This window comes from Brassica napus, chromosome C4 (assembly GCF_020379485.1).
Source record: "Brassica napus cultivar Da-Ae chromosome C4, Da-Ae, whole genome shotgun sequence".
NCBI classification, from domain to species: domain Eukaryota; kingdom Viridiplantae; phylum Streptophyta; class Magnoliopsida; order Brassicales; family Brassicaceae; genus Brassica; species Brassica napus.
The window spans coordinates 26,303,225-26,447,403 of record NC_063447.1 but is presented as its reverse complement, the minus strand read 5'-3'; the positions used below and the strand labels follow the sequence as shown (position 1 = coordinate 26,447,403).

At 38.0% G+C, this 144,179-nt stretch overlaps 6 protein-coding genes and 1 pseudogene across 9 annotated transcripts; 4 read left to right on the top strand and 3 right to left on the bottom strand.

Annotated features, from left to right (window-relative positions):
* Positions 1-35,500: 35,500 nt before the first annotated feature.
* On the bottom strand, positions 35,501-36,692 carry LOC106384250 (glutathione S-transferase T3-like). Its single transcript, XM_048755669.1, has 4 exons — positions 36,246-36,692; positions 35,816-36,123; positions 35,709-35,724; positions 35,501-35,563 (listed from the first exon to the last, which is right to left on the bottom strand). Exons 1-4 carry the CDS (start codon positions 36,690-36,692, stop codon positions 35,501-35,503), a joined length of 834 nt encoding a protein of 277 aa, XP_048611626.1.
* Positions 36,693-44,924: 8,232 nt separating this feature from the next.
* LOC125585179 (S-type anion channel SLAH4-like) lies at positions 44,925-46,486 on the top strand. The gene is made up of 2 exons (XM_048753768.1): positions 44,925-45,294; positions 45,368-46,486. The coding sequence occupies exons 1-2, from the start codon at positions 44,983-44,985 to the stop codon at positions 45,518-45,520; spliced, it is 465 nt and encodes a 154-aa protein (XP_048609725.1). The 5' UTR covers positions 44,925-44,982; the 3' UTR covers positions 45,521-46,486.
* Positions 46,487-51,727: 5,241 nt separating this feature from the next.
* LOC106390182 lies at positions 51,728-54,404 on the top strand. 4 transcript variants are annotated; one of them, XM_013830592.3, is made up of 7 exons: positions 51,728-52,051; positions 52,318-52,532; positions 52,618-52,734; positions 52,823-52,981; positions 53,066-53,238; positions 53,390-53,495; positions 54,002-54,404. In XM_013830592.3, exons 2-7 carry the CDS (start codon positions 52,320-52,322, stop codon positions 54,029-54,031), a joined length of 798 nt encoding a protein of 265 aa, XP_013686046.1. In that variant the 5' UTR covers positions 51,728-52,051; positions 52,318-52,319; the 3' UTR covers positions 54,032-54,404. The 4 variants fall into 4 exon arrangements, with proteins under 4 accessions (XP_013686046.1, XP_013686044.1, XP_013686045.1 ...); XM_013830590.3 differs by having other exon boundaries at positions 52,288-52,532; XM_013830591.3 differs by having other exon boundaries at positions 51,737-52,051; positions 52,292-52,532.
* Positions 54,405-65,508: 11,104 nt separating this feature from the next.
* LOC125585937 (uncharacterized mitochondrial protein AtMg00810-like) lies at positions 65,509-66,534 on the bottom strand. Its single transcript, XM_048755668.1, has one exon. The coding sequence runs from the start codon at positions 66,532-66,534 to the stop codon at positions 65,509-65,511; it is 1,026 nt and encodes a 341-aa protein (XP_048611625.1).
* A 1,966-nt stretch (positions 66,535-68,500) lies between these two features.
* Positions 68,501-69,613, bottom strand: LOC106373604. Its single transcript, XM_013813757.2, has one exon. It carries the CDS (start codon positions 69,611-69,613, stop codon positions 68,501-68,503), a length of 1,113 nt encoding a protein of 370 aa, XP_013669211.2.
* A 29,747-nt stretch (positions 69,614-99,360) lies between these two features.
* On the top strand, positions 99,361-100,287 carry LOC125585936. The gene is made up of 2 exons (XM_048755667.1): positions 99,361-100,155; positions 100,213-100,287. Exons 1-2 carry the CDS (start codon positions 99,361-99,363, stop codon positions 100,285-100,287), a joined length of 870 nt encoding a protein of 289 aa, XP_048611624.1.
* Positions 100,288-133,169: 32,882 nt separating this feature from the next.
* On the top strand, positions 133,170-140,742 carry LOC111205697 (annotated as a pseudogene).
* Positions 140,743-144,179: the final 3,437 nt, after the last annotated feature.

Genomic DNA, 144,179 nt, shown 5'->3' with positions numbered 1-144,179 from the left:
GTTTCTCTTATGTTGTGTGGTTTTCGTTCATGCAATCGTAAAAGTGTTTGTTATTGGGTAAAACACCAAAGTTTGACTTCATAATCTTGTTAAGACACTTAATGAAGGTTATATATGTGTTATTCAATCCGCAAAACATTGTTTTCGGTTAAAAACCCCTAGTTCCTCGGAATTTCCTCGGAATATTCCGAGGGAATTCCGAGGAAACCCTTATCTTCCTCTGAATTCCGTCGGAAATACCGAGGGAATTCTGAGGAAAAAGACTCTATAATCAAATCCCTAAATCGACAAGGTCTATTCCGAGGAAATTCTGAGGAAAACCTATCTTCCCTCGGAATTTCCTCGGTATTTCTATTAAAAAAAAAAAAAAGGTCGATGCTAGTCTGTTTCCGAGTCATCATCACCAGATGAATCTGAATCTGGATCTTGGTGAAACTCTCCAATCACTAGTTCATCCTCTACGTGAACGACGACTTCCTCTCCGAAGTCGGTTAAATCGACTACAAAGCCAACTCCAGCTAAATCTTCTGCTGCACTTAAGTTGCCGGATGTGCTTGGTTGTAGTGGGTCTTCCAGCTCAGAACTTCTCTGAACTCGGCCTCTCGGGTTGAGTCTTGTAACAGTAACCGATGGATCATCCCTGTTCCTTACCCGGGGGTACTTGATATAACAAACCTGTAACATTAAAAAAATTATTAGTAAAATTATAAATTAATACACATGATGATGAATCATTCTAAATAATTAACATTTAATTATCTGATCGGCCTGAGAAGCAAGAATGAAAGGATCATAATATTGCAGCTTTCGCCTCGAATTTACTGATGTAATACCAAATGCATATGTTCTCACACCTCGATCTAGAGTGTTGTCGTGCCAATCACAATAGAAAACAGTACATCGCAATCCAACCATGCCCAAATACTTGATTTCCAAAATCTCACGTATGTGTCCGTAGTATACATCATCTCCTGATGCAGAACAAACGCCAGCATAATAAGTCGTACTCGAACGTCTCCTCTTCTGAGTTGTGAATGCATATCCTCGAGTACAAAATCTCGGATATGACTTCACAACAAATTTTGGTCCAACGACCATCTCGCGTATCCAATCGTCAATGTTTCACCTCTGGCCAAACCAGCAGACACCTATATTAATAGCACATATATATGTTATATCAATAAATGTGAATTAGTATAAATATGTGATAAATGATATTTTAATTTGTTTAAAGCACTCACATAAGTAAACATCCAATCAGAAGATTCTCTCTGCATCATTTCTTCTAGTTCGTCCTCTGTGGCGTATCTATATTCGAACCGCTTTTCTGCCATGAAAATCTTGTACATATGATGACAATAATGTAATTAATTAAGATTTAAATTTCAACTTGTTAAAATAAAAATTTGTAAGCTAATTTATTTACCTCTCATATTGAAGAACATCTTCGCTGTTGGTGAGCAAATATGTTTGCAAATTACTGCGCTTCTGCTCAGTAAGTCGACGGTCCTTTGGTTTTCTGCTAAGTCGTCCAACGTCTGTGAAAATGTCTGGAACCGTAACATGATATGTTGCCCATTCGCCTCTATCATCATGCCGAGCAGGTCTTCTGTTTTTGGTCTGAACTTCTGCTGGAAAGTAGTACTCGGCAAAGTTTGAAGTTTCTTCATTGATCATCTGTGCGACTATAGAACCTTCCACCCTACTTAAATTTTTCACCATCTTCTTCAAATGGAACATATACCGCTCATACAGATACATCCATCTATACTGCACAGGACCACCAAGTTCCAATTCTCTTGCCAGGTGAATAACAAGATGCTCCATAACATCAAAAAATGAGGGAGGAAATATCTTCTCAAGGTTGCACTGAATCACGGCTATGTTAGTCTTCAAATTTTCAATACCTACAAGAGTCACTGATCTCGTGCATAAATCGCGGAAGAAACCACTTATCCCTGCAATTGCTTCATGAACATTTCGTGGTAATAGTTCCTTGAAGGCAAACAGAAGGAGGCGCTGCAACATTACATGGCAATCGTGGCTTTTCAAGCCAGTAAACTTTCCTTCCTTTCTGTCGATACAGTTACGCAAATTAGATGCGTAACCGTCTGGAAATTCCACATTGTTTGAAATCCAATCAAAGAACGCATCTTTTCCCTCTGCATCAAGTCGGTATATGGGAAAAGGAGCCTTACCATTCTCATCAACATGAAGTTCTGAACGAGCACATATATCGACTAAATCCAGTCTTGACTTCAAATTATCCTTTGTTTTACCTTGAACATTAAGGATCGTGTTCATGAGATTGTCAAAAAAGTGCTTCTCAATATGCATGGCATCTAAATTATGCCTTAGCAGATGATCCTCCCAGTATGGCAGATCCCAGAAAATACTTTTTTGTGCCAGTTATGTAGGTCTCCAACAGCATCTACCGGAAAACGCTCATGTCCACCGACGTCTGGCGTCCTTTCTGCACCAAAATCTCTTAGTTGTGTCTTCAAATCTTTCCCACAAATTTCCGGAGGTGGACTGTCAAACACCCTCTTGTTCTTCGTAAACAAATTCCTACTCCTACGATATGGATGATCAGGTGGTAGGAATCTCCTGTGACAGTCAAACCAACACGTTTTCCTTCCGTGTTTTAGTTGGAAAGCATCAGTGTTATCTTGACAATATGGACATGATAGCCTTCCATGCGTTGTCCATCCAGATAACATACCATATGCTGAAAAATCACTTATTGTCCACATTAGTACTGCCCGCATTTGAAAATTTTCTTTACACGAAACATCGTATGTTTCAGCACCTTGAGCCCATAGTTGTTGCAACTCATATATTAGAAACACATCAAGTGATCTCTTAGGATGCTCTGGTCTGGGAACGAGAATCGAGAGAAACAAAAACTCTCGTCGCAAGCACAAGTTTGGGGGTAGGTTGTATGGTGTAAGAATGACTGGCCATAGAGAATACTGTCTTCCACTCTTGCCAAACGGGCTGAAACCATCAGTACATGCACCAAGGTAGACATTTCTTCTCTCATATGCAAAGTCAGGATACTTTGATTGGAAATGCTTCCACGCTTTTGCATCTGAAGGATGTCTGATCTCACCATCTGTTGAGTGCTCCGCATGCCATCTCATTGGTTGCGCTGTGCGTTCAGACAGATACAACCTCTGCAACCTTTCCGTCAAAGGCAAATACCACATCCTTTTATATGGCACTGGAACTCTTCCACTCGTATCTTTATAACGAGGCTTTCCACAAAATTTGCATGTAACCCGCTGTTCATCTGCCCTCCAATAAATCATGCAGTTGTCGCTGCATACATCTATTACCTGATACGATAAACCAAGACCAGCTACGAGTTTCTGAACCTCGTAGTATGAACCAGGAGCTACATTATCCTCGGGTAGAATACCTTTTACAAAACCAGCAATCGCATCCACATAGTCTTCAGCCAAATTATAATCTGTTTTAATGCCCATCAATCTTGTAGCAGATGATAAAGCTGAATGGCCATCTCTGCAACCTTCGTACAATGGTTTCTTTCCAGCATCCAACATATCATAAAATTTCCTAGCTTGTGCATTGGGTAAATATTCCCCTCTAAAATGATCATTTACCATCTGCTCAGTACCTACACCATAATCTACATCCGTTCTAATTGGTTCTTCTAATCTAACCGCTGGCTGAGGTTCGCTAGTACTACCATGTTCATAATCAGTTTCCCCATGATGATACCAAATTTTGTAACTTCGTGTAAACCCACTCAAATATAGATGAGTCCAAACATCCCACTCTTTAATAACCTTTCTATTTTTACAATTAGAGCAAGGACATCTTAACATACCTGTTTTTGCTTCCGGTTGTCGGTGAACTAACCCCATGAATTCGGTTATACCTCGTTGGTATTCTTCCGTAAGCAATCTCGTGTTCGGATCCAAATGAGGTCAATCGATCGAAGAACGAAAATAATTTGAAGAAGACATTTTTTTATGAATCAAATTCGTGTGTAAAGAGAGTATGAGGGAGGATGAAGATATGGAGTAAATGAAGAGGAAAAGGGGTGCTTGTATTTATAGTTGAAATCCTGCCGACAGACCGAGGAAGTTCCGACGGAAACGGCTAGTTCGTCGGAATTTCCTCAGAATTTTTAAAATCCCCCAACGGCTCTCTAACGGCTATAATATATCCTCGGAATTCATCGGTTTTTTCTGAGGAATACATTTTTCCTCGGTATTCCATAAGAATATTCTGACGGATTTATATTTCCTCGGAATTCCGTCGGTATATTCCGAGGAAACCAAATTTTGTGTTTCCTCGGAATATCCTCGGAAATTCCTCGGGATATTCCAAGGATTTCATTTTCCGCCAGAATGTCCGTCAGAATACCGCTGTTTTCTTGTAGTGAATGTGGATTTTCTTCGTCTTTAATTTTTTATACCCATAAATTGTGTCCGGTAGTGTTATCTAGCAATGTCCATCCACATTCACTGAAGACCGATGTAGAAGTCCAAAAACCACCTATCAAACATATATTTTCTAAGCGTATGGTTTGAGATGTACCAATGAAATTTATTTATTAACTATATGTTCCTCAAAGAATATTAAAGTTATAAAGAATCTTGAAACATTCCTACCAAAATGGAAAAATTAACAAATGGTACAATACATTTAAGAATGAAACAATAATCATTGCATAAATATCAATGATGCGTTGGGCTAGTGGTCTAGTGCTTGGAGTTTGTTCCATTGTGCCCCTAGTTCGATTCCTGTTGGAAGCGATACTTTACGCCATGTCATCAGTATTACTACCAGCTGGTCCCAAACCTGAGAGGATTATTTGGGCCGAAGGCTCAAACACCTCCTGGTTAATAAAGAAAATCATTGCATAATTTTGATAACACTGCCTCATATAAAATGGATCTTAAAGTTTTGTATTATGTGACAATGGTGGCTTTAGACGAGGATTCGCTTGTAATGATAGATAGATAATGGATTCGGGTCGGTAGTCATAAGTTCGGAAAATGAAAGACAATGCAGGCTGTGTAGACTCTAAATGTCTAATTATATGACTTATGTCAAGGACTAGCTAGTTCTGTTAATAATAATAATGCCATATTTCATAATAAGAAAACTTTATAGGAAAATTGCATTATATAGCCATCAAACAAATTATAATTCAATCTATGATTAATTTCCCTACTTTTTGTGTGTATCACATGTATTTTTGTAATATTGTCATATTATCCTTTGCAGTAACCAGTAAAACCTGCCGAGAAAAAAAAAATAAAAAAAAATAATTATTATGTAACAAAAATAAATCGTGGCAATTAGAGAGTCACAACCCCTCATTTCCAGATTTGCTCCACTGCTTTCACCACCTTCGATCTTGGCATATCTTTCCAGTAAAGAAGACCATGTGCAACTGGTATCGTCGTGTAGGTGACTCTTTGCTGATCTGAAAGCAAGAGAGGAGCCATCGAAGTAACATGAGCGGCGGTGACAGACGGGATGCATCGGGGATTCCAAAATCTACAAAGGCAGTGAAGCCATAATAGGCGCGGAGGCGATGTGAATGGTTGTTGCATATCATTACGTCTTACTGGGTCTCATTTTCACATTTTTGTTATACTGTACGTTATGTTTCATATGTACTTTGCTATATGGATCCTAACATATTTACCTTCTGCTTATGTGTCTCAGGTTACAAATGGAAGATTTAGACTGACAAGTAGATCGTTCGAAATTGGACTTGAGCTAGCTAGGTGATATCAATAAAACTTATACCAATTGAAAATCATTTCGTTAACCAACTCACACAAATGTAGACTTCTCACAAAATTCTCTTAATCTACAACCATAGAAATTTCATAATTTCAACAATATATATTATGTTATTTATTTTTTCTATTCTATTTGGGTTTAGGATTCATATTTGGGTTTAGGGTTTAGTGATTAATGCTTAGGGTTTAGTATTTATTCGTTGGGGGTGGGGTGGGGTTGGGATTGAGATAGGTTAGTATTTAGTGGCTTGGGGTTGGTGTAATATACTAATTTGGTGATATGAAATAGAACTTTGTTAGTCAATATAGAATAGTACTTTGAATGAAAATGCATAGTCTCTTTTGTCGACTCTATAATGCGCCATTTTACATAGTATAGTATAGTCCTCTGCTTGAAAAGTATACCATATATCATGATTCATACTCCATATCACACCTCTTAAAGTTTCTAGTAATGTTAATATATACTACATGCTATACGCTTTTATCAGTTAATAAAATATATTTCATTTTATCGCATATAGTAAATAAATATGTGGCAAATAAATCTGTGACATGAACTTTTTAACGTGATTTGATTGTGTATAATAGTGTTTCATTCTTGGCCGTACCATAAAAAGACGATGTCATCTACTTTCTCACTTTAACCGACCAATTGCAATTGGATGGGGCATAACCAGGAGAAAGATATGCTAAATGTTAGATTATTAATTATGTCAAAATCAATGTCATCTACTTAATTTCGATGCATATTTTGGTTATTCAGCAAATTAACCCAATTTTATAACCTATATTTAGAAAATAACATGATATTTGGGAAAAAAATCAACTATCCTACCATTCTAGTTGTATATATTTGGTAACGTATATCACATTAAATTTCATTGTAGTTTAAGAAAAATATTTAAGTATAGTATACTGAAATTCAACTATGGTAAAAACAATTTATATATTCTAATATATATTTTTAATTCTAGATCCAAAATCTTTTTGAAAATAAATAGAAGCTGCACAAATGATTGGGCATTTCATTTATGGTTTTACCTCATTTTTGTACCATTTTTCTTGTTTACTTTCATTAAATGAACATTTTTACAAATACCTAAAATATGAGATTTCATTAAAAAGTCAAAAGACACTTCTATCCTTACTTTTCATATATGTATAAATATTCATTTAAATAATTAATAAAAATAATAATAATAATTTTTATAGTTTTCTGAATTATACGTTTTTAATTTCAAACTTTTTATAATTTTTTTTTTCATTTTTCCAGGTAAAAGTTATTTTTGAAACTATGGGCTGAGGCACAAATATTGAATGATAAAAAGAGGACGACACATATAGAGGCTAATATTCTTCCGTCAATTCCAGGAAGATGGTGTTTTACGGATGGATCCTGGAAAGAAAATGAATGTTTCTCAGGTCAAGGGTGGTACAGCACATTAGAAGGATTTGCGGGACTAATGGGAGCAAGGAATGTCCGGGCTTCACTCACTCCTCTCCATGCAGGGATGGAAGCTTTACTATGGGCTATGGAATGCATGAAAAACTTAAGACAATTTCAGGTTACATTTGCGACGGATTGTTCTCAATTGGTGAAGATGGTTTCGGAACCAGAAGAATGGCCAGCGTTTGCAAGTTATTTGGAAGATATACACATCGTGAAAGAGAGTTTTACTAGTGCAGAGATTATCTATGTACCAAGAACGCGGAACAAGAAGGCGGATAGCTTAGCCAGAAGTGCTAGGAAGGAAACGTCTTTTGTAGTTCACATGAATCAATATCTCCCAGTGTGGTTCACAGAGTCAATATGAGTCTGTAAAGTTGATGACAAAAAAAAAAAAAAAACTATTTTTAAAATATCTATTTTAAATTTCAAGAATTTATTTTTTATTTTTTTAAAATCTTAAACCAATTTCTCTAAAATTTCATCTCTCAAATCTAAACTCTAAGTCTTAATTAGTTAACCTTGAGAATATAAGTGTCCATTTAGCTCTTTGAAATTAAATGTATATGTGGTTATGGTAAACAAGAAAAGTGATAATAAAAATATGGTAGTAATTAGAGGAATTTTCATGTTTACCACACTGTTAGTACTATTATTCATGTTTACTATCACTTAAAAGACATTTTCAAAAATATTTTCTTCATTAAGAGGCAAAAGACTCTTATACCCTTACTCTATATATGTAATAAATAATTATTTAAATAAATAAAATTAAATTTCTTTTTTATGTTTTCGATTTATACTTTTTCAAATTCGAATTTTTATAATGTTTTTTCGAATTTTTTTTTCAAATTTTCTTTTTAAAATTCAAAAATTATTATTTTTACTTATTTTAATAGTATTTATTTATATATTTATTAGAACTGTAAACTTCATATTCTAAAAACTTTATCCCACCCTTCAACTCTATCCTAAGTCTAGATTAATTAACACTCGTTCTTAGCATCCTCCGGTACGGTAAGAATAGGCATGCTTAGAACATACACAACATTCAGATTTGTGAGGAGAAAATGCATCTTCTTTTGCCATCTTTGGAAGAGTTATAAATATTGTTTTTCCTCTTTAAAAATGAAGATAAAAGTGGTTAAAATAAAAATGAAAGGTGTTATTATGAATGTGGTATTTTTGATAATTGCCCTAGTAATTATGATCTTTCATAATTAAAGTTTAAACATGAAATTTTTCATGGTAGTAAACATAAAAAAAATTAAATTTTAACCAATTTTCATATTTAATTGTATTAATTATTAACTACACCAACTAAAAAAAAGGGGGGGGGGGGGGGTGAAGTGTTTATGAGAATAAAATTTGGCCCAAAACGGTAACTCGACCTGATAGATGAAACATATCCAACCGACTCTCGACCAATTTAAATCAAGTTTAAGTAAGAAAAAAGTTATAACTGAATTATTATTATTATAACACTAGGTGATTTTTCCGTGCTCATCCACCAATATAAATATTTATAAAAATATATTAATAATTGATTGATATTATACTTTTTATTTTAAATCATTTTCTAATTTATATTAATAATATGATATTATTTAATTAGACATATAATTTTGGATATATAATATCTAGTCGGTTTAATTATCATTTGGATTGATTGAATTTCATTTATTTCTCTGAATTCAAGTATATTATTCCTTGTTCTAAATAAATTCAAATTTTGATAATTTTTATTTGTACTTAGGTTGGTTGTTTTTTGGGGAAATTTCATGTTTACCATTTTCATGGTCACATTATTCATCTTTACCATCATTAAAAAAATATTTTCAAAAATACATTCTTCATTAAGTGGCAAAAGACTATTATACCATTATTTTCTATATATGTAATATTATACCATTATTTTCTATATATATAATAAATAATTATTTAAATAAATAAAAATATATATAAATTTTTTTTATGAAAAGTTCGATTTTGAAAAAAAATACTAATTCAAAAACAAAATTCAAAAAAAAAATATTTTTTTTAGTATTTATTTATATATTTATTAGAATTCTAAATTTCACATTCCAAAAATCCTATCACATCCCTCAACTCTAAACCATAAATCTAGATTAGTAAACTCTAGGGGTATAAATGTCTTTTATTCTTCATTAAAAGTGATGATAAAAGTGGTTAGGGTAAATATGAAAAGTTGTACTATGAATGTGGTATTTGTGTATATATCATATACTGTTTTGAGAATAAAATTTTAAAAATAAAATAAAGTGTATGATTCAAAACTAGATAACTTAATATAACGATAATATTTTGAAGTCTCATGCATATATATATTTTACAAAAGAGCTAAATTTTAATAGTTGGTTAATATCATATTTTTATTAATATGTTTTAAGTAATTTTTAATTAATAAGTACAAAAATATATAAAATATTATTACAAAAATATATAAAATATTATAATAAAAATAAAATATTATTATAATATAATCTGTTTTTATTTTACCTAGATCTTTTATTTTGGATATAAGAAATTAGATTAGTCCAACTATTCATTTTTTGAGTATATTGAGTTATATATATTTTTCAAATTTAAATGAGAAATTTCCAAAAATACCACATTTATAATACTACTTTTCATATTTACCTTAACCATTTTTACATTCAGTTTTAAAGAGAAAAAAGACATTTATAACCCCATGGTTAATTAATCTAGACTTAGGGTTTAGAGTTGAGTGGTGGGGTAGGGTTTTGAAACGTGGAGTTTAGTATTATAATAAATATATAAAGAGAAATTGTTAGAAATACCACTAGTTAAATACCACTTTTCAAAAATACCACCAATCAAAAAATACTAACATTTGGATTAAGTTTTAGTGATTATTGTTTAGGGTTTAGTATTAAGGGAAATTGCCATAAATATCACATTCATAATACCATTTTTCATGTTTACACTAATAACTTTTACCCTCACCTTTAATGAAGGGTAAAAGACACTTATACCCCTAGGGTTAACTAATATAGACTTAGGGTTTAGAGTTGAGGGGTGGGGTAGGGTTTTTGGAATATGAAATTTAGGATTCTAATAAATATAAGAATGTGGTATTTGTGGCAATTTCCCTTAATACTAAACCCTAAACAATATAATTTTTTAAATATAAATATTTTTTAAACAATATAAATATTTGTGGCAATTTCTCTTAATATATGAATGTGGTATCTGTGGCAATTTTCCTTAATGCTAAACCCTAAACAATATACCCCTAGGGTTAACCAAAAATTTTGTTTGAAACTATTTTTTTTAAAAAAAAAATTATATTTTTAGGTATTTGTGGTATTTGTGGCAATTTATAAATTTAGGATTCAAACAAAAAATTTTGATATTCAAAAAGAAAATTTGAAAAAAAATAAAAAAAAATTCGAAAAAAAATTCAAAAAAGAAAAAATTAATAAAAAAGTTCGAATTTAAAAAAGTATAATTCGAAAACAGAAAAAAAAATTAATGATTTTTTAGGTATTTATTTATATATTTATTGGCATCCTAAATTTCACATTCCAAAAACCCTACACAGCCAGCCCTCAACTCTAAACCATAAGTCTAGATTAGTTAACCCTTAGGGTATAAATGTGTTATACCCTTCATTAAAAGTGAGGATAAAAGTGATTAGTGTAAACATGAAGAGTGGTACTATGAATGTAGTATTTGTGGCAATTTTCCAATAGTTATTTAGTAATGGTAAATTTGAAAAGAGGTATCAAACTTGTGGTAGAATTAAAATTTCTCTATATATATAAATACTGATTTAAAAAAAATATTATCAAAAAGAAAATTTGAAAAAAGAAATTCAAAAAAGAATAAAAAAAAGAGTTTATAAAAAGTTTGAATTTGGAAAAGTATAACTCAAAAACAGTAAAAAAAATTTAATTTTTATTTATTTAAATATTTATTTAAATATTTATTTATTATATATATAAAGTAAGGGTATAAGAGTCTTTTGCATCTTAATGAAGAAGATATTTTTGAAAATGTCTTTTTAATAAAAGTAAACATGAATAATGCTACCCACAAAGTGATAAACACGAAAATTCCCCAATTTATATTCAAGTATAATTTCTCTTTTTATAATTAAGCCAAATGGAATTAATTTTGTTTATCACATTACTGATTGTAAACTATATCTATGCAGTTAAAGATATGGAAATCACCACAAATACTACATTCATAGTCCCACTTTTCATGTTTACATTAACCACTTTTACCTTCATCTGTAATGAAAGTAAAATATTTATACCCTTAAGATTAACTAATCTAAATTTAGAGTTTAGAATTGAGGGATACATATGAGTTTTTGGAATCTTTTTTTTTTTGAAAAAAGGTCATATAATTTTTTTTTTGGAATACAATAAACAACAACAAAATAAAATAAAAGTCCACAAACCAGCCCAAAATATGGGTCCGATGAGGCCACAAAAGAAAACATATAAGCCCAAAATTGGTGGCCCAACACCAACACGAAAACCCTAGCGCCGCATCTCCATTGCCACCGGAGATCGCCACAAACGACGAGGAAGAAGACGGTCTTACGCGAGCCCACCACCTGGATCTGAACCGGAAGAGCACCACCGAGAAAAAACATAAGAAAACTGACACCAGAGCACTACGAGGAGGAGGAGACTCCAAGAAGCACATAGATAGGAGTCCGGGGGGGGGGGGGGAGAGAGCAGATTGGTCCTAGGTCCTTAGCCTGAAGACAGCCATCGCAGCTCTCCGTTCACGTACCTCCGCTGCCCTCAAAACGGAGTCCTACTAGACAGAACCAGAACCAACAGGTCTAGCTAACTCCACCACCAGACCACACCACCACCATCTCCACGACGCCAGCACTGTTACCAACGCTGACTAGAAAACCGCTCCAATCACAACGACAGGAACCAAAGCAGACCATGGAGGGACAAAGAAAACCGGATGAGCAAAAGCTCCTGAGGAAGCGAATACTCGGAACCGTCCTCAAAGCTCCTGGACCGGAAAGAACCACCACCCACCAAGCTTCTACGAAACGCCACATGCACCCTAGAGAGAAGAAGGTTCGCCACCAGATTTGTTCCAATCTAAGACCAAATCACGAGATAACAACAAGGGCGACTAGAAACGGCATATAAAAATGAAAAACAAGACACCCTCACCGGCAAGGCCAGAAAGCCAGCTCCGGGAGAGGTGAAAGATCGGAAGCGTACACGAGGTTTTTGGAATGTGAAATTTAAGATTTTAATAAATATATAAATAAATATTTAAAAATATAATTTAAAAAAAAATAGTTTCAAACATAATTTTCGATTTTCAAAAAGAAATTTTGAAAAAAAAAATTTCAAAAAAAATTCAAAAAAGTTTGAATTTGAAAAAGTATAACTCGAAAGTATAAACAAATTATTATTTTTTATTTTTTTTTTATTTTTTTATTTAAATAATTATTTATATATATAGAGCAAGGGTATAAGAGTTTTTTGTCACTTAGTGAAGAATGTATTTTGAAAATATTCATTAAGTGTCAAAAGAATTTTATACCCTTGTTATATATATATATATATATTATAAATCATTATTTAAATAAACAAAAAGTAAACAAAAATAAAATAAAATAATAAAATAAAATAATAATTTTTTTTATGTTTTCGAATTATAATTTTTCAAATTCAAATTTTTTTTAATTATTTTTTGGTGAAATTTTATGTTTACCACTTTCATGCTACCACTTTTCATCTTTACGACCACTAAATAGACATTTTCAAAAATACTTTCTTCATTAAGTCGCAAAAGACTATTATGCCATTGTTCTTTACACTACAAGAAAACAACGGTATTCTGACGGACATTCCGACGGAAAATGAAGTCCTTGGAATATCCCGAGGAAATTCCGAGGAAACACAAAATTGGGTTTCCTCGGAATTTCCTCGGAATATACCGACAGAATTCCGAGGAAATATCAATCCGTCGGAATATTCCGAGGAAATTCCGAGGAAAAATGGGTTCCTCGGAAAAAACCGATGAATTCCGAGGAAATATTATAACCGTTGGAGAGCCGTTGGGGGATTTTACAAAATTCCGAGGAAATTCCGACGAACTAGCCTTTTCCGTCGGAATTCCGTCGGAATTTCCTCGGTCTGTCGGCATGATTTAAACTATAAATACAAGCACTCCTCTTCCTCTTTATTCACTCCATATCTTCATCCTCCCTCTTACTCTATTTACACACGAATTTGATTCATAAAAAATATGTCTTCTTCAAATTATTTTCGTTCTTGGATCGATCGACCTCATTTGGATCCGAACACGAGATTGCTTACGGAAGAATACCAACGAGGTATAACCGAATTCATGGGGTTAGTTCACCGACAACCGGAAGAAAAAACAGGTATGTTAAGATGTCCTTGCTCTAATTGTAAAAATAGAAAGGTTATTAAAGAGTGGGATGTTTGGACTCATCTATATTTGAGTGGGTTTACACGAAGTTACAAAATTTGGTATCATCATGGGGAAACTGATTATGAACATGGTAGTACTAGCGAACCTCAGCCAGCGGTTAGATTAGAAGAACCAATTAGAACGAATGTAGATTATGGTGTAGGTACTGAGCAGATGGTAAATGATCATTTTAGAGGGGAAGATTTACCCAATGCAGAAGCTAGGAGATTTTATGATATGTTGGATGCTGGAAAGCAACCATTGTACGAAGGTTGCAGAGATGGTCATTCAGCTTTATCATCTGCTACAAGATTGATGGGCATTAAAACAGATTATAATTTGGCTGAAGACTGTGTGGATGCGATTGCTGATTTTGTAAAAGGTATTCTACCCGAGGATAATGTAGCTCCTGGTTCATACTACGAGGTTCAGAAACTCGTAGCTGGTCTTGGTTTATCGTATCAGGTAATAGATGTATGCAGCGACAACTGCATGATTTATTGGAGGGCGGATGAACAGCGGGTTACATGCAAATTTTGTGGAAAGCCTCGTTATAAAGATACGAGTGGAAGAGTTCCAGTGCCATATAAAAGGATGTGGTATTTACCTTTGACGGAAAGGTTGCAGAGGTTGTATCTGTCTGAACGCACAGCGCAACCAATGAGATGGCATGCGGAGCACTCAACAGATGGTGAGATCAGACATCCTTCAGATGCAAAAGCGTGGAAGCATTTCCAATCAAAGTATCCCGACTTTGCGTATGAGAGAAGAAATGTCTACCTTGGATTATGTACTGATGGTTTCAGTCCGTTTGGCAAGAGTGGAAGACAGTATTCTCTATGGCCCGTCATTCTTACACCATACAACCTACCCCCAAACTTGTGCTTGCGACGAGAGTTTTTGTTTCTCTCGATTCTCGTTCCCGGACCAGAGCATCCTAAGAGATCACTTGATGTGTTTCTTCAGCCACTAATATATGAGTTGCAACAACTATGGGCTCAAGGTGCTGAAACATACGATGTTTCGTGTAAAGAAAACTTTCAAATGCGGGCAGTACTAATGTGGACAATAAGTGATTTTCCAGCATATGGTATGTTGTCTGGATGGACAACGCATGGAAGGCTATCATGTCCATATTGTCAAGATAACACTGATGCTTTCCAACTAAAACACGGAAGGAAAACGTGTTGGTTTGACTGTCACAGGAGATTCCTACCACCTGATCATCCATATCGTAGGAGTAGGAATTTGTTTACGAAGAACAAGAGGGTGTTTGACAGTCCACCTCCGGAAATTTGTGGGAAAGATTTGAAGATACAACTAAGAGATTTTGGTGCAGAAAGGACGCCAGACGTCGGTGGACATGAGCGTTTTCCGGTAGATGCTGTTGGAGAACTACATAACTGGCACAAAAAAAGTATTTTCTGGGATCTGCCATACTGGGAGGATCATCTGCTAAGGCATAATTTAGATGTCATGCATATTGAGAAGAACTTTTTTGACAATCTCATGAACACGATCCTTAATGTTCAAGGTAAAACAAAGGATAATTTGAAGTCAAGACTGGATTTAGTCGATATATGTGCTCGTTCAGAACTTCATGTTGATGAGAATGGTAGGGCTCCTTTTCCCATATACCGACTTGATGCAGCGGGAAAAGATGCGTTCTTTGATTGGATTTCAAACGATGTGGAATTTCCAGACGGTTACGCATCAAATTTGCGTAACTGTATCGACAGAAAGGAAGGAAAGTTTACTGGCTTGAAAAGCCACGATTGCCATGTAATGATGCAGCGCCTCCTTCCGTTCGCCTTCAAGGAACTATTACCACGAAATGTTCATGAAGCAATTGCAGGGATAAGTGGTTTCTTCCGCGATTTATGCACGAGATCAGTGACTCTTGAAGGTATTGAAAATTTGAAGACTAACATAGCCGTGATTCAGTGCAACCTTGAGAAGATATTTCCTCCCTCATTTTTTGATGTTATGGAGCATCTTGTTATTCACCTGGCAAGAGAATTGGAACTTGGTGGTCCTGTGCAGTATAGATGGATGTATCTGTATGAGCGGTATATGTTCCATTTGAAGAAGATGGTGAAAAATTTAAGTAGGGTGGAAGGTTCTATAGTCGCACAGATGATCAATGAAGAAACTTCAAACTTTGCCGAGTACTACTTTCCAGCAGAAGTTCAGACCAAAAACAGAAGACCTGCTCGGCATGATGATAGAGGCGAACGGGCAACATATCATGTTACGGTTCCAGACATTTTCACAGACGTTGGACGACTTAGCGGAAAACCAAAGGACCGTCGACTTACTGAGCAGGAGCGCAGTCATTTGCAAACATATTTGCTCACCAACTGCGAAGACGTTCTTCAATATGAGAGGTAAATAAATGAGCTTACAAATTTTTATTTTAACAAGTTGAAATTTAAATCTTAATTAATTACATTATTGTCATCATATACAGGATTTTCATGGCAGAAAAGCGGTTCGAGTATAGATACGCCACAGAGGACGAACTAGAAGAAATGAAGCAGAGAGAATTTACTGGATGGATGTTTACTTATGTGAGTGCTTTAAACAAATTAAAATATATTTTATCACATATTTATACTAATTCACATTTATTGATATAACATATATATATGTGCTATTAATAGGTGTCTGCTGGTTTGGCCAGAGGTGAAACATTTGACGATTGGATACGTGAGATGGTCGTTGGACCAAACTTTGTTGTGAAGTCATATCCGAGATTTTGTACTCGAGGATATGCATTCACAACTCAGAAGAGGAGACGTTCGAGTACGACTTATGATGCTGGCGTTTGTTCTGCATCAGGAGATGATGTATACTACGGACACATACATGAGATTTTGGAAATCAAGTATTTGGGCATGGTTGGATTGCGCTGTACTGTTTTCTATTGTGATTGGCACGACAACACTCCAGATCGAGGTGTGAGAACAGATGCATTTGGTGTTACATCAGTAAATTCGAGGCGAAAGCTGCAATATTATGATCCTTTCATTCTTGCTTCTCAGGCCGATCAGGTAATTAAATGTTAATTATTCAGAATGATTCATCATCATGTGTATTAATTTATAATTTTTCTAAATGTTACAGGTTTGTTATATCAAGTACCCCCGGGTAAGGAACAGAGATGATCCATGGGTTACTGTTACAAGACTCAACCCGAGAGGCCGAGTTCAGGGAAGTTCTGAGCTGGAAGACCCACTACAACCAAGCACATCCGGCAACTTAAGTGCAGCAGAAGATTTAGCTGGAGTTGGCCTTGTTGTCGATTTAACCGACTTTGGAGAGGAAGCCGTCGTTCACGTAGAGGATGAACCAGTGATTGGAGAGTTTCACCAAGATCCAGATTCAGATTCATCTGGTGATGATGACTCGGAAACAGACTACCATTGATTTTTTTTTTTTTTTTTTAAGAAATACCGAGGAAATTCCGAGGAACACTTGATATAACCTCTTTCCTCGGATATTAGTTATTTGGTTTATCTAGCAAGGCAAAGCTGAATACGAATTAAAAACTACTCAAAACACAACCAAATAAAACGAAGAAACCATGTAAAAGAAATACGAACTCATAATTAAGAAAAAAAAAAAACTAAGTTCAAAATTAACAGAAAATAAGACCATAAAACGTTAGAATAGAAAAGAAAATAAAATAGCGCGGTCGGAAATCAAATGGCAATACTGGCCGGTGATAGCTCCTACTCCTCGTCTCCTGCTCCAGATGTTCCTGCATCGTTGGGTCTCTTGGACCTCTTTCTTACCCTGTGTGTACCACTCGAACCCGAACCAGAGCTGGATGGAGAGTTGTCCCGATGAACTACATCATCCTTTTGGCAACGACACGGCCTGATACGTGAAATGGCAGCCCAGATCTTGTGTAGCATGTCGTTGTTTGTCTTTATGCTCTGATCTCTCTAATGTTGTTGCTGGCGCGAAGTGGCGTTCGGTGGCAGTAGAGTGTTTTCTTCGCTCGGTCCTGGAATACGTAGACGTAAGGACCATCCCGATCGATCCTCGAGTGGGGACCAGCTATGGACTCCTTACTTACAAGATTTTTAACATCCAGGTAGTTCCAAGCAATGTTGTTCGATCTGTCCAGTGCTACCTGCTGGTTCTCGCAGTCTACACCCACATGTCTAAGGATCCGAGTAATCACTGCACCAAATCCACATGCATTGCTCTTGGATTTGGTTACTTTCTCCTTGTATCCTGCTAAGTTTGCGGCCAGCACCGCTCCCATGTTGAAGGCAGTAGCAGGTGGGAATGTAGAGTTTCCAAATGCCGGTAGCAAATGCCTCACACCTTGGTACAGGAGGCACAACTCCCATTGCGTGACTGATGCGGCTGTGGTTGTCCCGTATAGCAATGAGCCAATGAGGCGTGTGGCATATCTCAGTACTGGGCTCCGGATAAGTGACTCCTTTGCCTGAGAAGATCTATAAACCCCTGTGCCAATCGTTTCCCAGAAGTTCAACAGCTCTGAAGTCCAATAAAGACCAGATGTCCTCTCCCCTGCACTCAATCCAAATAGTCCGCAGAGGTCTGTGAAAGATACCTCAAAGTATACTTTCTGCACTACGAATGCCAGAAAACCTTCCTGATGGCTATCATCGGGACGGCTGACGTATGCGGATGCTATGAACTGGCGTACCAACTCCGGATAAGTGGGTTCGTTGAGGTTGCATAGTTGGCCTAGACCCATGTTCTGGAACAGCCCTTCAATGTCTGATTTGATTCCCAATATTGTCATCGTCTCAGGACATGCTAGTTGTGTAGCCGGAACGGCTACCTTCTTCATGTTGTTGTAGTGGGTGGTATCAGACTTATCCCACTTCTTTGGCCTTTGCTTCTCTCGCTGAGACGAACCCTCTTCTTGTGTGTTCTTCTTTGCTGATGTTTTCGTGCGCTTCATTCTCTACAAAATAGAATCATTGCTCTCAACATGGTTATAATCAATTAAGAACTCAAAGCAACATGAAAATGAAAGGCGAAATCGAGTTGTGATAAAAAAAAACCAAATTGAAAAAATTCTCAATCCCTAAATCATCTCAAATCATGTTCCAAACTCGTTGATCACAGACAATTGTGTTCTATTCCATGTTTAAACATCTGTTTCATGCATATTTGATCAAGGAATCAACACGGAAATAAGAAATTCACAAAACCCAAAAATTGCTCAAGAACACGATTTCAGAATGTGGAGATTCGCGGAGTATACCTGTCTTAGGGTGAAAACGAGTGTAGGAATCAGGTAGAGCTCGAAAAATCAAGGGGAATAGAGCCCAAAATTGTTCAAATCGGATGATTATAGAGAGAGAAAGGGGGGGGGGGGCGAATTATAGGGGAAATCGGAGGGGATGAGAGTTCTGAGGTTTAGATCCAAAAAAGGTCGGGTTTTGCCTTATAATTCTGTTTCCCGCACACGCATCGATCGATGCGTTTTTGAACAAATACGGATCGATCGATCACATTCTTACGCTTTGGTCCATCTTAGTGATCGATCGATCCGTTTTTGGACATATATCCATCGATCGATCCGTTTATAAAAAAACTTACAAGATTTTCCGAGGACATTCCGAGGAACATTTGAGATTCTCGATCGATCGATGGGATAATCTCATCGATCGATCACATTCTTACGGTCCGGTGCATCTTAGTGATCGATCGATGCGTTTGTGGACATATATCCATCGATCGATCCGTTTATAAAAAAACTTACAAGATTTTCCGAGGACATTCCGAGGAACACTTGAGATTCTCGATCGATCGATGGGATAATCTCATCGATCGATCACATTCTTACGGTCCGGTGCATCTTAGTGATCGATCGATGCGTTTTTGGACATATATCCATCGATCGATCCGTTTATAAAAAAAACTTACAAGATTTTTCGAGGACATTCCGAGGAACACTTGAGATTCTCGATCGATCGATGGGATAATCTCATCGATCGATCACATTCTTACGGTCCGGTCCATCTTAGTGATCGATCGATGCGTTTTTGGATATATATACATCGATCGATCCGTTTATAAAAAAAAATTGACGTATTGAAACCCCAAACACTAGTTCCTCGGAATTTCCTCGGAATATTCCGAGGAAATTCCGAGGAAGAAGTGGGTTTCCTCGGAGTTCCCTCGGAATAATCCGAGGAAATTCCGAGGAAATAGGGTTTTTAAACCGAAAACAACGTTTTGCGGTTTGAATAACACCTATATAACCCTTATTAAGTGTCTTACGTTCATTATGAAGTCAAATATTTGTTCCTTACCGTATAATTAACACTTTTCCGATTGTATGAACGAAATCCCACAACATAAGAGAAACACTTATACCTTTTAATGAACGGTAAAGGGAATACTTTCAATTAGTTTTGAAATTTGTTATTTCATAGTTTATGCTCATCTATACAAAGAATCCTCAATGGTATGCATTACAATTGTATAAGAAATGAAATACGGCAAAAAAAAATTGATGTTTTGAAACCCCAAACACTAGTTCCTCGGTATTTCCTCGGAATTTCCTCGGAATATTTTCATTTTACCGGGCAAATATTTCGCGAAAATTGAAATTAGAATTCCGACGGAATTCCGACGGATATTATCCGTCGGACCCTAGGTTTTATAACCACGAGCCGCTTCTTCTTCCCCATTTCTCTCTTCTTCCTCTGCGCGACTCCTCTCTCCTTTCCGGCGATTTCCCCCTGAAATCCGACGATATCTCCGGCGATCTCCCCCTTCTCTTACACAAATCATGTAAGGACCCTATCTCACTCTCTTAGGTTCTATTTGTTAGGTTTTTGTGTAGTTTTGATAGATTTTTGTTAGGGTGATTTGTTAGGATTGTGATTTGGTTGTATAATAGGTTTAGAATTATGATTTGGTTGAATAATTTGTTTTGTTGAATTGATTTAGAATTTTTTTATTTTTTTTTATTTTTTTGTATTTATAAAATCGATTTTTGTATATAAAATCGATTTTTGTATTTTACAAATCGATTTTTCTATATAAATTTGATTTTTTGGATTTTACAAAAAAAATTTTGTATATAAATTCGATTTTTTGGATTTTACAAAACATTTTAAATATCTATAAAACTTTTTTTGTGATTAAAAAATATTATTTGGGATTTAAAAATATTTTTAATATATATATATATTATTAAAACTATTTTTTTGTAATTATTAAACTATTTTTATTTATTAAAACTATTTTTTGTTTATTAGAACTATTTTTATATATTTATTAAATATTTTTAATATATATAAATTTTTTTGTGATTAAATTATTTGGGATTTTTTTTTAAAAAAAAATTAATTTATATATTTCTCTATTTATTAAATATATTTTTTTAATTTACAGGTCTCATGATGATCAGACCCGGCCTCGACAGCGTCGTGGTCGTGGTGGTACGGGGAGCCAGTCTCGGGATTCCAGCCATTTTCAGGATTCTCCTTCGCCCCACAGCTCCAACCATACATCTCCCTCTGCTGCACCCGCTCCTGCTCCTCTCGCTCCCGCTGCTGCATCCGCTCCTGTTCCTCCGGGTCCTCCGGGAGTGATGCGTGTTGCGGAGTTGGTTCAACAGCCCGGTCGTGACCATCTTCCGTATCTCACTCCGTATCCACATGGACGGGGTCAAACATGGTAATTAAACATTTTTTTTTCTTTAAATTTGGATTCATTATTAACCGTTTATTCTTTTTATTAGGTTCAACCGATCCGGGAACGGGATCAGCGCATGGATCAACCGTATGATGTACTCGGCCCTCGACAGTGGACATCCGACTTTCACTCACTTCCCTACCGACAAGCAGGTTCTGTGGTTTCGTCAGTTTGCGGTAAGTATTCTAATTTTTTACTTATATTTTTAATCTTTAATATAAATTTTCTACTAATTGTTTTTTTTTTCAGCAAGAGTTCAACTGGAATTCCGATGAGACGCTCTTTATCTATCACCACTTCGTCCATAAAGTTATGGACAACTATGGGAAGCAGATCCACGAGTGGAAGAAGAAGTGGGAAATCAATAAGGTTCGATTTAATTTATTAAACAATTTTTTAATTTATTAAACTATTTTTTAATTTATTAAACTATTTTCTTTTTTTTTATTAAAAGGTCCCAAAGTCGATGAACGACACGGTCTGGAAGGAGTTGTGTGCGCATTGGGATAAGGAAGAGACGAAAGAAACTTCTTCCACCAACTCCACCAACCGCAGGAGCGACCGTAAAGGGAAGGGCATCTACAAGCATAACTTGGGTGCTCAATCTATTGCCACTCTGGGAGATCGCATGGTAAGTTCAACCGCTTTTTCTTCAATTATTTGAGTTTCAGAATTTTAATTTATTGTGCATTTCTTCTAATTTCTAATGTTTCTTTAATTTATGTTTTTTTTCAAGGCGGAAGAAAATGATGGCGAGCCGGTTGATGATCTCGCCCTAATGAGGAGGGCGTATATCAACAAGAAGACCGGCCAGATTGATGACGGTCTTGTGAGGGACGTGGTCGACCTGGTCCAAACTCAGGTGGTAGACGAAGTGTCTCAGCTTCAAACCGAGGATGACGCTTCGACGGCTTCGACCAACTTGTCCCGGTTTCGAATCAACGAAATCGTTGAATCCGTAAGTTCTTTTTTTTTTAAAAGTTCAATTCATTTATTTCTTGGTATAAATTTGTAAATTTGGCTATTTTCTATTCAGTCGGTTCCAAAGAAGAAGGGACGTTTGGTCGGTTTGGGTCGTCGCACCCGGTCGGTTCCTCCTTCTTCTGCACCACCGCCCTTTGTTGATCCAGAAGTACTTACGGCTCAGTTGAAGGACAAAGATGATCATATATCTTTGTTGGAGACCCAGATGGCGGCTCAACAGGCGGGCTATGAGGCACAGAGGAGGCTGAACCAGCAAATGATGGAGATGATGCAGAGGATGTACCCGAACGAGGTGTTCCCGGACGTGCCAGACCCGTAGTTTTTTTTTTTTTCCAAAAACTCGGAATGTTTTATTTTTATTTGTGAAACTTTGAATATAAATTAATATGATTTCAATTTTAATTTTAATTTCATATTTTCGAATTTAAATTTCAGAAATTTTATTTTTTTAAAAAAATTAATATTTTTTACATTTCGAGGAAATTAATTATATTTTTTACTCGATCGATCGATGCGTTTTTGGACATAAATCCATAGATCGATCTGTTTACAAAAAAACGTTCGGAATATACCGAGGGATCGATGTATATATGTCCAAAAACGCATCGATCGATGAACGTCCGAGGAAATATCCCGACGAAGTTCTCCCTCGGTATATTCCGAGGACATTTCCGACAAACTAGTGATCCTCGGAATTTCCTCGGAAGTTTGTTTCCTCGGAATTCCGTCGCAAAATTCCAAGGGATTTCCGAGGAAAGAAGAAATTCCGAGGAATTATTTCCGACGACTTGTTTCGTCGGTATGTCGTCGGAATAACGATATTCCGACGAAATTCCGATGATTTTTTTCCCTCAGAATCCTTGCTGTTTTCTTGTAGTGTTATATATATTATAAATATTTAAATAAATGAAAAATCTAAAAAAATAAAAAATAATTTTTTTAACTTTTTCGAATTATACTGTTTCGAAATTGAAGCCCTAAACCCTAAAACTCAACTCTAAACCCTAAACCATCAATCCTAAACCTTATTTTTTGTTGATATACGAACCATAAACCCTAACCATTAATCCTAAACCTTTTTTTTTTGAAATACGAACCCTAAACCCTGAAACATCAACTCTAAACCCTAAACCCCGAAACATCAACTCTAAACCCTAAACCCTTATTTTTTTGAATTTTTGTTTTTTCAAATTTTTTTTTTCCAAAATTTCTTTTTTAAAATAGAATATTACGTTTGAAACTATTTTTCAATTTTTTATATTTTTTAAAGTATTTATTTATATATTTTTTAGAATCTTAAATTTCATATTCAAAAAACTCTATCCACCCTCAACGCTAAACCCTAATTCTATATTAGTTAACCCTAGTCGTATAAGTGTCTTTTACACTTCTTTAAAAGTGAGGGTAAAATTGGTTTGTGTAAACATGAAAAATTGTACTATGAATGTGGTAGTTGTGAGAATTTCTCATGAATAATGGTACCGTGAAAGTGGTAAACATGAAATTCCCCCCTTAAAGATATCCCAATTTATGTTATTTATTATTGTATGTAATCATCTAAGAAAATAAATAGATATAAAACAAAATTTCTTTCTTTGAAAATATATTTTTCTTGCTTAAAGTTATGTTTAAAGTAAAGAATATTTATTTTCTTAATATCAAGATTATTTTTTGAACTTTTTTATGAAATTATATTATCTATAAATATATTTTTATTTAATTTAATAAAATAGATAGATATAAAAATAATATTCTTATTACTTTAAAATATACTTTATTAGGGTCGGTCCGGGCTACGCCCGGGTTTGTTGTTTATATTTATTTTCAAAAAAAAATTTGTAACTATGAAAATTTTGTAAAAATTTATTTTATACTATAGTAAAATTTTTGTAAACTAATAATGTTGAAACTGTGATAATATATTGATTTTTAAAATAATTAATTTGTAAAAATTATTTTAATTATTTTTTATTTAAAAGGAAGAAAAAAATTATGTACGGTACTATATATTATTTTAATTTTATATATTTAATTAAATTATTTGATATCTAAAATGTGTGTTGAATTTGATGATTGAATGTATTTGTCTTTTATCTGTAATTCAATCAAAATGTCAACTTATTGAAATAAAAAAAAAACTAAAGATGAATTTCAATTTTTTTTAATTAATTGTTTATGTTTATTTAAAAGTTATATATATAGTAGTTATTTTTTTTATTAAGATCATATATTTATATAAAATTCTAAATTTTATAATTATTATTATTTTATCGAATTAAGTTATATTTCACATATGTCCAATTCAAGACCAACCGAATTTATTAATATTCGTGCTTATTCATTTACCAAATATTAATTTATATATTTTTACTATATATATATATATGTATATAAATTATTTACTATTCATTATTTGTGTCGATATAATGAATCTCCACTTTATCAGTTAAATAATTTTATTACCAAACATTATTGTCTAAAGCAAAAACTTCAGTGATTGTACCATCTAATTTGTTAAGAAAATACATTTTAAATTGAAACGAACATATAATCGAGTACGAAACCAAAACATATTGTTTCGTTTTAACTGGTTCGGTTTGGGTATTGGTATTGATCTCAAGGCTGTGTGAAAGAAATTCTGTTAAATGAATTAAACCAAAAATGTATTTATTTATTTCAAATGAAAACAAATCGAGCAAACTGATTCAACCACAAACTCCCGAATACTTTAAAGAAAATAAAATCTGAATTCCTTTTAGCGTATGAGCATCCGTATTACTATCGTTCAAGAAGTTGCTGAGCATAATATTCATACTCAAGAAGCTCTCTCACACCTAAAACCAGTTCGTTGTTTGTGATGTTCTTACCTTTTTGTCTCAGAAAGTATGACATGTGCCTGGCTGAATGCTCCATAGACTTGTTCCTTGGTGCGTACTCATAAAGTTTAATCAGTCTGACATCCACTAAGCTACATACACTTCTCTTTCTTTCTCACTACTTGTTTCCTAAAACCTTCGCCTTCACTTCATACAGATTCATTACCTATCTTTCACTTTTGGTGATGCATCTTCTCAAAATGCATGTAAAAGAGTCCTTCAGATATTTCCCAGCATATTGATAATGCTCTGCAGAGTTCTGTTTGTGAGATGGACAAAACAACCTTGGGTTCCAGACGGAAGCTTTCTAGTCTTTTATGAAGTTCGATGGCAAGCCCATTAAACACACAAAGGCTAGCATCTGCATCACTGCAAAGAGGAGTTGACGTTAGGCGGGATAATGGAGACAGTTATGTAGAGTTACTTTTGCAAACTCCTCTTCAAGTTTTCAGTTATGCATAGGACGGTACGATGTATTTGGGATTTGTGGAAAGGGATCTCTGGTTTCAGCATACCTCTCGTGAGGGTATATAACAATTCTATTATCTTTGAGACTGATCATCCACTTGCGGCACGTTGAAGTAGGGACATATAGATAGAAAGTAGAAACACACCTGTTTGGAAACAGAGGTTAACTGGTAAACAAAGTTTATTCGAAATAAATTGTTTTTGAGAAAATAAGTTTAATGTGAAGCAATTGACAAAGCACTGAAGTCTTTAAAAATAGTGAAATCTTTCCATAGACACTCACCGGTCACTGTGTTATAAGAAATAGAAGAAGAACTATACCAAGATTATGCACGCTATGCGCATCTAACAAAACAAATCCAATAAAAAAGAAAAAAAAACCATCCAAAATCCTCGCATAGACACTCACCAATATCTGAACCGTCGGCCGCCGCTTGAGAAGACAACGACGGTGAATCACTGAAATAGAGAAGCTCCACAGCTTGTGCAGGCGGAAGCTTAATCAATGCCTTGAAACCACCGGCATTCTCGGGAATTAGCTTTGTTAGTTGCTTAGTTGTTAGTTGCTGAAACTCGTCGTTACCGCCGCCGAGATGAAGCGACTCAAGCCATCTTGCTTCCCGGAACAGCCCAACCCCGCCGTATCTAAATATGAATGCTCTGGTAAGATCCATCAACATAACAATTCCAAACAACACCACTGGAAATTTAAAATCTCAGAGAAACTCTCGAATGAGAGAGAGAGATTTACAAAAACTTTTGGAAGCCTAAGAATGATTCTCAAGGGATAGGTCTGACTCTTTTATAGGTGGAGCTTGGAAGAGGGATAAGAATTCGATGGAACTGGTAATGCATGTTAGGAGATTAATCGAGAAAGAAACGTCGCCAGAGGAACCGACATAGACGCAACCATCAGTCACGAAGACGATGCCTAACCGGCCAACCTTCTAAGTTCTAACGTATGAAGCCCAAATAGAAATATCTCCTGCTTGCGAACCCACCTGAAACAACAACGAAAGCGTAAAAAAAATAGAGAGAGGACAGGTGTCGCACCCAGGACGCATGACTTAGTGACGTGTCTCTCTCAGGAGAGAGAGAACACAACTTTATAATAATAGATAGATGTTGCTTAAAACTATGTTTTAAAGGGAACGATATAGCATAAATTCATTTTCTTTTGTGGCTAGGGCTTCCGTGCGACTGCAATGGCGATTTGGAGATCTGATCTCCATTGAAGGAGGACGGCTCTTTCGACGATCTCGACAGCTCTCGGCACACCACGACAGAGAGTTCTACCCATCCCTACCGGCCTTTTCTTTCTGCAGCAACGACGGGGCTTATGCAATGGTGTCTTGACCACGAAACCCACGCATCACTGGATCGGTTTCTGTTTGAGTGTCCATTGATACATCAAACTCTCTCAAATCAATACGATCATTGTCGTATTGGTCCATCTGCTCTGCTCTGTTCATCTGTTCTGCTTCTGTAATCTCACCATTGTCGGATCTTCCCAAGTAATCTGCTCGTGCTTGGGTTCTTATTGGGTGGTGGTGGGTTCCATTGAACCGATCTCATTTCTACTACGATCAGACATCCATACCTTCGTATGGCGGATATCAAGGGGAAAGGAATACTTTTTGAGGACGAGCCGATAAAACTTACAAGCCAGGACGACCCGAAAATCTTTGATGGATTTAGTTTGTTTTTGATAGGAAAGATCCTTAACCCCAAGAAACAAAACGTTGAGAAGCTCCTGCAAAAAATACCTTTGCATTGGGGTTTAGCTGATCGCATTACGGCTAATGATTTGGGTAATGGGAAGTTTCTTTTAAACTTCACCACAAAAGAAGACCTGCACACGGTTCTTTGACAGGGTCCGTTCCACTTTAACTTCTGCATGTTTGTGCTGGTCCGCTGGGAACCCATTGTCCACGATGATTACCCATGGATAATCCCATTTTGGGTTTGTCTGATAGGTATCCCTTTGCACTTATGGACTGATCGAAATCTGCGCAAGATAGGATCTAGACTGGGACATGTCGACAAAGTGGAACACACTGAGGGTCGTATGCTCATCGATGTGGATACTCGCCGGCCTCTAAAGTTCTCGCGTAAGGCTGAGTCGCCGGAAGGGGATGAGGTCACACTGGAAATCAAGTATGAAATGTTGTTCAAACACTTTTCTACTTGTGGTATGCTCACTCATGAGAAGGAGTACTGCCCGTCCTTGGAAGCTAAAAATAGATTACAACCACAGATAGAGCGACAAGATGTATTCACTAGAGTGCAAATCCCGTTGGATAAGAGGCACCATCAGCCTAAGATGCATCAGAATCAGGCATCACAACCTCGCTATGGTAATGATCTGAATGCCGGTAGGTAAAACAATCAGTCTAGTAGCTCGAGATATGCCTTTAGCGACATGAAGTACGAAGTAGAGAGCAACTATCGAGGAGCACATACTGATAGGATCATGCGCAGACGGGATGACTACTTGAGGAGCAATAGATACGGTGGATCACGAGTTGGTAAAGGTCTATGACCGAAAACCTGAGTTAGCTTGGAGACATAAATCTTTAGGTGATCAGAAGGGAATAATATGTAAGGATCTTGGAAGAAGTCATGAGGAAACAACCACTAGTAACCGAGATATTGTTCCATATGAACATTCTGCGGTTTCAAGAAGTGGTGGTAAACAAATTGGCGAGGTATTGCGATCTCCTAAGTTTCCAGCAACCAGAAGGCTGGCCAGAGCCATTGTTACCCCATCTCGGGTTGATCTTCCTATGAAAAAAAATGTTACCAAACGTGCAAAGGATGCCACTCGCTCGCTATCCTTTAATGCCTTAAATGACCAGGAGCCACAGAATGGATTTGGGAAGGAGCAGATCATTGGTGCCCTGAGTGATATGGAGATTACCGATCAGCATGATGGAGAGATGATGGAGTGCGACTTGCAAGATGATGATCTGTTGGGACTCGAACTCACGGAGATGGAGAGTGCGGTTTCTCGCAATGATACACTTACGGCACTAGGAAGATCGACTGATAAAGCGTCCAAGAGCAGGAGACATTCCTCAAAAGCGAGTGCCTCTTTGGGCATTCCGAGCAGAAAATTTGAGATTCTTCGTCGGGGATCTCCTCGGAAGCGTTCAACATCGTCTCATGGTGATGCAGGAAAGTCAAGGCGCCATCACCAAAGTTCGAAAAAGATGAGAGGTGGTTCTTCCACAAGTGATGGTTTGATGGGATCCAAAAACCCATCCCAAGATCATATATGAGGACACTCAGTTGGAAGTGTAGTGGGATTGGGAATGACCTCACAATTCGACGCCTTACAGAGATGTGTCAGAAGCATCGCCCATGACTTGTGTTCCTTTCTGAGACGAAGAATAGAAGGCTGATGTTGCAAAACATTCAGGCCGACTTAGGATTCGATCATTTGTTTACTGTTGAGCCACTTGGACTTAGCGGAGGTTTAGCTTTATTTTTTATGGATGAATTTTAAGTTAATGTTTTATTTTCGAGTAACCGTATGATTGACATTGAGGCAGTAATTCATGGAATAAAAGTCTATATGACGTTTATTTATAGGGATCTTGTACTAGAAAGACGAGATCGAGTTTGGGAACGTCTTACGCGTTTCTCAACAACAAGAATTGGACCTTCGTTCATGATAGGAGATTTTAATGAAATTACAGGTCACAATGAGAAAAAAGGAGGTGGACAACGTCCTGATAGTTCATTCCTGCCCTTTAAGCAGATGCTTAATGATTGTGGGATGCAAGAGTTTCCTTTCACGGGGGACATGCTCTCATGGGTAGGGATGAGAGCAGGAAGAACAAATGTTTGATGTCGGTTAGACAGAGCAGTAGGAAATGCGGATTGGCATGAAAAGTTTCCCCACTCGACTGTGAAGTATATGAGGTTATGGGGATCGGACCATCGTCCGATTCTTGCAGACATATTCATAAAGCCAATGAAGAGATAAAAAAAATTCAAGTTTGATAAAAGATGGCTGGATAATGAGGAGCTAAGGCAAGTCATTCTTGAGGGATGAAAATCTCCTGATCTCCCTCCCAATGCGACTATTATGGAACATATTTCTAGCTGCCAAAAAGCCTTGAGCAAATGGAGAAAACAACATAATGTTAACTCGGTGAAATTAGTGGAGGAGCTTAAAGAAAAGGTAGATGGTTTGTACGCAAATGATAATGCTACAACTGAGAAAATTGCAGCAGCGTTGAAGGAACTCTCTGATGCTCTTAAAGCAGAAGAAATGTTCAGGAAACAGAAGAGTCGAGTGTTTTGGCTGAAAGAAGCTGACATAAATACAAAAAAATTTCATGCCTCAACAAAGCAAAGAAGAGCAAGGAATAAAATCACACAGCTCCTAGATGCAAATGGAAATATAGTTGAGGATGAAGAAAGATTAGTAGTCATTGGTACTAGCTACTTTAAGCAGATCTTTGAATCATCTAACCCAGAGGACATTGAAGAGGCACTAGTTCAAGTTCCTATGACTACCACTAGGGCAATGAATGACAACCTTATAGCTCTGGTCTCCGAATGGGAGGTCAAATTAGCGCTCTTTGCTATGCATCCTGAAAAGGCTCCATGACCAGATGGGATGATTGCGCTTTTCTATCAGAAATTTTGGGATATAATAAAAGAGGATTTAACTCTTATGGTTAATAAATTCCTTTTTGAGGGGACGATGGCGAATGGACTGAATGATACAAATATATGTCTCATCCCAAAGACAATAAAGCCTAATGAAATGGCTCAGTTTAGACCCATTAGCTTGTGTAACGTCAGCTACAAGATAATCTCTAAGGTCTTATGCCAGAGATTAAAGAAAGTGCTACCAGGCTTGATATTGGAAACTCAGTCAGCTTTTGTTGTTGGAAGACAGATTTTAGACAACATTATGATTGCTCAAGAAATGTCCCACGCTCTGAGAACTAAACCAAGTGGTCGCAGTAAAAGGATGGCCATTAAGACGGACATGATAGCCTTTTCTTCTGTAAGGGGGAGCCCCGTGAATGTGAATAAGTAATGAAAGTAGTCAGGAAATATGGTAAAGCATCAGGTCAATGTATCAACTTTGATAAATCGTCCTTACTCTTTGGTAAGCGGATTAATGCAACTATTAGACAAGATATTAAAGATGCACTTGGAATACAAAACGAAGGAGGAACGAGAACTTACTTAGGTATCCCAGAAGACATAAGTGGTTCCAAGTGAATTTTTTTTTGCATTTCTCAAAGATAATTTGATGCATAGAGTGAATGCATGGACAAGTAGATGGCTCTCAAAAGGAGGGAGGAAAGTGGTGATTAAATGCATTATGCTAGCTCTTCTAACTTACGTTATGTCTACTTTCCTGCTCCCATTGGAGATATGTGAAAACCTAGCAAGTGTCATTGCTCAATTCTGGTGGAGTTGAAATCCACCAAAAAGAGGAATACACTGGGTGAAATGGAAAAAAGTTTGTTTACCAAGAGATGAGGGTGAGATTGGTTTCCGTATGATCCATGAGTTCAATCTGGCACTATTGGCAAAACGGTTATGAAGGCTAGTTCAATTTCCTGACTCTTTGGTTGACCGGGCCTTGAGGGGAAGGTACTATAGATTGAGTTCACCACTAAGAGTAAACTCTGCTAGCAGCCCATCCTATGTGTGGACTAGCATTTCTGCTGCAAGGAAGTTGTTATTACTGGAATCAGACAGAAGATACATTCAGGTTATGAAGTCAAGGTGTGAGAGGATCTGTGGATTCCAACGACCTCTGCGAGACCAACTATCCATGTAGCGCCAGTTATGCATCCTAATATGAGAGTCAGCGATCTCATTAACCAGGTATCGAAGGATTGAGATGTTGGTCTTTTGGAGAACTATGTCAATTTTGATGACATACCACTCATAAGGAGTTTGGCCATAAGCTCAACTCATCGCCGTGATACATTCTGCTGGAACTACACAAGGAATGACCAATACACGGTTAAATCTTGATATTGGCTGGCTCAGAATTTTATTAAAGACAGAGGATGAAAAGGAAGTTTTTGAACCGAGTATCACTAAGCTTCAAGCCTTTGCTTGGAAGTTAAATGCGCCTAAGAAAATATGTCAACTTATATGGCAATTGTTAACTGGTCATGTGGCAGTAACAAGGAACTTAGTAAGACGCAGTATGAGGTGTGATAACTACTGCCTAAGATGTGGAGAACTAGAAGAATTTGTAACCCATGCCATATTCGAATGTCCGCTAGCTCTACAAGTTTGGTCCATATCATCAACTCCAACAAGCCCATATATATTTCCAGTACCAAGCGTCTACACAAATATGGATTACCTATTCTGGAGGAAAAATAGCATTATCGAGCCAGAACAAGACATGGATCCTTATCCCTGGATAATTTGGTATATTTGGAAGGCTAGGAATGACAAACTTTTCAGGGGATAGACAGAGATCTTTTGGAGCTAGTTCGACATGCAGAAAGTGAATGCCAAGCCTGGTTTGATGCGAACGAAGTGGTACAACCAGTGGTACAAGATAACAATACTGAGGAACTCCAAGTCATAAGCTTAGGTAATATTTGCTTGTTAGATGGATCTTGGACAGCCCCTGCTCACTTTAATGGATGTGGATGAGTCTGGATGGATAGTGGTGGAAACATTCAACTTATGGGGACAAGAAATTTCAGTCGACGCGAATCAGCCTTGCATTCGAAAGTAGAAGCATTGCGGTGGGCAATGGATAATATGCTTCAACATTCAATATGCCAGAGCTTTGGGACAGACTGTAAGGAGTTGATTGCAATGATAAAGGAACCTCATGCTTTGCCAAGCTTTATGACGGAATTGGAGAGGATAGAGACGCTACAGATATGCTTCCCGGACTTCAACATAATTCATGTTCCATGAGCGCGCAATCAGATTTCAGACTTTTTAGCTAAGACTGCTAGATCCTTCCATAGGGAGTTACATTTTATTGGTTGTTTTATTCCGGTCTGGTTACCCAAAGCACTTCAAGTTTGGGTAAAAGAATGACCTTTTGACGTTAAAAAAAAGGGAATGATATTTATTTTCTTAATATAAAGATTATTTTTTGTGAAATTTCCTTTTTCTTTATGAAATCACATTTTATCTAAATATTTTTCAGTTTTAAATTCGTTTTCAAAATTCATAAATTTATTAAAAAAATCTTTTTATTACATATGTTTTTTGGAAAAAAATAATATTAGGAAAGTAAATTAAGTAAAAGAAATTCTTAAATAAAATAATTATAATAATATTTAGATGTAATATTTGAAATTTATTAAAGATACCTTTGTAATTAACCATTATAAGAGCTAATGTAAGTGCGATACATAGAAAATTAATTTCTCAAATAATATTATAGTGCTAGGCAAAAATAAAATCAATATCAATAAAGTAAAATAATCAGATTATATCTTGTTTAGATCTGACAAAAATATAATGCTCTAGCTACTTTGCTTAAACGGTGTCTCAAATTTTAAACAAACAGCATATAATAAAATAAAATATTTTCAAATCAATAGCAAAGTCAAATAGAGACGAATAAATAATACTTTAATTGAGTTTCGAATATTTCAACCAAAAACAAATATGATTTGACATGCGAACCAGTTAGAGCATCTTTATCCTAAAGCCTCTATTAGGGTCTCTAAGTATTTTTTTAGTAATTTTAATTAGTTAAAATGAGGTTAGAGACCTAACTAAGAAATCCATACAATTAGCGCCTCTATTACAAGTCTCTTGTTTAGGGGTTCTTAAAAAAAACAGATTTTTTTTCCCTTTTTTTTAAGAAAAGATTTTATTTATTAAATTACAACATTAAAAAAGAAAATATTTTTAACATAGATTTTAATATTAAACTTCAAAACAAAGATAAGTAAAAAAAAACGATAACAAATTGAAAGATACATTCGAGATCAGTTGTTGTCTTCATCACGTCCAAATTTAAGCCATACATGTTCAACCAAATCATCTTTGAGTTGTTGATGCATTTGCCTATCACGAATTCTAGTCCGAACACCCATCATATTGGCGACATTGGAAGGGATATCCGTAGAATACGTGAGATCCACATGTGGAGTTCCGGTGTCTTCTCCTTGTTGGAACTCTGAAAGATCATATCGAGTGTATCCATGTCGTTCGTCTTCTACTATCATATTATGGAGTATGATACATGCTCTCATAATTTTTCCAATTTTGACTTTATCCCAAAACAGGGCTGGATTTTTAACAATGGCAAAGCGAGCTTGCAAGACTCCAAAAGCACGCTCGACATCTTTTCGGACAGCTTCTTGACGTTGAGCAAATAAAACTGCTTTCGGCCCTTGTGGTAGTGGAATAGATTGGATAAAAGTTGCCCATTTCGGGTAAATACCATCGGTAAGATAGTAAGCCATATGATAATCTCTTCCGTTGACGGAAAAAGTGACATTTGGAGCTTGACCTTTTATTATGTCATCAAAAACAGGTGAGCGATCAAGAACATTGATATCATTTAATGTACCTGGAGGTCCAAAAAATGCATGCCATATCCAGAGATCGTATGAAGCAACGGCCTCTAACACGATTGTTGGTTTACCCGAACCACGAGAATATTGCCTTTTCCAAGCAGTGGGACAATTCTTCCACTCCCAATGCATACAATCGATGCTTCCTACCATCCCGGGAAATCCACGATGCTCTCCAACATCAAGTAGACGTTGAAGATCAGCCGGTGTTGGTCTTCTTAAGTACTCATCGCCGAACAACAATATTATTCCGTCCACAAAATTTTCCACGCATAACCGAGTGGTTGTTTCACCGAGCCGGAGGTATTCATCGACCGTATCAGTTGCAGAACCATACGCTAAGACACGAATGGCTGCGGTACACTTTTGAAGGGGAGATAGACTAATCCTTCCAAGCCCATCTTTCTTTTTCTGGAAATATTGAACTTCGTTGGAGAGTCGATCAACAATGTGTAGGAACAATGGCTTGTTCATTCTAAAACGTCGCCGGAAAAAAATTTCAGGATACGTTGGAGTTTCACTGAAATAATCATTCCATAAACGAATATGGCCTTCTTCACGATGTCTTTCGATATAAGCTCGTTTTTTTCCTTTTTTTCTTCGTTCTTCTTGATCACCATCTAGTGTAAAACTCTCAAAGGCTTCATCAAAATGTTGGTCAAAAACCTCATCAAAAGCATCATCAAATGCTTCATCTAAATTGTTTTGAGAAGAAGAAGCCATATATGGTTATTAAAGAATTTTATAAGTTTGATTGAGAAAAGTCGAGAGAGAATATGAGTTTGAGAGAAGTTGAGAGAATATGAGTTCGGTATTGAGTTATAATGAGAAAAGACAGAGAGAAGTGGAGAGAGATGAGTTTGGGGTTGTTCTGAAGAGAGAAGTAGAGAGTGTAAATATATAAGAGAAAATAGCTGAGTACAATTTCTATAAAATGATGGAAGTCCATGATACATCATAATACAAAGTCATATAGACACAAGCTTTTCAGTTTGGTACAAGTCCGTGATACATTATAATACAAAGTGCACACAAGAGTACAAAAACATGTGATCAACAACGACAAACAAGACCAATGTCTTTATGTCCGTGAGAACCAACGACAAATGCTCCCACTACAAGGCATAAACATGTGACAACCATAAGAAACATAGACAAATACATGTGACAAGTTAACAAGTGGAGACAAAGAAGTACCTGCATATGAAGTTAAAACGCAGAGACAAAGAAGTACTCCTTCACAAGTTCAAGTTCGATCTTCTTGACCTTGACCTGTAAAACAATGCGCACAACATATGGTTCTATCAAAATATGGTGATGAAGTTGAGATGCAAATAAAAACAATAACACAAGAAAAGATTTCGTCATTTTAATTAAACATAAGAAGCGGAGACATAACCGAGTGACCGTGAGTTACATGACAAGTAGTACTCCTAATACAACAAACAGCAAACATCAAGATCAAACAACAAGAAACAAGACGAAGACATAATATGATACAACAAGATCATGACCGTGAGTTACATCAACTCATTTATCAGCTTCTTCATAATCACTTCTTCATAATCAGCTAGTGGTGGGTCTTTTGCAAGAAGATTCTCAAGTATCCTCATCTTGGAGAGTCTTTCCTTCATTGCCAAGTCATTCTGCTTGATGCTCCACATACTCTGGAAGTCAGACAGCCGTTTCTCCTCAGCCTGTGGGTTCTTCCCACGAGCTTTTGAAGCCTTAACACCCGGGGGACGAGATGTTCCATCCACAGCAGCAGGGTTTTCAGGGACTTGAGAGCTGGCTAATGACTTCCATCCTCGAACTTCCTTCTTTTGGAGGTGCTTTCATTTTTAGCTGCAGCGACCTCACACCACTTATGGTCATGGCAGAGCTCCTTCCACGCGTGTTCTAGAGTGAACTTCTTTTTATAGTTGTTAAAAAAGATTTCGTGAGCTAATTTTACAATGTCATTCTCGTTCATACCACTACTTTTCTCTCTTGTGGCTGCTTCATACGCCCCACAAAACTTGCAAACTGCTTCATTCAGCTTGTGCCAGCGTTGCTTGCATTGAGGACCCTCTCTTTTTTCACTGCCAGCAAGCTTAGGAGAAGCTGAAAAGTATGTTGCAACTCTTGTCCAGAAAGCGACTGACTTCTGCTCATTCCCAACAACTGGATCCTTGCTCGTGTTCAACCACGAGCTAATAAGCACTATATCATCTGTTGGAGTCCACGCTCTTCGCTCCTTACGCTCTTCTGGAAGATCGCGACCTTCCTCTGTACCTTGAATGAAGAAAGGAACTTGCGATGATGACCGAGAAGCACTGCCTTGACTCCCAAAGACTACCTTTTGTTGACTACTTAGTAGTTCAACAAATTTTGCAGAGTCTTGGAATGGATTGAAATCCATTTTCGGAGGCAAAGAGAGTGGAGAAAGAGGAGAAAGTGGAGAAGGAGGAGAAAGAGGAGAAGGTGGAGAAAGAGTAGAAGGAGGAGAAAGATGAGAAGGAGTAGGAAGAGGAGAAGGTGGAGAAAGAGGAGAAAGAGGAGAAATCAGAGAAGGAGGAGAAAGAGGAGAAGGAATGTTCAAGCGCATTCAGTTGTTCGAGATAGAAAAGAAAGTCAGAGCTTATAAATTAATCAAGAAAGAAAAGGAAGAGAACGTTCAAACGCATTCAACACACCCAACCAACAAGACTATCTAACTTAATTATATTGGCAAAATAATAAACGCATCCGTAATGACTTGACCTATATCTAACAACAAACAACAAACAATGCATTTCAATTCCAACTAACTAGAGCCAGACAATCACTTCTATTTATTACGGTGAGACAACAATTAATTACCCTAAAGTAACTACATCCAGACAACAAACAATTAACTAAAGCCAGACAATCAGTTCAGACAGAAGCAAAACCATTCCATTGCAGAAGAGAAAAACTCTAACCTGTATTTCTGCGTACTCCTCTCTTCGATGATTCTTCCTCAAGTCTCTTGATCCCTGGATCACAAAGACCGAACATATTAAAATTTATTTGATCGTAAACACACAAAGACAGAACATATAAAAATGTATTTCATCTAACCATCACACGACACAAAGACATGAACATAACTGACCATCAATAGACACAAACCAACACAACAAACAATAAAATTTGGTAACAGTCGATGCGGTAAAAAATCAATTGTGATCCATTGATGTAAACAAACAAGATATAGATTCATTCATGACACATGATCAAACTCAACAAAGAAATAAACATCTTTAAAACCTTGAAGAAGAAGAAACCAGAAGCTTTACCTTTCGATTTCAGGAGAACCACTGAGAGAGTACTCCGTCGCCGTCGAGGAGAGCCACTGAGAGACAGAATCAACATAACAAACAAATGAAACTTGCGATCAGACCAACTTGAATCATAATCTGAGACATGCATGAACAACAAAACAACCCCTCACCCTTTTGATTTTCGGAGAGCCGCAGAGAGAGAGAGAGGTCCTTCGAGGAGAGACACCATCAGATAGATCGCCGACGACAGATAGGTCGCCAACGAGAGCCTCCGAGGGATGCGTCGCGTAGATTACCAGAGCCACCGACGAGAGGAATCGAGAGAGAGAGAAGGCCAAAGGGTGACCCATAGGAGAGGAATCGAGAGAGATACACCGCCAAGAAGAGAGACAACGCTGACGAGAGCCACCGAGGAAGACGAGCCGGAGAAGAGACTACCGACGGACCAGGGGAATCGAGAGAGAAGCCCAAAGGGTTCCTCAGCGAGGAGAATCGAGAGAGGTAGAACGCCGAGGAGACCTAGATCGCCGGCGTGATCAACCGAGGGAGACGAGCCGGAGAAGATCCGATCCACCGCGGAGAGGTTTCGAGAGAGAGAGACACGATTTCGTCGAGGCAAAACATCACGCAAGAGAGAACCCGAGAAGGCCGAAACACCATCTCTCCTTCGTCCAGTCTTCTTTCGACACCTGTCTCTAAGCGACGTCTCTACCGTGGCTTGTTTAAGCGACGTGTTTTGCTCCTTTTTTTTTTTTTTTTTTAAATTGGCAATTAACATAAGAGACAGGGGTTAGACACCCCCGATAAAGATGCCCTTAGATCGTGTAATTTTTTCTAAGCCATTGGCGTTTTCCTTAGGGGTTTCAGATTTAACAGTTAAAAACTCTAAAAACCCCTGGTTTACCAATATGACAAGATTTGATTACATTGGTTACAGCCTTACTCTTTATTGTCGTTTTCGAATTTTAATTTTTTTATATATAAGATACTACAATAACAAATAATAAAAAATACAGGTTTTCGTGACGTAATCAGGAAGAGGTTCACGTGAATTATATATATAAGTAATCTTGACGTTAGGAAAACATTATTATTATCATTTCTGACGTGAGATACGACGGGCATCTCACGCGACAACTCAAGATCAGAAAATAATTTTCGTTTGGAGAAGGAATCCCGGGCCCCGGCAACACTAATTCACCTTGCTATAGTTTGTGTACGTACGTGTGGATAGTTTGAGTGCCGATATTCAGAGTGTTGCACAGACTCAATATATATATTTGGTTTAATGTGGTGCTGCAAAAAAAAAGAGAAATACAGGTATATTCAAACTTCTTTTTTTTTTTTAAATGGTATACTCTGTATAATCGTGATTTAGGTGAGTATAGTTTCCATTGATTTTCGCAAGGTTCCATTACCAGAAACATGTCGATTGATATCTCAACAATTACTCTGTGAACTAATACTTCAAAAATAAAGTCTTACAACCATACGCATGTGAGTAGTAGTGTCAAAACCTTTTTTTTTTGTTAAATTTTTAATGAAATGATTACTTGGAATGGCTTTTTGTGTATACAAGTTCTGAAGCTGAGAAAAAGTTAGTAACAGTTGTTATCCTTATGAGATTCCATTACCATCTTTGTCCAATACTAAGCCAACTAAATTCACCTTTGACTTTGATTTCTCTGCCTATTGCCTCTATTGTAAGATGGAAAGCTTGGGAGTTCCTTGTCAAGAAATTCAAATAAAAATTGAATACGCCATATTGAGAAGGAAAAAGAGATATGCTAACCTCGTTGACGCCGAGCCCATTGCCCTGATGTCTATTTTGAGTAGCTTCCATGCTGGATATTTCAGAATAAGCCTATCTCTTTGTAGCCAAGCTTTGTTGTGGAAGATAATGGTTCATTTACATAACCATCTCCCATCTATGGCATTTCATCTCATGTGGTATATAGCTCTTGCAATACAAGTGTCACTCTGTTTTCTTTACGCTTTCAAGTGTATTTTCTACTTTGACCTCGTGAAGGAGGAGTTCTCGCATTATATTGGAGTGAACTATCTTTACGCTCCATTCATTTCATGCCTTCTCTTGCTTCAGTCAGCTCCTCTGATGGAACCACACAGCGTTTTGTACAAGACACTATTCTGGGTGTTTGTTCTTCCGGTCTTGACCCTCGACACTGATGCGAGTACAGTGGCAAGAGAAGAAGAAGTGCAGGAAGAAGAAGAGGCTATCATTGAACCAAACCAACGCACATCGAACCGGAGGAAGATTCCAAATCGAAAGTATTTGAATTATTAATTATTTGAGCTATTGTCTAATTTCTTGTTATTGTTGATAAGAAGAGACTTGGTCTCCTTGTGTTGAGGAACCAACTCTTCCACTTTTCCCATTTCCATGTTCGTGGGAGTTATGACTCCATCTTTGTTGTTTACGTTTCTATTTAAGCAAATAAAGAAAAAAGACAAAATGTATGTCAATACTACCAACAAAACATTGTGTCTTTTACGTTTAACTCTTGAAGCTATATCTGGGACCATCAATTGGTATCAGAGCACGCAAGTGTTCAAACATCTTTTTCATATCGTGTTGCTGTGACTTGAAGCGTTATTAGAGTCATGGCTAGCTAGTAACAAGGAGAGATTGTCGGACCTGGAAACAGGGCTCGGCATGGTGCAGGACGAAGTAGCAACGATCAACGAAAATATTCGTAGCTTGGAGCTATCCTTTCGCCAGACGTTGGCTGAGGCTATTTCGGGGCTGCAGGAAGGGGGATCAAATGCACCGAGGGCAAGCCGTAGGACAGATGAAACCCAACACCAAGGGTCTTTTCAACGAGAGAACGCCAATCCACTGGGCCAGATTATGGCTCACCGGCACGTTAAGCTTCAGTTTCCAAAATTCAACGAGGGAGATCCTATTGCTTGGATCAGCAAGGCAAAACAGTACTTCGCTTACCAGAACATTCCACCAGACCATCGTGTGAGCTTCGCTTCGTACCATTTGGAAGACGAGGCGAATGAGTGGTGGCAGGCGACAATGAAGGCTCTTGCTGAAGAAGAAACCGTGGTCACGTGGGAGGTGTTCGAAGAAGAGATGAGAGCTCGGTTTGGCCCTACAGCTGCAGAGGACTTTGACGAAGCCTTATCGAAGATCCGTCAAACCGGTTCACTAAGGGATTATCAACGGGAGTTTGAAAGGTTGCAGAACAAGGTTTCGGGATGGACTCAAAAGGCTCTCATCGGTTCTTATGTGGGAGGTCTCAAGGACGCAATCTCGGATAGCATCCGTATGTTTCAGCCGAAAATACTCAAGGCTACAATCGAACTGGCACAGATGAGGGATGAGCAGTTACAACGTCAACGGAAGTTTAACACTTTCAACTACAGAGCTCAGCGTAGTTCGACGGTTCAACCACCGACACCAACCGGAAACCCAAAACGTTTAAGTTGGGACGAGCTCAAGAGAAAGCGGAGTCTAGGGCTTTGTTTCAGTTGCGACGAGCGTTACACTCCAGATCACCGGTGTCAGAAATCGCAGTTACTGTTGATTGAAGGGACCGAAGATGAGGAAGACGATAGAGAAGAAGATGCTGGAGCACCAACTACGGACGAACCTGAGATCACGCTTCATGCTCTCACTGGATGGGGTTTCTCCGACGACGATCCGTACGGCTGCTGCGATTCACCGCCAGAAGCTTATAGCCCTAATTGATAGTGGCTCTACACACAACTTCATCACCGACAAGGTCGCAAACCGCCTGAACCTTAAGCTAACAGTGACTAAACCATTCCATGTGCGTGTAGCCGATGGTCATCCCATTCGATGCATCGGAGCATACCATCAGGTCCTCACCACCGTCGACGGCGTTACCTTCTACATTGATTATTATGCTCTTCCACTCACGGGCCAAGATATCGTCCTGGGTATGCAATGGCTGCATCAACTTGGCCCAACGTTGTGTGATTGGCAAGCCCACACGTTGGAATTTTCCCAGGCCGGAGAGACGCGAATTATTCATGGGCTTCATTACACATCTATCACACAGGCCCAACCAGAGGAAGTACACAGAGAAGCAAAATTGGGCCAGGCCTGTTTCGCCTTGACTTTCAACCAAGAGAACGACGTCGTACCCACCATTCCAGAACAGATGAGCTCTCTCGTACAGACATACGCCGCGATCTTTAATGCTCCGACAGAGCTGCCACCGCCGCGAGAAATCGAGCATCGGATTACGCTGAAAGAAGGTTGCGATCCGGTGAATGTGCGGCCATATCGTTATGCTCACTTTCAGAAGGAGGAAATCGAACGCCAAGTCCACGAGATGCTCCACACCGGGTTAATTCAATCGAGCTCCAGCCCTTTTTCTTCACCAGTGCTGCTCGTTAAGAAGAAAGACGGCTCATGGCGTTTCTGCACAGATTATCGGGCTTTGAATTCAGTTACCGTCAAGGACAGGTTCCCGATTCCGACCGTTGACGACATGCTCGATGAACTACACGGAGCGACCATATTCACCAAGCTCGATCTCACTGCCGGCTATCACCAAGTCAGGGTTCATCCAACGGATATTCCCAAAACGGCTTTTCGCACTCATAACGGCCACTATGAGTATCTAGTCATGCCGTTTGGCTTTTGCAACGCACCATCAACGTTCCAAGCTTTGATGAACTCGATATTTCGCAGTTACCTCCGTAAGTTCGTCCTCGTATTCTTCGACGACATTTTGATTTTCAGTCGCTCTTGGGAAGAACACCTTGATCATGTGCAGCGCGTTTTTGAGATACTGAAAACACAGAAACTGTTTGTCAAGCAAAAGAAGTGTGCCTTCGGTCAGGGAGAAGTTGATTATATGGGTCACATTATCTCTGGTGCTGGCGTCAAAGTTGATAACAGCAAGATTCATGCTATGCTCGACTGGCCGCCACCAACAACCATTACCGAACTACGCTGCTTCCTTGGATTAACGGGCTATTACCGCAAGTTCGTAAAGGACTATGGGCTCATTGCTAAGCCCTTGACTAATCTCCTCAAGAAAGGGAAGTTTGAGTGGTCGTCTCTAGCCGAGGACGCATTTACCAATCTTAAGACAGCAATGACTACAACTCCGACACTAGCACTGCCTGATTTCTCAGTACCATTTGTTATCCAGACCGATGCTTCCAGTGATGGGATCGGGGCAGTACTAACTCAACGAGGGAAACCAATTGCCTACATGAGTCGCTCACTTGGGGTTGCAAAACAGAGCTGGTCCACATATGCGAGGGAGATGCTGGCCATAGTAATTTCGGTACGTACTTGGCGACCTTATCTTCTTGGTCGCAGGTTCACTATTCAGACAGATCAGCGGAGCCTTCGCTATCTGCTTGAGCAACGAATTTTGACTCCAGAGCAGCAGAAATGGATGGGCAAACTGGTGGGCTATGACTACGAAATCACTTACAGACCTGGGGCAGCGAATGCAGCTGCTGATGCCTTGTCTCGCCGGTCCAATAGCCCCTGCCTCAATGCTGTGTACGCTCAACACACTGATTTCTAGAAGGCGTTACGTTGCGTGATGACAACCGATCAATATCTTCTCAAGCTTGGGAAACTGGCTGATGGGAATCCAGGCGGGCCTTATGTGCGAAGAAATGGTATGATTTACTTTAACAATCGTGTGGTTATTCCACCGGACTCACCTCTTATACAGCTTCTGTTGAAAGAGTGCCATGACACACCAATGGGAGGCCACTCCGACATTCTCAGAACACTCAAGCGTGTTTCTCAGCAGTTCTATTGGCCTGCGATGCACAAGTCTATTAAGGAATATGTGGCACAATGCGACGTCTGTCAGCGCGTTAATTCTGAAAGCTTGTCACCAAAGGGATTACTCCAGCCGCAACCAATTCCGCACCAGCTATGGGAAGATGTCTCAATGGATTTTGTTGATGGATTGCCACGTTCAGATAACCACACTTCAATCATGGTGGTGGTGGATCGCCTGTCCAAAGCAGCTCACTTGGTCCCTTTAGCTCATCCTTATACAGCAAAATTGGTGGCCGCAAAGTTCATTGACGCAGTAGTCAAACACCATGGGACTCCTAGGTCTATTGTCAGCGACAGGGATCCCATCTTTGTCAGCACATTCTGGAAAGAACTATGGCGCCTGAATCAAACACAACTCAAGAGGTCATCGGCGTACCATCCCCAAACCGACGGACAGACTGAGGTTGTCAACCGCTGCATTGAACAGTATCTCCGCTGCTTCGTTCATCACAGACCAAACCAGTGGAGCTATCTCCTCCCATGGGCTGAGTACTGGTACAACACCACGTATCATGCATCCACAGGTATGTCTCCTTTCAAGGCTCTTTATGGTCGTGAGCCTCCTCCCTTGGTTGGCTATGAGGGAAACTCCACACCAGTTCAAGAGCTTGATGCACTGCTTGTGGAACGAGACCTGGTTTTAAAGGAGTTAAAGAAGAATTTGGCAATTGCATCCAACAGAATGAAGCAAGTCGCGGACTCCAAGAGAAGGGATGTCAATTTCCAGAGTGGAGATTGGGTTTACTTACGACTGCAACCGTACCGTCAGCATACGATTTTCAAAAGGACCTCATACAAGCTCTCGACACGTTACTATGGGCCCTTTGAAATAGAATCACGCATAGGTTTAGGTTCTGTGGCCTATCGGCTAAAACTTCCGGAGGGGACTCGGGTACATCCTGTTTTCCATGTTTCACTACTTAAGAAACACATCGGCAAGGGGACACCTACGTCTAGAACGTTACCTCCGATCAGAGCAAACGGCGTTCTCAGACTTGTTCCTGAACGTGTTTTGAAGTTCCGTACGATAGGTTCTGGTGAGTCAAAGTTACGTGAGGCTTTGGTACAATGGACAGATTTAACTAGAGATGATGCTACTTGGGAGAGTGTGGAACAGCTACGCAAGAGTTTCCCTTTGCTGAATCTTGAGGACAAGATTCTTGTTCGGGACGGCGGTAATGATGCGAGTACAGTGGCAAGAGAAGAAGAAGTGCAGGAAGAAGAAGAAGCTATCATTGAACCAAACCAACGCACATCGAACCAGAGGAAGATTCCAAACCGAAAGTATTTGAATTATTAATTATTTGAGCTATTGTCTAATTTCTTGTTATTGTTGATAAGAAGAGACTTGGTCTCCTTGTGTTGAGGAACCAACTCTTCCACTTTTCCCATTTCCATGTTCGTGGGAGTTATGACTCCATCTTTGTTGTTTACGTTTCTATTTAAGCAAATAAAGAAAAAAGACAAAAGGTATGTCAATACTACCAACAAAACATTGTGTCTTTTACGTTTAACTCTTGAAGCTATATCTGGGACCATCAGACACAAAGCTTTATGGCCAGTGGTTCACAACAGAAAAAAGGTTTTTGTCGATAATGGCGAACCCGGCAAGCCAAGTTTCAGTAATAGCAAACCTAGTGGCTGCACGAGGAGCAGTAGAGATGGGTTGGAAGGAGTGTGCTCTATGCTTGTTCTCGCTCGGGATGGTTCATTATTTGGTTATCTTTGTCACACTTTATCAACGCTTACCAGGAGGAAACAACTTCCCAACCACGCTGAGGCCAGTTTCCTTCCTGTTCTTTGGTGCACCAGCCACTGGAAGTCTAGCTTGGAACTCTATTTGTGGAACCTTTGATACTGTAGCGAAGATGTTGTTCTTCCTTTCGCTCTTCATATTCGTGTCTCTGGTAAATTTACGATCCTACGAAACAGAAAACCGAGTGACTAGACATTTACCTTTGTTTTTGTTAACATTTTCAGGTCTGTAGGCCAACTCTTTTGAAAAAGTCAATAAAAAGATTCAATGTCGCATGGTGGGCTTACTCGTTCCCCATCACCTTTCTTGCTTTAGACTCGGTTCATTATGCGCAAGAGGTGAAAGACCACGTCGCTTCTGCCTTGATGTTAATATAATGTTAATATCACATATTGTAAAATTTTCATAATATTAATATTATTCTTCAAATCTTTTCAATTAGGTATTGACAAGTTTTATTGATTTCATGAGTTTTACAAGTTTCATAATTTTGGTCTACACTTAACATTGATCCATAAAAACCGTCTCCATCTTTTAATGCCATATAAAATAATACTCCTTAAAATTAAATATTTTATTAATCTGTGTGTATAAACCTAAAACGACAACTAAAATGAAACGGAAAGAGTATGAAATAAAAACCTATTGAATTTTTGTTTGCAACGAAGATATATATTGATAACATTAAAATAATACATTAAGTATGTAAACGTATCAAACACGTAAATAAAAGGAAAAATGATTGTTGGCTACGTAAATTATCAACAACCACATGGCTAGCCATACACATTAAACTAATGTATACCTAATTACATGAAATATATGTTATGCATTATAACATCCCTCAATTTAATGATGTCACGTAGTTAACATTACGAGTTTAATTTCATTAATTCAAAAAGTGACATGGACATTAGAGACGTTAACTCCGTTTAATTCTTCTGGTGATCAATCAAAACCTGGCACATTTGAACGTAATTTAACAAAAATTTGACCCAACCCAGCCTAATAAAAACAAAATGAAATTTAGCCACAAATTTTAAAATTGACCCCATTTGTATTTATAAAAAATATCAGGAATGTCATCTCTCTATCGCAACAAAGGAAAAAACTCTAAAAAAAATTAGGCTTTCATATAGTTTAGAGAGACAGGAAGTTAGTAAAATCATGTGGTCAATAATCCCACATGATTTCACCAACTTCCTTTCTTTGTCGCACTGATTTAAAATGAAACACTATATTTTGATTTTTCATTTTGTTGCGATAAGTCGAATTTAGTTAAATTATATGATCATGTGTGTTACAGGCTGGAAGCTGGGTCGCCCCAATGGTTGTTGGAGGTTCAAATCGGATCAACCAAAGATATGACCGGTTAGTCGATATGGTCTGAAATCGATTGTAAAACCTGAAACAAATGAAATAGGAATGAGATACAAATGTTATGAAGAATAAACTAAGATAAATAAACAAAGGAAAATGATAGATATGGCGGAATCAATCTGCTGGATGTGTATCACTCTCAGCTTGATCAAATGATGGATTGTTCATCAGGTGGCTCTTCTTTCAGCAAATAGGATAGGATCACGCCTCTGCTATGGAATTTCGAATTGCTTCTCTTCAGTGGATGGTCCTTCATACTTCTAGTAGGCTCGGTTCTGACCATCTTTTTGGTTGATCCTCCTAGCAACAAAAGATTATCCGGTGGGATTTCTTTGAAGCTTTCTTCTTTGCATCCTGAAATATTTTCAACATTCTGGACAAAAAACAAGTGCATTATATCTGTGTTTGGACACTGATAAAAATAATTTGAAATTTCCAGACTTACTTTGATAGCTTCTACAAGTTGAAGAATGATTTTCTTCTTTGGACAACTTGTTTTTGTTTGCTGCCATCTTTGCAACTTTTGACCTTGGTTGTTATGAACTACTTCTTGTCTTATTCCTGGATCAAAACTTTTTGGCAAAGACAAGTGCATTATACCTGGATAATCAAGTGTTTTGGACGTTTTAAGATCAGAGAAACTTACCTTAAGCCTTGGTATTTGAACAACACTTTGTTCAATTTTAGGCTTCCACTTGTGAGGTGGTTCATGGCTGAGCTTATGGTCTGGTTCTTTCCTTGGTACTTCAGTAAACATATAGCTCTCATTTGTTCCCCCTATACCAAGAGCAAAAACGTCAGAAACTGTATCTAAAAGTGGTGTTAGATACTTACCTTGGTGTGATACTTTGACTACCGGTTTTGCTTCTTTAAGCAACATGGACTGCATTGTGTCTTGAATAATCTTCTGGTCCATCACGTGTGTTACTACTGATGGCTCTCCTTCTTTTGGTTCCTCAAGACCTGTTACAAGACACTTCGACAGAGACAAGTGCATCATACAAGAATTTTGATCCAATAATTCAGATTGAATAAAACTATCACTTATCATAGATAAATCGGTTTTCTTTTCTAGTGATGTTTCTATCAATGCTTGTTTAGTTGGACAAGCTACAGCAAAGTGTCCTCTCTTATGACATCTATAACATGTCTGATTTTTTAAATCTTTAGAGTTAGAAGACTTACCTTGGCTTGATGCCTCTTCTTTCATTGAGTTTGGAATCTCCTTGTTCCTTGGACATAAATCATGGACAGCTTTTGATTCCAACAAAGATGTGGAGATCGTGTCTTTCTCAACCTCAGGACCTGTCTTAATATCCTTTGACAAAGACAAGTGACTCATACCAGTGGAAGATGATTTATAAACAAATTTTTCAAGTATAGGACTTACCTTCGCCTTTTCTTGAAAAATCGGGTTGTCTGATTTTTCTTTAGACCTGATCAAAGTGTTTTGGCCGACACTTTTACTCAACTTCATGGACTTTGGGATGTCACTCTTCTGGTCTAAGCAATGGACAATGGGGTGCCCCTGGTTTGGCTGAAAGTTTTCTTGTTGAGACAAGACCCTTTGACCTTCTTGTGCCACTAACTTTCTTGCTTCTTTGGAACCATGAGTTGGATACCTCCTTGGATATAGTTCCTGGCTTTCAGAACTTGTAAAATATGCTGCAAACTTATCCCTCATGACTTCCTTAAGAGCTCTCCACGTTTTGATAGTTGGCTCCTTGTAAAACCGCCTATCATCTTCTTCTTGTACCCACGATTTAAAGGCTTCCTCTCTAAGTTGATCAATAGCATAAGCTAGCCTCTCCTTTTTATGGATGTTGTTGTTGTGAAACCACTCATCAAGGTTCCTTTCCCATCTAAGATAACCTCTTTTCCCTGAAAATTTAAAGAGTTCAACTTTATCAGCAAAAGAGTTATAATCAAACCGAGAATTGATAACATGATAGTTGTGGGTTTTAGAAATTGGATGTGGATTGATCCTAGAAGGATCTGGTGGCTTGGGCTCGACATAGACAGCCTCTGGTGCATTTCCAAATCTCCTTTCTCCTTCCTGTGGACGTTGGCCTTGTGCCTTGTTTCTTTTCTCCAACCGAGAAATCTGATTTTTGAGCTTTTGTAGAGTAGCAAAATGCTGGCTCAGTGTGGCCTCTAGAGTTTGGCCGTGTTCTTCCTCCTCCATTCCTTCCTGAAAACAATCTTAAAAAGCAAGTGAAGGTATGGGAAGTTATGGCCGAACCAAAATAAAACAATGCAAACTCCAATTAGAGTAAACCGAGAAATATGTAACTAATGAACCGAAATGAAATAAACTATGCAAAAATCATTTTTCTTTTGTTTTTTCTGGATGCAATTTCGAAATGACACAATATGGTATGATATTAAACACAAATGAAAAGAAAATATGGAAAACAAATTAATGCTGATTTGTTTTGATTTTTCTTAGGATGCAACAATTAAACCACAATATGCAAATGATATGAACTATGCTCTAAAATATTTTTTTCTTTTGGTTTTCTGAATGTAAATTTGAAATGAAACTATATGATATGATAAGAAACACAAATGGAAAGAAAATATGAAAAGCAAACTAGCAATGAATTTTATTTATTTTTTGCATTTTTCTCTTAAGATGAAACAATTAAACCAACAATATGCAAATGATCTAAACTATGGTTTTAAATATTTTTTTCTTTTCTTTTTTGATGCAAGCACAAAATAAATCAGTATGGGATGCTATGAACAATAAATGGAGAGAAAAATATGGAAACAAACTAACAAGGATATTTTTTTTTTGAGTTTTTAGTTTAAGAAATGCAATAAACCTAACAATATAAAACAAATGATTCAAACTTATGATCAATGATTAATGATTAATTTTTTTTTTAATGCAGCAATATGATATGCAAGAAATACTTCAACTAAAATGGTCTAATAAAATAACTAGGATGATTTTTTTTTTAAAGGATATTCAAACAAGGAAACAAATTCAAAATGACAATTTTTATGAGATTTTTGATTATAGAAACAAAACAAAAAGGAAACTTACAAGAATTTCGAAACTAAGTGCAAGTAACATGAATCAAAAACATATTTCTTTTTATTTTTCGTGGTTTTAAAATATGATGAACAACAAGAACACAAAAATGAAGAAACAAAACTTGAAACAAAGAAACTGTTTTTATGGGTTTTCGGTTTATAAGATGAAAAAAAAAAACAAATGCAAGCAAATATGAATGATACAAGGATAGAGTGACCTGATTCAGGAGCTTGGGCTCTGATACCAAATGTTACAGGCTGGAACATGGGTCGCCCAAATGGTTGTTGGAGGTTCAAATCGGATCAACCAAAGATATGACCGGTTGGTCGATATGGTCTGAAATCGATTGTAAAACCTGAAACAAATGAAATAGGAATGAGATACGAATGTTATGAAGAATAAACTAAGATAAATAAACAAAGGAAAATGATAGATATGGCGGAATCAAGCTGCTGGATGTATATCACTCTCAGCTTGATCAAATGATGGATTGTTCATCAGGTGGCTCTTCTTTCAGCAAATAGGATAGGATCACGCCTCTGCTATGGAATTTCGAATTGCTTCTCTTCAGTGGATGGTCCTTCATACTTCTAGTAGGCTCGGTTCTGACCATCTTTTTGGTCGATCCTCCTAGCAACAAAAGATTATCCGGTGGGATTTCTTTGAAGCTTTCTTCTTTGCATCCTGAAATATTTTCAACATTCTGGACAAAAAGCAAGTGCATTATATCTGTGTTTGGACACTGATAAAAATAATTTGAAATTTCCAGACTTACTTTGATAGCTTCCACAAGTTGAAGAATGATTTTCTTCCATGGAGTCTTGTGGCGTCCTCAATTCCCCATCCTTCCATTCCAATTCGTTTGCCAAGCTTGAGAGTGATACACATCCAGCAAGCAAAGCACCATCTCAATCCACTTCAATCATCAACTGATTAGGCTGAGAGTGTCACACGACCAGCAGCCTAATTCCATCCTATCGATCTTTATTTATCTTGTTTTATCATAGTAGAATTCACATCTCATTTGTTTTGCATTTGTTTTCAGGTTTACAACTTGCATTCCATTCATATCGCCCATCCGATCATATTTTTGGTCGATCCATCCTGGCTTCCATCATCCATCTCGTCCACCCTGATTCCCAGCCTGCAACAATGTGGGTCAGATTTTAATTGATCAAACATGAGTATTAAAAAGAGTACAGACGGAGATGTTCCTCGGAGAATCGGCTCGTATGAACAACACTTGATATAAGTGAAATGGGCAGCTGACCAAAACAAAGGAGTTAACGTTTCTAATGTCTACGTCATTTTTGGATTAATGAAATTAAGCTTGTAATGTTAACTACATAACATCATTAAGTTAATAGATGTTAGCATGTATAACATATACTCGTGTAGCTACATTAGTTTAGTTTGCATAGCTATGTGATGGTCAATACTTCACGTAGTTTTCCTAAATAAAAAGGTTAATCTCTCAAATATCCTATTGTCTTTTTTTATTAAAGCCAAAAAGAATTCATTAAAGAGATAAGTAACTTTTGTATCCTTAATCTAAAAATATATAAATATAGATAAATTGAAAAATAAATTAAAAATATTTTCTCGAATCGAAAGTTTTTTGGTTATTATAATATTAATATTACTCTTCGAATATTGTCATTTGTACTTAATTCCTTCTCTACATCGAGCTAAAAGTATTTCTATAAAAGTTGCTAAAAGGGAAATCTCTTCGGTGGGTGTATTTAATCTAAAATTTGAAATGATTTGATTTGTAATGAGGTTTCAGATGATTTCAATGAATTACAAAGATTAAAATGATTTTTGTTAAAACATTTTAGAATATCATCTAAAACCATGAGATTTGAGTTTTAAATTTTTTAACTAAGAAACTCCAACCAAAAACTCTAAAATCTTTTGAAACTATAAAATTTCACATTTTAAAATATTTTCAATAACAGTGAACTTAAAATATTTTCAATAATAGTGGACTTGAGAGTACTTTATCAAATATCAAATTCAATACACTGGATTTACTGGATTTTAAATGAATTTTTAAAATTTATGTTTGAATAGTAGTGAATTTGTCATTTGAAAGTAAATCACTGGAAATTCTAAATTGAATATATCCCTTCGTCATTCAGAAGGTGCCTCTTCCCATTCTCAACGGCGCCGTTTGGGAGCCCTACGATTCTTGTTTTTTTTTCTCTGTTCTGAAAGGAATCTTGAACACAGATAAACTTAATATTTTTTGGCAGCCATTCAAATTATTGGTGGCTTCAAATTCACCTCTTACCAACATATACACCTGTAATCTTTATAGTTTCTGCATCAGCCCATATGATATGATGTATCTGAATCTGGTGATTTCAAATGACAATTAATCCTTAAACAATCATTGTTTTTAATAAAATATTGATTTTTTCAAAATATCAGAGCTTTTGATTTCCTTTCTTAGCTCATAAATATTCCAAGATCCCAATTTCAGGTAATCTCCAAATCACTTGAGATTTTTTTTTTTTTTGTACTTGTAGAGATTTATTGCACAATGTAAATAGATATGAAATAGGTTTTGAATTTTAACATGTAAGATGAGTTATTTTCCTGTAGAACATCAATCTCTTAGAATCTTATTTCCTAAAGTAGTTCATCTCTCTCTTTTGCTTTGATGGAGTTGTTTCATTTTCTCTGTTTTGTGTTGTTGGTGTTGCTATGTGTGACAAGTTAGCGCATCGCTTCATTGATATGGTTCAGACATGTTAGCAGTGCATCCCTCGGGAACTATCAACAAATTCCACATTCCTTTTAGCTTCAATGCCCCTTCGCGCGGATACAGAACCACTACCTTTGGTCATTTGATAAGTAGCTGTTCTGTCTTCTCGGAATCAAGAGTTCCTTGGAGCAATGTAGAGTGTTACCACTCATCCTTTTCTCCACCAGGCCAAGTTAATCATCGAAGGAATTGGATGGTAAGTGATTTTTTTAAGTCTATGTTATTCATTCATATAGAGTAGCTTCCGAGCATTTTTTGTAATTTATTTCGACTTCATCAAGTTTTGTCGTTCACGCAACAACTCGGATGAAGAGTACCGTTCGTCACGCAACATAGCGATAAGTCTTTTAAGACGTTACAGGACCGTGATTGAACGCGGTCAAGGCGAAACCTTAAAAGTAATTTTTCTTTTTTTACTGATTCTAGCTTCGTTCTTGCTTTCTTCTCGATCATATAACCATCTTTACATGTGTTGTGTAACTTCAGGGATTCATTTCTGCTGGTGTGAACGCATATGCGCTCGGTTGCACGGATGAAGATTTGAGAAAAGAACTTATGGCTATGAAAGAATCAGGTTTAGAGATCGATAGAATGGAGAGTTACCACGGAAGCACACAAACTAAGTCCAAGATTTTGATGTCCGAGGTTAGTTAATAAACATGAACTTGTGATCGCTTACTTTTTACCTCTGTCTTTATGAGTTTCAGTTGGTCGTATTACTTTTGCTAGGTGGATGAATGCATATTGTGGCTTAGCATTGTTTTCATCACAATCTTGTGTACTCCGCAACCCACGGTCGTCAGATGGTCATCGACTCCTTCGGTTTCAGATGAAGTTCTAAAAAAATGGAGAGGCTTTTGTGCGGTTATAGCCAATGCATACTATATCAGGGGAATGGCATGGTAAGACTAATAATATTCGGATTTAGCTCAGTGTCATTTTACCCCTCCTAATTAAATTAAATGTTTGTAATGATATCATACTCAGAGTATGAAATCTATGCATATTTACCATTTACCAAAGTGTCATTACCACATCGTTGGGTGAGTGTAGGCTGCCGGTGAAGACTCTTCAACTGGAACAGATGGCAGTAATGGGACAGGCGGAGGAGCCGTCGGTTGTGGCCAGCAGAATGCGACTGGTCTTTAGCACTCTCGAGGTGAGCTTCCTTGTTTGTGTTTTGAGAAATAGATTGCTATCATATTTATATTTTGTGAATTTAAATCAGGAAAGAATTTGATTTCTCTCTCTACATGCTTACGTTTGTTGCCATTTTCTAGATTATGAATTAATAAGATATATTGTTTATATTTATTTATTTTGTTTGTTATTTATTTTTAACAAAATTTCGAAAAAGGTTTTATATTGATTTTGAGTGCATTTTGTTATAAATATACAAACACTACACTTCTATTTAAAATAAAAAGTTATCAATTTTTTAGTACATCAGTTAGAAAATCTAATAACCATTTTTCTGTTAATGAATTGATTAAAATTGTCGTTTAAATGATATCATTGTAGCATTCTACACATTTTAAGGTTTCAATTAATAGTCTCGATATATATTGTTTTCTTGGGTCAAAGTCTAGATATATTTGAACATTGGAATTTTAGAAGAATATTGAGATCAATGAGAAATTTTACCCCTGGATCTTTTTATTGTAGGTAGTGAGTCCACAGTGGCCACGGGTTTAAGTATGATGTACTGCAATTTTCCACCTCTACCTCCAGCATTTGTGTGCGCGCGTCACTATAATTTCCTTTTTCATTGTTGTTGCTTCCGTTAAAACTCTTCCAGCGCCACCTACGTCACATACAGGCTTAAATTCTAATATTTGATCCACGAATTCGGTAGGTTTGAGCCCATTGGGAGTTGTCTTACTCCATGATTCGCACTCACAACTCCAATGAACACCAGCACAAGCAGCTCTGTGACTTTCATATTTGTTTTTCTTATATATTTATGAAATACTTCTCAAACAAGATTTTTTTAGATACCATAGAAAACTTCATATGTTCAGTTCTAAGTAACTTAATTTTTTAAAATTATAAAACATAATTCAATCCACTGGGAGCACACACTTAAAACATAATTCGAATATACTTGTCAGAATCCAAAACAACTACTGCTCCAGCTCCTCAACCCATTGGCGGGACTCGCCAAGATAATTCTCAAACCTTGCAACTGTTTGTTGTAGAAAATCTGTGGGTTTCCTTGGGATCCCACTGTAAAAATCAGAAACTGGAACAAAGGAAGTAACTCTTGTTGTTGACCAGAGGAAACTGGAGTCGGGATTCCTCCCCGCGCCTGAGTTGACTGAGACTCTGAGAACCATAAACAGCTCCATCTTTGTGTTACGCAGCATATTGAATTATGTTTTGATTATCTCATGTGAAGAATTCAGCCATATGATCCTCAGGACTGATCCATGATCACTTAGGACCCTATTCAAAAATACATTTTTTTCTTTTTATTTGATGTCTAAACTTAATTGAAAATAATACAGAATTTCCTAGGTAAAAATTCACATAAAAGTTTACGCCCCCAAACAATGGCTTATGTTGTCAATCCAAAGGAGGCCGAAGAGAAATCATATATTCTTATTTCTCAAATCAAAATCTGAAAAATCCATGTTATAAAATTAAATTTGTTTTGATTTATTTTTAAATCAAAAATTACATATTTACAAATGTACTCTCTTTTACTAATCCTAAGTAGGATAAGACCTGCGCCTTGCGCATGATAAATTTATATGAAAATTATTTAAGAAATATCGTATGGAAAACAAATTTATATTATTGATCGAATTAATATATTTGGCCCTTAAACAATTTTTTATAAACTTTTTTGTTAATTACATAATTTGTTTACTAATGAACTGATCTCATTTTTAAAAATATTTTAGGTAAAAAAATTATTTATCGCATAAAAACCTAACGTTTAGGTCGAAGAATCTCATGCCTACTATTTGGTTACAATGAAACTATGTCAGCTCGGTTTTATATCATGATTTAGCAATTTAAAAGTTAATTATGGTTATGAGAAGTTTACGTTCACGTGCCAATCATATCTATCTTCGATATGATCTCCTTTTTGTGTCATTTTGGTTCTTGCTCGATATAAATATTGATTTTTGAGTTTATTTTCTTTCTTTTATTTTGGCTTGAGATTTAAAAATGTTTAAGATTCAAAATTATTAAAGAGATACATACTTAGGTTAAGATCTGCGCCTTGTGCTGAATAAATACTTATTTTATATTTTTCAGCATAATATGAAATAATAAAATAATAATTATATATTAAATAACTAAGAAATCAATTACTATTATGTAATAAATTGACTTGCACATATAAATCAAATGACTGCTCTTGTTTATTCGCAACTATTTTATAATAAATAAATCAAAACAATCTATCGTATATGATATATTATAAAATTAAACGATATGAAGTATATATATATATATATATATATATATCAACATAAACACCTATTAAAATAAAATTATTTATTTATATGATTTTATTATCATTGTATCTTATTATAGAAAAAAAATTTAAACATTGATCAAAAAAGTTTATATGAGACTTTTAATAGTTTTAATAATTTATACTCGTTTTGAAAAATTCAAAATACAACATATACAAAAAAATCTAAATTTTTAATATATGATTAATGTAATTGTGTAATTTATTTTAATAGTAAAAAATTAAACAAAAATGATAGAAAACATATAGGTTATTAGCAAATCCTCATTATTTAATATCATTAATTACTATATATATCATAATCACATTAGGTAATTCAGTAGATTTTATTTAAGAAAATAATATATAATAAATAGTCACCTTGCTTTAGTTAATATCATAAGATATCATATAGTTGATATTAAATGTTTCTAATGAGATATAAAAATCGAATTGGACCAACATGTTTTTCAATTTCAATGTGAGGCTGACACGTAAGATTAATTAACTACCTAATTGATTGACACATAAGCAATGGATCTTTTTTAATTAATACAAAATTGAGGTTATATCTTTTCAAATATTCCTCGATTAATATATAGAGGATAATGAGATGTCAATCAGTTTCTCTTTATTTCATGTGTAATTGCGTCTCCTATACACAGATAAGTGCAATATTTACAGAAATGGAAAATACACTTTTATACTGAGGTGTTTTTTTTAATAGCAATTATACACTCCTACCCAATCTATATTAAAACTATGTATGTTCGAAGAATTATACACACGGTCTTTAAACCTTCTCTTTCCTCTCTACTCAAACTCCTCTGTTAGGGCTTCCAGCGAGAGAGATGGCAATAAAAGTAAACTAGGGTCTAGGTTAGGGCTTCCAGCGACAGAGATGGCGATTTCCAGATCTGGTTGATCTCGACGGCGATCCAGTCCCAACGCGTTCCTGACAGCTTCCTCTCCGGCACAAGGGAGACTATCCACACTCCTTGTGGTCCCTTTGGATTCGTAGCAAAGGAGGAGAAAGATTACTGACGTATTCCCCAAGAAACACACCTTGATCCCTGATCGTATATGTCAATACACTCTTTGGTGCATTCGATCGATCTCTACCGTACGGTCAGTACTCTTTCAGTGGTGCTCCTGTCAAATCTCAGTCTTTGCTGAGATCTTAAACTGTGATATTTCAACACTCAGTCTTTGCTGAGCCTCCGACCAAGACCGTAGAGACGGTAGGTCATTCCCCAGATCGTAACATGGGGTCATCGATTCGTATGAAGTCGGCGCATCATGCGGATATCAAAGGCAAGGGGATCTTATATGAAGATGATGACGCGCCAATCAAGTTGGTGGATCGAGATGATTCATTTGCCATTAAGGAGCTTGGCTTGACCTTGATCGGGAAGGTTTTAAACCCGAAGAAGCAGAACGTCGAGAAGTTACTTCAGACGATGCCTGCACAATGGGGCCTGGCAGAGAGAATCACGGCTAATGATCTAGGGAATGGGAAGTTTTTGTTCAACTTCTCAAACATGGATGATCTTAACTACGTCATGGCAAAGGGGCCATTCCATTATAACTTTTGTATGTTCGTGTTGGTTCGTTGGGAGCCAATCGTTCATGACGACTACCCGTGGATCATTCCGTTTTGGGTACAGTTGATCGGGTTCCCTCTCCATCTGTGGACAGACACGAACCTAAAGAATATAGGTCGCCGAATTGGTCATGTTGATACTATTGAGCTCACGGAAGGACGTATGCTTATTGATGTCGACTCACGACGGCCTTTGAAGTTCTCCCGAAAGGTTGAATATGAAGGAGATGAGGTCACGATAGAGATTAAATATGATAAGCTCTTCAAGCATTGCACCACTTGTGGCATGCTCTCACATGAGAAAGGGTATTGTCCCTCCATCGAAGTCATACAACCCTCACTGGAACGATCAGATGTATTCACACGCATGCAGTTACCAGCTCGTCAAAGTGCTCGTGATACTCAAGGTAGTGACCGTAACCATCATCAGTCTTCGCTGATGAAAAGGGAGATGTATTCTCGCAACTCTCATGAGTATGAGATAAAGCCGGACCTGCGTAATAGGCTACGTGAGAGTAACAACAACTACTCCCGATCATGGGGGAAGGATCGAAGTGATAGAAGTCATGCTGATAGGATTATCAGGCGCAAAGATGAGTCCAGGAGGAGCGACAGGTATGGTGGTGGACGTGCTCGTACGGGGCCTTATGATCGCAATGAAGGACGATCGTGGCGAGTTAAACCAAAATTCATTAACACAACAGACTCTGAGCTGAATGGTAGTGGTGCGGCTGACAAGAAGAATGAGATTGTTCCATATGAACAATTCTTAGGTACGGGACCTCAGGAGCCTTTGAACTTCGGTAATGACCTCTCGAGCAGTGAGGGAAAGAAAGAGGACACACCTGGTACTAGGAAGCTGGCTAGTACAATTGTTACTCCGTCACGATTGAGATCTACAGAAAACGTGACGGTTCGGAGCATGGTTGACGACATTGCAAATGGAAGGATTCTCACGTTCTCTCCACAAGCAAAAGGCCCCATGGATGGTCAGATTATTGGAGCTTTAAGTGATATGGACCTTGTGGATCAACAGGAAAGTGGATTAATGGATACTGATGTTAATGAGGATGATCTTTTGGGAGATTAGCTCATGGAGATGGAAGGAGATGAGCTATCGAACGCTGATGAGCTATCGAACGCTGATCGTGCTAATGTGGATGAGAAAAAGAAGGTGAAGCACAAGAGACTCGGCGTCAGGAGAAATGCCCCGTTGGGTAGCTCAAGCCGGAAGTTTGAGATCCTCCGTCGGGGTTCTCCAAGTAAAAGAACGGCTCGTGCTGGTTCACTTGCATCAGAGAGAGTTGACAAGTCGGGACGATACCGGTCAGGTTCCAAAAAGGAGTCAAACGGGTCCAAAGGTGATGGTTCGATGAGGTCCAAAAACTCATCCCACCGTTATCAATGAGGAAACTCAGTTGGAACTGTCGAGGGATTGGAAACGACCTCACAGTTCGACGCCTTACGGAGATGTGTCGGAAGCATCACCCAGGACTTGTGTTTCTTTCTGAGACGAAGAACAGGAGGCTACTGTTGCAAAACATTCAGGCCGACTTAGGATTTGATCATTTGTTTACCGTTGAGCCACTTGGTCTTAGCGGAGGTTTAGCTCTTTTGTTTATGGATGAATTTCAAGTTAATGTTTTATTTGCAAATAACAGAATGATTGACATCGAAGCAGTCATTGATGGAATAAAAGTCTTTATGACGTTTGTTTATGGAGACCCTGTATTAGAGCGTAGGGAACAAGTATGGGAACGTCTTACGCGTTTCTCAACCACACGAAATGGACCTTGGTTCATGATAGGTGATTTTAATGAAATAACTGATCACAATGAGAAAGTGGGAGGAAGGAAGCGTTCCGATAGTTCCTTCTTGCCTTTTAAGCAGATGCTAAGCCACTGTGGAATGCTGGAATTTCCATTTACTGGGAATAAGCTTTCATGGGTTGGGAAAAGATCAGGAGGAACAACTGTTAGATGCAGATTGGATAGAGTAGTGGGTAATGAAGATTGGCATGAAAAGTTTCCTCATACAGCGACAAAGTACCTTAGGCTGTGGGGATCAGATCATCGTCTGATCCTTGCGGATATTCTCACAAAGCCAGTCAGGAAAAAGAAAAAATTTAAATTTGATAAGCGTTGGCTTGATAATGAGGAGCTAAGGAAAGTCATTCTGGAAGGCTGGAAATCAGAGGACCTGCCTCCCGAAGCGAATATAATGGAGCATATAGCTAGCTGTATAAAAGCTTTGAGTCAATGGAGGAGAGAAAAAAATGTGAATTCGGAAAAGCTAGTCGAGGAACTCAAAGAGAAGGTGGAGGGGCTGTATTCGAATGATGATGCTACTTCAGAGGAAATATCGGAGGCTCTGAAGGAGCTATCTACTGCTCTTAAGGCAGAAGAGATGTTTTGGAGACAGAAAAGTAGGGTCCTCTGGTTAAGGGAAGGTGATAGGAACTCAAAATATTTCCATGCACTGGTGAAGCAAAGGAGAGCAAAGAATAGGATAACGCAACTCCTTGATGAAAATGGAAATTTGGTGGAGGATGAGGAGGGATTAGTAGCCATTGCTACTAGCTATTTTAGGCAAATATTTGAATCGTCTAACCCAGAGGATATAGCTGAGGCGCTATCAAAGGTTTCGACAACTATTAATGGGATGATAAATGCGGAGCTTACAGCCCCAGTAACTGAATGGGAGGTTAAATTGGCGTTGTTCGCTATGCATCCGGAAAAAGCTCCAGGACCAGATGGAATGTCAACACTCTTTTACCAGAAGTTTTGGGATATTGTCAAAGATGATTTAACTCGTATGGTTAATCAATTCCTTTTCGAAGGGACAATGGCACATGGTCTTAATGATACAAATATTTGCTTAATCCCTAAGACGACAAAACCGAATGAGATGACTAAATTTAGACCTATCAGTCTATGTAATATCAGCTACAAGATAATTTCTAAGGTCTTATGCCAAAGATTAAAGAAGGTTCTTCCACAGAGAATATCGGAGACACAGTCAGCCTTCGTAGCTGGGAGACAGATTACAGATAATATCATGATAGCTCAGGAGATGTTCCACGCTTTGAGAACTAAACCAGGAGGACGGGTTAAACGGATGGCCATAAAAACAGATATGAGCAAAGCATATGATAGGATGGAGTGGTCATTCATTGAGGCAGTTATGAGAAAGATGGGTTTTGCAGAAATGTGGATTGACTGGATTATGAGATGCATCACTTCGGTCAAGTATAAAGTCCTCATGAATGGAGAACCAAGGGGAAACATTGTTCCTGAGAGAGGTTTACGCCAAGGAGATCCTTTGTCTCTTTTCATATTTATTCTATGCACGGAAGCGCTCGTTAGCCTTCTTAATCAAGCAGAGAATCAAGGGAAGATAACGGGGATGCGAGCCGCTCGCGCTTGCCCCTCGGTATCTCACCTTCTCTTTGCTGATGATAGCCTTTTTTTCTGTAAGGCGGAGCCCCATGAATGTGAAGAAGTTATGAAAGTAGTAAAGAAATATGAGAAAGCATCAGGCCAACGCATTAATTTTGACAAATCCTCATTACTCTTTGGTAAAAGGGTTCCATCGAATGATAGGCAGCAAATCAAGAATACTCTTGGTATACAAAACGAAGGCGGGATGGGCTCATATCTAGGAATCCCAGAGGATATTAGTGGATCAAAGGGCAAATTATTTGCTTTCTTAAAGGAGAAGCTCCTACATAGGGTAAATGGCTGGACTGGTAGATGGTTATCGAAGGGAGGAAAGGAGGTGTTGATTAAATCAATATTGTTAGCTCTTCCGACCTATGTCATGTCCACCTTTGTTCTCCCTTTGGAGATTTGTGAGAATCTAGCGAGTGCCGTTGCATAATTCTGGTGGAGCTCGAACCCTCCAAAAAGAGGAATCCATTGGGCAAAATGGAAAAAGATGTGTGCGCCTAGAGAGGAGTGGGGAATTGGGTTCCGCATGATCCATGAATTTAATCTAGCTCTTTTAGCTAAACAGCTTTGGCGACTTGTGCAATTTCCTGACTCATTAGTAGCGAGAGTTATTCGGGGGAGATATTATCGTCTCAGTTCGCCGTTGCGAATGGGCACATCAGATACCCCATCGTATGTATGGACAAGTATGACTGCAGCGAGGAAGCTATTACTTTTGGGCATCAGAAGTAAAGTGCACTCAGGGTATGAAATCAATGTGTGGGAGGACCTTTGGATCCCTTCGACGCCAGCTAGACCAGCTCAGTCCCGGGCTCCAGCAGTGAACCCAAGGATGATCGTAAGCAGTCTTATACATCCAGCTACAAAGGAATGAGATGTTCGTTTACTGGAACAATATATAGCTCAAGAAGATATTCCGCTGATCCTGAGTTTGGCCATAAGCCCTACCTATCGACGTGATACATTTTGCTGGAGTTACTCAAAGAATGGACAATATACTGTTAAATCGGGGTATTGGGTTGCTACAAACTTGATGAGGGATGAGGAGGATTTAGAAGTTTTACAACCCAGCATTACAAAACTCCAAGGTAAAAGCGCCACAAAAGATCTCCCATCTTATATGGCAATTAATATCAGGACAGGTAGCGGTAACAAGGAATCTGGTACGCCGTAACATGCGATGCGACAATTATTGTCCAAGATGTAGAGCACCAGAAGAGACCGTTACTCATGCTATCTTTGAGTGTCCACCGGCCTTACAAGCATGGGAGTTATCATCAACGCCATCGAGCCCTGAAATATTCCCGGTACCAAGTATTTACGCTAATATGGACTATCTTTTTTGGAGAAAGAATGGTATTCTGGAGCCAGAAGACGATAGAGATCCTTATCCTTGGATAATTTGGTACATATGGAAAGCTAGAAATGATAAGTTGTTTAGAGGCATAAATAGAGATCCACTGGAACTAGTCAGGTATGAAGAGAGTGAGTGCCAAGCTTGGTACAACGCAAGAGACACTGAACCGGTATCGCCACAGGTACAGACTAATGAAGAAACACAAGCCTTAAGCTTGGGTGATATTTGTATGGTGGATGGTTCATGGACCTCTACAGCTCAATTCAGTGGAATGGGATGGGTTTGGAAGGATACAATGGGGAAGATACAACTCATGGGATCAAGGAACTTGCAGAGGAGGGAGACAGCGTTACACTCAGAACTGGAAGCGCTACAGTGGGCAATAGAGAGCATGATACAGCACTCGTACTGTCAGAGGTTTGGGACGGACTGCAAGGACCTGATTGCGATGTTAGAACAGCCACAAGATTGGCCCACCTTCTCAACAGAGCTGGAGATCATTCAAACTCTTCGGTTGTGTTTTTCAGACTTCAAGATCAGCTACTTCCCAAGGATGCATAATGAGATTACGGATTCGCTAGCTAAGAATGCACGTTCTTTTCATAGATCCTTATGTTTTATTGGTTGTTCTATTCCGGTCTGGCTCCCAAGGCCACCTCAAGTTTGAGTAATAAAATAGCCGTTTGCCGTAAAAACAAAAAAAAATAAAAAAAAATAAAATCCTCTGTATCTATCAAAATTTTATTTTTTCTTTTCAAAAGAATCCTCAACTCCACAGAGAGGGTTTTGAAAAAGGAAGATGGGAGGTTCCTGTCTATATGACCCCAAGCAATTGCTTTTTATTTTAATCATCTCAGACTGATTACTTGACTTCCCATCATTTATGATTGCAGTAATCGCCTTCCATTGCTCAGGAGTGAAGTCTGACCCACTAGAACCATAAGAGTTCGTTGCATGCGCAGTATGCGCAGTGCCACGACCTCCACCTCTTCCATTGGAGCCTCCACGACCTCCTCTTCCTGAGCCTCTTCCTCGTCTTTCATTCATCCATTCGGGATAACCAACAATTTTCCAGCAGTTGTTCTTCTCATGACCTGTCTTCCCGCAGTTCGAGCAAATACGATCCCTTGCTCTGTTTCCATAATTACCGCTGCTAGTATCGGATCTTGCAGCATAAACTTCCCGAGCGTCCCTCTTTGTTGCAGAGTCCTCTGCTTGACCCTCACGCCAAGAAACAAAGCCAATTGCTTCTTGCAAGACAACTTCTCGCGACTTCACTGAATTCAACGGAGCTTCCCCTCTTATTATCTTAGCGTAAACCTTTCCCAAGTTTGGCAGTTCATCAGCTTCAATAATTGCCATCACCACGTTGCCAAATCTTGACTCATCCAAGTGCATTATAAACTGGTGAACGCGTTCGTCTTCTCGTTCCTTCACATATGTCGTAGCTGCTGAGCAATTGCATGCAGGAGGAGGTCTATACGGCTGTAGTTCCTCCCACATCACCTCTAATCGGCCATAATAGTCAATCACAGCTTGCCCGTTTTTTCTGCACGAGGCCAGTTGCTCCATCAAATGGTGAATCCGCACCTTATTCCCAACTTCAAACCTTTTCTTCAGGTTTTCCCACAATTTATGAGCTTCTATGGTAAAGGTCACAGTAGATCTGACCCTTGGCTCTATGGAGGATCTGATCCAACCCACTATTATCAAGTTCACGCTCAACCAAGACTCCAACTCTAGAGTGTCTTTCGTTGGCTTCGGTAATGTTCCATCTATGATAAAGGTCACAGTAGATCTGACCCTTGGCTCTATGGAGAATCTGATCCAACCCACTATCATCGAGTTCACGCTCAACCAAGACTCCAACTCTGGAGTGTCTTTCGTTGGCTTCGGTAATGTTCCATCTATGAACCTGTCTTCTTCTTTGCTCTGAGAGCATTCTTCATCTCCATCGACCACTCGTTATAGTTGTCTCCTTTCACTGAACAGGTGATTAAATCACCTGGGTTGTCTGAAGAGAACAAGGAATATGGCGATATCACCATCTTCTCTCCCTGTTTTGCCATGAATGGCTTCGATTCGTCTTGATCTCCCATTATAACCACGAAAAATTATTTAAGTAGAAATTTCTTGATGCACACGTTATTCAGATTGGAGCTCTGATACCATGTGAATCTGATGGAAAAGTTGTGTTTATTCATATGTTCACCTCTGTTTATATATTATAACGACCACCGACATTAGGTAGTTAGTTAGAGATAACTCCTATAACTAATTACATCATTTTCTCCACAATACATGAGTATATCCAAAACATATCATTATCCTCCTATACCCAGCGCGGCGGCTGGGGGCGGAGGTGCCCTCTCTTCGTTTTCATGTCTTCTCTCTTGCTGCTCTTTGGCCGCATGCTTCTCTTCCAACATGTTGCATGTTCTGGAGTAGGATTTCTAACCAGTGTTCTCCGCTGGCGAGGGGTTTGTCGTCGGAGACGTCTCAGCTACTTTTGGAGTCTCAATGAGGTTGCTGAAGGGATTGTTTGGGGTGGTCATATTTTTGAGTTGGGCATAGATTTTTTTTTTTTCTGTTCTAGATCTACAATGTTTTTCTCCATCGTTTGTTGTGGAGTGATGGGTTGAAGCTCCAATTCGGCCACGTGGTGGTCTGCTATGTTTCTGGGTCGTGGGCTCATCCTTCTTCGAATTTTTTGGTCTCAGATTCTTTTTTGTGTCGATGTCGACCAGTTCTTCATCTCCGTGGTCAGGTGGTCACTGGTGGTCTTTGTCCTTGGCGACGGTTCTAGAGCTATGGCGCGCATGAGTTATGGTGCTAGTTTTGTTCAGGCTCGTGTGGGTGTGGTTTGTGGTTGTATCCACTGGTCTCCGGTGGATTCCGAATATCGTCTATGACTTTTGGTCACTCCAGATTTTGGTATACAATAGCTTCTCATCACGGCTTCCTTCAGTCATATCCGAGAGTTTAAGGGATGGATTTTATCCAAAGTTTTCTCCTCTTGGTTCAATTTGTATATTCATATTCCATTGACACCGAAGTAGGGATTTCACAGCATAGAATTTGGCTTTCGGTTCTCGGAGGTCACAATAGTGGAGACAGTTCTCGGGTAGTAATTCTAGTCTCAAAGGTTATAAGAACTCGAATAAAGAACTCTCTTTATTAATCTCTTAAGGAAACACTCAAAAACCTTAATCTCAATCTCTTAAACTCTCAAAGGTATGCAACACTCTTGCAACTCTTTATATAGAGATTATATTTCCTAAACTCATTAGGAAACTATCCTAATCCTAAACTCATTAGAATTGGTATAACTTCATGTTTATCTCCAACATTCTCCCCTTTAAACTTGAAGTTAACTATGTCTTGAACTCCAACTAATTCTCTCATCTCTTTGAACTTGATTCTCCCAAGTGCCTTAGTTAAAATGTCTGCTCTTTGCTCCACGCCTGGCACATGTTGAACCTCTACTTGCTCATTCTCTACACATTCTCTTATGAAGTGATATCGCTTGTGAATGTGCTTGCTGCGTCCATGAAATACAGGATTCTTTGTTAACGCTATTGCTGACTTGTTGTCGATACATATCATTACCTTCTTACACGATTTCTCGGTGATCTCTTCCATTAGCTCTTGCAACCATATTGCTTGTTTAGCAGCTTCAGTGGCAGCCATAAACTCTGCTTCACAGGATGATAATGCGACTGTCTCTTGTTTCTGCGAGCACCATGTAATGGGACATTTGTTCAAGTAGAAAACATGCCCCGTTGTACTTCTCCCATCATCTTCATCTATGTTATGGCTGCTGTCACTAAACCCAACTAACTCCATCTTCTTTGCTCGACTGAAAGTAAGGCCGTGAGAACTAGTGCCTTTTAAGTACCTTAGTATGTGCTTCAACGCAGCCACATGAGATGTCTTTGGTTCGTGCATGTATCGGCTCAACAGACCCACACTATACGCGAGATCAGGACGTGTGTGTAGTAGGTACCTTAGACATCCTATATTGCGTCTGAACTCCTTCTCATCCGCATTCTGTTCCTTCGACGCTTTTGATAGAACCAAACCTGCATCTATTGGTGTGTGAACTGCATTGCAATCCTCCATTCCTGCTTCTTGTAGAATCTTAGTCGCATATCTTCCTTGGTTTAGTGTTATCCCGTCTTCACTCTCTATGACCTCGATTCCAAGATAATATGTTAGTAATCCCAAATCACTCATCTCAAATATTGTAGACATCTCTTTCTTGAAATCGATGATCATCACTTCACTTGATCTGGTAATGAGAAGATCGTCAACATACATGGCCACTAGGAGGAGTACATCTCTGGTTTGTTTTCAGTACAGGGAGGGTTCCTTGGAACACTGCTTGAAGTTTAAGTCTTCAAGCACCCTATTGAGCTTTTCATTCCAAGCTCTTGGAGCTTGCCTCAATCCATATAACGTCTTCTTAAGTTTATACACTTTATTCTCACTTCCTTTGATCACAAACCCCTCTGGTTGTGTTACGTACACGTCTTCCTTTATGTCCCCGTGGAGAAAGGCAGTCTTAACATCTAAGTGGTGTACTTTCCAGCCATTACAAGCTGCAATCGCTATTATGAATCTCACGGTTTCAATGCGCGCTACTGGCGCAAAGACTTCCTTAAAGTCTATCCCATGTCTCTAAATGGAGCCCTTTGCTACAAGTCTTGACTTATGTTTGTTTATGCTTCCATCTGAATTACACTTGATTTTGAAGATCCACTTTAGACCTATTGGGTTAACTCCTTCGGGTAGATCCACCAACTCCCACGTTTTGTTCTTGATAATAGAAGATATTTCATCCTCACATGCTTTCTTCCACACCTTCTCTTCTATTGCATCTTTAAAATCCCAAGGCTCTTCGTTCATGAGTAATAGTAGCCTCTCTCCTTCGGCTTCTGCTAGACATATGTAATCGCTCAAGTAGCCTGGTGGTTTAGATACCCTTGTTGATCTCCGTAGGTTTGAATCCTCGGTGATGATGTCTTCTTCAGAAGAGAGTTCCTCGACATCGCTATTTGGGGCGTTATTAACGCTGTCCAGATCCTCTGTTTCTTCTTCATTGCCATCATCACTTATACCTTGATTCCCAAAGGTTCTGAAGCTGATCTTATATCTTCCTGGTTCCTTGACTTCTTCACTTGAGTTGTACCACTTCCATGTCTTGTGCTCATCGAACACAACGTCCATGCTTACTATTATTTTTCTGCTGGTTGGATCGAGCATTCTATAAGCTTTGGAGCCTGGTTCTGTCCCGAGATGCACTAGAGTTCTTGATCTGTCGTCCAGCTTTCTTAGGTGAGGTGCATCAACTTTTGCATACCCTATACACCCGAATACTCTAAGGTGCTTTACACTCGGCTTCTTCTTCTTAAAGGCTTCGTAGGGAGTCTGTGAATCCAACGTCCGTGTTCCAACCTGGTTGATAAGATAAGTAGCATGTCGTATGGCTTCTCCCCAAAGATAATTAGGAATATTCATATGCTTTAGAATACTCCTTGTCATCTCCATCAAAGTTCTATTACGTCTCTCCACAACTCCGTTCTGCTGCGGTGTATACGGAGCAGTTAGATGTCTTTGAATTCCAGACACTTCACAGAATCTTTGAAACTCAATGGGCGTGAATTCTCCACCTCTGTCGGTCCTTAGTGTCTTAATGCTTGTTTTCGCTTCTTGTTCAACCATTGTCTTGAAGATTTTGAACTTATCGAATGCATCTCCTTTATTTTTCAGTAGAATGGTCCACATATAATGTGAATGATCATCCACACGTACAAATATGTATCTGTTTCCTGCTGCAGTGGCTGGTGTAATGGGACCGCATAGGTCTCCGTGGATGAGTTCCAGTGGCTCTGCTGCTCGATAGCTTGTTGCTTGTGGAAAGACCTGTCTCGTTTGCTTGCCTCGTAAGCATGATTCACATGTTTCTCTTTCTACTTCTATTTTAGGTATACCATGGACTAGCTCCTTTCGTATCATTAGCTTCATTGAATCGACTCCAATGTGACCCAACCTTGCATGCCATCTCGCTGAATCACTCTGCACTTCTAGTTTTAAGCACTTTGTGTCGCCTATCTCCATAAGTACTTTGTAGAGACAATTCCTTGACCTGTTAGCTTTTACGATCAAGTTACCATCCCTATCATGAAGTGTAAGGTAGTCTTCTCTCATCCTTACATCGCACCCAGCCTCTGTAGCTTGACCAAGACTAATGATGTTGCTTCTTAGGTTTGGTAGAAAATATACTTCAGACAGGAGTTTTTGTTTGCCGGCTTGGGTGATGAACAAGATGGAACCCTTCCCTGAACCTTACCTTTCCTGTAACGGTTTCGTCGATGCTCTTGAAGTAGCTTTTGTTTCCTGTCATATGATTGCTAGCACCGTTGTCCAGGTACCAAATCTTATCTCCATCCATGCTTGATTCAAACTCCTTAGGTCTCACGCTTCTTTCATTAAGATAGACCACTTCATGCATCATTAATTTATCAGCCTCTTGTGTGTCATCTTCTTTACTTTCTTGTGCCTCAGAGAGCTTAAGCAATCTGTCTGGACATGTTGCAGCGAAGTGTCCTATCTTATCACACCTGAAACAGGTTACTCTGGATGCATCTTTTCTGTCCCAATACGAGCGACCTCGTCCTCTCCCTCTATAGTAGCCACGACCTCCTCGACCTCTTCCTCTATAGCCATTATAATACTCTTGGTTTGATTGAGACTCCATGTTAGTGTACATTAATTTGCTTTGTTGATTGTCTTGATGTTCTTCTTCTTCATCGCATATCCGTTCTTCATAGGTTTTTAAGCGACCTATGATATCTTCAAAGCTAGTCGTCTTGAGATCGAGGATTTGTTCAAGCGATGCGACTATGTGGATATACTTTTTTCTGGGTATGCTCGATAAGAATTTCTTTACGAGTTTAGATTCTTCCATGTTTTCTCCAAATGCCGCTGATTTTGTCGATATTTCAGACAATTTACCAGTAAATTCATCAATGCTCTCGTTGTCCTTCATCTTAAGACGATCAAACTCAGCCATAAGAGTTTGTAGTCTCGCTTCTCGCACTCTGTCTGCACCTACGTGTCGAGCTTTAATTGCATCCCAAACCTTCTTTGCAGTCTCCAACTCACCTACTTGTAGAATTAGGGCTTCCAGGATCGATTGAAATAGAAGCGCCGTTGCCATGTCGTTCTTGTCTGATGCATCCGATTCAGTCTCCACAATCTCCCATACTTTATGGACTTTGAGTAGAATTTTTATTCTCATAGCCCACACTGTATAGTTTGTTACGTTTAGCATTGGACACTTGATCGACGATGGACCTCCTCCTTCTTTTGCCTTCGCTACCACGATATCTTTCATGATTGAATCGTGAAAGTAATGGCTCTGATACCAAATCTAGTCTCAAAGGTTATAAGAACTCGAATAAAGAACTCTCTTTATTAATTTCTTAAGGAAACACTCAAAAACCTTAATCTCAATCTCTAAAACTCCCAAAGGTATGTAACACTCTTGCAACTCTTTATATAGAGATTATATTTCATAAACTCATTAGGAAACTATCCTAATCCTAAACTCATTAGAATTGGTATAACTTGAGGCCCAAGTTAACTTCATGTTTATCTCCAACAGTAATTGATTGTCTTTGTGTCAATTTTTGGTTATCATCCACTTCACGGTGCCATAATAGCTCGTTTGAACTCTTGCGGTTGTGTACATTGACTTTTTATGCAGGTTATTGGAGACGTCTAGGCAGGTTTTGGCAATGAAATCAACTCGCTTTTTGAACGGTTTACTTTGGAGCGTGTACAACTTGATTCCTCGGACCAACATCAGTATGAGTAACCTTCCTCTCTATGTTTGTCTAGCACTTCATAGATAGTGACGGTTCTAACTTTTGAGGAGTTCATCGGTAATTATCTGCTTCGGAGGAGACATGAGAACTCCCGGCATCCGAGGAAACAAAGAGAACCTTACTTTTTCATGGTCATCGTGCTAGGTTTAGTGGGTGGACAAAGCTAGAATTGTTATATATTGAGTTGGGATATTTTGTTCAAATAGGATTTGTAATTGAATCTGAATTCTTTTATTCGGGTTGGTTAATATATATTTCCTTAAATGAAATAAAATAATAAGATATCTGATATTACTTGAGAGTATTTAACCTGACGTATTGGTAATTTCAGCTCAGCATATATAATATAATAAGAGTTGGTGTTTTCTTCCATTATGTTTTCAGATTAGAAACGGTGTTCCAAAAAAAAAGTTCTTAGATTGGATAAATCAGTCAAGCAACTGAAACAAGATATTCCTATATTGCTTTGCTCAATCAGTCAGTCAAGCCACTGAAGAAAAAAAACTTATATATCAGCTCAGTCAAGCAACTGAAACAAGATATTACTATATTGCTTTGCTCAATCAGTCTGTCAAGCCAATGAAAAAAAATAACTTATATATCAGCAATCCTTTTGCTTATATATAATATATATTTTGTTCCACTTGGAAACTTTTAACTCTTTATCGCTTCAAAATGATACCTTCAATTTTGTCTCCTCTACTGAAAATTGAATTTTTTTTTAAAAAGAACTCTATTTAAGATGTTTTCGTGTGAATGCATTCTACTCGTTTAATATAATTTTCATATGAGAAAAAAAATATATGTTTTTGTGTTTGTGGTGAAATGTGGTGTGCTCGTTCCACGTCGTAGCTTCTTTCTATATATATATAAACACTAGGATAAGGCTTGCGCCTTGCGCATAGTGAATTTATATGAAAATTATTTAAGAAATATCGTATAGAAAAATAAAATTTATATTCTTGATCGAATTAATATTTTTGGCCCTTAAACAATTTTCAAATTTTTTTTTTTTTAAAATCACTTAACGCATAAGAACTTAACGTTTAGGCCGAAGAATCTCATGCCAACTATTTGGTTACAATGAAACTATGCCAGCTCGGTTTTATATCATGATTTAGCAATTTAAAAGTAAATTATGGTTATGAGAAGTTTACGTTCACGTGCCAGTCCTATCTATCTTCAATCTTTTTTTCATTTTGTGTCGCTTTTTTCATTTTAGTTATTGTTCGATATAAATATCGATTTTTGAGTTTATTCTCGTTTCGTTATTTTGTTTTGGCCTGAGATTTATAAAATATTTAAAATTTAAAATTATTAAAGAGATACATACTTAGGTTAAGATCCGCGCCTTGTGCAGAATAAATATTTTATATTTATTATTTATTTTATGTTTTTCTGCATATTATGAAATAATAAAATAATAATTATATATTAAATAACTAAAAAATCAGTTACTATTATGTAATAAATTGGCGTGCACATATAAATCAAATAACCGCTCTTGTTTATTCGCAATCATTTTATGGTAAATAAATCAAAACAACCAGTCTTATCTATCGTATATGATATATATATATATATATATATATATATATATATATATTTTGTCAGCTATCGTATATGATATATAATTAAATTTAAATGATATTAACATAGATATATAATAATCTCTTAATATGGATATTTATTAAATGATGTTTCTATCATATGATTTTATGATTATTTGCATATTTGTGTAACAAAATTGTACAGCAACGATTTTTTTTTTTAATGTGGAATGTTTAGTGGTTTCAATAATTTATAATCATTAAAAAAAATGAAGATTTCAAAATTAAAATATTAACTTTTCAATATATGTTCAACGTAGATATCAAAATATAAGTATGTATTTTCATATGATGTATAATTTTAAACGATATGAAATATATATATATATATATATATATATATATATATATATATATATATATATATATATATATATATATATATATAAACACCTATTAAAATAAAATTATTTATTCATATAATCTTATAATCATTGTATCTTATTGTAGAAAAAAATTAAACTTTGATCACAAAAGTTTATGTGAGACTTTTAACAGTTTTAGTAATTTATACTCGTTTTGAAAAATTCAAAATACAACATATTCAAAAAAATCTAAAATTTTATTATATGATTAACATAATTGTGCAATTTATTTTAACAGTAAATAATTAAACAAAAATGATAGAAAGTATACAGATTGTTAGCAAATCTTTATTATTTAAAATCATTTATTGCAATATATATCTTAATCGCATTAGGTAATTCCGTAGGTTTTATTTAAGAAAATAATATATACTAATTTTAATTTGATAAATGAATGGTCCATATTGAACATATTATATAATATAACATACTCTAGCAATTTAACTTTGGACTAACAAAATTTTTAATTAATTCTCAAGCCGCCACATAAGCAAAATTAGCATTCCAATTACGTGACAACTCAGCAGGGTATTTTTTTAATTAGTACAAATTACATGTTATAACTTTTTAAATGTTTCTTTATTAATATACAAGGGATACGTACTTGTTAGGATACTTATGCATTTCTTACAAGAAAAGTGTACACTTAAAATGGATTTGTCAAAAAGTACAACTAATAGTCTTTTCAAGATGTCAATTTACCTAAACTGAACCTCATGAATTATTAAAATAAATAGCATTGTCATATTTTGAAAGTTAAAACTTTAGGTTTTCTAAAATTTTCTTGTCATTTGTGTAACTATCAAGTACGTCATTAGACCATGATTAACCCAGGCTCTTAGGGTGGGGTTCTTAGCTTCGGCTAGGAACCGTTTCTTAACTTTTATCTAAAAAAAGCTAAGAAACGTCTCTTAAATAAGAGATATAAGAGCCGGTTCTTAGCCGAAAAGTGTAAAAACAAAAAAACAAAAAAATGTCAAATCATGAGTTAAGAACCCGAAATTAAGAACCCGGGTTACATGCTCTAAGAAACCTTCTTTTAACTTTTAACTTTTAAGAGCCGGTTCTTAGTTTTTTTAGTTAAAAGTTAAGAGACGGTTTCTTATATTCCGCTAATAACTCCACCCTAAGAACCCCCCATTAATCATGCTCTTAGTTCTCTTGTTCTCCAACGTCAGAGTACTTCAGTATCGTGAAACATTTTCTAACTTTCTTTCCAGATTCTTTTAACTAGGCCAGGGACGGATCGGGTATCCAGACAATTTTAAGGTATCCGGATCCGGATCCTTATCCGGTGGATCCATAATTTAACTATCCTTATCCGGATCCGGGGTTCTCAGATATATGGGTGTCGGATATCCTTCTAAAAATTGTAATATTCTGCGGATATCCAAATCCGGATTTGGATCCTTAAAATAAATAAAAATAATATTAATATATATATTAAATATTAACAATAATTTTAAAAATATATATATAATGTCTTTAATTATTTCTATGTATAATATTAAAAAATTTACATAAATTTTATATATGCTATTATAAAAATGAAAATATATTAAACAAAATTAATTTTTATATATACATATTACTATTTTTGAAATATTTATTAATAAAACTTACGGATCCAGATATCTGGACTTAAAAAATAAGATATCCGGATCCGGCTTTGATGGATCCAATATTTTACTATCCGGATCCGGATTTGGCCCCTCCGGATATCCGGATTTTCGGATCGGATCCGGATTGAATCTCGAATCGAATCCGGATCGAATCTCGGATCGAATCCGGATATCTGATAAAAGTCTCAGGCCTAATTTTAACCAACGCTAGAGGATTGAATTAACTCCTACAGTTGAGATTTATATAATACTAGATGACTTCCTAAAATTTTGCGGGATAATATAATTTAAATACTACTTATGGTAAATAAGTTTTGTACATATTTAAAATTTGTAATAATTTTGATAGACTAAATATGTTGATAAAATTTGATAGAAAATTTTGATTGGCTAATAATGTAAGAAAAACATTAAATTTTATTGCAGTATATTAATAATTTTGACACATGATCTCATATGAAAAAGTTGTGATATATGAGATTATCTTAACTACCAAATTCCTAATACTTACATAAATACTTATTTATAGTTATATATCAATAAAGTAAAAGTAGAAAGGTCTTCTGGTTGAAATATATTCAACAAGATGATTGTTTACGGGCGGCTAGGGCTTTGGGCGATGGAAAAGGCGACTCTCAGATCTGAGCATCACTGACGGTGATTCCTTCACGCGTCTCTCACGGTAGCGTCGTCAACATCACAAGGGAGACTGTCGACACTCCTTGTGGCCTTTCTGTTTTTCGTTTCCCCCTGGTTCACCGGTGCCGTCTTTCTCAAGCAATTTCAGTGCTGTAATTGCTCCTTGTTGCGTTCAACATTTCCGTCCGTAGATCAGCTCAATCGTGTACGATCTTTGTCGGCACGACCTCACCAAGGGTTAGAGTTTACGGAGGTAGCAAGGGGAACTGTTTGATCTGATTGATTTTCCTTTGAAATATCATCACTCTGTACGTACATCTACGTTCAACACTCAAAAGCTTTATCTTCGTATCGCTTTTTAACGGGATCGTCTTGGTGATTGTCTCGCTCCGTATCATTTATAACGGGATCGTTCTGCTGATCGTCTCGATCCATATCGTTATATGGGATCGTCGTTTCGCATGAAGTCGGCTCATCAGGCTGATGTTAAGGGGAAAGGGATTTTGTACGACGATGATGATGATGTGCCAATTAAATTGGTGGATCGTGATGATTCCTATCTCATCAAGGAGTTCGGCTTGTCTCTGATCGGAAAGATCCTTAACCACCGAAAACAGAGTGTGGAGAAGCTCCTCCAAACAATGCCAGCTCAGTGGGGTTTGGCTGATAAAATAACGGCAAATGATCTAGGGAATGGGAAGTTCTTGCTTAACTTTACGACAGAAGAGGATCTAAACTTTGTCCTACAACAGGGGCCTTTCCATTACAATTTTTGTATGTTCGTACTGGTGCGCTGGGAACCTATTGTTCACGACGACTACCCATGGATCATTCCATTCTGGGTTCACCTGATCGGGTTTCCGCTACACTTGTGGACTGACACAAACCTGAGGAACATAGGAGGCCGCATTGGGCACATAGATACTCTAGAGCTAACAGAGGGCCGTATGCTCATCGAGGTAGACTCTCGCTGGCCCTTGAAGTTCTCAAGAAAGGTGGAGTATGAAGGTGATGAGGTTACGATAGAGATTAAGTATGATAAGCTATTCAAGCATTGTTCAATCTGTGGAATGATGTCTCATGAAAAGGGATACTGCCCCTCCCTTGATATTAGAACAAGGATCCAGCCATCACTAGAGCGATCAGGTGTGTTCTCGCGTGTGCAGCTCCCTCAGGAACAGATGTTACACTTGCAGTCCTCGCAGCAATCTTCTCGTCAGTCTTTGCTGATGGGAAGGGATCGATACGCCTCTTCGCAAGCCACACGGCATGTTCTACGCACTAACTCAAGTGGGAGCAATTATGAAAGCAGGGGCTCTCAGTATCGTGCAAGGGAGGATATAGATCACCGAGGACATCACAGTGACAGGGTTATGCGTCGCCGTAACGAGTACAAACAGAGAAATAGAGATGGTGGAACACGATATGGTCCTTATGAACGGAGAACGGAGCAAGCTTGGAGGGTAAAGATAAGGAAAGCTGAGGCATCTGACGCTGTTCAAACCCGTCCTGAACACGCTGAAACATCTCAGGAGATTGTTCCGTATGAACATGTCTCTGCTCTGAGTACTGTCGACAACAATGCTGGCGGGTCCAGCAGGAAGTTGGCGAGCACAATTGTCACTCCAGTGCGGGAGCGTCATATGGTGGAGAATGTAACTCTTCAGGACAGAGGAGATGCTCGTTCTCTTACGTTCTCTCCATTGAGGGAAGCAGAACCGTCGGGAGCTAAGGACCAAATCATTGAGGCCTTACATGACATGGAGCTGATGGATCAACAAGATGGAGGTATGCCGGATACTGACGATAATGAGGATGACCTTCTTGGCTTGGATCTTATGGAGATGGAAGCCACTGGCGATAGGGAGGAAGCTCCGGATGGGATGGGACGACCTTCTGGTATGAAGTCGACAAGAAACAGGAAACTGGGAGTCAAACGTAGTGCTCCATTGGGCATTCCCAGTCGGAAATTTGAGATCCTTCGTAGGGGATCTCCAACTAAGCGATCGTCGTCAGCTAATGCGTCTCTGCGTGGACCAGAAAGCACAAGACGACATCACACAAGGAAGATCAAAGAGAGTTCTTCAAAGTATGAGGGTTTGATGAGTTCCAAAAACTCATCACACAAGCATAAATGAGGACGCTCAGTTGGAACTGTCGAGGGATAGGGAATGACCTCACAGTTCGACGCCTTACGGAGATGTGTCAGAAGCATCGCCTAGGACTTGTATTCCTTTCTGAAATGAAGAATAAGAGGCTGTTGTTGCAAAACATTCAGGCCGAGTTAGGATTTGATCACTTGTTTACCGTTGAGCCACTTGGTCTCAGCGGAGGTTTAGCTCTTTTATTTATGGATGATTTTCAAGTTAATGTTCTATTTTCAAATAACAGAATGATTGACATTGAGGCAGTCATTGATGGAATAAAAGTCTTTATGACATTTGTTTATGGAGACCCTGTTTTAGAACGTAGGGATCAGGTTTGGGAACGTCTTACGCGTTTCTCAACAACACGAAATGGACCATGGTTCATGATAGGTGATTTTAATGAGATAATTGACCATAGTGAGAAAGTGGGAGGTGGGAGGCAGAAGGCGCTCAGATAGTTCTTTCTTGCCTTTCAAGCAAATGTTGAGTGACTGTGGCATGTTAGAGTTCCCATTCACCGGAAATATGCTATCATGGGTAGGGAAAAGATCAGGAGGGACGACTGTTAGATGTCGCCTGGATAGAGCAGTGGGAAATGAAGATTGGCATGAAAAATTTCCCCACTCAGCCGTCAGATATCTCAGGCTTTGGGGATCGGATCATCGTCTGGTCTTAGCTGATATTTTGAGAAAGCCAGTGAGGAGAAAAAAGAAGTTTAAATTTGATAAACGCTGGCTGGATAATGAGGAACTACGGCAAGTCATTCTCACGGGATGGAAGTCGGAGGACTTGCCTCCGGAGGCGAATATTATGGAGCATATTGCTAGTTGTAGAAAAGCTTTAAGCCATTGGAGGACACAAAACAATGTGAGTTCCGCAAAGTTAGTCGAGGAGCTCAAAGAAAAGGTAGAGGACCTATACTCGAATGACGACGCTACCTCGGAGGAAATAGCAGCTGCCCTGAAGGAATTATCTATTGCTCTTAAGGCAGAGGAGATGTTCTGGAGACAGAAAAGTAGGGTTCTCTGGTTAAGGGAAGGTGATAGGAACTCAAAATACTTCCATGCGTTGGTAAAGCAGAGAAGAGCAAAGAATAGGATAACACAACTTCTGGATGAAAATGGGAATGTCGTGGAAGATGAGGAAGGATTAGTAGCCATTGCTACTAGTTATTTCCGACAAATATTTGAATCATCCAACCCTGAGGATATAGCGGAAGCGTTATCTGAGATCTCACCTACGATTACTGGAGCAATAAACGAGGACTTGACTGCCCCAGTGACAGAGTGGGAGGTCAAATTAGCATTGTTTGCTATGCACCCAGAGAAAGCTCCAGGACCGGATGGAATGACAGCTCTCTTCTATCAGAAGTTTTGGGATATTGTAAAAGATGATTTAACTCGTATGGTTAATCAGTTTCTTTTTGAGGGGACTATGGCTTAGGGTCTGAATGACACGAACATCTGTTTGATTCCTAAAACAACAAAGCCGAATGAGATGACAAAGTTCAGACCTATTAGTCTATGTAATGTCAGCTATAAGATAATATCTAAGGTCTTATGCCAAAGATTGCGGAAGGTTCTTCCACAGCGGATATCAGAGACCCAGTCAGCCTTCGTTGCTGGTAGACAGATCACAGATAACATCATGATAGCTCAGGAGATGTTTCACGCTCTGAGAAACAAACCGGGAGGACGGGTTAAACGAATGGCTATAAAAACTGATATGAGCAAAGCATATGATAGGATGGAGTGGTCTTTCATTGAGGCAGTCATGCGAAAGATGGGTTTTTCAGAATTGTGGATCGAATGGATTATGCGATGTATTACTTCGGTCACGTATAAAGTCCTCATGAATGGAGAACCGAGGGGAAACATTGTCCCTGGACGAGGTTTACGACAAGGAGATCCTTTGTCTCCTTTCATATTTATTCTATGCACGGAAGCGCTCGTTAGCCTTCTTAATCAAGCAGAGAATCAAGGGAAGATAACGGGGATGCGAGCCGCTCGTGCTTGCCCCTCGGTATCTCACCTTCTCTTTGCTGATGATAGCCTTTTCTTTTGTAAGGCGGAGCCCCGTGAATGTGAAGAAGTTATGAAAGTAGTAAGGAAATATGAGAAAGCATCAGGTCAACGTATAAATTTTGACAAATCCTCATTACTCTTTGGTAAAAGGGTTCCAGCGAATGGTAGGCAACATATCAAGGATACTCTGGGTATACAAAATGAAGGTGGGATGGGCTCATACTTAGGAATCCCAGAGGACATCAGTGGATCAAAGTGCAAACTATTTTCTTTCTTAAAGGATAAGCTCCTACACAGAGTGAATGGCTGGACGGGTAGATGGTTATCAAAGGGAGGGAAGGAGGTTTTGATTAAATCAATATTGCTAGCCCGTCCGACCTATGTCATGTCCAGCTTTCTTCTTCTTTTGGAGATATGTGAGAATCTAGCAAGTGCCATTGCACAGTTCTGGTGGAGTTCGAACCCTCCGAAAAGAGGAATCCATTGGGAAAAATGGGGGAAGATGTGTGCACCTAGAGAAGAGGGAGGAATTGGGTTCCGTATGATCCATGAATTTAATTTAGCTCTTCTAGCTAAACAGCTATGGCGCCTTGTTCAATTTACGGATTCACTTGTAGCAAGAGTTCTACGGGGAAGATATTACCGTTTGAGTTCGCGGTTGCGAACGGGCGCAGTGGATAACCCATCGTATGTATGGACAAGTATAACTGCTGTGAGGAAGCTGTTACTTTTGGGCATCAGAAGCAAAGTGCATTCAGGGTACGAGGTTAATGTGTGGGAGGATCATTGGATTCCTTCGACGCCAGCTAGGCCGGCACGGGCCCGGGCTCCAGCAGTAAACCCAAAGATGATCGTAAGTAGCCTTATCAATCCTGCTACAAAGGAATGGGATGTTCAAATACTGGAACAATATGTTGATGAAGAGGATATGCCGATGATTCTGAGTTTGGCCATAAGCCCTACTCATCGACGGGACACATTTTGCTGGAGTTACACGAAGAACGGACAATATACTGTTAAGTCGGGATACTGGGTTGCTACAAACTTGATGAGAGATGAGGAGGACTTAGAAATTCTACAACCCAGTATTACAAAACTTCAAGACTTTGCTTGGAAGGTGAATGCGCCACAAAAGATATATCCGGACAGGTGGCTGTAATAAGGAATCTGGTACGCCGTAATATGCGTTGTGATAATTACTGCCCAAGATGTGGGGCACCAGAAGAGACCGTTACTCATGCTATCTTTGAGTGCCCTCCGGCCTTACAAGCATGGGAATTATCATCAACCCCGACGAGTTCTGAAATCTTTCCGGTACCAAGTATTTATGCTAATATGGACTATCTTTTTTGGAGAAAGAATAGTATTTTGGAGCCTGAGGATGATAGAGATCCTTATCCTTGGATAATTTGGTATATCTGGAAAGCTAGGAATGATACATTGTTTAGAGGTATAGACAGAGATCCATTGGAGCTAGTTAGGTATGCAGAGGGAGAGTGTCAAGCTTGGTATAATGCAAGAGAAACTGTACCGAATCTGCCAAATGCACAGAATAATGAAGAAACACAAGTCTTAAGCTTGAGTAATATTTGTATGGTGGATGGTTCATGGACCTCCACAGCGCAGTTTAGTGGAATGGGATGGGTTTGGCAGGATACTTTGGGGAAGATACAACTCATGGGATCAAGGAATCTGCGGAGGAGGGAGACATCACTACACTCGGAGCTGGAAGCGTTAAAGTGGGCAATGGAGAGTATGCTACAACACTCGACCTGTCAGAGGTTTGGGACGGACTGTAAGGACATGATTGCAATGATAGAGCAGCCACAAGATTGGCCCAACTTCTCAACTGAGCTGAAAATCATTCAAACTCTTCGGTTATGTTTTTCGGATTTCAAGATAAGCTACGTTCCAAGGACGCAGAACGAGATTGTGGATTCGTTAGCTAGGAATGCACGTTCTTTTCATAGATCCTTATGTTTTATTGGTTGTTCTATTCCGGTCTGGCTTCCCAGACCACCTCAAGTTTGAGTAATAGAATAGCCGTTTGCCGTCAAAAAAAAAAAAAAAGGTCTTCTGGTTCTTTAATTAATAAAGAAAATATTTGTGAAAATGACCATTTTATGAAAGTAAACATGAATTGTGGTACCAAAAGAAATGTAAAAGTAATTTTTTCCGTGATATATATCTAGTATTTCTGTCAAATTCAGAAATAGTAAGTTTTAAAAAAACTATTATATTTGTTGGATATATAATCTAAATTTATTTTGAAATTTTCAAATATTAATTATTAGGTGTAGTTTAGTTGTGTACACAAATAACCCAAAATATAAAATTAATTTCAAAACGTTCTGAAATATAAGAGATCTAGTAAACATTCTCAGAACATTTCTATGTTTATTTATTTTTATATTAAATATAATATATTAATTTTAGGGTTAAATCAAAATATATCTATAACTTAAGTTAATTTGAAGAAACTTCTGGATATAGATAATTTCATTTGTCTTAAATATTCATATTCTTATAAAAATGTAAATCATGTAAACTACAATCAAATATCATATTATTTCATTATAACAAACTAATAAATTGTCTATTTAAAATAAACTAATACATATTAAAACATTAAGCCAGATATTCTATAAAAGTATTATTTTAACGATTGTTTCTTCTTTTGACATCTGAATAATTATGCTATTACAACGATGAGAAATTACATAGACGTTATACAACCGACAATTCTACCAAATTATGAGATTACACGTCTGACTGCACCATTCCAAGCCGCCTTATGAGATTCATGCCCGATGGTACGTTCTGCCCGATGGTACGCCATGCACCATGCTGAAGAACTCTTATAACTTTTTTCTCCATAATATGTATAATTTGCATTTTTGGAGGTTTGAACCCTGGACTTTTTTCTCCATAATATGTATAATTTGCATTAATGAATCCTTAGGAAAACCACTAAACTAAATGGCTTCAACTTTTAAAGATTGTTTCAAGCATAATATTTAATATAATAAAATTCATAATATTTTTTGGGAAGATGTATTATTAGAATTAAATTCTAAGTCTTACTTCTACTTATTTAATTATTTATACGTAGTAATACATATATGGTTCACATGCATATAACAATATAAATTAAATTGATGACTTATAAGTCAAAATAATAAGAAGATAACAAATAGGTAAATTATCTTAAATTAGGGAGAATGTGATAAATATGTAAAATTACCTAATAATATAGAAAATATGACAAATAAGCAAAGTTAGCTTAAATCATATAAATATGGCATATTAGCAATTATGGAAAATATGACAAATAAAAAAAATCAGTTACCTAAAATTATGAAAAATATGATAAATAAGCAAAATTAACTAAAATTATGAAAAATATGAATCAGTATATCAATCGTCTTGCTACCTTCCTTAAGTAAACATTTTCGAACTTGTGATAGATAATTTTTTACGCTTGAGTGTGCAATCTTTAATGCTATAATACAAAATTAATTTGTAATATGTATATACTATTATGGAATGCTGAATGATATACTCATTATACAGAATGATTTACAATATATAGACAGTATGTCTTAGGGTTTAGACTAACATTAATTACAATCAAGTCCCTTAATCTATAGTATCCTTATACCCTCCCTCAAGATGGAGGCAATTCTTTGACACCAATCTTGGTTCTTAGTTGAATCGCGGTCATGGCAACGGTTTCGTAAGCGAGTCAGCTAGCTGGTCTTTAGTGTTGACATGTTGTACACTCAGTGCCCCAGTTTGAATGTTGCTAGAACAAAGTGATAGTCAAGTGCCATATGCTTCATCCTAGAGTGGAAAACCGGGTTTGCACACAGATATGTAGCGCCAATGTTATCACAGTAAATGACCGGTGAGGTGGGGAGTTTGATACCGATTTCAGAGAGGAGTGAGAAGATCCATCCAAGTTCTGATGCAGTTATAGCCACAGCCCGATATTCAGCTTCAGTCAATGATCTTGCGACACTACGCTGTTTTTGCGAGGACCATGAAATGGGATGCCACCAATGTAGATAACATAAGCGTTTGTGGAGATGTAATCATCTGCATCGCCTGCCCAATTTGCGTCGGAGTAGGCATGAACCGTGAGTGGTGTAGTGGAGCTCAAGAAAATACCATAGTTTGTTGTTCCTGCAAGATATCTCAAGACACGTTTCACGGTTTTCCAATGGAGATCTGTTGGGCGATGCATATATTGTGAGAGTCTGTTGACCGCAAAATCTATGTCTGGCCTTGTGAGAGAGTGGTACTGAAGACTTCCGAGAATAGTTTCGGCAGTGATTGCATCGGAGAGTTAACAGGTTTCACATCAGCCATGTTGAGCTTATGAAGGAGATCATTGATGTACTTCTTTTGCATTAGGTGAAGTCCCTTCGGTGATCTGATAGCCTCAATACCCAGAAAGTAACTCAATTCTCCAAGGTCTTTAAGTGAAAATCGAGCACTAAGAGAGGCAATGGCCGCTTTGACCGATGCAGAGTCTCCTGCAAGTAGTATATCATCTACATATACCAGTATGTAAATGCAGCTGTTGCCTTGGTTGTAGATGAACAGAGAGGTGTCAGCTAGAGAGTTGGTGAAACCAAATTGCAGGAGAAAGTTACGCAGCTCATTGTACCATGCGCAAGGCGCTTGTTTGAGGCCATAGAGTGCCTTGTTCAAGCGACAAATGTGATGAGGACGATCACTATCAATGAACCCCGGTGGCTGAGAGACATAAACTTCATCCATCAAGGTTCCTGGAAGAAAAACATGATTGATATCAAGCTGATGAATGCTCCAGTTCTTTTTCACAGCAACATCAAGAACCATGTGAACTGTAGTCGGTTTTATGACCGGACTAAAGGTCTCAGAGTAGTCCAGGCCATATTGTTGATGAAAGCCCCTTGCGACAAGTCGCGCTTTGTACCTTTCAATGGAACCATCTGCATGATATTTAATTGTAAAAATCCACTTACAAGTAATAATATTTTGCAATGTTGTTGGTTCTGTCAAGTCCCATGTGTGGTTCTTTATTTGAGCATTATACTCTTCACACATTGCATTGCGTCAATTGGGATCCCTGAGAGCCTCAGCCACAGTCGTTGGGATCTTGGGGTTGGATTTTTGTATTGTTGCCGTGAGGGTAAGTTTTGATTTGGGTTTGGTGATCTGGTTTTTAGCGCGAGTGCGCATGGGATGGATGTTTTGTGGTTGGTTGGTTTGTGTGTTTAGGTTGGTTTCTGAGGTAGGTAAAGGTGGTTGAAGAGGAGAAGATTGTGGTTGTGTGGGATTTGTGTTTTGGGAAGTAGTATCGGGTTGTGAAGTTGAGGTTTCAGGTCTTGTTTCAGGTCTGGTAACAGGTTGAGGTGTTTCTAGTGACTGTGGCAGTGAAGGCGTAGCTGGAGGTGTAGGCACAACTGGAGCCAGAATTGCAGACATACCTGGAGCAGGAGCTGCAGACACGACTGGAGCAGTAGGTGAAGGAGAATCGTTACACGGGGGCACTGGCGAATGAGCTTTAGTTGGCAAGACTGTTAAGACCGGTCCTGCACTCTGATTGACATTCATCTCTTTCTCTTTCTCAGTTTCCATTGTAGCTGTTGAAGACATGCCAGTGGCGTATGGGAAAGTAGTCTCGACAAACTGCACATGCCGCGACGTATATATGCGTCCTGTCTTGGTTTCCAGACACAAGTACGCACTTTGTGTCAAGGAATATCCCAGAAAAACACAGCTTGAGGATCTATCTTCGAGCTTATGTTTGGTGTATGGACGGAGCCAAGGGAAGCATAAGCAACCAAATACACGAAGCTTCTTTTAATTAGGAGACTGGTCGAAGAGCTTTGCATAAGGAGAAGTACCCGACAAGACCTCTATCGGCATTTTGCTTATCAAATACACGGCTGAAAAGCATACGGCTAGTATGTCTTTGGGACCGACGAGTGACCAAGGAGAGCAAGTCCCGTCTCACTATATGCCTGTGTTTTCTCTCTGAGATTCCATTGTTCTCTGGAGTATGCGGAGGTGTGGTGAGATGAGAGATGCCTTTCTCCGATAGATATGATCGCAGAGCAATATACTCTCCACCATTGTCTGAGTATAGATTTTTCACTCGGCACTGAAAGCGATTTACAACCAGTGGGACAAACGCCATAAGAATCTCTTTAACTTGTGACTTTCGCCGCAGTGGATACATCCATGTGTATGGAGTAAAGTGATCCACGATGACCAGATAGTACTTGGCATTGTCAATGGAGAGAATCGGAGATGTCCAGACATCACTATATAAATACTCAAGAGCATGATGAGAAGTAATCGTGTTTGTCTGAAATGGCAACTTGTGACTTTTATTGATGTAACAACCAGAACACGAGAACTTGTTTTGAAGAGAATGCGAGACAGGTAATGAAAACTGAGAGACAACATTATTCAGAACTGAAAGAGATTGATGTCCGAGACGTGCATGCCAAGAGTATAGATCGGTCTTTGGAGATGGAGAAGCCGCGAGAACACTGATGTTGCTGCTGTTAACCGGCCACTCGTAAAGCTCATTTTTAGTTCGCCCTTGGAGTAACTTGGCCCCCGTGCTGAGATCCTTCACCTGAAAATGTGCAGGAAAGAATTCCACAGAGACACGATTAGTGTTGCAGAATCGGAAAACAGAGATCAGATTCTTTTTAACATCAGGAACATATAAAACTTCTTTGAGTTCAAGAGGACGAGATGGAGTAGGAAGTAAACCAGAACCAGTATGGGTGATTTGGAGGCCTGTTCCATCAGCAACTTGAACTTCTTCACCACCAGTATACGCTTGATGCATCGATAGATTCGCAAGATCGGTGGTTAAGTGATGAGTAGCGCCGCTGTCGAGTATCCAGTTAGCAGCATTGTACTGCAGAACGTGAGCTAGATTATCTCGTGGCTGCCACGGAGTGTTTTCTCCACTAGAAGGTATCTGTGGACATCGACGAGCCGAGTGACCATACACGCCGCAGAACTGGCATTTTCCTTGATTACCGCGGCCATTTCCTTGGTGTTGATTGTTCCTCGGCTGATAGGTTTGTTGTTGCTGCCAGTTTTGATTACTCCTTGGGGGAAATCGATTTGAGTTTCGATTGTTGTTGGAGTTGTTGTTGCTAGAATAGCGAGTGTAAGCCACATTCGCCGTCACCAGAATCACAGTTGCATCAGTCTGATCCTGGAGTTTCAGTTCATAGTTGATCAGCTTCTCATGTATCTCCGTGATCGAGGGTGGGATGTCGCGTGCCTCAATCTGATCAACCATGTGTTTGTACTCTTCAGGAAGACCACCAAATATGTAGTCAATTTGATCTTCATGTTCAATAGGCTTGCCAAGCAAGGCAATGTGATCAAAGCGGGTTGTAAACCCTTGAACATACTCATCGATGGTCTTAGTTCATTTCGTCCATTGATCAGGTTGTTGTTTGAGCTGCTTCACATGGGCGCGGCTCGGTTTAGCGTAAGTGGAGGCAAGTGTGCTCGAGATCTCCGCGGAGGTGCTCGTAGTGGAGAGCATGGGTTGGACCGCGATGGAGATTGCACCTAACAGTGAGCTGTAGATGAGCCTATCTTGGCGTTTCCAGGATGTATATGCTGGATTAGCAATGATGTCGCCGTTGGTGGTGATCGTTGGTGCTGGTGCCGATACAGTACCGTCGAGATATCCGGAGAGATCATAACCATCCAGTAGTGCAAGGACTTGGGGATTCCACATCATATAGTTTGTTGCAGTTAACTTAGTGACATTCGACATGTTAACGTTGAGAATAGAGACTGTGTCTGAGATGTTAATGGTTTCTGTAGAAGACGTCGACATGGCCGGTGATGAAAGGAAAGGAGAAGAAGAAGAAGAAAAAGATAAGAAAGAGGGAGGCGGCCAAATTCTTGTTTAGCATTTAATATGTTTTTAGCATTTAATATGTTTTTCTTGAGACCGATCAAATCAGCCTATATGGCGTATGATGTGTACTGTTTTTGACACATTCTGACAATATTTTATAAAGTATTTGTGAATTTATGGAGTCTTCTGTCCTTGTTGAGTCATTACGGTCTAGAGTTGGTTTAGATGGAATATAGATCACTTGAAGCAAAACACACAGAAAAGAGTGCATTTTGGAGATTTTCATGCGGAGCACCCGAGTTATCAAAGGAGTAACCGGTCCTGAGACCCAAAAATATTTAAGAAAGTTTCTAAATATTTCAGGATTTTACCTAGATTCTATTTTTCACCCTAGGAGCCGCCACTCAGACCTGCAACTTATCATATTTCACTTTATTCTTTGGAACAAAAATATTTTGGAGTTTTTTACTATAAATTTGAGGAAGAATTGTTTCTACATCATTGGAAGAAAATTTCTAAACCGTCGTTGCTTATTATTATTGATTCAGACATGATTTATTCATTCTCTATTGTTGTGATTTTTGATGTCATGTATGAGTAGTCTTCTTGTTAGGTTTAGAGATTTCAAAGTATTCATGAATCACTGAACTAAACATAGATATGGATTTATCTTCGAGTTTCTTTCCTTTTGTTAAACTTAATGTTGAGAATGAATTGACAACTTATTCTCTGATTTTAGGTTGAATCTATTCATCAAAGGTGTAATAGGTTGCTAGAAAGACCATAGGTGAGCGATTTGTTCTCCACCAATGAAATCTGAGGTTGAAGCAAATTGTTAACTTATCAAACCCGCTCATTATTACTTGTCTAGAATTCTACGTTCAAACAACATTTTTCGATTTCTACGTTGTTAGACAAAGTCATCGGTGTCAAGACATTGGATTACTTGTAATTGATGTTTGAGTTCGAGACTTGCTCGTTAATAGTTCTCTGAATAATTGGTTGGTTCATAATCTCTGAATTCCTACGATATACTCTTAACCTAACGCCTCGTTTATTTGTTTTCATATCGATTTGCATTCTTGTTTATTTACAGTTTTCACAAACAAACCGAACTTCTTTCTTCTTAGCTTTATTTCACACTAAAAGAACCGTACTATAACCGTTGATCTCTCTAGATTCGATCATAAAATGCTACTTCGCTATATTATTCAACTGTGGTAGTATGCATATTTGGCTAATTGGTGTATTCCAATATCAGAATATTAAAACAAAATGTATGTACAATATGATTCATATCACTTAGATAAGATGTCTTACCCCCTCTCATCGTTTATGTGAATTTCTAGAAGTATGGATCGACCAAAAATTATATTGATACGAGATGTTATGAAGTAAAATAATTTTTATAAAGAAAAAAAATTATAATCTTTCTTCTAGTTTTTGGTTAGTATTTAACCCAACATCCATGTTTCATTTCCGTACGAAACAGGAGATGGAAGATGAGTTCCAGACCTGAGGACGCGAATAAATTTGTTATTCTTGAGGGCTTTAGTTAGTGTTCGATAACTTAAAAAATATCCAGAGGAGGACGTGTACTTGTTGCATGTAAAAAGAGGCTGCATAGATCTGTGCTGTAGATACATAAGAGAACACGCGTTCCGAAACTCATTGGAGACATTACGTACGCAACAAAAACATGCATTATCTTACCGCTAAGCCTATATCATTCAAGGCATGACTGGTTTCCCCGCTACCACCCGCAAATGCAGCTTTTACGGTTGGTGGCAGTTGTTGGCGTTTTGCAATAATCACTTAAATCGCTTTACACCGTTTCAAACCGCTCTAAATTTCTTAAATTCAAAAGCTGGTTCCAGCTAACGTTTGCGGTTACGGACGGTTGTGGAAGAGTAAATTTTTTTATTCTTTTTTTTGAAACAATAGAAATTCAAAATAAAAATAAAAATAAAAATTTTAAATTGAAGTAATTGAAATACTAAAATATATCTATTATTTTTAATTTATATTATAAATTTTCAAAATAAAAATATTTTCTATAATTTTTAAAAATATAAAAATATAATTTTATAATATAATTTTTGTATTTATTATAATATTATGATGTATAATATTTTTATAATTATATAAAATGTAAATATTGGTAATTTATTATTGAACAACTGTTGTATTTGGTGGTTAACCAGTCATAAGTATCCCGCAAATACACCAATTTCTAACCGCAATACAAGTCGTACAAATATCTCAAAACCGATTAAAATCGCAACCACCCGCAACCGCAAACTCTCGCAACCGCAACTGCTGCTATTACACCAGACCCTTAGATACAGGCATGAAAACAAACAAGGGCGTATATTTTGTCATGCATCGGTAACCATGCATGTATCAACAAATAAGCATTTTTTTTTTTGAAAAAACACATACTCATATAATTTATTGCATTTATTTCATATACCATAGTAAAAAAAAAGGGTAAACTCATATACCATAGTAGACTGTATATGGCCTCTACTCGAGCAGATGGTGATGTTTCAATCCTAAGCCACGGTGCATCTCACATGATGCAAAGGCTCTGTTTCCAGCCTGTTTGAGTCCATTCATGGTGGTCCTGAAGTTGGAAGTGTTGGGTTTTTCAGTATTACTGGAGCAGTGTGTCTACTATCAGATTGTTTTTCGTGGTCTTCGGCGTTTATGGAATTTCATTCTCTTTTGTTAACGAATTGGTTGGATTAACCTCTTTGAGATGAATCTTTATAAGCTAAGCTCTTTTCAAGCCGCTAATGTGGATAAAAGAAGAGCCAAACAGTTTAAAGGATTCAAGTTCATGGTTTAGAAACAAACAAGAAGACATCAATTTTGGAAATTGTCCAATGCTCTCTTGATGAGTTTCCATTGTAGAGAGGGTGAATAATTTCAATCCTTAATTTTTGCAGAAGCACTAGCCTCTCCTGCAGCCTTCTATTCGAACGCACACCATCATGAGACTATTGTCTTCGTATGTGTGAAGTGCGTTTATGTTTCCTTGACATACCTATTGGTATGGTTTTATGCTTTGATTTTTTGTAATACTCTGGATTTTTTGTCCATGTGGCTCAATAAGATTCACAGTGTTAAAAAAAAAAAAAAAACACATAAAGAGCAACATTATATTATAACTGATAGAGGTGACAATCTCTAGTTTTATTTATGAATACAAAAGAGATTGTTAATTTTGCAGAGTATTATTAATATACGCGGAGATTTAAGCATATGATCACAAATTGTTCAAGGGCTACTGTTGCCAATGCTGCCACGCGCATTGGTGGAGGCAGATCCGGTACCAAATCCATTTCCGTTGGTGGCGGCAGTTTTGGGAATAGTGATGCCTAATTTGGTGTCTTTGGACGCTATACCTACACCATTCTCAACTCCTACTCCTTTTGTTGCAGAGACTGCTTCACCTGATTCAGTGGTAGGTGGTGATAGTGGTAGTGGTAGTTGTAGTGGTAGTGGTCGGCGGAACAATTAGAAGCGGCGGAAAATTTACTTTCTGATCCATCAATTCTTTGGACACTTTTTGGAGCTTCCTTGCGCCTACATCAGCACAAACAACTCCAATGAACATAATCATCACAAGAAACTTAGTAGCGTTTGTCATTTTTCTTTAATTTGTAATATGTTTCTAAGATGTTTTTTCTTATTTGTATGCTTTAGTGTTCCCAACATCATGGCCTATATATAGTCATACACCTAAACGCATTTGACAATAACTTTATACGTCAGTATATATGTGTATTTTGTTAATTGTTACTGTGAAATAATTAAATGCGAAAATGATTTCAAATAATTTAGGTCTCTGAACTACTCGAAAGTATTTAACCTGGCGTATTGGTAAAAACAAGATCCAGCCTATGAAAGGACGAGTTTTGTGTGGGATGGAAACCTAAATAATCACTTCTTTGCGGAAATCTTAAAGTGATGTTTTTATAGAATTAAGTTTTTATCATTATGGAGATGATAGTGATGGTATGATGATGATGTTAAGAAAAAACATTATTTTAATGTGATAATAAATTAATAATGGTAAGATGATGGAGCGTTACGATGATGTAGTTAAAAAATAAAGTGTTGCGATGTGTCATGCTAATGATGTGTGAATATAGTGTTATAATGATCACGTTGCAAGAAAACAAACTGTTTTCTATGGAGAATTTCGTCCAAAATTCGTTAGAAAATCCATTCCGATGACGAACAGATTCGATGGTTTTATTTCTTTGGAAAAAAAAAAAAAAATGTCTGAATATCTTCGTGCTTAATTCATTGGAAAAATTTATTCCCGACAAATTTCCAATGAAAAAATTCGTGGGTTCCATTTTTCTTCGAGAAAATTTTTTCCAGATTTCTTTGGGTTATCTAAAGCATTTCTGATGGACTCCGACGAACAAATTTCCGATGAAACACAGAAAAATATTTTTCGTCAAAATGTTTTACTAAAGTAATCGTCGGAAATTTTTTGACAGATGATATTTCGTTAGAAATTTAATTTCTATTCAAAAGAATAAAATAAAAATTATTTGAAATATAATATTTAAGTTAATGAATTATTTTAACAAAAAAAATTTAGAATTGTTAGTTTTAAATAAGTTTCAAGTTGTTTATATACAAATATATAAAATTTTAAAATTTAAAAACATTTATAATAATACAACAATTTGGAAACGTTGATAATAATAATACAACTATTTGAAAAAAGGAAATATTTATAAAATTATAAAAACAACTTTAAACACTTTATAAAGTAAAAATATTTTAAAAAGGTGAAAAACGTTTTTAATTAAAACAAAAAAAAAAAGCAGAAAATGTTTATAAATGAAAAATATTTTTTTAAGTGAAAAACGTTTTAATAAATTCTAGAAAAACACAAAAACTTTTTGTAAATTTAAAACGTTTTTGAAAAAGTGAGAAACGTTTTATAAATTCTAAAAACAAAACATAAAAACGTTTTAAAACTTGAAAACAATTTTTAAAAAAGTGAAAAACGTTGTTATACACTTTAAAACATAAAAAAGTTTCATAAATTACACTTAAAAACAATTCATAAATGCTTAAACGTTTTAAGACTACAAAGAAATAATAAAACATCAAAATCATAAATTAAGTTTCCAAATCCTAAATCTAACATGTAAAATCCTACAAATAACTATTCTAACACAAATCTAATATATTAAATCCTAACTAACCTAACTCATTTCTAACATTCCAATCCCTAAAATTCATTAATTCTAACCTATCACATATACAAACTAATATATTTAAATATTGAGAGGATAATAGATGACTAACATACAACCGTCTTTGGTCGTTCACATGGATGCATAGTTCTCGGTTTGGTTTACAAAGTCAATATGAGTGTTTAAGTTGATGACAAAAAAAAATGACTAACATGTTTTTAGGGGTTTTTTTTAAAGAAGGATTTACAGCTGCTCTTCGGGTGAGAATGACAGATTAGAGAGAGTTTAGAGAAAGATAGAGTTGAAATGAAAAAGAAGCAAACTTTCCGGTTTTTATGTTAAACAATTCTTACTGATAAAGTTCTTCGAGAATCCATCATAATATTTTTTGGCACTTCATTAAAAACCAGGTGGTTCTCTCTCCTGGGCAAATTTTAATTTCCGACAAATATACCATTTTTCATCAAAATTCGTCGAAATATATCATTTTTGTCAGAAGTTAATATCCCATGAAGTATGAAGGGGTTTCGAAACATATTAAAAATTGACCGACAGTAACCATTGATAATATAATGATGATTTTAAGGGTTTTTAATCTTCAAAATGTTTGAAAATATTTGAAAACATACAAATTCCTTATTCATCTCTGTAAACTCCATCCTCGTCTGGTGACAATTCATGGATCTTCCTTCTAGGAGGACTGGCGGCTTCAACCAAAAAACTTTCTCAAAACTCTGGATTCGCATGAGTGTCGATCGACACATCGCCGTCATCTTCACGCTCTGCACCAGAATCAGAATAATATACTATCACAAATCATGGATCATCTCGTATCTCAATTTAGGGCGTATGTCTCTTGACCACTTTAATCGGATCATAGAAAACGTTCTTGTCTATGAGTGTCAGGAACATCTGATTAGTCTGCATGTTGCAAATTGCTCCTATAATAGCCTCAAAGGCTCTCACAAGTAGTACTGAATAATTCCAGTCTATATGAATATCCATGACATGGAAATCAGCTGGAACTAGGGCATTACCGATTTGTACCTAGAGGTTTCTGTCAATTCCTCCTGAATTCAACTAGAGAAATCCACAAGAGTGAATGAATCTCCTAGGCCTGCGATTTCGGGTATTCGGGTTAGTTCCGGGTAGGATCTGTTCGGTTCCGGGTCAATCGGTTAAATAGATTTTGCATCCAAATAGTACTTGACATGCCTTCGGTTCGGTTTCGGACCGGTTCCTATCGGTTCCGGGTCGGATCGGTTTGTTTTTAACCGTTTGTATACCCAAAACAAACAGGTAATATTCGGTTTCGGTTATATAGTACCCGAAATTGAACAAAACCCAAAGATACTCAGATTACCCGAAACATACTTATATTATCCGACTGAAACATTGAAAATTCGAAAACAAGAAGTGAGAATTGAGAAATGAGTCTGTTTGTTGCTGACAAAAAAAAGAACAAAAAAAAAAGAAATGAGAATTGAGAAAGCAAACACACAATGCAAAGAAAACAAACACATTAGAAATGTAGAAAACAAACACATTAGAAATGTAGAAAACAAACACACAAAGCAAAGAAATCAAACACACAACACAATTAAAGTCTTCTGGAAATTCAAATGAGACAGACACTTGCCACTCCTTCCTCAAGTCTATGGTAATTCTTGGGCGTTGAATTCAGGTTCATTCGCTTCAAAAATATAATAACATCAGTTTTCAAATTAAACATCAAGAAACAGAATCGAAAGACTTCACATCTGGTAAAGTTTACCTCTTATGAGATCATCTTCTAACTCCACAGCTTCAAGTAGTTGTTCAATAGTAGGAATGCCTTTCTCATTCATATGCACCTCTGTTTTCAACCATTGCTGAGTGAAAATCAACACCTCAACCATAAAGTGTGTCAAGCAGCTCCTATAGGTGTCTAGGACTCGCCCACTAGTGCTAAACGCACTCTCCGATGCTACAGATGATACTTGAACAGCAAGAATATCAGCAGCAACTCGAGAGAAAGTTGGGAACTTCAAACTGTTTCTTCTCCACCATGATAGAACATCAAACTCGGTTCCAAGCATAGTCTTTGTCTTCTCGACTTTCTCTTTCAGATACAATTCTAACTCATTACTAGAATCCTCTGTACCTGTTTCTTCTATGAGCTCCTCATATATGTTATCCATTCTTTCATATCCAATGCCACTACCAAGAATTCTCGACTCAAAAACTGCACCACCATCTTGATCTTGGGTCTGAGAAGATGATCCTCCTTGCGACTGTGATCCACCTGACCCTCCACCACTTTTGCTAGCCACAAGACAGTACTCATCATAAAGCTTCTTCAAGATATCCAAAATCGATTCAGAGAGCAGAGTATAATCGATGCTTTCTTTACCATACAACTTTTCAAAGCAGAGGTTAGCAAAAGTTCATCTTCTTTCTCGGGTCAAAGACTGATGCAACTATAATGAGCTGTGACACTTCTTAGGCTTACTCTTGCCAGCTTCATCTCCCTCCCAAAACGGATTCCAGTATTTCCTTAACTTCCCCATCATAGAAAACGCTTTGTACCTTAATGACTCATCAAGACCTGGTGCGCTGCTTATCTTACTAACATTCCTTGTGATAGTGACTATCTCATTGTAGATCTTGTGAGAAGTGATGGATTTCGGAACTGAGAGTATCAAAGTGGAATTGTAGAAGATAACCATAAAGTGAACCAACCTCTCAACCTCTTCCCAATCTATTTCCAATGGTGGTCCAATCCTCTTTTTCTCCATGAAATAGTCATTGTACGGCTTGTCTTCAGACTCTATCTTCTCAAATGCTAGCCGTAACTTCAAAGCTTGGTCTAACATGAGATATGTCGAGTTCCATCTGCTCTTCACATCTAATGGCAGACTTTCTCTAGTCATCTTCCCAGTTTCAACCCAAAATTCGAAGGACTTGAGACGATTTGTTGAAGACCTCACATACTGAATAGCATTCCGAAAGGCAATAATACTATTATCGATCTCCTTTAAGCCTTCCTTGACAATCAGATTCAAGATGTGTGTTGCACACCTGATGTGCAAGAATTCTCCATTCAAGACTAGAGCATCTTCACCATGACTCATGAATTCTTCTCTGAACTTCGTTATAGCTGATGTGTTAGCTGTAGCATTATCCACTGTGATGCAAAAGACTCTTTTGATATTCCATTCAGCTAAACAATCAATCAGAACTTTAGAAATTGTAGACCCTTTGTGATCATCAACATTCTTGAACCCGATTATCATCTTCCTAAGCTTCCAACTTGCATCAACAAAATGAGCAGTGATCACCATGTAGCTTGCTGAAGTGTACGGAGTAACCCAGATGTCTGTCGTCAGAGATAACCGTTGTTTGTTCTGTCCAAGAACTTTCTTCATTTGAGCTTTCCTTGCTGCATACATGGCCAGAATGTCCTTTGTAGATGTCTTCCTACAAACCGGCGGATGCAGCTGAACTTTTAAGCAGAAATGTCTCCAAGCCAAGCTTTCAATAAAGGCCAAAGGCAACTCGCCTAATACAATCAACTCATTGGTTGCCTCTTTGAAAACATCTTCAGACACCTTATACAAAGTGAGATTGCCTTCTTCATCAGGAGTTAACTCTGTCTGTCTACCCTTCCCTTCAAATGCTTTTGCGACCTTCCATGCGAGGAATGCCTTACATCCAAGTACATGCTTCCTGAGGTTGGAGGTCCCAGACTTGGTTGGACAACTCATCTCTTTCCCACAATAACGGCATTTGCATATGTCGTAGTTGTCTTCCTGTTTGGTGACATGTTTCCAGACAAAAGACCTGCTTTTCTTCTTTGACCCTAAACCAGAACTACCAACACCATCTTCCTCTCTTTCGTTCCTTTTGTCGTTTCTACCCGGTGTCTCCATGTCCTCATCAGAACAAAATTCTTAATCCATTGTCGTTGTCTTGTTGATGAGTGTCAGAAGAAGCCATCTACATAAATAACCAAACAATATCCTATCAAACAATCAATCAATCGAATTCAAGACTCATCAACAACATTACAACAACAAAAGAACCAAACTACTCTGACAATGATATGAACAAACAATCGAATTCATTAACCAAAACTCAAAACAAACAATCAAATTCATTAACCAAAATTCAATCACTTAAGATTAATAACTAAGAAAAATGATACATGAACAAAGAGAACAATCAAAAATAAATCGATTTTAAGATTGAGAACTAAGAAATGATGCATACCTCCGATTGAATTCTTGATGATGCAGATGATGGAGATGGGAAACAATTGTCAATTCTCTGAAAGTATTCCAGGTTTGTGGTAGAAGCTAACATGATTTTCCCTTTTTGTAGAGTCATTTTCACGATTCTCGAGCTCTAATGGGGGAAATGAATCGAAAAGCTAGGTTTTGGTTTGGGAATTGGGGATGAATTCGAAGAGACGACTGGTAAAGTGTTAAGACACAATTACACATGCAATGGTACCAAGAACATGCGTATTAAATGATTCGGGTTGAATAGGGTATCTGAAATAAACCGGGTAAAAACCGGAACCGACCCGTTATCCATGGTTAAAATTAATTTTATCCAATGGTTACTTTTGGCAATACCGAAACCGATCCGAACCGGTCCATTTCGGTCGGATCCGGTTCGGGTAATCGGATCCGGTTAAAAAGTCGTAGGGCTAGAATCTCCAGAAGGTTCTATCTTCAAACTCACCTGATCTGCCATCACCCTTGGCATGATAATGACTGGAGAACATGTATTACATAGTGCATTCGGGTGGCTATGACCTCCAATCATGCAAGGAACCAAAACTTCCCAGGTTAATCCTCTGCTTCATCTTCTCTCTGATCTGATGGAACATGCGCTCAATGATCTCCTGTGTCCCTCTGTGATATACCATGGATTTCACCCATTTTTATTCATGGTATATAAGTGTTTTAAGATATATTTATCATGTTTTAGAGTCTTTTCAAAGAAATTACAGGTTCAGTTACTTGATAGAAGGAAATGATGCTTTTGGGACAATTTGGAGTACTTTTACGCGTAGAAAATCGATCGACGCTTGAAGAGCAATATCGATCGACCGGAGTCAATTAAAATCGATCGACAGCCGTTCAGCGTCATCGATCGATATTGGATCACTCGAGGATTAATCACGAAATTAGAAGACTTCATTTCCATAAAGTTTATTAATTGCAACCTAAGCCCTTAGCCGTCTGTGAGACTATATGTACTAAGGTTTTGTATCATTTTAGAGGAGACTTGCCAAAAGACCTAGTTTGGAGAAGAAGCATTTTGGCTACCATTAGAAGAGCTTTGGATTGGAGAGATAGATCTGAGACTGCATAACACAGAAGATCTTGAACTCCTTTATTTCTATTACTCTTACTTTCTGTGTTCAATATTTCATTTGAGTTTTATTCAAACCATCATGACTTTGTCTCTCATGAATATGTCCGAGTAAACCCAATTGTTAGATTTAGGTTTCTCATAAAGGTTGAAATTGTGTGCTGCTAATAAGACTGTTAAAAAGGTGTTTTGATTGTTCTTTCATGCTTGTTGAGCTTAATGCTAAAATTAGGATTGATCACCCTCATTTTAGATCTTAGGATTAATTGAGATAACCAACTGTTACCCTCAATACCTGAAATAGCCAGCGTGATCTAACTGAATAGATAACAACGAGAGTTGGTCTAGAAGGTTAGAGAACAGCTTCAAACCCGCTCGAAAAGCTTGCTAGAAGAACCGTCGATCGACGCGACTATCGTTGTGTCGATTGATTGTTTGAAAGGTGTATCGAACGATGTGCATCAAGTCACATCGAACGACTCTTTCTCGAGATCAAAAGACGACAGTTGAGATCCGAGATCTAGTAATGAAAACCTATCTGGTTTTACCATTGTTTGAGTTCAAAAACCGTCAAACCCTTTAGTCTAAACTAAGTTGCATGCTTTTCATACCTGAGAATTTGCCTAAGTCTAGCTGTTTTCCCATCCTTAAAACAACTTCAACTTAAACCGCCGAACAATTGCCTTGTTCGACTCATCATTGACTGCTTTTAAACAAATAAACCTCTTAGTCTATCTTTATTTCTAATCCCTTAGATCTGTTGAGTAATCCTATAGTCCTTGTGGATTCGATCCCTAAGTACTGCATCTGAACCTCTTGTTTGAGAGAGTAATTCACTCCTTAGGGTAATTTGAGTGGTATCATATTTGGCGCCGTTGCCGGGGACTCTTTCTTATTACCATTAGATTTAATTTAGAATTTAGTATAGACTTGTTACGAAAAACTTGTTAAGTTTTCTTTCTTTCCCTGTCTATGCAGACACTAAGAATGGAGAACGTAGAACTCGGCAGAGCATCGATCGACGAAGATGTAATGTTATCGAGCGACGTGGAGACCGAGGAATCGCCTGACACGGAGCTCCCGACATCGATTGACACCGCCCAGCCGGAAGCAGGTAAGTCTTCTCTTACCGAGCTTATTAATGAGGAAGTAGTCCAAACAGAACCAATAGTCCAATTGAGCAAAGAGACCAGCCAAACTAAACAGGGGACTGAAATCCCTGTTGAGATAAATCCCACCTTGATAAAAGGTGAAGAGATAAGATTGCCTTTGCAAGACTACCTAGACCCTGGTAGAACCTATTCCAATAGGTCCGCTATTAAAATACCAGGAGACGATACCAAGAAATCTAAGTTCAACGCAGATTACTACTGTATGGTTCGTCGAAACCCATTCCGTGGATCTCTCTCTGAGCACCCGCAAGATCACATCGAAGGTTTGGAAGAATTAATCCAAGATGAATACAATCGTTGCAAACTATTCTCATTTTCCCTAGAGGGAGAAGCTCTCAGATGGCTAAACTGTTTAGCAACAGGATCCCTTACTTGTTGGGAAGAGATTAGAAACGCCTTCCTTAAGAAATTTTTCGATGATGAGCGCTATTGGGAAGTAAGGAGACAAATCTTTACATTCGGCCAAGATCCACGTGAATCGTTTAAAAACGACTGGGGAAGATTCAGGAGCTATGAACTTGAATGTCCCCATCATGGTTATTCAAAACCACAACTCCTTAACATCTTCTATGGAGGTGTTAACTTGAGCTACAAAACTACACTCGACACGGCGAGTAAAGAAAATTTCGTCACTAGGAGCCCCGAAGACGCTAGACGCCTTATCGAAAATGTAGCAACGGGAAAATCCTATGAAAAGATGGATGAAGAAATAGGAAATTCGATAAATTCAGAAGATAATTCAGATTTGGTAGAGATCAAGAATTCCCTCAATGCGCTTCACTCTTTTCTTCAGAATCAGCACCGATCTGATATAGCCCAGATCGAAAATGATGCCTTGTCTGATATGAAAAATCAATTAGAAGAAGAGACAAGCTATTCAGACCCCTATCCCGTGTTTAACATTGATAGTTTCACCCAAGCCTATGACATTGCTGTGAAATCACGCACTGAAAAGGAAAAGTTCAATATCAGACAAGCACTTACTGGCAACCGTAAAACAAAGTCAGATTTTTACGGAAAAATAAATATGGTTTACGGAAAGTTAATGAAGAAAGCAGATTCTTTGAGTGAACTTATCCGAAAATTAGAAAGTCAAGCAGCTGAAATTGGGACTGCCATTAAAAGAGAAACATGACGTCTTCCCGGGAGAACTGATTTAAACCCGAGACGTCAAGTCAGTGCTGTTATGTTGCGTAGCGGAAAACGTCTCGCGACAAACACGAAGGACAACACCGAAATTGGCAATTCTACCAATGCTGATGAAATAGGCAAGAGCAATTCTCAGCCTATACTTCTTGATGACCCTGACCCTAAACCTTCTAGCGAAAACAGGAAGTCTACCGCTGAAAAAAATAAGGAAAAGACTATAGACTTAGAAGTAGAAGACGATTCGGAAATTGAGGCCGAAATCGATCGACAGTATGGTACCCACGTCGATCGACCGGTGAAGCCTCTCGTCGATCAACATTCAGATAACCCTATCGATCGACGTTCCACTCAACCCGAACCAACAATCGAAAGAGTCTATAGAACCCTACCCCCTTTTCCTCCTAAACCGCAGACTAAGAAATCATTAGAAAATGCGATCTGCAAGAAAGCATTGGATAGAATTACTGTGGAGATGTCGCTTAGTGATGCTATGAAAATAGCACCTTCGATAAAGAAGTATATGAAGGATATGATGTCTCCAAATTATCCAACTGCGGAACGAAGCGTGAAGATGGTGTTAGAGGAAGTAAGTGACATGATTCAAGGAGAAACTCCAACTAAGAGGCCTGATCCTGGTAGTTTCGTCCTAGATTGCAATATACAGAACACGCGTTTTCCTCGATCACTATGTGATCTTGGCTCTAGCGTAAATTTTATGCCTTACTCCGTTGCAGTAACCTTGGGATATAACGAGTTTATGTCAACTCCGATAACCTTGGTTATAGCTGATCGGTCTATCAGGGTACCTGAAGGGATTCTCGAAGACGTTCCCGTAAAAATTAGTGATTGCTTTGTGCCTACGGATTTTGTTGTGTTAAACTACTGACAGGAACCAAAAGACCCCCTCATTCTGGGTCGGCCATTCCTAGCTACAGCTGGAGCGATCATTGATGTGAAAGAATGACGAATAAATTTGAACATCTGGGACATCTCGATGACCTTTGATATGGAAAAGCTAATCAAGCGACCCTTGATAGATGACCAAGCCTTCTATGTGGAAGAAGTTTCTGAGCTGGATAAGGAATCTTTCATAGACATGTGCTCAGACGACCCTTTAGAAAATGCTCTTACCCATATGGAAAAGGAAAACTTTAGCATAGATAATAGGACAGACGATTACGTGCGACTGATGGATGCAAGTATCGAGGTTGCGAACATCGAAGAAGATGATGACTCAGACATTATCGTCGATCGATATCTCAGAGAGGCCGTCGATCGACAACCATCTTCATTATCTAATTGGTCTAAAGAAAAAGAACCAAAGGTTGAATTAAAACCCCTCCCCAGTGGTCTTAAATATGCATTTCTTTATGACCAATCCTACCCTGTTATTGTTAACGTCAGTCTTACTAGCGGAGAACTTGCGTTATTATTAAATAAACTACGCAAGCACAGGAAAGCAATCGGGTATTCTCTCGATGATATTCCTGGTATTTCTCCTGATCTTTGCATGCACCGTATACATTTGGAAGACGACGCAAAAACGCAGATAGAACAGCAAAGGAGATTAAATCCGAATCTAAAGGAAATTATTAAACTACTAGTTGCTGGAGTTATCTATCCTATTTCGGATAGTAAATGGGTAAGCCCCGTACATGTTGTACCCAAAAAGGGAGGTATTACAGTAGTGAAGAACAAAAACGATGAACTCATCCCGACTCGTACCGTCACTGGACATCAAATGTGTATCGACTATAGGAAATTAAATGCCGCTACTAGGAAAGATCACTTTCCCCTGCCCTTTATTGATCAAATGCTGGAGCGTTTAGCCAATCACCAGTATTACTGTTTTCTCGATGGATATTCCGGATTTTTTCAAATTCCCATACATCCGGATGATCAAGAAAAGACAACCTTTACATGCCCCTATGGAACATTTGCGTATCGCAGAATGCCATTTGGTCTTTGAAATGCTCCCGCCACTTTCCAACGTTGCATGATGTCAATTTTTACAGACATGATCGAGGACTTTATGGAAGTCTTTATGGATGACTTTTCAGTCTACGGATCAAATTTTAAGAGTTGCCTCGATAATTTATGCAAGGTATTTAGAGTTGCCTCAAATTTTAAGAGTTGCAAGAAAAGAACCTTGTCCTAAATTGGGAAAAAATGTCATTTTATGGTTAACGATGGCATCGTATTAGGACATAAGGTTTCCACCGCTGGTATAGAGGTAGATAGAGCTAAAATCGAGGTGATGACCGGTCTACCAGCAACCAAAAATGTAAAAGACGTGAGAAGTTTTCTCGGACACGCCGAATTTTATAGGAGGTTTATACAAGACTTTAGAAAAATTGCTAGACCTTTAAATAACCTCTTGTGCAAGGAAGTAAAGTTCGACTTTACCCCATAATGCATGAAAGCTTTCGAAGATTTAAAAAAATCCCTTATAACTGCCCCCGTCGTTCAAGCCCCCGACTGGAATCTCCCTTTCGAGATCATGTGCGATGCGAGTGATTTTGCGATAGGAGCAGTTTTGGGCCAAAGAAAAGATAAAAAGCTGCATGCCATCTACTACGCCACTCGTACGCTTGATGAAGCGCAACGGAATTATGCAACAACAGAAAAATAACTACTCGCGGTAGTTTATGCATTTGAAAAATTCCGTCAATATCTAATTGGCACACGTGTGATAGTTCACACTGACCACGCTGCCATTAAATATTTGATGCAAAAGAAAGATGCAAAACCTCGACTCATACGCTAGATTTTACTACTCCAAGAGTTTGATATTGAAATTAAAGATAAACGAGGAGTAGATAATGGAGTCGCTGACCATCTTTCTCGGATCAGAATAGAGGATAACGTCCCTATAGACGATTTCTTCACAACAGAGAACGTTGCACAAATAAACACATCTTTCGTAGGTCAAATATCTCTGACTTCCGATGAGACATCGATCGATGCAAAAGAGAACATATCGATCGATTCCAGTAGTGATACATCGATCGACAATGACAGTATTGCAACGCCTCGATTCCCTAGTAACCACAATCACGGCACCTCGTCTATAAAATAAATATTGACATAAAGGTTAACGTTGCTGGTGATAAGATAAATCTCACACCTGATGAAGAATCGCAACGAGAGGTGCACGCAATTGGTAGGAACTCGAAAGATCGACCCTGGTATGCTGATATAGTCAACTATTTGGCAGCCGAAGTCGAGCCTGAAGAACTCAAGGGGTATATGAGGAAGAAATTCTTCAGAGAAGTTAGAAGATATCATTGGGATGAACCATGCCTCTACATGCATTGCTCTGATGGGATATACAGACGATGCGTATCCGAAGCTGAAATTCCGGATATTATATACCAATGTCATGGATCTGACTATGCAGGACATTTTGCCACCTACAAAACGGGTTTGAAAATCCTTCAAGCAGGATTCTGGTGGCCGACGACTTTTCGCGATGTCCATGCATTTATAACACAATGTGACAGATACCAAAGACGAGGAAAAATCAGCAAAAGCCACGAAATGGAACATAAGTTCATTCTGGAAGTAGAAGTCTTTGATTGCTGGGGGATATATTTCATGGGTCCTTTCCCATCCTCATACGGAAACAAGTATATACTAGTCGCTGTAGACTACGTATCCAAATGGGTTGAAGCAGTAGCTTCCCCAACCAATGACGCATCTGTAGTTATTAAGCTTTTCAAGAGCATAATCTTTCCGCGGTTTGGAGTTCCTAGAATAGTCATTAGTGACGGTGGAACCCATTTCATCAATAAGGTCTTTGATGGATTGCTTAAAAAGAACGGTGTTCAGCATAGAGAAGCTACGCCCTACCACCCACAAACCAGTGGACAGGTAGAAGTCTCTAATCGACAAATCAAAGAAATACTAGAGAAAAATGTAGGAATTTTCAGAAAGGATTGGTCTAGGAAACTAGATAATGCACTTTGGGCCTACATGACCGCCTATAAGACACCGTTGGGAACAACACCATTCCAACTCCTTTATGGCAAATCCTGTCATTTACCAGTCGAACTGGAGCATAAAGCATCTTGGGCCACTAAACTTCTGAGTTTTGATATAAAGTCTACTGCCGAAAGGAGACTCATCCAGCTTAACGAGCTTGATGAAATCAGACATTTAGCCTATGAGAATTCGAAACTATATAAAGAAAGGACTAAAGCGTACCATGATAAGAAGATCTTATCCCGACACTTTGAACCGGATGATCAAGTCCTTTATAATTCTCGGCTAACGCTATTTCCTGGAAAGCTTAAATCTCGTTGGTCCGGACCATTCACAGTAACAGACGTAAAACCCTCCGGAGTCATTATTCTAGAACCCCCTGATAACTAGTTTATTCAGGAAGTCGAGCTAAAGACTTTAAAATTTAAGCGCTGAATGGGAGGCAACTCATTTTCTTTTCAAAAAAAAAAATATTAGTTATATTTTTATTTATATCTATATTTATATTTATATCTTATTATTAGTAAAATATTAGGAGTAATAGAAATCAGGATTAGTTTATTTGGAGAAATATCGATCGATGTAGCTGTCTTACCATCGATCGATGCAGACATATCGAGGGTTAACCTCATTTAACTCGACATCCGCTTCTTTCTCCTCTCATTCACGAAACCCTAACGAAATCATAAGCTCTCTTTTCTCTCTCGATTCTTGACGGAATTCCTCCGTTTCTCGCCCTAATCCACTCGATTTCTCATTCTCTATCTGTTTAGTTCATTCACTCACCCGATCTACAAGGTTTGACTTTGAAATTCTCTTTTGTTAAGAATTTTCAGAGTTGAGTTTTGAGATGAACTAGAACTTATGATTAGGCGCGGATTTGGGATGGTTTTGAAGTTTCTAACGATTATCTAGTGTTAGGATCGTGGATTTTATGTTGTTAATGCCTTGAAAGTGCGATTTGGAATTGAGTGATATTTGCAGGTTTCGCGATTCGACATCGATCGACTAGAACTCTATAGCGTCGATCGATACCCTTATTGTCGACTAATTTTTAACGACATATATCGATCGATGTCTCACATACTTCATCGATCGATATCACAATATATCGACAACACTATCTCACTTCTACTCTCTTTTCTGTTTGTTTTCAGATGAGCTCAGACGCATACGCAGAAAGACGTGAGAGGAGGAGAAAGAGGAGATACGACGAATCTAGCACCTCCATACAGCACCGCGACCCTTGGCCTCGTGACGAAAAAACACCCATCGAGACATTCTCGGAGTTCGCTGACCCGAAGAAAACGGTCAACAGCACGGAGTGCATCAACCGCGTGCTCAAGGACGAGTGGGACGACTACGACAGCTTGTTCTACAATGCTTGGCTTGGCGTATCTATCGAGCCCACACGGTTCATCGATTCATACATCTTACAGAAGCTCCGGATCGAGCCAGCCATTAAGGAGATGATCACGCAGCTCGGACTTGGCACCATGGCCACTCGCGCATACGATCTCCACGTCGACTTGGTCAGACAGTTTATGGCCACAGTCGAGCTCACCTACAGCACCTCGAAGGCGAGGGTAGCAGGAAATCGTACACTGACCTTCTTCGCTAGGAATTCGATACAGGATCTCCATCCCCGAGCTCTGCCGCATCTACGGTTTCAAGGAGGATGCAGCTGCGAGCAAGATTCCACCCTTCCTAGGCCTCAACGGATTCTTGGAGATAATCGGCACGGGGACGTGGAACTCCAACTCCGCTACGCAGACAGACATCCGTCACCCCACCCTCCGGTAATTTCTACGAGCTCTTGCAAACACGTTGGTTTGCAAGATGGAGCCCAACAAGGTCAGGATACAGGAGCTTACACTACTCTTCTGTGGAGTAAACGGTTTGGTGGACCTGACTCATCTCGATGAGAACGACGACGTGGTGACTCCAAACCTCGGAGCCATTTTTGCTGCGCACTTGGTGGACCTGAAGAAGAAGCCCTTCACGGGCAAAGGCAGGAAGAAGGAGACGGTTGGGAGTTTGTTGACACCGATCTTTGAGTATCTAGGCATCTGCCTAGACCCGCGCACAGCCGACTGCTCCCACCGCTTCTTGGACGAGCAACACCTGATGAACTCAGGTTGGCTCAAGGAGGAACTTCTTTGGAGTTTTAGGATCGGGAACCAGCACCGTCTACTGCCGATACCGAACAGGATGATCACAGACTTCGATGACAAGATCGATAGGCTCCGGTTCATGCCCGATTCCCAGCTCCTCCCCGATCTTCCGGCTATCCCGCGCAGACCTCCCGGAGTGTGTCGAGCCAGAGCTACACAGGGACCACCGGAGGCACCTCTTCCTGATTTCCCGATCATACCAGACATCCCTATGCGCGATAAGGGAGACTTTCAGAGGGTTGTTGTGGATGCTCTTAGTGCCATCTGGGCTAGAGTATCTTGCACGAGCAGGAGGACCATCAGAGCTCACTCACCAGCAGCAGCAGGACCTTCTAGGCAGCGCAGGGATCCTTCGTCCGAGAGCAACGACGAGACCAGCGAGGACACCGACTAGTCCTCCCATTTCTATCTCTCTCCCTTATGAACTTGTTTTTCTAATTTTCAAACTTGTAGGATTTATATTTTAGACATATCTATGCTTTATGTTTTAGACGGTTTACTTATTTCTTATGTTTGGAGTGTCAAACAGAGCTAACCACACTGACAGATATTATGAGTTAGATTCTAGACATGACGCAGAATTTTCTGTTCCTCGCCATCGATCGACACGGAAAGGATGGTATCGATCGATGTGCGGGACAGAGAGGTACGACACTTTGCTCTAACATCTCAAACGTCTAACTTTGCTTATCACCACCTTTGGACACTTTACACCGAGACGGCGTAATTTAAGTCTGGGGGAGGTAGTACTAACACCATCTTCTTGAGTTTTGTCAAAATCTTTTCAAAAATAATTTTATTGAGTCAAGAAGGGGACTATGAACTTATGATTTTTACTTGAATGTCTAACCACTTTTTAGCACCATTCTAGATTTACTGATTGCAGATAGTACTAAAGATTCTAAAGTAGATCCACCTGTCAACTATACACACTTGCCTAGCTTGTTTGAAAGAACCAAAGCTAACCTCCAACACTAACCTGACATTACTGCTTGTCTTGGGGCTTGGTATACATGAGATCAGATTCTTCAGACAAGTCTGGAAGGTAAAGCCTTGTGTAGATTATATCACTTTTTCTCTCTCTATTTCGACCCTAGAGTATATTAAAAAAAATAAAATAATAATAATAATATATTAAATTATAATTTATGATTTAATTAGGAAGAATCTGAACAGGACTTAGTGGCGACAACCATTAAGGCTTGATTCATAAAGATCCAATAAAAAGAATTCGAACGGGACTTGGAGGCGGAAATCTTCAAGGCTTGCTTCACAAAGAATTCTTGGATATAGGTCGAAAAAGAAGTGAACAGGGCTTGGTGGCAACCACCATTAAGTCTTGATTTATGGAAACCTGTCCAATCTTGGTCGCTGTCTTGCAATAAAAGCAGACTTTTATTTAAGAGAGAAATTAGAGAGAGAGAAAATAGGAACTAACTTTTACCTGCAGCTCCAGAATACTTGTCTGAAAATCTTTGCATCATGTGATCGATACTCCCAAGGTAAAGCCTGCACTTTTATACTATCGAGAAATGAGGTTGGTCAAAGGGAATGTCAGATAAGAGTTGCTAAGTTGTGGGCTAGATGAATTTGGTTGCTAAGGTAGGATATTGCATCATGTGCTTTTGTGATTAGGTCCTTTTAGATGTGGAATGCGATATTGTAGAGGTGATGACTTCTACGTTTTAAATCTGTGAGTCCCTGCTGTTTTCAAACCTCTTTCAGAGAGACTGTCCGTTTGTTTTGCTTGAAGACAAGCAAAAGGATAAGTCTGGGAGAGTTGATATACCATGGATTTCACCCATTTTTAGTCATGGTATATAAGTGTTTTAAGATATATTTATCATGTTTTAGAGTCTTTTCAAAGCAATTATAGGTTCAGTTACTTGATAGAAGGAAATGATGCTTTTGGGACACTTTGGAGTACTTTTACGCGTAGAGAATCGATCGACGCTTGAAGAGTAATATCGATCAACCGGAGCCAATTAAAATCGATCGACAGCCGTTCAGCGTCATCGATATTGGATCACTCGAGGATTAATCACGAAATTGGAAGACTTCATTTCCATAAAGTTTATTAATTGCAACCTAAGCCCTTAGCCGTCTGTGAGGCTATATGTTCTAGGGTTTTGTATCATTTTAGAGGAGACTTGCCAAAAGACCTAGTTTGGAGAAGAAGCATTTTGGCTACCATTAGAAGAGCTTAGGATTGGAGAGATAGATCTGAGACTGCATAACAGAGAAGATCTTGAACTCCTTTATTTCTATTACTCTTACTTTCTGTGTTCAATATTTCATTTGAGCACTACAACAAAACAGCAAGGATTATGAGGGAAAAAATTGTCGGAATTTCGTCGGAATATCGTTATTCCGACGACATACCGACGAAACAAGTCGTCGGAAATAATTCCTCGGAATTTCTTCTTTCCTCGGAAATTCCTCGGAATTTTCCGACGGAATTCCGAGGAAACAAACTTCCGAGGAAATTCCGAGGATCACTAGTTTGTCGGAAAGGTCCTCGGAATATACCGAGGGAGAACTTCATCGGGATACTTCATCGGACGTTCATCGATCGATGCGTTTTTAGGCATATATACATCGATCGATAGGAATATACCGAGGGACATATTCCTCGGAATATTCCGAGGAATGTGTCCCTCGGTATATTCCGAGGGATCTGTCCCTCGGAATATTCCGAGGGAAATGTCCCTCGGTATATACCGAGGAACCGTTCCCTCGGTATATTCCGAGGAAAGGTTTCCCTCGGTATATTCCGAACGTTTTTTTATAAACAGATTGATCGATGGATTTATGTCCAAAAACGCATCGATCGATCGAGTAAAAAATATAATTAATTTCCTCGGAATGTAAAAAATATTAATTTTTTAAAAAAATAAAATTTCTGAAATTTAAATTCGAAAATATGAAATTAAAATTAAAATTGAAATCATATTAATTAATATTCAAAGTTTCACAAATAAAAATAAAACATTCCGAGTTTTTGGAAAAAAAAAAAAACTACGGGTCTGGCACGTCCGGGAACACCTCGTTCGGGTACATCCTCTGCATCATCTCCATCATTTGCTGGTTCAGCCTCCTCTGTGCCTCATAGCCCGCCTGTTGAGCCGCCATCTGGGTCTCCAACAAAGATATGATCATCTTTGTCCTTCAACTGAGCCGTAAGTACTTCTGGATCAACAAAGGGCGGTGGTGCAGAAGAAGGAGGAACCGACCGGGTGCGACGACCCAAACCGACCAAACGTCCCTTCTTCTTTGGAACCGACTGAATAGAAAATAGCCAAATTTACAAATTTAAACCAAGAAATAAATGAATTGAACTTTTAAAAAAAAGAACTTACGGATTCAACGATTTCGTTGATTCGAAACCGGGACAAGTTGGTCGAAGCCGTCGAAGCGTCATCCTCGGTTTGAAGCTGAGACACTTCGTCTACCACCTGAGTTTGGACCAGGTCGACCACGTCCCTCACAAGACCGTCATCAATCTGGCCGGTCTTCTTGTTGGTATACGCCCTCCTCATTAGGGCGAGATCATCAACCGGCTCGCCATCATTTTCTTCCGCCTTGAAAAAAAACATAAATTAAAGAAACATTAGAAATTAGAAGAAATGCACAATAAATTAAAATTCTGAAACTCAAATAATTGAAGAAAAAACGGTTGAACTTACCATGCGATCTCCCAGAGTGGCAATAGATTGAGCACCCAAGTTATGCTTGTAGATGCCCTTCCCTTTACGGTCGCTCCTGCGGTTGGTGGAGTTGGTGGAAGAAGTTTCTTTCGTCTCTTCTTTATCCCAATGCGCACACAACTCCTTCCAGACCGTGTCGTTCATCGACTTTGGGACCTTTTAATAAAAAAAAAAGAAAATAGTTTAATAAATTAAAAAATAGTTTAATAAATTAAAAAATTGTTTAATAAATTAAATCGAACCTTATTGATTTCCCACTTCTTCTTCCACTCGTGGATCTGCTTCCCATAGTTGTCCATTACTTTATGGACGAAGTGGTGATAGATAAAGAGCGTCTCATCGGAATTCCAGTTGAACTCTTGCTGAAAAAAAAAACACAATTAGTAGAAAATTATATTAAAGATTAAAAATATAAGTAAAAAATTAGAATACTTACCGCAAACTGACGAAACCACAGAACCTGCTTCTCGGTAGGGAAGTGAGTGAAAGTCGGATGTCCACTGTCGAGGGCCGAGTACATCATACGGTTGATCCATGCGCTGATCCCGTTCCCGGATCGGTTGAACCTAATAAAAAGAATAAACGGTTAATAATGAATCCAAATTTAAAGAAAAAAATGTTTAATTACCATGTTTGACCCCGTCCATGTGGATACGGAGTGAGATACGGAAGATGGTCACGACCGGGCTGTTGAACCAACTCCGCAACACGCATCACTCCCGGAGGACCCGGAGGAACAGGAGCGGATGCAGCAGCGGGAGCGAGAGGAGCAGGAGCGGGTGCAGCAGAGGGAGATGTATGGTTGGAGCTGTGGGGCGAAGGGGAATCCTGAAAATGGCTGGAATCCCGAGACTGGCTCCCCATACCACCACGACTACGACGCTGTCGAGGCCGGGTCTGATCATCATGAGACCTGTAAATTAAAAAAATATATTTAATAAATAGAGAAATATATAAATTAATTTTTTTTTAAAAAAAATCCCAAATAATTATAGTCACAAAAAAGATTTATATATATTAAAAATATTTAATAAATATATAAAAATAGTTCTAATAAACAAAAAATAGTTTTAATAAATAAAAATAGTTTAATAATTAAAAAAAATAGTTTTAATAATATATATATATTAAAAATATTTTTAAATCCCAAATAATAGTTTTTAATCACAAAAAAAGTTTTATAGATATTTAAAATGTTTTGTAAAATCCAAAAAAATCGAATTTGTATACCAAAATTTTTTTGTAAAATCCAAAAAATCGAATTTATATAGAAAAATCGATTTGTAAAATACAAAAATCGATTTTATATACAAAAATCGATTTTATAAATACAAAAAAATAAAAAATTATAAAAAAATTCTACATCAATTCAACAAAACAAATTATTCAACCAAATCATAATTCTAAACCTATTATACAACCAAATCACAATCCTAACCAATCACCCTAACAAAAATCTATCAAAACTACACAAAAACCTAACAAATAGAACCTAAGAGAGTGGGATAGGGTCCTTACATGATTTGTGTAAGAGAAGGGGGAGATCGCCGGAGATATCGTCGGATTTCAGGGGGAAATTGCCGGAGAGAAGAGAGGAGTCGCGCAGAGGAAGAAGAGAGAAATGGGGAAGAAGAAGGGGCTCGTGGTTATAAAACCTAGGGTCCGACGGACATTTTCCGTCAGAATTCCGTCGGAATTCTAAATTCAATTTTCGCGAAATATTTGCCCGGTAAAATGAAAATATTCCGAGGAAATTCCGACGGATAGTAAAATATCCGTCGGAATTTCCTCGGAATATTCCGAGGAAATACCGAGGAACTTGTGTTTGGGGTTTCAAAACATCAATTTTTTTTGCCGTATTTCATTTCTAATTGTAATGCATACCATTGAGAATTCTTTGTATAGATGAGCATAAACCATGAAATAACAAATTTCAAAACTAATTGAAAGTATTCCCTTTACCCTTCATTAAAAGGTATAAGTGTTTCTCTTATGTTGTGGGATTTCGTTCATACAATCGGAAAAGTGTTAATTATACGGTAAGGAACAAATATTTGACTTCATAATGAACGTAAGACACTTAATAAGGGTTATATAGGTGTTATTCAAACCGCAAAACGTTGTTTTTGGTTTAAAAACCCTATTTCCTCCGGGATTTCCTCGGATTATTCCGAGGGAACTCCGAGGAAACCCTCTTCTTCCTCGGAATTTCCTCGGAATACTCCGAGGAAATTCCGAGGAACTAGTGTTTGGGGTTTCAAAACGTCAATTTTTTTTTATAAACGCATCGATCGATGGATATATGTTCAAAAACGCATCGATCGATCACAAGATGGACCGGGCCGTAAGAATGTGATCGATCGATGAGATGATCCCATCGATCGATCGAGAATCTCAATTGTTCCTCGGAATTTCCTCGGAAAATCTTGTAAGTTTTTTATAAACGGATCGATCGATGGATATATATCCAAAAACGCATCGATCGATCACTAAGATGCACCGGGCCGTAAGAATGTGATCGATCGATGAGATTATCCATCGATCGATCGAGAATCTCAATTGTTCCTCGGAATTTCCTCGGAAAATCTTGTAAGTTTTTTTATAAACGGATCGATCGATGGATATATATCCAAAAACGCATCGATCGATCACTAAGATGCACCGGGCCGTAAGAATGTGATCGATCGATGAGATTATCCCATCGATCGATCGAGAATCTCAAGTGTTCCTCGGAATGTCCTCGGAAAATCTTGTGAGTTTTTTATAAACGAATCGATCGATCGCTATATGTATAAAAACGAATCGATCGATCTTTAAGATGCACCGGCCGTAAGAATGTGATCGATCGATCTGTATTGTTCAAAAACGCATCGATCGATGCGTGTGCGGGAAACAGAATTATAAGGCAAAACCCGACCTTTTTTGGATCTAAACCTCAGAACTCTCATCCCCTCCGATTTCCCCTATAATTCGCCCCCCCCCCCTTTCTCTCTCTATAATCATCCGATTTGAACAATTTTGGGCTCTATTCCCCTTGATTTTTCGAGCTCTACCTGATTCCTACACTCGTTTTCACCCTAAGACAGGTATACTCCGCGAATCTCCACATTCTGAAATCGTGTTCTTGAGCAATTTTTGGGTTTTGTGAATTTCTTATTTCCTTGTTGATTCCTTGATCAAATATGCATGAAACAGATGTTTAAACATGGAATAGAACACAATTGTCTGTGATCAACGAGTTTGGAACACAATTGAGATGATTTAGGGATTGAGAATTTTTTTCAATTTCGTTTTTTTTTATCACAACTCGATTTCGCCTTTCATTTTCATGTTGCTTTGAGTTCTTAATTGATTATAACCATGTTGAGAGCAATGATTCTATTTTGTAGAGAATGAAGCGCACGAAAACATCAGCAAAGAAGAACACACAAGAAGAGGGTTCGTCTCAGCGAGAGACGCAAAGGCCAAAGAAGTGGGATAAGTCTGATACCACCCACTACAACAACATGAAGAAGGTAGCCGTTCCGGCTACACAACTAGCATGTCCTGAGACGATGACAATATTGGGAATCAAAGCAGACATTGAAGGGCTATTCCAGAACATGGGTCTAGGCCAACTATGCAACCTCAAGGAACCCACTTATCCGGAGTTGGTACGCCAGTTCATAGCATCCGCATACGTCAGCCGTCCCGATGATAGCCATCAGGAAGGTTTTCTGGCATTCGTAGTGCAGAAAGTATACTATGAGGTATCTTTCACAGACCTCTGCGGACTATTTGGATTGAGTGCGGGGGAGAGGACATCTGGTCTTTATTGGACTTCAGAGCTGTTGAACTTCTGGGAAACGATTGGCACAGGGGTTTATAGATCTTCTCAGGCAAAGGAGTCACTTATCCGGAGCCCAGTACTGAGATATGCGACACGCCTCATTGGCTCATTGCTATACGGGACAACCACAGCCGCATCAGTCACGCAATGGGAGTTGTGCCTCCTGTACCAAGGTGTGAGGCATTTGCTACCGGCATTTGGAAACTCTACATTCCCACCTGCTACTGCCTTCAACATGGGAGCGGTGCTGGCCGCAAACTTAGCAGGATACAAGGGGAAAGTAACCAAATCCAAGAGCAATGCATGTGGATTTGGTGCAGTGATTACTCGGATCCTTAGACATGTGGGTGTAGACTGCCAGAACCAGCAGGTAGCACTGGACAGATCGAACAACATTGCTTGGAACTACCTGGATGTCATTTCTCTAGTAAGTAAGGAGTTCATAGCTGGTCCCCACTCGAGGATCGATCGGGATGGTCCTTACGTCTACGTATTCCAGGACCGAGCGAAGAAAACACTCTACTGCCACCTGCCTCAGATCGGCCTGACTGCTCTACTTTCAGAGGCTGCAGTTGAGTTCCTACCCCCTGCTACCGCACTAGTAGACAAGCCATCCTTCTTCACGCCAAAATATCAGACCAAAGGCAAGGCCGTGGTTGATGAAGAAGGAGAAGATGAGGCTGCACAAGCCATTCCAGATGATTCACAACCCCATCAGCTACTCCCATCAGACTCCAGCCAGTACAAGCTGCAAGAGCTTCCACCGAACGCCACTTCGCGCCAGCAACAACATTGGAGAGATCAGAGCATAAAGACAAACAACGACATGCTACACAAGATCTGGGCTGCCATTTCACGTATCAGGCCGTGTCGTTGCCAAAAGGATGATGTAGTTCATCGGGACAACTCTCCATCCAGCTCTGGTTCGGGTTCGAGTGGTACACACAGGGTAAGAAAGAGGTCCAAGAGACCCAACGATGCAGGAACATCTGGAGCAGGAGACGAGGAGTAGGAGCTATCACCGGCCAGTATTGCCATTTGATTTCCGACCGCGCTATTTTATTTTCTTTTTTATTCTAACGTTTTATGGTCTTATTTTCTGTTAATTTTGAACTTAGTTTTTTTTTTCTTAATTATGAGTTCGTATTTCTTTTACATGGTTTCTTCGTTTTATTTGGTTGTGTTTTGAGTAGTTTTTAATTCGTATTCAGCTTTGCCTTGCTAGATAAACCAAATAACTAATATCCGAGGAAAGAGGTTATATCAAGTGTTCCTCAGAATTTCCTCGGTATTTCTTAAAAAAAAAAATCAATGGTAGTCTGTTTCCGAGTCATCATCACCAGATGAATCTGAATTTGGATCTTGGTGAAACTCTCCAATCACTGGTTCATCCTCTACGTGAACGACGGCTTCCTCTCCAAAGTCGGTTAAATCGACTACAAGGCCAACTCCAGCTAAATCTTCTGCTGCACTTATGTTGCCGGATGTGCTTGGTTGTAGTGGGTCTTCCAGCTCAGAACTTCCATGAACTCGGCCTCTCGGGTTGAGTCTTGTAACAGTAACCCATGGATCATCTCTGTTCCTCACCCGGGGGTACTTGATATAACAAACCTGTAACATTTAAAAAATTATAAATTAATACACATGATGATGAATCATTCTGAATAATTAACATTTAAATACCTGATCGGCCTGAGAAGCAAGAATGAAAGGATCATAATATTGCAGCTTTCGCCTCGAATTTACTGATGTAACACCAAATGCATCTGTTCTCACACCTCGATCTGGAGTGTTGTCGTGCCAATCACAATAGAAAACAGTACAGCACAATCCAACCATGCTCAAATACTTGATTTCCAAATCTCATGTATGTGTCCGTAGTATACATCATCTCCTGATGCAGAACAAACGCCAGCATCATAAGTCGTACTCGAACGTCTCCTCTTCTGAGTTGTGAATGCATATCCTCGAGTACAAAATCTCGGATATGACTTCACAACAAAGTTTGGTCCAACGACCATCTCACGTATCCAATCGTCAAATGTTTCACCTCTGGCCAAACCAGCAGACACCTATTAATAGCACATATATATATGTTATATCAATAAATGTGAATTAGTATAAATATGTGATAAAATATATTTTAATTTGTTTAAAGCACTCACATAAGTAAACATCCATCCAGTAAATTCTCTCTGCTTCATTTCTTCTAGTTCGTCCTCTGTGGCGTATCTATACTCGAACCGCTTTTCTGCCATGAAAATCCTGTATATGATGACAATAATGTAATTAATTAAGATTTAAATTTCAACTTGTTAAAATAAAAATTTGTAAGCTCATTTATTTACCTCTCATATTGAAGAACGTCTTCGCAGTTGGTGAGCAAATATGTTTGCAAATGACTGCGCTCCTGCTCAGTAAGTCGACGGTCCTTTGGTTTTCCGCTAAGTCGTCCAACGTCTGTGAAAATGTCTGGAACCGTAACATGATATGTTGCCCGTTCGCCTCTATCATCATGCCGAGCAGGTCTTCTGTTTTTGGTCTGAACTTCTGCTGGAAAGTAGTACTCGGCAAAGTTTGAAGTTTCTTCATTGATCATCTGTGCGACTATAGAACCTTCCACCCTACTTAAATTTTTCACCATCTTTTTCAAATGGAACATATACCGCTCATACAGATACATCCATCTATACTGCACAGGACCACCAAGTTCCAATTCTCTTGCCAGGTGAATAACAAGATGCTCCATAACATCAAAAAATGAGGGAGGAAATATCTTCTCAAGGTTGCACTGAATCACGGCTATGTTAGTCTTCAAATTTTCAATACCTTCAAGAGTCACTGATCTCGTGCATAAATCGCGGAAGAAACCACTTATCCCTGCAATTGCTTCATGAACATTTCGTGGTAATAGTTCCTTGAAGGCGAACGGAAGGAGGCGCTGCATCATTACATGGCAATCGTGGCTTTTCAAGCCAGTAAACTTTCCTTCCTTTCTGTCGATACAGTTACGCAAATTTGATGCGTAACCGTCTGGAAATTCCACATCGTTTGAAATCCAATCAAAGAACGCATCTTTTCCCTCTGCATCAAGTCGGTATATGGGAAAAGGAGCCCTACCATTCTCATCAACATGAAGTTCTGAACGAGCACATATATCGACTAAATCCAGTCTTGACTTCAAATTATCCTTTGTTTTACCTTGAACATTAAGGATCGTGTTCATGAGATTGTCAAAAAAGTTCTTCTCAATATGCATGACATCTAAATTATGCCTTAGCAGATGATCCTCCCAGTATGGCAGATCCCAGAAAATACTTTTTTTGTGCCAGTTATGTAGTTCTCCAACAGCATCTACCGGAAAACGCTCATGTCCACCGACGTCTGGCGTCCTTTCTGCACCAAAATCTCTTAGTTGTATCTTCAAATCTTTCCCACAAATTTCCGGAGGTGGACTGTCAAACACCCTCTTGTTCTTCGTAAACAAATTCCTACTCCTACGATATGGATGATCAGGTGGTAGGAATCTCCTGTGACAGTCAAACCAACACGTTTTCCTTCCGTGTTTTAGTTGGAAAGCATCAGTGTTATCTTGACAATATGGACATGATAGCCTTCCATGCGTTGTCCATCCAGACAACATACCATATGCTGGAAAATCACTTATTGTCCACATTAGTACTGCCCGCATTTGAAAGTTTTCTTTACACGAAACATCGTATGTTTCAGCACCTTGAGCCCATAGTTGTTGCAACTCATATATTAGTGGCTGAAGAAACACATCAAGTGATCTCTTAGGATGCTCTGGTCCGGGAACGAGAATCGAGAGAAACAAAAACTCTCGTCGCAAGCACAAGTTTGGGGGTAGGTTGTATGGTGTAAGAATGACGGGCCATAGAGAATACTGTCTTCCACTCTTGCCAAACGGACTGAAACCATCAGTACATAATCCAAGGTAGACATTTCTTCTCTCATACGCAAAGTCGGGATACTTTGATTGGAAATGCTTCCACGCTTTTGCATCTGAAGGATGTCTGATCTCACCATCTGTTGAGTGCTCCGCATGCCATCTCATTGGTTGCGCTGTGCGTTCAGACAGATACAACCTCTGCAACCTTTCCGTCAAAGGTAAATACCACATCCTTTTATATGGCACTGGAACTCTTCCACTCGTATCTTTATAACGAGGCTTTCCACAAAATTTGCATGTAACCCGCTGTTCATCCGCCCTCCAATAAATCATGCAGTTGTCGCTGCATACATCTATTACCTGATACGATAAACCAAGACCAGCTACGAGTTTCTGAACCTCGTAGTATGAACCAGGAGCTACATTATCCTCGGGTAGAATACCTTTTACAAAATCAGCAATCGCATCCACACAGTCTTCAGCCAAATTATAATCTGTTTTAATGCCCATCAATCTTGTAGCAGATGATAAAGCTGAATGACCATCTCTGCAACCTTCGTACAATGGTTGCTTTCCAGCATCCAACATATCATAAAATCTCCTAGCTTCTGCATTGGGTAAATCTTCCCCTCTAAAATGATCATTTACCATCTGCTCAGTACCTACACCATAATCTACATCCGTTCTAATTGGTTCTTCTAATCTAACCGCTGGCTGAGGTTCGCTAGTACTACCATGTTCATAATCAGTTTCCCCATGATGATACCAAATTTTGTAACTTCGTGTAAACCCACTCAAATATAGATGAGTCCAAACATCCCACTCTTTAATAACCTTTCTATTTTTACAATTAGAGCAAGGACATCTTAACATACCTGTTTTTTCTTCCGGTTGTCGGTGAACTAACCCCATGAATTCGGTTATACCTCGTTGGTATTCTTCCGTAAGCAATCTCGTGTTCGGATCCAAATGAGGTCGATCGATCCAAGAACGAAAATAATTTGAAGAAGACATATTTTTTATGAATCAAATTCGTGTGTAAATAGAGTAAGAGGGAGGATGAAGATATGGAGTGAATGAAGAGGAAGAGGAGTGCTTGTATTTATAGTTTAAATCCTGCCGACAGACCGAGGAAATTCCGACGGAAAAGGCTAGTTCGTCGGAATTTCCTCGGAATTTTGTAAAATCCCCCAACGGCTCTCCAGCGGCTATAATATTTCCTCGGAATTCATCGGTTTTTTCCGAGGACCCCATTTTCCCTCGGAATTTCCTCGGAATATTCCGACGGATAGATATTTCCTCGGAATTCCGTCGGTATATTCCGAGGAAACCCAATTTTGTGCTTCCTCGGAATTTCCTCGGAAATTCCTCGGATATTCCGAGGATTTCATTTTCCGTCGGAATGTCCGTCAGAATACCGCTGTTTTCTTGTAGTGGAGTTTTATTCAAACCATCATGACTTTGTCTCTCATGAATATGTCCGAGTAAACCCAATTGTTAGATTTAGGTTTCTCATTAAGGTTGAAATTGTGTGCTGCTAATAAGACTTTTAAAAATGTGTTTTGATTGTTCTTTCATGGTTGTTGAGCTTAATGCTAAAATTAGGATTGATCACCTTCATTTTAGATCTTAGGATTAATTGAGATAACAACCTGTTACCCTCAATACCTGAAATAGCCAGTGTGATCTAACTGACTAGATAACAACGAGAGTTGGTCTAGAAGGTTAGAGAACAGCTTCAAACCCGCTCGCAAAGCTTGCTAGAAGAACTGTCGATCGACGCGACTATCATTGTGTCGATCGATTGTTTGAAAGGTGTATCGAACGATGAGCATCAAGTCACATCGAACGACTCTTTCTTGAGATCAAAAGACGACAGTTGAGATCCGAGATCTAGTAATGAAAACCTATCTGGTTTTACCATTGTTTGAGTTCAAAAACCGTCAAACCCTTTAGTCTAAACTAAGTTGCATGCTTTTCATACCTGAGAATTTGCCTAAATCTAGCTGTTTTCCCATCCTTAAAACAACTTCAACTTAAACCGCCGAACAATTGCTTTGTTCGACTCATCATTTACTGCTTTTAAGCAAATAAACCTCTTAGTCTATCTTTATTTCTAATCCCTTAGATCTGTTGAGTAATCCTATAGTCCTTGTGGATTCGATCCCTAAGTACTGCATCTGAACCTCTTATTTGAGGAGTAATTCACTCCTTAGGGTAATTTGAGAGGTATCACTCTGCTCTCTCTGAAAAACATCCAAAGCGTGTGGGCCCAATAAGAATAATCGAATGGTACATCCACAGTGATCCTCAGTATCATCTTGGTAAAAATATCCATCTTCTTCTCATTGGCCTTTCTCCTTAGAGGCTTGGGAACCTTGTTCTTATTTCTCTTAGAAATATGTCTCTTAGGTTCTTGCTAAATGATCATAAGCTCTGGCGCGTATTCGGGTTGCTGATTGGTGTTCACTGTTGGCTTTGTTGAAATCCAAGATTGGTATTGAGTCACATTCAATCATTGTTTGGTAAACGCACTCAATATGTCATAGGTGGGTGTCGATCGACATTAGTGTGGTGTCAATCGACACTTTCCATCTCATAAGATCCTACGGATTCAGCAAGGGGTGACACTAGTAATGTATGGCAAAGTAGGTATTGTTGTATTTATAGGTCCAGTATTGTTGCCTATAATGCCTATAATAGGGCCAATGATGTTCCCAATAATATTGTCGATGTCTTCAGGCTGCAACTTTTGATCCATGAGTTTGGTATCATTGTGCATACCTCTGAGCTGACTTGCACCAACATTATCACACAAAGTTGCAATGAAGACCACCACAAGTAACTTGGTTATATTCATCTTTGGTTTTTAATTACTTTTTATCTAAAATATACTAGGTGTTTTCTTACACCATGTGCAACAATAAAATTTTAAATTTAAATTATATTTAAAAATAAAAATTTGTTAATGTTTTAAATTTTATTATTTTAAACCAATATTTTAATATATATACTAATTTAGTTAAACATAAAATTAAGATAAAATAAATAATTATATTTAATTAAAATTATATTTAAGTTATATTTAAAATCATAATTTAGATAGATGTTTATTTATTTATTTTGGTTAAAATTATATTAAATTAACTTGTTTAAAATAAAATAAAGTTGATATATTTTAAGAAAAAATATCAAAATATAAAACTAAACAGAATTTCTAAAATTTGTAGATATCAAAAAAAAAAAATAACAAATGATATTACGATTAAAACTTTAATTTTTTTAAAAAAGATTGTATAACATTTCAAAATATTTTTAATAATAAAAATTGTATGATTGTAAAACTATACTTAAATAATATTTCAAAATTTTTAAAATATTTCATATTTCTATTATCATATTTTTTAATGATATATTTGAATAGATTTAGTTTAATGATGATTTATGAGTTATTACCATATTATCAAAAGTTACCAAAAATTAAAATTAACATTAAATGTAGTATGACATATCATATTCAACTACAAGACATGTCATCAATTCTAGTATGCCTTGTCACATTTTTTGATGAAAATGATTATAGAGATGACATGTGTGAAATCACTTTACAAATAATGTCTAGGGGATTATTATGCAGATGACATGTGTGAAATTACACTACAAGAAAACAGCGACATACTGAGGGAAAAAATAGTCGGTATGTCGCCGGAATAACGTTATTCCGACGACATACCGACGAAACAAGTCCTCGGAAATAACTCCTCGGAAATTAATTTTTCCTCGGAAATCCCTCGGAATTTTCTGACGGAATTCCGAGGAAACAAATTTCCGAGAAAACTCCGAGGACCACCAGTTCGTCGGAAAGCTCCTCGGAATATACCGAGGGAGAACTTCCTCGGGATATTTCGATGGACTTTCCGATGGTCCAATCCTCGGAAGTTCCGACGAAATGTTCCTCGAAATTTTCATCGGGAATTTCCGAGGAACGGATCCCTCGGAAAATTTCGAGGAACGAGTCCCTCGGTATATTCCGAGGAATGAGTCCCTCGGTACATTCCGAGGAACATGTCCCTCGGTATATTCCGTGGAATGAGTCCCTCGGTATATTCCGAGGAACATGTCCCTCGGTATATTCCGAGGGTTCATTTCCTCGGAATTTAAAAAAAAATTAATTTTTTTTTTTAAAATAAAATTTTTGAAATTTAAATTCGAAAATATAAAATTAAAATTAAAATTGAAAACATATTAGTTAATATTCAAAGTTGTACAAAAAAAAATAAAACATTCCGAGTTTTTGAAAAAAATAAAAACTACGGGTCTGGAACGTTTGGGAACACCTCGTTCGGGTACATCCTCTGCATCATCTCCATCATTTGCTGGTTCAACCTCCTCTGTGCCTCATAGCCCGCCTGTTGAGCCGCCATCTGGGTCTCCAACAATGATATGCGATCGTCCTTGTCCTTCAACTGAGCCGTAAGTACTTCTGGATCAACAAAGGGCGGTGGTGCAGATGAAGGAGGAACCGACCGGGTGCGACGACCCAAACCGACCAAACGTCCCTTCTTCTTTGGAACCGACTGAAATAGAAAATATCCAAATTTAAATCAAGAAATAAATGAATTGAACTTAAAAAAAAAAAGAACTTACGGATTCAACGATTTCGTTGATTCGAAACCGGGACAAGTTGGTCGAAGCCGTCGAAGCGTCATCCTCGGTTTGAAGCTGAGACACTTCGTCTTGCACCTGAGTTTGGACCAGGGTGACCACTTCCCTCACAAGACCGTCATCAATCTGGCCGGTCTTCTTGTTGGTATACGCCCTCTTCATTAGGGCGAGATCATCAACCGGCTCGCCATCATTTTCTTCCGCCTTGAAAAAAACATAAATTAAAGAAACATTAGAAATTAGAAGAAATGGACAAAAAATAAAATTTCAAAACTTAAATAATTGAAGAAAAAGCGGCTGAACTTACCATGCGATCCCCCAGAAAGGCAATAGATTGAGCACCCAAGTTATGCTTGAAAACGCCCTTCCCTTTACGGTCGCTCCTGCGGTTGGTGGAGTTGGTGGAAGAAGTTTCTTTCGTCTCTTCCTTATCCCAATGCGCACACAACTCCGTCCAGACCGTGTTGTTTATTGACTTTGGGACCTTTTAATAAAAAAAAAAGAAAATTGTTTAATAAATTAAATAGAACCTTGTTGATTTCCCACTTTTTCTTCCACTCGTGGATCTGCTTCCCATAGTTCTCCATAACTTTATGGACGAAGTGGTGATAGATAAAGAGCATCTCATCGGAATTCCAGTTGAATTCTTGCTGAAAAAAAAAACACAATTAGTAGAAAATATATATTAAATATTAAAAATATAAGTAAAAAATTAGAATACTTACCGCAAACTGACGAAACCACAGATGCTGCTTGTCGGTAGGGAAGTGAGTGAAAGTCGGATGTCCCTTGTCGAGGGCCGAGTACATCATACGGTTGATCCATGCGCTGATCCCGTTCCCGGATCGGTTGAACCTAATAAAAAGAACAAACGCTAAATAATGAATCAAATTTTAATGAAAAAAAAAATATGTTTAATTACCATGTTTGACCCCGTCCATGTGGATACGGAGTGAGATAGGGAAGATGATCACGACTGGTCTGTCGAACCAACTCCGCAACACTCATCACTCCCGGAGGACCCGGAGGAGCAGGAGCGGGTGCAGCGGCGGGAGCGAGAAGAGCAGGAGCGGGTGCAGCAGAAGGAGATGTATGGTAGGAGCTGTGGGGCGAATGGGAATCCTGAAAATAGCTGGAATCCCGAGAGTGGCTCCCCGTACCACCACGACCACGACGCTGTCGAGGCCGGGTCTGATCATCATTAGACCTGTAAATTAAAAAAAAAAATATTTAATAAATATAGAAATATATAAATTAATTTAAAAAAAAAAACAAAATCCCAAATCATAGTTTTTAATCACAAAAAAAGTTTTCTAATAAACAAAAAATACTTTTAATAAATAAAAAATAGTTTAATAATTACAAAAAAAAGTTTTAATAATATTAAAAATGTTTAATAAATATAGAAATTTATATTATATATATATATATATATATATATATATGTTTTTTTTGTTTTTTTAAACAAAATCCCAAATAATAGTTTTAAATCACAAAAAAAGTTTTACAGATATTAAAAATGTTTTGTAAAATACAAAAAATCGAATTTATATACAAAAAAACGTTTTGTAAAATCCAAAAAATCGAATTTATATACAAAAATCATTTTGAAAAATACAAAAATCGAATTTATACATAAAAATCGAATTTATATACAAAAAACGATTTTAAAAATACAAAAAAAGTAAAAAATTTATAAAAAAATTCTAAATCAATTCAACAAAACAAATTATTCAACCAAATCACAATTCTAAACCTATTATACAACCAAATCACAATCTTAACCAATCACCCTAACAAAAATCTATCAAATCTACACAAAAAACCTAACAAATAGAACCTAAGAGAGTGGGATAGGGTCCTTACATGATTTGTGTAGGTTAAGAGAGGATTGGCCGGAGATATCGTCGGAGAGAAGGGGGAGATCGCCGGAGAGGAGGGAGAGGAGCCGGAGAGGAAGAAGAGAGAAATGGGGAAGAAGAAGCGGCTCGTGGTTATAAAACCTAGGGTCCGACGGATAGTTTCCGTCGGAATTTCCTCGGAATTCCAATTTCAATTTTCGCGAAATATTTCGCGGCTGGTTTGCCCGGTTAAATGAAAATATTCCGAGGAAATTCCGACGGACACTTAAATATCCGTCGGAATTTCCTCGGATATTTCATTAATTCGAGGAAAAAGAATGTCCTATGCATGTATTTCTATTGGTTTATATTGTTCCTCGGAATTTCCTCAGAATATTCCGAGGAAATTCCGAGGAACACATGTTTGGGGTTTCAAAACATCAAATTTTTTTGCCCTATATCATTTCTTATACAAATGCAATGCATACCATTGAGGAATCATTGTATAGATGATCATAAACTATGAAATAACAAAATTTCAAAACGAATTGTATGTATTCCCTTTACCGTTCATTAAAGTGTATAAGTGTTTCTCATATGTCGTGGGGATTTCGTTCATACAATCGGAAAAGTGTTTATTATAGGGTAAGGAACAAATTTTTGACTTCATAATCAATCTAAGACACTTAATAAGGGCTATATAAGTGTTATTCAAACCGCAAAACGTTGTTTTCGGTTTAAAAACCCTACTTCCTCAGAATTTCCTCAGAATATTCCGAGGGAATTCCGAGGAAACCCTTATCTTCCTCGGTATTTCCTCGGAATATTCCATTGAGGATTCTTTGTATAGATGATCATAAACCATGAAATAACAAAATTTTAAAAATAATTGTAAGTATTCCTTTTACCGTTTATTAAAGTGTATAAGTGTTTCTCTTATGTTGTGTGGTTTTCGTTCATGCAATCGTAAAAGTGTTTGTTATTGGGTAAACACCAAAGTTTGACTTCATAATCTAGTTAAGACACTTAATGAAGGTTATATACGTGTTATTCAATCCGTAAAACGTTGTTTTCGGTTAAAAACCCCTAGTTCCTCGGAATTTCCTCGGAATATTCCGAGGGAATTCCGAGGAAACCCTTATCTTCCTATGAATTCCGTCGGAAATACCGAGGGAATTCTGAGGAAAAAGACTCTATAATCAAATCCCTAAATCGAGAAGGTCTATTCCGAGGAAATTCCGAGGAAAACCTATCTTCCCTCGGAATTTCCTCGGTATTTCTATTTTAAAAAAAAAAAAAAGTCGATGCTAGTCTGTTTCCGAGTCATCATCACCAGATGAATCTGAATCTGGATCTTGGTGAAACTCTCCAATCACTGGTTCATCCCCTACGTGAACGACCGCTTCCTCTCCGAAGTCGGTTAAATAGACTACAAGGCCAACTCGAGCTAAATCTTCTGCTGCACTTAAGTTGTCGGATGTGCTTGGTTGTAGTGGGTCTTCCAGCTAAGAACTTCCCTGAACTCGGCCTCTCGGGTTGAGTTTTGTAACAGTAACCCATGGATCATCTCTGTTCCGTACCCGGGGGTACTTGATATAACAAACCTTTAACATTTAAAAAATTATTAGTAAAATTATAAATTAATACACATGATGATGAATCATTCTAAATAATTAACATTTAATTACCTGATCGGCCTGAGAAGCAAGAATGAAAGGATCATAATATTGCAGCTTTCGCCTCGAATTTACTGATGTAACACCAAATGCATCTGTTCTCACACCTCGATCTAGAGTGTTGTCGTGCCAATCACAATAGAAAACAGTACAGCGCAATCCAACCATGCCCAAATACTTGATTTCCAAAATCTCACGTATGTGTCCGTAGTATACATCATCTCCTGATGCAGAACAAACGCCAGCATCATAAGTCGTACTCGAACGTCTCCTCTTCTGATTTGTGAATGCATATCCTCGAGTACAAAATCTCGGATATGACTTCACAACAAATTTTGGTCCAACGACCATCTCGCGTATCCAATCGTCAAATGTTTCACCTCTGGCCAAACTAGCAGACACCTATATTAATAGCACATATATATATTATATCAATAAATATGAATTAGTATAAATATGTGATAAATGATATTTTAATTTGTTTAAAGCACCCATATAAGTAAACATCCATCCAGAAAATTCTCTCTGCTTCATTTCTTCTAGTTCGTCCTCTGTGGCGTATCTATATTCGAACCGCTTTTCTTCCATGAAAATCATGTACATATGATGACAATAATGTAATTAATTAAGATTTAAATTTCAACTTGTTAAAATAAAAATTTGTAAGCTAATTTATTTACCTCTCATATTAAAGAACATCTTCGCAGTTGGTGAGCAAATATGTTTGCAAATTACTGCGCTCCTGCTCAGTAAGTCGACGGTCCTTTGGTTTTCCGCTAAGTCGTCCAACGTCTGTGAAAATGTCTGGAACCGTAACATGATATGTTGCCCGTTCGCCTCTATCATCATGCCGAGCAGGTCTTCTGTTTTTGGTCTGAACTTCTGCTGGAAAGTAGTACTCGGCAAAGTTTGAAGTTTCTTCATTGATCATCTGTGCGACTATAGAACCTTCCACCCTACTTAAATTTTTCACCATCTTCTTCAAATGGAACATATACCGCTCATACAGATACATCCATCTATACTGCACAGGACCACCAAGTTCCAATTCTCTTGCCAGGTGAATAACAAGATGCTCCATAACATCAAAAAATGAGGGAGGAAATATCTTCTCACGGTTGCACTGAATCACGGCTATGTTAGTCTTCAAATTTTCAATACCTTCAAGAGTCACTGATCTCGTGCATAAATCGCGGAAGAAACCACTTATCCCTGCAATTGCTTCATGAACATTTCGTGGTCATAGTTCCTTGAAGGCAAACGGAAGGAGGCGCTGCATCATTACATGGCAATCGTGGCTTTTCAAGCCAGTAAACTTTCCTTCCTTTCTGTCGATACAGTTACGCAAATTAGATGCGTAACCGTCTGGAAATTCCACATCGTTTGAAATCCAATCAAAGAACGCATCTTTTCCCTCTGCATCAACTCGGTATATGGGAAAAGGAGCCCTACCATTCTCATCAACATAAAGTTCTGAACGAGCACATATATCGACTAAATCCAGTCTTGACTTCAAATTATCCTTTGTTTTACCTTGAACATTAAGGATCGTGTTAATGAGATTGTCAAAAAAGTTCTTCTCAATATGCATGACATCTAAATTATGCCTTAGCAGATGATCCTCACAATATGGCAGATCAAAGAAAATATTTTTTTTTGTGCCAGTTATGTAGGTCTCCAACAGCATCTACCGGAAAACGCTCATGTCCACCGACGTCTGGCGTCCTTTCTGCACCAAAATCTCTTAGTTGTGTCTTCAAATCTTTCCCACAAATTTCCGGAGGTGGACTCTCAAACACCCTCTTGTTCTTCGTAAACAAATTCCTACTCCTACGATATGGATGATCAGGTGGTAGGAATCTCCTGTGACAGTCAAACCAACACGTTTTCCTTCCGTGTTTTAGTTGGAAAGCATCAGTGTTATCTTGACAATATGGACATGATAGCCTTCCATGCGTTGTCCATCCAGATAACATACCATATGCTGGAAAATTACTTATTGTCCACATTAGTACTGCCCGCATTTGAAAGTTTTCTCTACGCGAAACATCGTATGTTTCAGAACCTTGAGCCCATAGTTGTTGCAACTCATATATTAGTGGCTGAAGAAACACATCAAGTGATCTCTTAGGATGCTCTGGTCCGGGAACGAGAATTGAGAGAAACAAAAACTCTTGTCGCAAGCACAAGTTTGGGGGTAGGTTGTATGGTGTAAGAATGACTGGCCATAGAGAATACTGTCTTCCACTCTTGCCAAATGGGCTGAAACCATTAGTACATGCACCAAGGTAGATATTTCTTCTCTCATACGCAAAGTCAGGATATTTTGATTGGAAATGCTTCCACGATTTTGCATCTGAAGGATGTCTGATCTCACCATCTGTTGAGTGCTCCGGATGCCATCTCATTGGTTGCGCTGTGCGTTCAGACAGATACAACCTCTGCAACCTTTCCGTCAAAGGCAAATACCACATCCTTTTATATGGCACTGGAACTCTTCCACTCGTATCTTTATAACGAGGCTTTCCACAAAATTTGCATGTAACCCGCTGTTCATCCGCCCTCCAATAAATTATGCAGTTGTCGCTGCATACATCTATTACCTGATACGATAAACCAAGACCAGCTACGAGTTTATGAACCTCGTAGTATGAACCAGGAGATACATTATCCTCGGGTAGAATACCTTTTACAAAATCAGCAATCGCATCCACACAGTCTTCAGCCAAATTATAATATGTTTTAATGCCCATCAATCTTGTAGCAGATGATAAAGCTGAATGACCATCTCTGCAACCTTCGTACAATGGTTGCTTTCCAGCATCCAACATATCATAAAATCACCTAGCTTGTGCATTGGGTAAATCTTCCCCTCTAAAATGATCATTTACCATCTGCTCAGTACCTACACCATAATCTACATCCGTTCTAATTGGTTCTTCTAATCTAACCGCTGGCGGAGGTTCGCTAGTACTACCATGTTCATAATCAGTTTCCCCATGATGATACCAAATTTTGTAACTTCGTGTAAACCCACTCAAATATAGATGAGTCCAAACATCCCACTCTTTAATAACCTTTATATTTTTACAATTAGAGCAAGGACATCTTAACATACCTGTTTTTGCTTCCGGTTGTCGGTGAACTAACCCAATGAATTCGGTTATACCTCGTTGGTATTCTTCCGTAAGCAATCTCGTGTTCGGATCCAAATGAGGTCGATCGATCCAAGAACGAAAATAATTTGAAGAAGACATGTTTTTTATGAATCAAATTCGTGTGTAAAGAGAGTAAGAGGGAGGATGAAGATATGGAGTGAATGAAGAGGAAGAGGGGTGCTTGTATTTATAGTTGAAATCCTGCCGACAGACCGAGGAAATTCCGACGGAATTCCGACGGAAACGGCTAGTTCGTCGGAATTTCCTCGGAATTTTAAACGACTATAATATATCCTCGGAATTCATCGGTTTTTTCCGAGGAATACATTTTTTCTCGGTATTCCATAAGAATATTCTGACGGATTTATATTTTCTCGGAATTCCGTCGGTATATTCCGAGGAAATTCCGAGGAAACCAAATTTTGTGTTTCCTTGGAATATCCTCGGAAATTCCTCGGGATATTCCGAAGATTTCATTTTCCATCGGAATGTCCGTCAGAATACCGTTGTTTTCTTGTAGTGTTACTTCACAAATAATGTCTAGGCGATAGTAAAGTTCTGTTCCCAATGCCAATGCCACAAGTATATATATATGACAAGTTTTTCGTATTTGTTATGAAGAACTAAGTAAATGTGATAGAGATTTGGATTTAAGGTCATATCTATTACTTGAAGTGAGTTAAGAAGAGATTTGGATCTAGTTGTAGTATTGGATATTCTTACCATATGTTTTTCATATTGAATTTCCCAGCCAGTCAATCAGATATTGTGAAAAGAACAAGCAAGTAAAGATGTTTTTTTAAGCAACAATATTTACAAAATTTCATATATCTGTTGAAAATTTGTATACTTGTAACTCGTGTGTCTTGTTTTGATGAATTTCCCAACGTATGTAGCTGTCAAAAAATTTAAAATAAATTTCCAACATAAATGGTTAGTATCGTGGAAAGGTAACTTTCTTTTAAAACCAAGATAGGGATTGCCATAACTCGTGTAATCAAATATCTATCTATGTTTTCAACAACCTTTCATGATTTTTACCTTGAGTAAAGAAGTTCAATGATAAAAGAAATTCCTAAATATGGATATATTCATTTTTCGTAAGACCATCGGTTAAGTTTTAAGGTATGTTGCTAATAATCTAAGATGAAGTTTTTTTTGTCATCAATCTAAGATGAAGTTGATTCGTATAGTTTAAGCCTTAGAAGTAAGCATTGTGAAGGTGATATCATATCTGGCGAGTAAAAAATGGCTCTTCAACTTCTTGAAACACACATTTTGATTTCTTGATTTAATTATTCTTATGATATAATATGACCTTGATTCTTAGCTTTGTACTCGTTACTTGCCGCGCACTCGCCTTGAAAAACCAAGTATTTGACGTTGTCAAGTCAAATAGCAAGTCAACAAATTTTATTACTTGCAAGTTCGAGTCAGGTATCAAGTACCTTTTTTTTATTACTTGCCTTGCTACTTGTTCCAATACTCGTTATTCATTACTTATTTTTTAAAAAAAAATTGTTACTCACTAGAAAATACTTGTTACTCTTTCAAAAATATTTACTACTCCTCGTACTTAGTACTTGTTAAGAAATACTTGTTTCTTGTAAAACAAATACTTGTTACTCGTTAAGAAATACTTGTTTCATGTAATTTTATTTTAAAAACATGCAAGTTATCAAGTATATATAAACTTGTTTTTGATTTTGGCAAGTAACAAGGCAAGTCAAGTAACTTGCAAGTATTATTTTTTTCTCGCAGTACTTGATTGAGCGAATGAATACTTTATTCGAACAAGCCAAGTACAAGTACTAATTCAAACTACTCGAACCAAGTCAAGTAGCAAGTACCTGAAAAATAGTAAATACTTGCTCTGTGCCTAGCCCTAGTTTAGCTTGCTTCTCACAGAATATTGAAGAAATGTCAGAATATACACTAGGATAATCTGTACAATACTAACAAGAATAAGTTTTGTGTAACAGCGTGGAATTATGTACCTTTCAAACTTTGGGGTGACAATTATCAAATTTTCCGAACGAATGTGTTATCACTGTTATGTTCTTAAAATTTAAATGTAGCTGATAACAAATATTATTAAGGAACGTGAAAATGGACATATGAAAACTGGAATACAAATGATATAGAACTGGAAAAGAGGAAGAAACATTAAGGGATTAGAGGAGTTCAAAACCTTAATGGTGTGCCCTGATTTAAAAATGGAACCTCGCATCCCTGTAAGATCTAATCTTGATTCTAAACATGCTATGGTGGCATATGCTAGCAGAAACAACATCACCTTTTAAGGAAACTAAATCTCTACTGAAAGCCTTAAAACATAGGGCCCATGTGCCAAATACATGATTCCATTCGAGTATATTACATCTAACACAGGAAAAAAGAAGATGATGCAAACAACAGCTAATAGACAATGACTTAGTCAAAAAACCTTAAGAACCATCTCATTCCCATCTAAAGATTTACAAACTTTAACACTATGTCGCAATGCAAATTTTGATCAAAAACAACACACAGATGTACTCCAGACTGGGATACTAGTAGGGATAATAATAAAGAAGATCTATTAATAGGCCTGCCTCACTACGTAGCTTTTATTAGAGTAAGAATAATGAAACCGAAACCGCCATTGATAGAAGAAGATGGAAGCAACGAGAGCAGAGAGACCATAGAACAAGTAGCTGAAGAGTTCAGAATAATGAAAGAGTGCTATACAACAGAGTAGACAAACGGCCATTGAAATTCCAAAAATCTTTATCCAAATCCAAAACCTTTCCAATTTATAACGTTTTGTTATTGAGTTTGCTCATCTATTATTGTTTTGTGTTTTGCTGCAAATAGAAATATTCTTTGTACCATATGGCGCTAAAAGGTTCCTACACAACATAACGCAGCCACAAAAATTCGGGATTAGGTTCGGTTAACATAACATGGAGAAACATCTTGTCATCGCTCGTTGCTGAAAAAAATATGGCGAAGACAAGACTGTTAGTCCTTGTAGAACACAAGGAACTCCCTCAAGTGCCGATATTAGGAGCACAAGTCGAAAATGGTTGTCCATACGAGCATCTCCACTGACCACAAGCCTTGCATTTCTCCAGCTTCACCTCGTTTTCAAGCGTGCAGAACTTGCAAGACCACACTTTGTGCCTCATCTCCCTTTCCTTTGGGTTTGCTGCACTGCATAGCTCACATACGGGAGCCAACAACTGCTCCAAGAACACAACACAGAAATGAATTTAACGGAATAGATAAGCAGGAAGCTTCAAAAACAAACAACCTAAGAGGAAGTAATATTTACAAGACTCACGGGGTTCAATCTAAGAGGAAGTAATATTGAGATCTTAATATTTTAATTTTAAAATTTTTATGAAAAATCTCACATTAAAAGTTTTATGAGTAACGGTTTAAATTTTTGCAGGCTCTGGATGTTCCGCATCTCCCTGCGTCTCTTCCATCGATTCAGAATTACTCCCCCTGGACTCCAGAACTGGCTCGATATTATCGTGAACTTCAACGATTGGAGACTGAGATGGTGACTTCGCAGGCACGCTGGTTTGATCATCTAGGTATGGGAACGACGACTCAGCGAACTCCACGTCCCGTGACACAAAGAATTCGTCGTTCTCCAGATCATACAACCTCCATCCTTTCTTACCAAATGGATACCCGACAAAGATGCATCTTCTACTCCTTGCTTTGAACTTGTCTTTGTCGCGAGATGATTTGTGTGCGTAACAGAGATATCCAATCATTTTGATTCTATCATACGACAGAGGCTTTCCATACAGACACTCATACGGAGATTTTCCATTTAAGAGACTGGAGGGAGTTTGATTGATGAGGTGTGCTGCGGTTAGTACACTCTCACCCCAGAACTTAATGGGAAAGTTCGCCTGAAACATGATCGATATTGACACATTGAGAATATGCCGGTGCTTCCTCTCTACTCTACCGTTCTGTTGTGGTGTCGCTACGCAGGAGGTGTGATGTACAATGCCGTTTTCTGCAAAGTATTTCGACAGACACAAGAACTCTGTCCCATTGTCACTGCGAACTACTTGAACGGGACGTCCAAACTGTCGCTGAGAAAATGAACAGAAGTTCGGCAACACTGTTTTTAATTGGATTTCTCCAACAGCAAATGAATCCAGACAGCACGTGAGCAGTCGTCGACTATCGTAAGAAAGTAAACGGCTCCGCATGACGCTGGTTCTCTATAAGGTCCCCATAAGTCAACATGTATTAATTCAAAAGGAACTGAAGCTTTATTATAACTTTTTGAAAACACACCAGGAGTTTGCTTTGATTTAAAACAGATATCACATCCTCCAAACTTGTCGGAGTGATTCGAAACACATGAAACAAAAGGTAAACAACTCAAAACACCAAAAGATGGATGCCCCAGTCTGTGATGCCACAAAGCCTTGTCCTCTGCTCCCTTAACTCTGAGACCTCGCCGAACTGTAACATCCCGATAAACATACACACCGTCCCATTCTTCAACGGCTCCAATCAGGGTCCTCGTAAAACGGTCCTGCAAAACACACAATGTGTCAGAAAACATAGCAAGACAGCCTGTCTGTTTCAGCAACTTTGCTACAGACAGTAACGTGCAATTCAAGTCAGGGACTAATAAGACATGAGTCAATGTTATCTTCTCTGAAAGTCGCAGTACACCACTTCGTGTGGCTTGCACCTGACTTCCATCAGCGAACCGCACTGGGCACCCCACCACGTCATTCATAACATCGCTGAGCAATCTAGCATCACCAGTCATGTGGTGTGATGCTCCAGTGTCTAGGATAACCTCTCCGGTTTGTTTCTTATAATTAAGCTTCTCCGGAATTGGGTTTGGCTTTTGCTGTTCCAGTAACGCCGTTAGCGATGCCCATTGTTCTGCTGTCAGAGCCTAACCACTTGAAGCGTGAGCCTGCATTGCATTTGATCGTGCTTGACCACGTCCACGACCCCTGCTTCCTCTTCCACGTCCATTTCGTTCTCCTCCTTGGTTCCTTTCTGCTGATTTGCCAACATTCTTTTTTTCGTGTCCTGTTCTTCCACAGTGAGAACAGACTACGCCTCCACGGCTCCTTGTGGCAGTAGCAGCAGTCGGTCCAGTCATGTTGGAGTTGTCTCCTTGCGTCGCCTCAAGCCTGGTCATAAAGCCAACTGCATCCTGTTATTTCTCCACATGAGACTCAGAAGCCTTCTTTCTTCTCGCACAACTCTTTGGTAGACTAAGTTCAGGTCTGGCAATGGATCCATCCCAATGATGTTGGTGCAGACGTTGCCAAACCTTGCATCGTCGAGTCCCATGAGAAACATATGGACCTTCTCCTCTTCATAATCCTTGGTAATCTTCTCATAAGCTCCACAGGTACATGTCGGAAGTGGTTTATAGCTCAACAGCTCTTCCCACTTCGATGAAAGCCGGCCAAAATAGTCCAATACAGTCGATCCGTCTTGTTTACAAGACAGAACCGGACCAATCCTAAACCACTCTTAACAGATCTACATCTACCTTCACTTTCTTGAAGTACAAGTATTACGGGCCAATGAGACTAGGGAGTTTGACATTGTGGTCAATAGAAATATTACTGTTAGGGATTATAGTCCTTTGGAGTCATGGATAGAAACAAGAGATAATTGGAAAAAAAGGACACTTAGAACTTGAGTTTATCTCCATAGTACTTTGTCTAAATTGTTTGTCTAATTAGGATTTTAATTATCGTTAATACGATTATACCCTTAGAGTAATCAAAATTTAAATTAATTAAAATACATAATACAATATTTGTTAATTATTTAGTAAATAAAATTTTACATATTTTAAGGAAAGGTAAAATATAAAAACGGGAAACACCGTTAACCTAATTTTAACCCTCTTCTATCGTCTTCTTCCCTGGAAGCTTTCTTTTCTTCTTAATGGTTACTTTTTTCTTCTTCTTCATCACACGGTTAAATAGTCTCGTATTTGTTCTTCGTCGTTTTGTTGTGTCGACTCAGTTATGTACTTCGTCATCAATTGCATCAAAATTCTACGATTCTTCACATACGATATGTGTTTCATTCTCTAGATTCGTAAAACCCTAATTTTTAAGATTTGATTTGTATATCTTTTCAATTATAATTAGTTCTAGGGGTCGATTAGTCATCATCTATACAAGGGTATTGTCCCTTTCTTGTACTGGTTAGTTAACTATTTTGTTTTTTTTTTCTTCTCTTATCGTATCAGCTCATGAAGCTACCATTAAGTTGGCAGATCGAATGATTTACTTCTTTTTTTCATTTTAGGGTGGGTTTGATTTTGATTTAGTTTCTTTTAGCAGGTTTCTCATGGTGCTATTCAGTTCACAACGTATGAGGAACTACGTAAATCAGTGGGGAGTTCAAAGAATGGAGAAGAAAGTCATTGTGGATTATGCTTGACATTTTGTTAGATGCTCTTTGTAGAGAAGGACATGTTAGATAAGCTTCAATGTATATAGGGAGAAGACAAAGGTTTAAAACGATTCTATTCTTGTTCACCTTGATGTTCCAACGTTGGATATATAACAATAATTCGCAGTATGAAAACTTCAATCTCTTCTTATAGAAACAAAGAGTTTGTTAAAGTATAATTTGTCAAAGTGAAAGAGTAAATTCAAATAAAGGTGGTCGAACTATTCAACTTTTTGTGGAAGATGTGTTTGATCTCTGAGCCAGTTAAAATCACTATTAAGCATAGCAGGAGGCTTTCTCCGGAGTCGTCATATTGACTCGTTCCTTTTGATTTACATCAGAAATAGAGAACATGACACACAAGTGCTTCAACGTAGTAGTAGTTTCTAATGTTACCATTCGACCACGCCTTTCTTTGTCTACCACGAAATCCACTCGTCACTGCAACTAGACATCCATTCACCAGATTTAACATAGATTAGAACCATGTTGTATTGATAGAGAAGAGAGATGATTATGTCGATGAAGAAGAGAGAAACACAAAGAACGAAGAGGAAAGATCGTGGGAGAAGGAGAAAAACGTGGAGAAAATATTCTAGGAGATATTTAGGGAATATTTAGTTTAGATTTAGGAAACATCTTTAACCGAATATGGAAGTTTCCATATTTTTCGGATTTTCCTAGAATATGTATCCTAGCCTGCGCAGAACAGAGTAGAGTAGATGAGAAACAAATTCTTCCTTGAGCGCCACATAAGGTAAAAGGTAGAAAAAGGTTATGACATACAATATAGATAACGTATATCACTGCGTTGTGGCTATATGTCGTTATCAAGCTGTAGGTATACTGAAGACATCTTTCTTGATTATAACGTTTCGAAATATAGCTTTATTAGAATATATAAGAATGGCTAGGTTACGTTGTATATCCAAGATATATCATGTATAAAACTTAGTATCTGATTTCTAGACTAAGTAGATAACCAGAATGAGTATTATAACTATAGCCAGAAGATAAAATAAAATATGATTCCACTTTTAAAAAAAAAAAATTTAAACATATATATTGTCATATTTATGTTTCTAATAGTTTTCATATTTTTAAAAAATTTTAAAATTCAGTTTACTATTTTTCCCATAAAAAAAGTGTAAAATATGTCCAGAATTGTCCAAAAAATCAGAAGTCTTATAATGATAAATAAAAGTTCAGAGTGTCCATTTTTACCAATTGTCCCTAGAAACAATACACCACATGCTACCTCTAAAATGCAATGATCCGGAATGCAGCTTGGAACTAAGAAAAACTAGCGATTCAACTCTTCCACCTCTAATTAAACCCATTGAGATTTTCAAGTTAATTGAGTTTCCAGAGTCGGAAACATATGACAATGATTGTAAGCCAACTTAATTCTATATAGTCTCTCATATCAGGCATTTATTTTTTTCTATTCCCTGGCATTCGCTGGATTATGTTTCAGTCATTGCCATTGAGAAGATTCGAGATGAATATGCATTAAGCAACGGGATCCGTGCTTCCCTACACCATACCATTATATCAAATGCAGCAATAACAAGGATACATCCGAACCACTGCGAATCATTTCCCTGTAGGTGTATTTTGTCACACTATTGATTCAATATAAAACACACACAGTCCTCATTAAAATACTTCTTAAGCTTGAAATGAGTTTCTCATCTTGTAAACATAAATTTACCCTCAAATGGACTATCTGGTATCATATCACCTACCATTCAAAATCTGACAAAGCTTCAAGTTCTGTAAGTATTGCCTCTATGCTCGTTCACTAAGGGTCAAACTATCCAGTAATAGTATTTCTCTGCTATTCGTAGGGACTTGTCAGGAAACAGGTTGACCGGAGGAGTGCCTGGATTTTTAGCCAACATGGATTCCTTTTTTTCATGTAAGTCACTCAAGAAAGACACCAAACTTGTAAACGCCAGTGTTACTTCTGCAAATCCTGCTAATCTTGACGAAATCTTCTTTTCCATAACAGAGACTTAAGCAATAATAGTTTAAGTGGTCCGGTTCCACAAGCTCTTCTTGATAGAAAAAATGAAGGACTGGCCTTAAAGTAAATATCTCTTGTGATTTCATGCTGATTCCCTTAATCCAACCAAAATTTGTGTTATAAGTAACTGTAGAAATGCTTGTGGTATATTTGTAGCCTTCAGGGAAACCCAAAAATTCATGAGGTTACTTTATCAAAAAAAAAAAAAAAATCCAGTAGCAGTTTGTTGCGTCAGTTGCTTCCGTTGCAATTGTCTTGATCGTGATTGTTGTCCTTTTCATTGGCCTACGCAGAAAGCAATCAAGAAGAGAGGGTAAGGGATTCGCAGTACACTCATTAATTTTGGACTCTATGTAAGCAGTGCCGTCCCTACTAATTTAAGCCATGGTGGCTTAAAGCACATTAACTTAGTGTGGCCTCATATTTTTTACTATCAAATAATTATATATTAGAATAATTTTTTTTGTAATTGAATAGTATCAGAGCTATATATTATAATAATATTTAAAATATGTTTTTCAATGATGAATCAATATTTAGCAAGATAATAATACATTTATTTTAATTTATTAGGAAACTTATAATTATGGCAGTTAAAGTTAGTAATATATAGCTTTAAAAATTTAAGCAGTAGTATAATAAAACAAGATTAAGAATTTAATTTAAAATAAATAAAACATATAATACAGAAAATTATTAAGGAATGAAAATAATCTAAGAGAGTCGTATTGTTTTTTTATTTGTCAACAAAAGAATCATATTGTTAAGTAAGCAATATAGTATATGAAAACTGACAGAAAAAATAGTGAAAGGATACGTATGTTTTTAAAAAAGTGCATAATAGGAGTTGAACTCTCGTATGTCACGAGTATTAGCAAACAATCTGAAACTACTACACTAAAACATCCCTAAAGCTTTTTCCAAAAAAAAAAAAAAACATCCCTAAAGTGTGGCCTGTGAAGCTATTTATTTGATTGTGGCCTAAAGCATATGCTTCATGAGCCTTATGCAAGGGACGGGCTTGTATGTAAGTACCATAAAAAATATAAGTTCTCACATAGTTTGTAGAATCTTTCTTGCAGCCCTACGACCATCAATCGAAACCGTAAAGAGAAGATTCAGTTGTTCAGAGGTGATGGCAATGACAAACAATTTCCAGAAGATCCTTGGTGAAGGAGGTTTTGGAATCATCTATCAAGGTTATCTGAACGGTAGCAAGTAGCTGTTAAAGTACTGTCTCAATCATCATCTCAAGGATATAAACAGTTCAAGGCTGAGGTCTGTTTGATATATACTCCTCACACAAATATAACTCCCAAGTGATTCTTTTAAAATCATTATTGTACGGGCTTTGATGTTTTGCATGTGACCAAAATTGGTTGTTAGGTCGAACTTTTAATGAGAGTTCATCATATAAACTTGGTAAGCCTTGCTGGATATTGTGATGAAAGAGATCATTTGGCGCTGGTCTATGAATACATGGCTAATAGAGACTTAAAAGAGCATCTCTCAGGTAAATACAACTCCAGACCACTTAACTATAGGCTTTAGTTTTTTTTTTTAAACAACTATAGGCTTTACGTATTATCTTTTGTATGTTGATATATATTGTCTACTACAGGAAAAGAAGGCTCCTCATTCTTGGACTGGCCATCTAGACTAAGAATAGCTGCAGAAACTGCACTTGGTTTGTGAACAAACCACTTTGGAGCTGTGTCCATATTCCCTTTAACTTGTCAATTTCCTTTAAATTTGTAACTAACCAATCGTATTACCGTTTAGGATTAAATTACTTGCACACCGGATGCAAACCGCCTATGTATCATAGAGATGTAAAAAGCACAAATGTATTGTTGAATGAAGACTTTCAGACAAAACTTGGCGATTTTGGTCTTTCAAGATCTTTCCCTATTGGGAGTGAAACTCATGTGTCTACTGTTGTTGTCGGAACTCCTGGATTCCTTGATCCTGAGTAAGCATTCTTGACTTCCACGGCTTGGTATTCCAATTCTTTAGTTAATTATAAATTTTTTTTTTATAAACCATCTTGCAGATATTACCAAACACATAGGTTGTCTGAAAAGAGTGATGTCTACAGTTTTGGTATCGTATTATTAGAGATAATTACAAACCAACTCGTGATTGATCAAACCCGCGAAAAGCCTCACATAGCAGAATGGGTAAGGTTTCTTCTTACGTCAGGAGATATCGAAAGTGTTATGGATCCAAACCTCAAAGGAGACTATGGCTCTGACTCTGCCTGGAAAGTTCTTGAACTAGCAATGTCGTGTTCGAGACTTTCTTCAGCAGAAAGACCAAACATGGCTCAAGTTGTTCATGAGCTAAACGAGTGTCTAATGTATGAGAAATCTAGAAGAGGAAATAGTCAAGACGTAAGCTCGAAGTGAACACAAGCACTGCAATTGCTCCTATCCCTCGTTGACTCCTGTCTATTTTTATTCTCTGTTGTAATGGTTTATCATTTATAAGATGTAAAATGGATTTCTTGTTTTGTGTATAATTTTATATTACTTCGATGACAAAGTTCTGTCTGGTCCCTTTCCTCTCGCTATTGACTTCAATAACTTAATTGAATGCCTGTTGTGATCTTTCTCTACACCAAATGGAAATTTTTCGAATTTCATGAATATCTTCTTGATAAGTTATGCTGAAACTTGTTCTGTGCTAAGAGATTAACCAGAAAGTCAGTCTTATTCTGCACTATCTCTGCAGATAACCCAATGCATGGAGGAAGACATTTGACCATCATCAGAAAATCATCTCTGTTGAATCCTCGGCCTATAAATGTTCCATGCAAGAGAGACAGGACACTTCCTGAACAATTGCCAACATCTTCCACATCAAAGTCTTAACTGGAGAAATTGAAGATTGGGACACGGATAACTCGGCATATACTGTAAATTTTGGGGATGAGCGAAACAAATATACTATTTTCAAATAATGACTGGTTTTCTTGTTCAATGAAGATAACAAATGAATAAGCCTTTGTAAAATATCCTAACGACCAAGTCTATGAATAAACGCCACCTAGCTTGAACCCTACACTTAAAACCTGTGATTGTTGGCGTATTAACGGCTACTAACATGTTCCACTAACACTGCAATTGGGCTCAATCTTAGTTGTAATCTGTACCTAAAACAACTCTATGTTAGGGGTTGCAAACCACGAACATAGAAATGTTGTCTTCTGATACGTGAAACGTATCCGGAGTAAAAGAACAAGAGAAATAGAATAAGCCAACAATCGACCTTTCGCCTTTGCGACAAACGCTTTCTTCATCTTCTAGTTCACCCCTATGGACCAATGCCATTTTTGTTGTAACAGAAAAATATTAGATTAATAATTAGTTAAAAATAATAAAAAGTCTTAATACTAAAAAAATAAAGTTTATATATTTAATAGTAACTTACTACAAACATTTTGAACCACGTCTTTTTGATGTGGTCCGGCGTCATTTCCAGCTTGGATGTGGCTTAGAGAAGAAGCCTTTGTTCGCCTCGGTTACGGTCCGAGCGACACAACCGTCAACCCCAAACCTGAAAAAACAAATTAAAAGTATAAATTATTGAATGTTGTTATAAATAAAAAAACTTTTAAAAATATAATGTACCAGAAAGTATTTTCCGGTCGGCCGGGGTCTAAGACTGGTAAACCTTCTCTGCCTGGCTGAGCGAGAAAGTCCTTGACAGTGTACATAGCATAAGGAGCACTCGGCGTCACCAGAAAATTGGGATGAATCCCGGCCGCATGAGCAGGAAGCACCTCCTCTGGAACATGATCGTGATGTGCGGGTGGTGCAGCAAACAGAGGAACCGGTGGTACAGCAAAAAGAGGCGACTGGGAGACTCTCTAAGAAGACTGAGAGTCGGGGACAGTATCCGGAACCGAAGAACCGGGAGCTGAAGAAGATGATGCGCCTGTTCAACTACCAGGCACACCGAACAGGTGTCGGTAATGAGCAGTAAGCTTGTTCTTTCTAACCATCTGAAAAAAAAAATTATATTATTAACCATTTGAAAAAAACATAAATATATTACTAACATTTAAAATCATCATCCTATATTATCAATAAATTCCATAAACTTATCTAAAAATTCCCTACACTAAACCACCTAATCAACCCTAATCACCCTAAACTAACCACCTAAGCTAAACTAGAGAGGAAGTAGAGAGGAGTACCTTGCTTGGAGAATGAGAGGAAGCAGCTATGAAATGAAAAATGAGATGGCTCGGATATATTAAGGGATTTTGGTTTTCTCGTAAAATCCTTGCTAATTTACGAAGAATTAACCAGGCCCGCGTTTTTTAACCATGAGTACTTTACGACGAAATGGCTTACATGTAAATAACTAGGCCCGCATTTTCTTTTTACGAGTAGTTTACGATGAAATCTTAGAACCGTATTTCTCTTTTACGGGGAAATAACAAGAATCTATTTTAAATCTCTAAAACCCCAAATCCGAAACCCGAAACCGTAAGTTCCTTAACTTATAACCTCAATCTCTACTTCCTAAACCCTCAATCCACAAATCCCTAAATTTATTTTGCCTAACCCAAAATCAATTTATTAATTTAATATTCATAATTAAACAAACTAAACACATGCATTATATCTGAAAGTCAAACATATTACAAAATTACATCATCATTCGGATACATCATTAACATTCTGGTCATCAGTAGAAACTTCATCATTTTCGTTAAACTTGTCTTCAACAGCTTCATCCGTGGTATCCTCGGGAAGATCTTCGTATTCACGATTATGCGGATCAATGAGAAGGACGTCATCAGTTTGTTGTTCAGCTTCCTCGACTTCATTGATGTGTTCTTCTTGCAAAGGTGGTTCTTCTCCACCGATTATTCGTCCACGAGGTGTAACTTTAATAACAGCTAACCAATTTATTCCCGAGTCTTTCATGCGAGGGTATTGAATGAAGCTAACTTGGTCTGCTTGCGAAGCTAATATGAAAGGCTTGAATATGTTGTAGCTTCGTCCAACATTGACATCAACTATACCGAATTTGTTAAACCGAACACCTCTTTTGACGACGGGGTCGAACCAGTCACATTTGAAGAGGACGCATTTTAGCCTTAATAACCCTGGGAATTCCACTTCAATAATCTCCTGCAAGATCTCGTAGAAATTTGTTTCGCCTTTCACACATATTCCATAGTTTACTTGTCGCATGCCGTCTACCATACTCACATGTACGAAAACTAAAGTCTCGTGTAAAATACATCGGTGATGTGGTGATCTTTGCAAGTGGACCTTGAACTAATTCGTGAAACCATGTGGGGTAATCTGATCATCATAATCAACCTACAAAAATAAAGAGAACGTTGAAATTAATCATACTAACGGCGAATAAAGATGTATGCCATAAAAAATTGAGTTAATACATGACTCCTCAACCACTTAATAAAGTGTTGATTTTTCCTTCTATGTACCTCACTTGTGGTTATACATGGGATTGCTTTTTCGACTTGAGTAACAAATAAGCTGTAAAATCACATTTTCTGTTAATTAATCAATTGAAAATTATATAATTTATATATATATATATATATGTGTGCGTGTGTTCAGAAGTTTACATATATGTTACCTTTCAAAATAACGCATCAATGCATCCTCGCAATTGAGTAGAATATAAGTGTGTGCACTATTGGTGTCTTCATCACTCGACCACCAAACCTCTTTCAATTTCTCACCCAGTCGCCCAATTTGGCTAAAGATGTATGGAACACCATCAACCACGTACTTTGGCGCGACACCACCATCATCATATCTTCTTGGAGCTCTGTTCCGAGTACGTACTTATAGTGCAAAATAGTACGATGTGAAGTGAGATGTTTCTTCCGTAAAACTTCCAGCAGTTATAGAACCTTCAACTTTTGCGAGGTTTTTGGCTTTTCCCTTCAAATATTTCATGGTCCGCTCATACTGATACATCCATCCGTAATGTATATGTCCATGAAGCAATGCCTCATACGGGAGATGGACACCTAGATGCTCTATGACGTCAAAAAATGCTAAAAGAAATATCTTCTCTAAGTTGTACAATAAGATGAGAATGTTCTCATGAAGTTGTTCTACGACATCCTCTTTAAGAGTGCGTGTTCTCAGATCCCTAAAAAATGCTCCAATACCTTGTATATTCCAAAAATAATTAAACACATTAGTAGTCATATTATTTATTTGTGCATATTATAAAGTAATAAAGAAATTAATGTGTAATATATTACATGCAAGTGCTTTATGTACTTTTATTGGAAGTAGCTCCGCAAATGCAAAGGGAAGTAGTCGTTGCATAAAGACATGACAATCATGACTCTTCATCCCAGAGAACTTTTGACCTTTTTCAACACATCTAAAGAGATTTCAAATATACCCATCGGGAAACTTCACTTATGATGCCACCCAGTTGAACAACACATACTTTTGTTCTGATGAAAATCTGATGGAACGGGAACTTGTCTATTGCTTTTTATATGTAACTCGCTTCTTGAGCAAATATCAGGTAAGTCCAACCTTGATTTTTTGCTGTCTTTTGTCTTCCCTGAGACATTCAATATTGTATTCACGATGTTCTCAAAAAAATTCTTCTCTATATGCATCACATCGAGGTTGTGGCGGAAAAGAAGATCCTTCCAATATGGCAACTCCCAAAATATACTCATCTTATGCGAGTTGTGATGAACTCCATAAAAATCAGGCATATTACCGGGAACATGCCAATTACCACCACGACAAACTGTTTCTTGAGCTCCGTAGTAATCGATTTACGCTTCAATTTGTTCTCCAGTTAAATATGGAGGAGGATTGTCTCTCACAACCCTTTTGTGCCTAAACAATGTCTTGTTTCTTCGGTACCGATGGTTAATGGGAAGAAATCGACGGTGACAATCGACCAACTCGTCTTCCTACCCATTTTCAATTGAAACGCATATGTCATTCCATTTCAATATGGACAAGATAATCTCCCATGTGTAGTCCATCCAGACAACATCACATAAGCATGAAAGTTACTTATGGTTCACAAAAGCATCGCTCGCATCGTAAAATTCGTCTTCGTTGAACAATTACACGTCCTCACCCCTGTTGACCACAAATCTTTCAACTATTTTATCACTGGTTGTAGAAAAACATCTAGAGAGCTTTTTGGATGTTTCGGACCAGGTATTAATATGGTCAATAATAAAAACTCCCTTTTCATGCACATCTCCGGTGGCTGGTTGTATAGCGTAAGAAAGACTTGCCACAATGAATGTTGTCTCACTGACATTCCAAATGGACTAAATCCATCTGTGCTTAATCTAAGATACATCCCGGCTATTGCTAGCGAAATCTGGATGTACTTTGTAAAATGTTTCCAAGCTCTTGCATGGATGAGTCATCTCACCA

Bases quoted from the DNA above. Each gene is read 5' to 3' on its own strand.
- LOC106384250 (XM_048755669.1), bottom strand. From the start codon at position 36,692: ATGGATTTCAATCCATTCCAAGACTCTGCAAAATTTGTTGAACTACTA. The intron at 36,124-36,245 runs GTAAAATTAGCT...TAAAAATGAAAG, and splicing joins GTATGAACGAGAATGACATT to CACCTCCAAAAGAAGGAAGT.
- LOC125585179 (XM_048753768.1), top strand. From the start codon at position 44,983: ATGGCGAACCCGGCAAGCCAAGTTTCAGTAATAGCAAACCTAGTGGCT. The intron at 45,295-45,367 runs GTAAATTTACGA...TAACATTTTCAG, and splicing joins TCTTCATATTCGTGTCTCTG to GTCTGTAGGCCAACTCTTTT.
- LOC106390182 (XM_013830592.3), top strand. From the start codon at position 52,320: ATGTTAGCAGTGCATCCCTCGGGAACTATCAACAAATTCCACATTCCT. The intron at 52,533-52,617 runs GTAAGTGATTTT...GACTTCATCAAG, and splicing joins ATCATCGAAGGAATTGGATG to TTTTGTCGTTCACGCAACAA. The intron at 53,239-53,389 runs GTAAGACTAATA...GGGTGAGTGTAG, and splicing joins TATATCAGGGGAATGGCATG to GCTGCCGGTGAAGACTCTTC.
- LOC125585937 (XM_048755668.1), bottom strand. From the start codon at position 66,534: ATGTATGTTGACGATCTTCTCATTACCAGATCAAGTGAAGTGATGATC.
- LOC106373604 (XM_013813757.2), bottom strand. From the start codon at position 69,613: ATGAAAGATATCGTGGTAGCGAAGGCAAAAGAAGGAGGAGGTCCATCG.
- LOC125585936 (XM_048755667.1), top strand. From the start codon at position 99,361: ATGTTGCGTAGCGGAAAACGTCTCGCGACAAACACGAAGGACAACACC. The intron at 100,156-100,212 runs GTAAAAATTAGT...AACTACTGACAG, and splicing joins GGATTCTCGAAGACGTTCCC to GAACCAAAAGACCCCCTCAT.